This window comes from Passer montanus, unplaced genomic scaffold, assembly GCF_014805655.1.
Source record: "Passer montanus isolate IOZ18808 unplaced genomic scaffold, ASM1480565v1 scaffold23, whole genome shotgun sequence".
Taxonomy (NCBI): Eukaryota; Metazoa; Chordata; class Aves; order Passeriformes; family Passeridae; genus Passer; species Passer montanus.
The window spans coordinates 7,491,213-7,635,391 of NW_024366926.1; the positions used below are offsets into that span (position 1 = coordinate 7,491,213).

At 38.6% G+C, this 144,179-nt stretch overlaps 2 protein-coding genes and 1 long non-coding RNA gene across 7 annotated transcripts in view; 1 reads left to right on the forward strand and 2 right to left on the reverse strand.

Annotated features, from left to right (window-relative positions):
- The first annotated feature begins 8,238 nt into the window (after positions 1-8,238).
- Positions 8,239-98,429, forward strand: RAP1GDS1 (Rap1 GTPase-GDP dissociation stimulator 1). 5 transcript variants are annotated; one of them, XM_039710311.1, is made up of 15 exons: positions 8,239-8,490; positions 39,799-39,909; positions 54,811-54,933; positions 59,863-59,988; positions 72,510-72,656; positions 80,425-80,553; positions 82,860-82,985; positions 85,571-85,714; positions 85,978-86,109; positions 86,514-86,648; positions 88,196-88,321; positions 89,308-89,447; positions 92,163-92,289; positions 93,559-93,687; positions 97,762-98,429. In XM_039710311.1, exons 1-15 carry the CDS (start codon positions 8,487-8,489, stop codon positions 97,887-97,889), a joined length of 1,827 nt encoding a protein of 608 aa, XP_039566245.1. In that variant the 5' UTR covers positions 8,239-8,486; the 3' UTR covers positions 97,890-98,429. The 5 variants fall into 5 exon arrangements, with proteins under 5 accessions (XP_039566245.1, XP_039566246.1, XP_039566247.1 ...); XM_039710312.1 differs by having other exon boundaries at positions 39,802-39,909; XM_039710313.1 differs by lacking the exon at positions 72,510-72,656.
- LOC120502691 lies at positions 41,053-53,766 on the reverse strand. The gene is made up of 4 exons (XR_005627568.1): positions 53,651-53,766; positions 51,325-51,404; positions 43,069-43,244; positions 41,053-41,182 (listed from the first exon to the last, which is right to left on the reverse strand). It is a non-coding gene; the product is annotated as an uncharacterized LOC120502691 (long non-coding RNA).
- A 3,134-nt stretch (positions 98,430-101,563) lies between the features above and the next one.
- TSPAN5 (tetraspanin 5) overlaps positions 101,564-144,179 on the reverse strand; it is an 81,065-nt gene continuing 38,449 nt past the window's right edge. The window contains exons 2-8 of the mRNA XM_039710316.1: positions 125,527-125,577; positions 114,661-114,807; positions 112,663-112,833; positions 110,653-110,778; positions 107,572-107,619; positions 107,323-107,439; positions 101,564-106,774 (exon numbers count right to left, since the gene is read on the reverse strand). Coding sequence (XP_039566250.1) covers positions 106,709-106,774; positions 107,323-107,439; positions 107,572-107,619; positions 110,653-110,778; positions 112,663-112,833; positions 114,661-114,807; positions 125,527-125,577 — 726 coding nt within the window. The 3' untranslated portion in view covers positions 101,564-106,708. The remainder of the gene's footprint in view (positions 106,775-107,322; positions 107,440-107,571; positions 107,620-110,652; positions 110,779-112,662; positions 112,834-114,660; positions 114,808-125,526; positions 125,578-144,179) is intronic.

The window sequence follows — 144,179 nt, forward strand, 5'->3', positions numbered from 1 at the left end:
AATAATCTTTAAATGATTCAACAGTGTGGATTTGATTTAATTGTTAATTAAATTATTTTTGTATTTTGTTTGGGTAGCTTGTCCAGGAGACAATGAAGGAATGGAAATATGAAAGTCTCTGCATTTCTAGTTGTGCTACCATTAACTTCTGCCTATAATCTGATCCTCTCTTATTGCTGCTATAGTCAGGATGTTTTCTAGATCAGCAGCTTTCCCTACATGTCAGAACACTACTGCTGACCACAAATCCTTTTCCATCTTGCTTTGTAAGTGTCAGATTCTTTTAGTCTCTCTACTGTATTCTTTTCTCCTGATACACCAGATCAGGTTTCTCCCACAAACTGGAGTATAATAGACAATATTTTTTTCTTGGTCTCAGGTCTAAGTTTACACTACAATTGGTATGTCTTACTCTCTAGTCCCTTCATAGTCCAACTGCTGCATCAGCTGGAATCATCATCCATCAAGCCCAACCATCCTCACAGCCCTTTCAGATATCATCTTCAAGAGTCTAGACTAAGAAACACCACTTCCACACTCACCAGCAATCCTGATGCCCTGTATTATTCCTCAGCTTGTGGGATTCAAATTTCCATCTTTCCCAAGTCAAAAGTCTTACATACAACCCAAGGAACTTAGAGGCAACTGAACCTGTTCTCATAAGCATAATTTTTTATACTGGTTTTGTATTTCCACTCCCACTGGGGAAAGTAAGAATATTTTTTTACACTGAAATATCCTTAGGTTTAGTTTTTAACATGGACCAAACCTTAGAAAAGGAAACAAGAAGTGATAAACCTGGCTCAGTGAAACTGGTTTAGCACATTTGAAACTTTTGAGAGGTCCTACTACTGTATATGTAGATTAATGCCCTTTTTGAGGAAAAGTGAAGGGCATTAAGGAAGGAGAAACTGATAACAAACATGTTGAGATATAAAGCCCTCTGTTGAAGTGAATCCTAAGAAATCCACAGAATCAACCATCTAGATTTAACTTTTCAAGCAGCAGCAAAGTGAAATGCCTCAACATCTTGAGAGTAGCTCTTGTGGGCATCTGAGTGTCTCAGAATTGCTCTTCTGAAATTCTCAGCCTCAGTGAGCAGGCAAGCTTGCTAAGCACTTGCTAAAATATTCAGAGGAGATAATGGCCTCACTGCTGGTGTCTAGGTGCAGATTTTCCCTAATTCTAGTTTAGGAAACCACTGTCTTCCTTTAGAAATTCCACAGTTTATTCTTAATGCTATAATGGTTGTGGGTTTATCAGTAATATCATTGTTGGCACATAGATTTCAACATGAAAAACAAATTCAAAATTTGCAATCTGAGGCACTTGCCCCACCCTTCATGGAGACCATGAAGCATCCTCGTTGCCTAAAGCAGCACCTTACAGCTACAGCTCTATCGTGCACATTTTACACACATGTGCTGATATACATTAGCACTTTCACAGCATAATGTGCTTTCCCACCCCAACTTCTTCAGCTGTACGGTCTAAGGAAATTTTAAAAAAAACCAAAAAACTTGAGAGTGAGCAGCTCAGACCAGAACTCAACATCGATCTGAAAATTCATTCTCAGAATTGCCCAACTGCACAATTTCAGCTAGAAATATGATAAATGTTATTGCAGGCTAAATTTCTTCAAGTATCTCAAATACATTACGAATTTTGAGACCTTTCCCAGGAAAAATGACAACCCAAAAAGTTACTTTGATCACCAGGATGTACCCAGAGTTGCCTGGTGGTAAAGGGGGCTCTTCCCCCAAGACCCAGAAACAAGATATAACTAATTATTTACATTCGGGAATTCAGTCAGAGAAATGTGATTTGCAGCAGCTTAAGGCACAAAAAGACAAAAAAAGCCAAAAAAACCAGAAAAGACTAAGGCATGCAGCTGCAGCAAAATGCTGTCTTCAACAGGAATGTGAAGACTAACTTCTTTGGGAAAATGACTAATTCTGTAGCATGGAAAAATGTAAGCCTAAGGATTTTGTCTGTGGTATTCAAAGTTATTATTTCATTCTCCCACAAATGCAAAAATCCACTTTTTTTCCATTCATATGGAATTCATACTTTTAAGATATCCCAGAAATAACTATATATGAACACACTGTTATACATGTAGATAGACATACATTAAATATTTGTGAAGATAGGTAGATGCATATATTGAAAGTTAGTTTTATGAAATTCAAAGGAATCTATAGCCAGTTTTACAGCTAAGGAACCACTGAACATACAGGGTCCTTCCCACATCAACATACTAAACCATTTTTGCTACCTTAAAATACAGCCTGAACTCCTATACTAATGAACCAAAAATGAAAAACTACAGAGTTCATATTTTATCTACCTCAACAAAAAATAGGCTTTAAAAGGACACAGTCCAGGCAGAAGAAGATTGGTCATGTTAATCTGGAGAAAGGAAGATCCAGATTAACACTACCAATAATGCTGTGGGCAATAACTCACTACCTCAGAGTTGCAAATGCCTCTGAAGAAAGTCATCTGACAAATACACTATTTCCTAACTTCAATCAGAATTAAATCAGTCATCACATGTGGCAAAATTATTTCCTGACAGGGACAAAGCAAATGGAGTCAAAATAAAGAGCACCAAGGAAGCCCAAGCTCCCTGAATTGCAGTACTGAAAAATGGCAGAAAGATTTAAGCAAAAAAGGCTGTAAAAAAATCTCTGTAATGTGTTATTTAAATTCTGATAGTGATGTTGGTAAAGCAATGCAGTATTTTGTCTGGCACTGAGGGACAGGGGGATTTTTCTTGGACTTTTAGGGATTTTGGCTATTTGGTTCTAGCAAAATACAGGCAGTTAACAACAGATCACTTGTTCCCCATCAATTGTTGAATGGGCATGCTCATGACCACACAATCACAGACCAACATAACTTGCCTATACCACCTAAGAAGTAAAAAGGTGATATTTCAAACCAAATTTTTTATAACTCTACTTTAAAATGTATTTTTCCTTGTATTGCAAGCTTATGGTTTAGGCATCACTAAGGGCTGAACACAGTGGCATTACCTAAAAACAGCTTTGCTATTATCATTAATATTGCGCAGGTAGAATTCAAATTATTTCCACTGGTATTATCATGTCTACTGTAGCTTTCACAAATTAGAAGTTACTTACAGAGCTTACTTTTAATTGCCTTAAATTATAGAAATTAATGGAAGCAGAGAAACCAATAGGGCATTATTATCCTAACAGAGTAGTATTATTTGTGCTGTACTAAATAATATTTAAGGATAAAATGCCTCATACTACTAAAATAAACTCAGCATAGCAAACTCTGCTGCAGATGTATTCCCTACATTAGCTTTAGCCTAAAAACATTTATCTGCAAGTGCAGAAGTACTAAAGGTATACAATTAAAAATAAAGAGCACTGTATAATTGCTTTGTACATCTAACAACCCCCAAATAAGCCTTTATACAAGAACCTGATTGTGTATTAGCACTTACTCATAAAGAGCACTGTGAATCAATAAAGGGAATTAGTGCAATGTAGCTCACACACCTCTGGATTAATAAGGAACTACAGTAAAATTAGGATATTATATCAGTCCACATGGGAAAGAATATACTTACAGGAAAGTTGGAAATATCTGCAGAGAAACTTGATTTTTGGTGAATATTTTAACCCCTCTCATTTCATGGTATTTAAATTTGCTGAGGGAAGCTGAGTGCTCACCAGCCTTGAAAGGGAATATAAATTCTCCAGAACTCTCCTTCATCCTTTTCAACTTTTTGTCTCACAGCTGTTGTGAATAACTTCTGTGAGCACAATACCAGTAGAGGCCATTGGGCCCACAGTTTAGCCTAGAAGTTTCATAATTAGTCTGACTTGACTCACCTGAGCCCTACTGGGATTTAGTCAGATGCGGCTATATGCCATCACTGAGGAACAGCAATCACCTACCCAAATTCTGCTACCCAAGACAGCTGCACACCTGGATACTAGTTAGGTGAGATTTACAGACAGAAGTCCAGCTGGCAAACCAGCTCCATAATGAAGGGAAAGGCAAATATCAGCAAGGCCCCTACCAATCTCACCTGGAAGCTAACTCCTCCCCAAGCCCAGACCCTATGACTAGGTCATTCAAAGATATTTCAAACAGATAAAATAATCTTAGAACAATTTTCCCCTTCAGTTGCTCTCCTAGCTCTTCTTGAGGGTTGTAGAAAAAGCCATAACAAATACAAAACCCTAACAAGAAAACAAAACACAATACAACTGTCCAGGTAAACTTGAGAGCAAGGAGAAAGAAAGTCCTTTTTGACAATGCAAGAAATTTCTTTCAGCTCTAAAGTATGAGTCAAGCCTGCACCCACTGTAACTTCATGAGTTAGAAATGTACCAAACATCACATGCCATTTTTACTATCCCCAATATACATGGAAACACAGTCATTGGAAAAAAGTCCCAATTTTTTAGGGCAGAAAGGATTACTGCAGCCTTGCAGCATAACACACAAAGCATACAAACTCACATACAGACCTTTTGTATTTCAGACAGATTTAAGCATTGTTTTTTGAAAGTTTGGCATTAAAAAACAACTCAGTCCTCAGATTCCATTTTCCAAGGTCAGCCACTCTTGCATTTAAATTGCACTCAGAAATAGAAAGGGTACCTGCCACAGCATCTAGTGCAGTTGAGACAGCCACAACACACAGAGCATCACCGTACAATTCCAGAAAGCTTCAACCCATAGAGAGCAACATCCCCTCAGAAGACTGCAACCATCGACTCCTTTTGTTCTTTAGCCCAAACTTTTACAGTCCTCATCTTATATGCACTGCCCCTGTGTGCCCTCTGCTCCCTTTGGTGGTTGGTCAGTGCCCCTGGGCACTCCATGGCTCATTGCTTTCACCTGCTTTTCACAGCTGTAGCCCATTGGGGATGAGGCTTGGCCACAGCCCCACTCCCAATTACCACAGACTGTGTGGTAATTTTTAAATTACCTTTTTCAGGTGCCTTTTTCAAATTTCAACTTACCAGGAAGGATTTATCATTAATACTTACACAGTAGATATGGGAATATGAATGAGTTATCATAGAAAAAATTAAGGTGTTCACTTCTCAGTCAATAACTGCTCTTATCCCATGGACCATGGGAGGCAGCTTACCTTCAGGGAGAAGGTTGCCAGCCACTTGTCAGTACTCCCATCCCTTGGGAGTTCTCTTCCCTCTGCACACTTTTATTGTCTCCCCATTCACATACCATGGGAAGGTCTCAAGAAGTAGCTTGTCCTATTTTCCATATGCAAGCTCACAGATAGCCCTGCACTATTTTGACCTCTAGTTTTACAAAAACTGAGATTTCTCAGGGTGCCAGGATTCAAAATGTTGCCTGTGCCTCTAACAGGGGTAAAGTGCTACCCACACTTTTGCTTTCTTTTCCCTTCATTACTGAACAAGCTGTGACAGGCCATTCCTATCAGATGATGGGACTTCTACTAAAGTAGAGCAGCATATGGTATTTCCTTATGTATTTGAGTATCCCAGCATGCTCCTGTTACTCATGTAGCCTTCTAGCATCCATACAGAAGCAATTTAGAATATATTCTTTACATGTGCCTTTGTGCCAAATTAAATGGTATAATGTATGCGAGAAGATTTTCAAGGAGATGTGCTGAGAATTTGAAATTGGTGCAAAATCTGAGAAAGAACATTCATGAAGTAGTAAGCACTGGAAGGTCACTTGGTCAAAGAAAATTTTCCATTTCCCTGCAGGATATCAGACACAGTCAATGTTTGGGAGTGCAGAGAAAGCACTTATTAATAACTTCCTAATTTCTGTAGTCTACAACTCAATTTTCACAGCTGCGTTAGAAGTGCAGAAAGAAAAGCAGTGATAAGCTGTTCTAAAGGATATTTTTATGAACAAATTTTTCAGTCTTTCCCCCACTGTTGAAATCAAACAACTTCTGAAATCCACAGAAAACACTTGTACAGGTTTCTTTCCAATTTCTACTGCAAACCTCACCAGCAACCCAATACATTGTTTCTAGTTGCCTGTTTTTCTCAAAAACCTGGATTTTAATTTTTTTTTTCCTTCAGGAATACATCAGGAGTATCCTAATATCATTGTTTTTAATGAGATATTCTAGCAGGTATCACTGGACCACAGTTTGCAGGTGCTGATCACATTTAAAAAAGTCAGGACACTGATTTTGTGTATTATCTTCTCTACATATGCTATCTAAGCCTAAGGGCACAAAACTTCTATAGAGTCTTTTGGGGATGGACGTTCATCTCATGAGGATTCCTCTCCCTCTTCTTGAACTATTCCATGTGTAACCATACATGCAGGACCTTGCAGTCAACTTTAAGAATGGGAGGACTTGGGGTTTTTTTTTAACAACACCCCTTTTTCCTGTTGTAATCTTGTACCTAATTAAGGGATTGACAAAAATCGAGCCATCAGCTTGTTTAGAGCTTTCACTTTCTGTTCTAGAATTAAGAAGTATTCAGTCAAAAGAACAAAAGGTCTCCCTAGTTTTGCATGGTTCTTTTTGATCCACTGAAACTAATTAAAATCAAAGACATTCTATAGTGTCTTTCTGGAAGTGTTTTTGAAAGCAGAATTCTTTAGAAGTCACTGCCCTCAAAATCCTTTTTTGAAGCAGGCAATGGTCCTACCTTTCTAGGTCTTGCAAAGGTATGCATGTGCATTTCAGTTAGGACATGTAAGTAAACTAGAGAAACCTGAGCATTTTACAGTTTCTCCAGATTATCCCACAAGAAAGAATATGTGGAATATATCTTCCATGACCCCTCAAAGACAGATCATTAAGAAGAGAATTTCACTGCCTTTTTCTCCAGACAAGTGGAGGAGACATTTGGGACACAGTTATAAAGCCAAAGCAAAATTTATTGCTGAGTGAAAGAAATAAAGAGGTAAAAACATAGGACAAAGATGAATTTCAGACAAGGTTTGAAACTACAAGAAAGCAGAATAAAAAAAAAACAAACCAGCTTTTCACCACTTAGACTCATTTAAGAAACCTGTGGTTTTTTAAAGTACTGAATTAGATAAACCCTGCAGTTAAAAACTCAGCATGTTCTGGTTTGAATTTCCTGCAGTCTCAGTCAATGAAAACAGTTACAAAACTGGTTGTGTTGTCCAGCTTTATAAAACATACTAATTTTCAGCATCAGTTGATCATAAATTTACACATCTTCAGTGTCGAGTTCTGCATAGTGGAACAGTGGTTAACCCTGCTGAAGTCAACTACAAAATTCCGCTGTGTCCTAAGGAAAGAGGTGGTGAATCATAGGACTATAGCAAAGTAAATGGATAAAGCCCAAGGTGTTCAGTCCGGACTCTGCAGAAAGACTGATGAATTATTCTTTGCTTGTCACATCACACTGCCCTTTTACAGGCATGAAAGCTCCTGGGATGTGTTCCAGAGAGGAAATCCCTGGCAGCTGCTGACTGCTGGTGAGAGGGACTACTGGTGTCACTTGTGAAGCCACTGTGGGGGATGATTCAACTAAAACTTTTTTTTGCATCACTCATCAGAATTGTCCTTGGCCTATCCATTTCTACACAGCAAGCAAACCCTCTTACCACACTCTGTGGTCCTACTCTATTTAACCACACTTTAGGATTTACTCAGGTAATACCATGAATACATCACCAGGAGAAGATTTGGCAAATGCCACAAAAGCTACCTCAGTTCAGCATCTCCTTCCCCCTCAAATGTTTCCCACGGAAAATGCTATAAAAACTGTAACAGAGAACAGTTCCTTATTGTTCCTTACTTTACAGGTTCTGAACCCGAGGGCAGAAAGGGATCGGGACCACTAAACACAGACATTAATTTTGTTGTTAAAAATGCTTTCCACACAGAACTACCAGGTGCCTTTCAATTTCGGGTGTAAAGCCTGTCATGTTGGTTCAGCAAAATATGCAGCAGTTGGACATCACCTGCCACTTCTTTTTCCTTACACAGACCACCTCAAAAAACCCCCCATTATCCATCCAGCATAATCCCCTCCTTCATGGAAAACGCTCCTCCTTTGAGCCCGTATCATTAAATATGAACTTTAAAACGGCGAGCGCTGTGTTTAAACCACCCCACGTTCCCAGCGGACCGAGGAACACACAGCGGAGCGGGGATGCGCTGAGCGCACCGCACCCGCTCTGCCCCGGTGCCCGGCGGGCCCCACCCCAGCGCCGGTAACAAAGGAGGCCCGGGGGCGGCGGCGCTGCCAGCGGCCCCGCCCCTTCCCCGGCGGCGGCGGCGGCTCGGTGCGGCCGGGCGGGCGGGCTGTCGGGCGGGGTGTCTCCCGGCCGTGCCCGGATGTGCTGCCCTGACTCATAGCCCGCCGCACGCAGGCTCCGCGCCGCGCCCCGCTCCGCGCACACGCCTCCCGCGCCTCCCTCCGCGCCGGCGGAGAGGCGCGGCTGCAGGAGCAGCAGCAGCAGCAGCAGGAGGCGGAGGAGGCCGCGGCGGCACCATGGGTAAGTCGCCCCAGCCCGCGCTGTGCAGCCCCTGCCGCCGTCCCTCTGCCCCCGGAGGCCGCCGCCCTCTCGTCTCCGGCGGGCGGGAAGAGGCGGCCGCTGCAACTTTCGCGTCGGCCGCTTCCCTCGCAGCGCCGGGGCGGAGGCTCGGGGCTCTGCCGAGCCCCCCCGGTTCCCCCGGCGCTGCCGCGGCCGCTGCCCGGCCCCTGCGGCGCAAAGTTTCCGCGGCTGCCGCCGCCCGCCGGCTGCGCCCAGCCCGGGCAGCTCCCGCACGGCACTCGCGGAGCCGCGGCTGCGGTCGGGCTCGGGGGAAAGATCAGCTCCCCGGGTGCCACGGGGGGCTCAGAGCAAGAGTTATGTAAGGCACCCCCAGGACGCTTTCCCAGTTACTGTTTGCGTAATGGAGATAAGTTGGGGTAGTACGCTTAGATTGTTTTATAATCTCTGCTCATTGTTTGAGGAGCACAAGGGTCCTCGTATTTCTCCGTCTTTTGGAACCTTAATCGTGGCTCAAAATGCAGCCATGTTACCTCTCCCTTTTTTTGCCTTAAGATTATAAATTAAGTAGTTTCACGCTGATTGACACTTGTATGGAGTGCCCAACAAATGCCACACGAGACCAGGAAGCATGGTGTTAGGGTTTTCGTAACAGAGGTGCCGATGAATTTCTCTTGCCTTCTCCACCTCATCCTCTCGCACAAAGCTACATCTCTCCCGATATGAAACAGCTACAATAGAGCAGATTTTCCAGAGATCTGGCTGTAATGTAGATCCTAGGGATGGGTAGGAGGTGTCCACATTGAGCTGCCAAAGACCAAGCCAGTCTGCCAAACGTGATGGTGGGATCAAGGTTGCAGGTCCAGAGGGCGAGGAACTATGGTTTACAACCAGGCTAAGGAGGTGGCAGCTCCTGAACTCGGCTCGGGGTTTTGACATCAGCCTTTCCTGCGGCCTTAGGTATATCAGTAGTTTCTTTGCAGATCACATGCATCTTTCACTTTTAACTAGAAGTTTCCATGGAAGGAAGCTGTTGCTGTGCCTCAGTTTTTCTGGTTGTGAAATGAGGTTAAATACTTATTTAACTCCTGTAAAGCAGTAGAAAACCTTTGGAGAATCGCTCAAACTAGAAGCTGCCGTGGTCAGACACAAGGAATAACTGTCAGATTTCATCAGTGTTAGGTTAAACTCTAACAATGTAGTGAAGATTTCTTTTTCATGAGGGTTGAAAATGCAAAATACCAAAATTTAGTTTGCCTATGCTTCCAGTCTTCATTCACAAAGTAAGACTATTAGTCTTTTGATCCTGGTCAAAGTTTAGCTATTTTGGCTTCTGAAAATAGTAACTTTAGGGCATCAGCTAAAACCTGCTCAGAAAAGCTGGTGCAGGATGAGCACATGACTCCTTTTTGGAGGAAACTACACTTCAGTTGCAGGGACGTTTGTAAACAGCTTGAGAATCTGCTACTAAATCTTGCTGCAAAACTAAGAGTAGTTATAATTATTTTCAGGAAAACTGAAATAACTTGTCTGTAGACTGTCAGCACCTGTCCATAACTGCCCAGAGAGATTGCTTGTGAAAATAGAGAGGAAGGGTTTTTTGGGGCTTTTTCTATTCTTCACATATCAGGGTCTGATTCCACTGTCTCTAAAATCAAAGCAAACTGTAAGTAGCCTCTGCAGCAGCTCTTGTGAGCAGCAACGATTGAAATCAGTTCCACCTTGGCTGACAACTGTAGTGACTTTAAATATCTATCTTTAAGCTTACACAGTCAATGCTGGATATTCATTCCTTCAGGTTATAGCTTTCTTTTTGGTAACATGTAGCATAAAAGCTGAAAATCCTTAGAATTAAATCAAGAGTGAATTTGTTCTTCCAATGGCTTTTATACCTTTCCAGAAATCATGCTCAACAAACAAGCGTTTGTGTCAAAGAGTACAGTGATATCTTACATTTAAACATGCAGTCTTTTCAGTATGTGTGCAGGTTAGCATGGTATTAACTGGTTTCCATACTAAAAATATAACATGGAAGCCCAAGCAGATATATTCTAAGTCAAATCAAAATATTTCTGTAGTTAAAAATACTTATTATGTATAAATGGATCTGCCTTTACTGTATGGAAATAAGTCTTCTGCTACATTGTTTCCATGTTTCTTCCTCTGAAGACATTACTATGGCAGATGTTTCCTCCTGGAGGGTTGCTCTTTCCTCTCAGGTTCTTTCCAAAATTGTAACTTCTGCTGCTTGCATTTATAGTTTGTGAAGCTGTGTGTGAGTAGAGTTTGAACACTATTCAACTTCTGACTTTGAGAGGTAGGTGGCCTTAAGTAGAGCTGGCAGAGAACTTACTTTAGGTGACATGTGCACCACCACTACTTTATTTCTGTTGTTACACAAACACTTACAAGGCTTTGACTTTCCAGTTACTAATGTAATGCTGCAGTTTCACCATGAACGGTCCCTTTCCTCAGTCAGTTCTTGTTCTGAACCTCAAAAAACACAACTGGTGAACTTGTACAATCACACTGTATCCAAGAAAATCTGTCCATTTTTGAACAGTGACCTATGGTGGTTATTGTAAGCAGGCTGCAATTATTCCTCAGATGTAAATTCATGAAATAAAAATTAGAAACTCTTTTACAATTTAACCACTCAGCAGTAATCCATTGAGCCAAAAGATGGAAAAACACCACGAATGAGAGTTTGTATGCAAAATACAAGTACAGAATACAGTTGTCAGTTACAGTCTGTAATAGTGAAAGCTCATAAAAATATTCCATTTTGAGGGCCCTGGTCTGGTTAGCAGGAAATGGAAGGCAGCCTCTGCTCAGACATAGGTGTTCACTTGGGCAACAAACTGCAAAAGCAGCCTGCTAGGCTCTCTTTACAACAGCTAGCATTAAAAGTGACAAAACATGTAAGATTCCCAGTCTATAATGCAGATGGATTTGTTTTAGCACTGTCCACTTAGTTATCAAAACAAAGATTTATATTACTGCTGTCATCCCAGATATACTCAATTTTCCCTCCCACTTTCCCTGAAGAATTGGCATGTGCAACAAGCCTTGTGGTCGTGAAACACTAAATTGAAACTGAACCACAGAGCAGGGTGTAACAAACCATTGCCTATCTTCAGGGTGATGCCTCATGAAATAGAGGAGGCAGGAGGATGTAAAGCTTCAGGCGTGGCTGTGTCCAGTATTGCTTTTGGAAAGATAGAGTAGACCAACCTGCTTTTGGTAAAAAAAAGGTCATCAGTAGCTTCAGATGAGACAAATGAAAATTAATGGGAAAAAGTCTTCCATCTTGGGCTCTTCTGCTAGTTTTCTTTCATGAAATGCAAATCTGACAAGAGTTATGTCAATTGCACAAATAGATAATTTTTAATTCTCTTAAAATTTTTGCTAACAATGAGACTTCTAACACTACCAGCATATTAGTTCTAGCCAGCCAGAATACACCAGTTTAAGCCAGTATAAAGGGTTGTAAGCATTTTTGAAAAAATGAGACTGCTTTTAGTAAAAGTCTTCCCTTTAAAACATAAACAGAGAAGAAGCTGCTTTTAGACTGCATCTTTTGCTTCAGTTGTGTTCCTTGAAGTGTACTTTTAAAGTACCCAAAAGGTTAGGTTACTTCTGACTGACCTTCCTCAATGAATAACTGTTCCTGTGATCAGGCCAGTATTTGTGATCTTGTTACTATGTGAAACTGAAACCAACCAATTTTGTCTTTAGCTTTAGGTTAAAGGCTTCATTCACAAGTGTGTTTCCTGAGAACAGAAGATTCAGTTAGTTTCAGAAGTCTGTGAGGAACGTCTGGCTTTCTGTAGCATCAAATTGAAAGAGGAAAGGGCAGAAGAGCAGCTGAAACCTGAAGGAAACAAAAGCTGTAATAATGGAAATGAGAAAGCTACTAAGACAAGAATAGAAGAGAACAGAAGTCCCTTAAGGGAAATGCATGAAGGGAGAGAAATACTAGAACTAAAGATGGATGAATAGAACAACAGAGGACAGAAATAGGAGGAAGAAAGAAGGTCTACTGTATGTCCCTCCCCACAATATAAAGACAATAGCTAGGATAATGTGAATGAAATCAGATAATTATTACTTCCTTTTATTTTTTTATAGTACCAGTTGTATGCTGCTGACAGTGCTTGAGAAGACTCATTATAGTTTTCCATCTTTCTCAAGTAAAGCTGAATTATTTTTGGAAGTTCTCAGAATTTAATTATATATAAATATGTAAAACAAAAATAAGAGATCAGCGTAAACAAGTATTTGTTCAAAAGAAAGGGAAAACCATGTCATTACTGTTTCGACAGGAGAGAAGGCTATGGAGATTGTTCTGTGGCATCTGTCAAGGAGGTTGGTTGTTATCCGTTCTTAACTCTGTCACAGGATGAAGTTCATGTTTTAGGATAAGAGGGACATTAGATGATGACCTAGTTACTTATGTAAGAGAAAGCCCACTTTTCACTGCTGACTGGTCCACCTGGGTCTGTTCGCATGCTGTGCTTGAGAAAATGAGCATTCCTGCTGTCTTGATACTGTTGAAGGCATTAAGTTTTAGATGCTAACTTGTTTCCAGATTAAAATAGATTAGGAACTACATTTAAGCTTCTGGAAATTAGGTGTTTTAAAATGTTAATATGTGTTCTCTAGCTAATGGAGAAGTTTTTCTTATGGTGGTGTGCATTTTAATTAGACAAGGAGCTTTTCCTACTAAAGGATTTTATAAGTAGCAGCTTTCACTGCAAGGACAATCTCCCAGGGCCTCTTTTTGTTAAATATGGTATAGAAATTTTTTTCTATTTACAGATTTTATTATAATTGCAACCAAATGAAATTTGTTTTGGTAGAGTAAAATGGTAGTTAAAAGCCATTATTTCTGAATGTTGAAGTTCCTTTTAGTGCAGAAACATAGCTGATGTGTATTAGAATTTATGTGTGCTCCAGATATGCCTAATAGAATTTGTAAGCCCTCTGGAACAAGTGGCTGTAGTTCAAGGAGCCTCAAAGCTGTGCACAGAGCCTGGCAACGTTTGTTCAGCCTGAGAACTGCACAGCTCTGCCTTAGGGAGCTTTGAAGTTGTGCAGAAGCCCTGGTGATCTCATATGGTTCTTAAGCTATAGTTCAAGTAGATTACAAAGTTGGCAGATGCCCAGAAGAATTTGTCACATCTATAAACCAGATAAATGCTGTTCATTTTATCTCCAGGTAGAGGACAGAATTTAATGCATGAAGCTTTGGGACTTGCAAATAATTACAGTATGTCTTAACTGTACAAGTGTAAGTGTGCACAGGCAAGGCATGTGTCTTAGAAATATCTCTGACCTGAAGCACTTTCAGATACACCTCCACAAATTATGATAAGAAATGTCAGAAAAAAAAAAGTGTGTATGTCTGAAGTAGTTGAAATTAACAGTATGCATAAACTGACAGCATGCATGCATGTGTAAAGTTGTGTTAAACTTTGCAGCTCAAAATAAATGAAATGCTTTCATGATTTCTATTTCCAGGTCAGACAAATGTATTATAAAAATTACACTTAGACATTTAGAAATCAGGGGAAATGAAATTTTTAAAAAATCACACTCTTGCAAAGGAAATTTTTTTTAGTGATCCACTGCAACAGTAGGTCTCATTTCCTTCACATTTAACAGCTCGTACATACTTACTGCCTCCTAGTTGTGTACTATAGGAACACCTGAGGCGTTTGTCAGTTCTGTTTTTATCAAAACACTGAGCTATTCATTGTGTTAGCAATAACTCAGGAGGTTCATGGAAGTTAATCAGTGTTTGAATTCATCAGTCAGTTCCATCCACTCATACTTACCAGTCTGACGGACACAATGATTTTGAAGGCATATACAAAATATATGTATAATTTAAATTTTTTGTTGACCCTTCCTATCAGTTGACTTAGGTTGTGCAAGTCTTTTCAGTATCTGATTAAATCCAGTTAATCAAGTATTAAATTCACATGGTTAATAACAGTATTTATTTCGGTTTTCCTGTCTGTGCTCTGCAAATGGCTGGACAGAGCCATGGAGACTGAGAAGACTGGGATTGAAGGAGAAAAGCAGCTAAGCATTATAGGATGGATGGTATGATGAGGATTGAAAAAAACCCTTTAGAAATTTGTCAGGGCTGCCAGTGAGCCTGTGGGAAACAGACCTGTGCTTGGGAGACCTGGGGAGGTGACAGCTCAGCATCTCATGGTAGTCTTGAGTTCTTATTTCCACTGTCAGGTGCCTGTACATTTAAGGTCTTCATGATGTACTACCATGGAGCATCAAGGCACAAAACCTGCAGTTGAAAACCCTGTCCTTATTGCCTTCTTTATCTTTCAGTAATTGCCTTTTCCTCTAGAAGACATCCATCCAGAAAGAACACCATGTACAATGGAGTACTCACCTTTCTCTCATCCTAATGTCTTCTGTACATTAGAGAATTACTCTTGGAAGAGAGCTCTTACTCTCAGCACTTGACAAACTCTGTTCTACCCCTTTTGCCCTTAATTATACCTAGGCTGGGAACTAAAATTGTACCACATGGATTAATTCTGTGACTGGGAACTGAAAAAGCTGCCAGCCTAGATCTTTTACATAAATATCAAAATCATGACACAAACATATGCAAGCCTTTGTAATCTCTAGGGTACGTGAAGTGTTTGGCTGGGGAGCTCTGCCTATTGCTGAGAGTGCCTTGCTCTCCAGCAGCTGGGAACTCCTCTTGGGAGCATATTTAGAAATGCTTCCTGTCTTTGATGTTGAATACAACAGTCCAGTGACATTAATTAGACTATTTTAACTTTCCTAGCTTTAAATGCAACCTTACAAGTACATGCCACTATTTAGAGGACCAGTAGCTTGCCTTCTCCTTGCTGAGTTCATTCCTGTATCCCTTTCCTGTGGAGAAATTCCATCATGTTCAGTGTCAATAGCACCCAGTACCCTGCAGGCAAAGCTTGAGTTCAGTACTGCCAAATAGCTGCTTTTGCTACATGAAGGCTTTGGAATGATTCCTTAAATCAAAATGCTGTTTTATCTTGACAGCAGAAACAAAGCATGGGAAGAGAAAAGGGTTTTTAAACCAAAGCAGGATTGTACACATCTTTCTTATCTAAATCTTCCCTGTCCACAGAATGTTTAACTTACCCCTCCTGGGCCTTTGGAGGACCTGACTGGAGTCTTCTGAGTCTGCTCTATTGGTGATAGCATCTTCTGTGTCTGACCACTTCCTTCTGCAGTCCTTCATGGGCACTCTGGGCATCACTGGGCTGCTGGTCATGGTAGAACTCTGTTGTTTGAATACCTGAGACACCCTGCCTGGACTGCCTGAGCAAGTTAAGAGGAAAAGCAGTGAGTGACTGTGACCCTCAAGAGGAGTGGCAGCAGCAGTCTAACAGTTATGAGGCATTTTCATACTTCCCGTTCTCTTTTTTTTGTCCTTCTCTCTCAAGTGATTGGGAGCCACGATTTTTCCTCCTTCCTCTTCCTTGCTTGTGTTGAACGATTTTAGGATCAGGGTGTTGTTCTGTGGGAGGAAAAAAAGGACAACCAGAACAGAAAACCAGTCTGTGAACATATTTGTTGTAAAAATGTCTGGTACAATCAAATTAATTTAAAAATCCACTAATACAGTTTATAGAGATACAAATTTGCTCTCATCCTGCAAAGCTTGTCAGGCTTTCTTACCCGTTTCTCTGCAAAGCTAAGAGAGAACATATAGACATGCTGGCTCCTGCCATATGGAATTACAGGAAAAGCAGGGAAGCATTGGTGATTGAGAGAAAGAGGAAGAATGTGTATGTAAGGAGATGCTGGCAGAAATCAAGCAGGTTTTGGGGGCAAGAGGATTGGCTTTTTTTTTAAGCTTTTGCAATGAAAATCCTGTCACCCATTTACAGCAAGATAGTTCCTCAGTTGAACCAAAGATAGTAATCAATTTTTGTGCAGTAGTGCCCAAAATACAGAGTACATCCATCTCACATTCTCTCTTCATCAGGTTCTTTCTTTATTAGTTAAAAACATGACAGCTTCTTTTACGATATACCCTTTTCACCATCTTTGTTAGGGAAAGAATTGAAAGACTGGTGCTCAGCTTTGTAATTTCAAGAGTTTTGAAGTGTTTTTGGGGTTTTTTTGTTTGTTTTTTTTTTTAATGTTCTTTTCTTTGGTTAAATATCAAGTTATTTACAACCAGCTTAAAATCGTGCTTCAGTTCTGCCTAATGTACAATAGGTACATTATATAAAAGAATGTGTCTTGTAGGAAAGAAATTGTACAGAATTGAGCCCTATTGGTATAAATGCTATTTATACAGCATTCTTGTACCCCCACTAAGCCCACACTGAGCACCACTGAAGTCATTGGGCTCCTGCTTTTGTCACTTGGCTGTGCTACAGCTTCAACTGTCCTGTTTTGGTGAAAGTATGTGAAATGGCATGGGTCACTCCACCCTTTCATGGCATAGTAATATTGGCTCCCCAGCTGGTACAGCTGGGGGAGGAACGCAGACATTGGACTGATTGTCCATCAGAAGCACTTTTTTCTAGGAACTTTCTGTTCCTAGATATGGTGCTATACTAATACATAGCCTCTGAAGGAACTTGGTAAATGAAGAAAGAGCTATATTTGATGATAGAGAAAATGATTTGGTAAACTTGATTTTTCTTTCAAATTGATGGAATTATGTAGTTTATATAATTTGTTATATCAAAGAAGAAACCAATTTAAAGTGGAGATCATTATGTTAGAACATCCTCCTGTAAAAGGAACAGTAAGCACAGTGCCATAAGCTATTAATTTACATACAGTGACCTTTGTTCTATCTTGTAGCAGCACAGAGAAAATACTGCGCTTTCAGAATGAAATTCACTTTGTAGCCATTAGATGATGGCTTTTGATATTTTCTGATATTCCCAGAAAATGTTAGGAATTTCTCTTTGCAAGACTTTTACACCTAAGGCTTCTAATCACACATGCCTTAGTCTGGACACTTACTTCTCTGAAGGCAAGAATGGTGGAAACAAACAGAAAGCAATTCAGTAGATTTCTTTGGAATGCAGCTTTATCCTAGACCTCATCTGAACCTTTATGAAGGTCATAACTTCTCCCTTTACAAGGTATCACTGTTCTTTTTTCTGCTGTTGAGAACAAGGTAGAATTTGAGACTTGTCATACAGTCTCTGGAAGAAACAGGTAGAGTTCTCTTGTGAACATAAAATTTGAGTTCAGTGCATGCACCCAGCTCAAAACAGATGGCTGGAAAGAGAAATGCCCTAGATTATGCAGCACTTCAGTTAAGCAAGGGATGGCCTGTTTTAGGTTTTCGGTTTTTTCTTTAAATTGATATTAAACAGGCTTTTAAAAACAACAGCTGTGGACTACTGGATTGGTTTTAGCCTACTTTTAGCTCTTCCACTTCTGAACAGTTTTCTGTACTTCAGTGATCACAACAGTGAGGTTTCTCTTGGAAGTGAGTGTACCTAGCAACTACTTAAACTACTTTATTTCTAAAATCAGAAGTTGTTATCAACAAAACAGCATCTTTGGCTGTACACAAAGAACTTGCTGGATTTTTGAAAGCTGGTCAACAGGCACATTTTTAAAATTACTTCGTTTTGGCAGGTTTTTTGAAACACAAGGCTTTTCTGCTTGACTCTTTTTATTTTTTAAAAAATATATAGATGAGCCTATTGGTTTTTTACCATCACCATAAGTTTACTTTTTACAATCCGAAATAAGATGAGGAGCGTGCTTCCAGATTTAGATTAGACTCTCTTTGGGTGAAGATGTAAATCTGAGTTCAAGGAGTAGATATCAAAATTGAAAACTCAGAAATTCTTGCAAGCCCCTGATTTTTTTAATTTCTTTTAGCCCTCTGACTTCTGGCAAAAGCAGCTTTATAATATAAAGGTCTCTTCTAAGCTGGATCACAATTTGGAATGAAAATATTATGTTTTAACAATATTTGTTTTAACACTCATTCGTCAGCATCTCCAAGAACAACCAGAATGGGGCTTTGATGTCCACTGTGGTGTTGTGTTTATGTAACAGATTCTGTACCACTCAGGCTTTGAGCATGTAGCACATGTTGGTGTTGGACTTTGGTTAAGTTCTAACTTTCCAAGGCTCTGTTCAAGTTTAGAAGCCCAGTTCTGCTTGTTTAGGTGAGCATACTATTCTGCTCTGTAAATTTGTTCCCAGAATTCAGCATATCATCTGAATCTTTTCATTCTAGATGTTTCTGCTGCTTTATCTAATGTAATCTAAGGGTGATGTAAAACCATCAGACAAAAAAGTGTGGTTGCTTTGACAAGAAAGATCTGCATGCTCAACACAGCTTATCAAGAGGCATTGAGGCATTAATTTAATGAAAGTAAAACTTATATTCAGTGCTGAGACACGACTTCTTTAAATTGAATACAGAAAACTCTATCAAATGACAGGTTTACATGTGTGTTGTAGGCTTAAGTGATGCTGTATTGCAGTGCCTTAAATGACCTGGTTGCAGAGCATTTAGAAAAGGTAATCTGTTGAAACCAGCTTTGCTGCTGAAACCTCAATGTAGTCAGATTATAGCCTCAGTTCCCCGTTGCCCTGTATTATGTGCAGAGACTGCAGATTTGATTTAAGATGGTGTTTGGGCCCAAATAGTAGGTTTTGTATTCTGCCTGAGCATATATGACCACAGAATAATGGGTAATTAAATGCTGCATAATAAAACTATGCCCATAGTGCCTTCATACCTGAGATGACTTGTCAGTTTCGTGTTTAAATACTCATAATGGTTTGGTAGAATTAATGACCTTATGATCTACAGGGTTTGGGGGTTTTTTTGCAGTGACTCACATCTGTGGAAACCAGAAAAAGTTGCAGGTGTTTAGTACTCTGGAGAATTTGTGGCACAGGGGAATTAGTTGTATTCTCAAATGACAAGACAGTTCAGTGTATCATGTTGTCAGATAAAGATGAGAAAATCTGACTTCTTATGTATTAGAGAGAAAATGTAGACGTGCCACCAAAGGGTGACAAACAGTTGCTAAAAAGATAAGAGAACTCAGCTCTGTCTTTAAAAAAAAGTCCTCTGAAGAGGTATCTATAAACATTAATTCATCTAAATAAACTTTTAATTGCAAGAGGGTTTAATTGTGTAAAAAGTGAAGCAGGTAAATAAAACCAAGCTTAAATTTAGCCCACTGCCATCTGTTTCTTTAAAAAAGGGGAAACAACAAGACCAAGAGAGTGGATTGTAAAAAGTTGTCTTCCTTTCTACTCCTATTCTTGTGCAGGATTTAAAGTTAACATATCGCATAAGGCTGTGATTGACCCAGATGGGGAAATAGAAATTAAGTGAAAACTAGATTTTTACCTTGAACTCTGAAATGTGAAAGTAAACAAGTAACATAACAAATGAAAGGCAGGCCATGCAAAGAAATACTGCTTTGATACATGTGAAGACATTTGTTCCTAAAACGTGGTTTTCTAGTGGGACATTGCATCATTAATAGAGATTGCAAGGTGTAACATGTGTCACAATGACAGCTAGAGGTTAACTCAGCATTTTCAAAGGCTTATGTTCAGACCAAAACTCTTTATTCACTTCAGAATATAAAGTTTCTAGATATTATTTCATTGTATATGCATCACCTCCTAACAGTTAATAAGCTGTGAGGTTCCTAAGTGCTTGCTTTAATAGGAAAGTGGAGAGTTAATATTCTTTTGCAGCTCTACTAGTAACAGTTCACAAAATAGCCTCTGTGGTACTTGTGTACCATTTGTGTTGTGTATACTGTCATCTCACAAATTCTGTGGGAATTTTTTAAAACCCAAATTCACATTTTAATGCATTCTTTTTCTCTTCAAAGATATAAATAATTTATACTCTTTCCTCAATATTGAAATATTGTAACAGAAATCAAGCCTCATTCAAACTCCTTTTATTTTGCCTTTACAACTGAAGACCACAGTAAAAGGGAGTCTATATTCCCTCTTCTTCAAAGTTGTGCTTAGACCATTCTGGAATAATATGAAGGACTTACCAAGTCAAGCTAATTTTACATCATAGTCACCAAGTTGCTTTTTCCCAGTAGTAAGACTTCGCTTGCACAGTATTTCACAATCCCAGTCTATCTTTGTATATATGGGAGTTCAAGCAGTACCAAAACTGCATACACTGTTGAGTAAATACCATAATAAATGAATCATAATAAAAATCTCATACTAAAAATTAGCATATTGTTTGCAAGTGAAATGAAATCATTTTAGATGTAAAAGGAGTACTTTTTACTTGTGTTTGAGGCCTTTTCTTCATGAGCCCCAAACTCCTACCTGCTTTGTAGAGCAAAAGGGTACTTAACCTGTTTGGAAAGAAAAGGAAAATATTTATTAAATTAAAGTTGGATAGCAGGAATAGTCAGATGAGGAATTTTCCCAATTGTGCTCCCCAGAGCACAATTTTCTGTGTTCTGCTAACTTCTAGAAGGACCAAGCAGTTACACAACAAGACTTAGGCATACCTGCGTGTCCTAAATGGGAGACACTGCGGTAGAAACAGTGAAAATGTTTCGAGATGAAATTTGAAACAGTTTCATGGAAACATAGAACAAATACAGAACCATAATTTGGGAGAATTTTGAGGCAGTTGAACCAGGTCAGCTATGACTTTGTGCAGCTACTGCTTGAAATCTCTGTAGTTTCTGTAACATCCCTTCAGGTAGTTCCAGGTTTCCCCCTTAGCCTCCTCTTTGCCAGACTACAGAGGCTCCCAAGCTCTTACACACCATGAGTTATGGGAACATGACCATTTTGATAGTTCTGCCCAGTCTTGCAGTGTCGTTGATCTGGGACATACAGACCCAGACATAGAATTGTGGGAGACACAAATCCTTGTGGGTGTCAAGCAGAGCCTCAGTGTGCTGGTCACGCTCCTGATGTAACCAATCAGTACAGTTTGCTTTGGGAACATGCTGCTGCCTTATGTTTTACTTGGCATCCCCTGTAACCCCTGGGTGTGTTCCCAGCCTGCCCTGGTGCTTGGGATTATTCTGTTGTAGAATTCTGCAGAACTTGACATTTACCACTGTTGAACTTCAGGAGATTTCTGTCGATCCAGTCCCCAGGTTTCTGTACAGTGTCTCTGGACTCCTCTTCGGTGTGCCAGTTGTTTCTCCAAATTTAGTGTTGTTTGCAAAGATTACAAATGTGTATCTGCCTTTAGGCTATAGTGGTTCCAAGCACAAACTGCATACTCAACATCTGCTGTTCAGCCAGCCTGAATAGGGCTGGCAGATTTATGTTTGACTTCTTGATAGCATGTAAAGGAATGATAAGCCCTTCATAACTGTGACTCCAGGAAAATTAACGTTTCTTTATTATCTATAAAATAAAAAACCTATTTATTTATTAAGAATAGTTAAAGTCTGTATACTTGAAAAATTGCCTAGGAGCGTTTGTTGTTGTTTACTACAAGTAACTGTCCCTTGTACTGACCACAGTTACAAGTAAACACCAGTTAATCCAAGTGGATAGAGGATGGCAAACCTTTGTCTGTACACACCCAACAGACTGAATTCTGCAAAATCACACTGGGGATGAAAGACGGAATATAAGGTGTAGCCTAAATAGGATTTCAGCTCTTTCTGTGCTCCATTACTTATTTAGCTGATGAGAAATGCATTCAGATTGACTTGCAGCAGCAGTTAATGGGAAACCAATGGGTCCAGATCTCCCAGTCCTTCTCATGAAAGCCTTACTGAGCTCCCACCCCACCTACATGTTATTGATGTAATCTTTTTGGATTTTGGTTCAGCTTTCAGTGCTGTTTCTATGATGCTATAGCATGACCGTATTCCTTTCCAGCTTAGCAGGGGAGAGTGCATACCTTTCATTCTCTGACATGAAATATGATGATCCAGAACATGTACTTAAAAGCTCTCCTGAGTCCCACACTTCAGTCATATCCACACTGTCTGTCATGGGCTGTATCTGTATTAATTAGAGAGGTAAAAGCCTCTTCACAAATTAAGTTCATTTATCCCAACACGTAGTGGTTTTACTTGGGAAATATGACTAATTTACTATTTTGGCTTTGATAATAAATTTTGGCAACCTGGAGGAAAAGGAAGCTTTTCCAAGACAGATAAATCTATCCTTGCAAAGTTACTTGGTAGCACCTTCCAGTTTTTATCCTTCTAGAGTGCCTGTGGTGTTGATTGGAGGACAATCAAAAGTTCTGCTCAACTAGATCAGAGGATCGTTCCTTTTGAGAGCGGCATTTAATACTTCTCTGGTGGGACATAACTGGATTGTTTTGCTAGAGATTATCACAGAAGACAAACTTCAGTCTAAAAGGGGGGTGATGACCAGATGTGTTTCCTGGAATATTTTAGATTTTTCAGCACTAGAAGTTTTTAGTTCCCTGTCTCTGGGCTTTCTTGTACCCTTTTCTATGGATGAGTCTGGCTCTGGTTACATGTGACAGTGCTGATGTAGAGTGGAGGAGTGCTTAGTCTGAGAAGGTCTGATACCTGGATAAGATATAGAAGGAGCTAAGTGTGTCCTTGTGCTGGATTTGTAGCAGATTTTAAATTATCAACAGTAACTAAACTACTATTCATTGTGCCCAGCTGCTTAGTTCAAAGAGACCTTAGGAAGGAGAGTTTTTATATCTTGTTCTTATAGCTGAATTATCAACTTTCCTGATAAATGCTGCTTTAAGGATCAATTGCTTACTATATTAATTAATAACATTTAATAACATTGCATATTATGATTTTATGTATTAATGAAATGAAAAGTAAGAATATTTCACCTGCTAATGTTTTTAAATTTTTATTCTTATATGCAGCTTCTAGGAATAAATAGGATAAGGCCAGCAATAAAGCTGCTTTGCTCTGCGCCTGCTGATACAGAAAAGTCCTTTTCCTTTATTTGTTTCATTAAAATTTTGGTTTGTGCATAATCCACACATTATTCCATGAAATGTCTCTAAGCTTTACCCCGTAAAGTGGACAACTTCTGAACTATTGTTTTCTCTACTTCCCCTTTCTTTCACTTTCAAAGGAATTATGTTTGCAAACAAAAAGATGCAGGAGAAGGAAAACAACCACAAAACTTACTAGAAGAGAGATTCTTTTCCTAACTGTGGTCCCTTTGTGGCTGGCATCTGTGGGAGTTATAGATGCTGAAAGAGAGGAATTTCCCTGATGTAAACACTCTAAACAGAGGGTATAGAAAGGACTGTGCTGTTCCTTAATGTTGGTGCAAGATGCAAGTGGAGGATGGCCTAGGGCACATTGGTGGAGTTTTTCAGACTACTGACAGACCATTGCAAAGATTTTTAGTGCCTCTTGACTATTTACCAGTCCATAAATAAGTGCAGTCAGTTATGCCAAAGGCTGCAACATCCTTGTTACATGCGGGAACTGGTCAGGAATTGCCTCAAAAATCATGCTGGGTTTTGACTTCTGTTGTTTGTGTCTTCCTTCTGAAGTATCACTGCATCTTTACTTCCTATTGGCAAAAGGACTGGCAGCTGATCAGTAGCTCAGTCCTCCCAAGAGTCTGTATAAAATAAATACCATGAATATCCTGGAATACTGCAGTGGCAGTTTCTCTATAGATGCCTGGTTAGGGGCAGACTGCATTTTGCATATGCTCTGAATTTTAGGTTCTGTTTTCCAATGTGGCATTCAGAAACCTGAGCCAAGAGTTCTGGCTGTGTAAATAAAAAGTGCTTGGAGAGTCCAGAATAGGATGAACTTCCAAGCTCAGCAGGAAATCACCCTTAATTAATATGCATGCCATTTTCTGATCAGCATGATTTCTGCCTTAAGCCCAGGGCTTGAAATTATTTCTTAGAGCTGGATGCCTGCATGTTTTCTAAGGAAGTTTGAAACCTTTTTCTTTTCAAATGTGAATGGAGGAAGAGGCACAAGTGGGTTACCAACTATGCCTTCCTTGGGCACCTTTATGTAGGAAAGAGCTCCAAAAGTCAAAGCTTTTCCTCTGCCTGAAATTGAAACTGTACCCTAAAACTTATACCAGGGTATAAGACCCAACAGTGATATGTGTTCATAGTGTGTCAGATAAGGCATATTTTTTAAAGGTGAAGGGTTTTAGTTCCAGCACTTTTTCCTGTGACTACTCATTTGTTTTATGCAATGACTGTTTAATATAGAATTATAGAATTTGTGGGGTTGGAAGGGACATCGAACGTCATCTAGTCCCAAGCCCTCTGCCATGGGCAGGGACACTTTTCACTAGGACAGGTTGCTCAAGCCCCATCCAATATAAAATATGTCTCAACAGAAGAAGTGAGAAGTATTTCAATCCTCATGTGAAAACCACAAAAATCTGATTTGAGTATGTTTTAGAGAAATTTTTATTAAATCCTTTCAGGTGGAGGATAGCATTTGGTTTGTTCTCATGTTCACACTAATGTGCAAAAGGCACTTTTCACATTGTTGCCACGTGCTTTGTGTTGGATTCTTTCTCCCAAGAATTCTTCTGTTGCCTGTGTTTACAGGATACATTAAAAGCAGGGCCTAGAAGAGCCATATCTTCAGAGATACCAATAAGAGTAATATATGAATTTGGTTCATAAGTTGCCTGAGAGTACTAAGAGAGTTCTGGATTTGGGCTTAAGCTATATGCATGTGGAACTTAAAAGGAAAAAAGGTACTATTTCTCCAGAATCTGGTGTCTGGTAGAAGAGTCCATGGGAGGTATGCTTTCTACAGTCATCTCTGCATATAAACTTGATTTTTTTTCCTCCCCTGTGATTTAAGGATCAGTTAAGGTTTTCATGGTTGTCAAAGGGATAAACATTTCTGAGAGTACAGTGGGCATTCTTGATGTGGGGACATAGCATGAGCAACTGTATTGAGTTGACACAGATCCTTGCATCCCTTGTGAGATGTATCCCAAGGACTTGTTTGTACTTCCCATCTGCCCTTCATCCTTGAGACCTGCGGATTGTGTGCAGAACCTGACCCCTTTCAGTTTCTGTCAATGTGACTCTTTACCTAGTCTGAGAGATGGTTATTAAGCAGAGAAAGCAAAGCACTCCTCCACTTTGCACACAGTCAGATCCTGCTTGTGGGGGAAGCAAATGACTTGCAATTTAATCCAGTGAGTGGCATTTTGCAGAATTTTTTTTGTCTTTAAAAATACATTTCTTTTTGAAAAGAAAAGAAATCTTGCTTGCCTTTTTTTTTATTGAGCTTCTTGTAAATATGTATCTCTTGGGAGCATTTCACTTGTTTTTGGGATGTTGCCCAAACACAGTTGATTGAATGGGGGATTAATAGTTTAATTAAGAGTCCTGAGATTTGAGACATAGGAAGTAGCCCTCTCTTTTGGAGATTTTTCCCCCTGATTTGTCCTGTCAGATTTTCTCTCTCCAAAACCTTATTTTCAGTGCATACCTATTGCATCATCTCACTCATTCAAATATTCATCACAGTTTTCTGAAGCAACACTTGAGGACCGTAACAATCGGATTGTGATTTATCCAGCTGTGCCCATGTACTGTAATGTGCTGCATCAGAACATCAGTATCATGTTTACTGCCTTGTCACTCTCATATGAATTTTACTAAATAAAGCTCTTAAAGGCTGGGCAGAGGTTAATGATCACTTCTAACTGCAGCAGTCATGCGGAATACTAGTGGGTTTTGTGAAAATTTTTGTTTAAAACAGGGTTATATTGAGCAGTTTGTGCACCATTTTCATTTTGCCATCTGATTCTGCAGTTTTGTGTCGGCCTTACATGAAGACTCAATTGAATCGTTTTCCTTTAGAGAGGATCTGAGCTGATCCCATCACTGCAGTGTTTTTATTGATGCTCTATATCCTATGCATTCCTAGATGAAAATAAATGCCTGCATTAATAGGAAGCTATTTATCACTAGAGGATTAACCACAGAGGTCTGCTAATCTTAATAATACCAGGTTTAAAGCCATACATTACATGTATAAAAGCAAACTAAAAACTCCAGAGTACATTTTGGCCCTAAAAGCTTATAGACTAATGATGCTGACAATGTAGCTTTCAATTTGTGATATGTGGGCACCACAATCTGCCTACAAAGTGCATATTGTTGATTTCAGGCCATTTTAGTAATTTTTACTAAACTGCTAAATTGGACAATTAGTGCCATTTCACCAGCCAAGAAGCAGGGATTTCCAAAACTGACTTAATTTTCTCTGTATCCTTCACTGACATTAGGGAATACTAAAAGCCTTTTTGTCCAAGGCATGAGAAGTCTGTCACACATCTGTTGGCCCTTATGTGGTCAAAGGGAATTTTTAAATTTCAGGTCTTAACAGTTGTGTGTTTAGGTGGAAAAGTACATTTTTATTTGCTAGTCTTTCTCTCAGATTTTCTCCTTGGGACAAAAATGCTTTGATGAAAGTAACTTTTAAGTAGGATAATACAGGCAAACAAGTACTTGCAACTATAAGAGTGTTTGATTGTAAGACATTTGTAAATAAAAGGGTTTAGAGGCACTTATTAGATTTGTAACTAATCTGTTTCTAAGAAACTTTCACTGAAAACCTAACAATAACACAAATGGCAGGTCACTTCCATTAGGAACTAACTTGTACACGCTCATCAAATTTAACTGTATTTTCAGGGTTAAAAGCTTTCATACATGGTTTGATTCATACATGCATTATCATGCAGCTTGTAATTAAAAGTAGAGACTTCTTGGGTAATTTTGGGGGAAAAAAAATAAAACCAAATTAAACACAAATTTTCAAGTCCTCTGAGTACACCATAAATCACCATTAAGTCTTTGTATCTAAGGAATATGTACCCTTTGGAACGTCATTGTGAAGTCCCCCAGTCTGACAAGATGCAGAGGCTGCAATTCAGCCTTCTGCTGGGATAGAGAACTGGAGAAAAACTGTATGTTTCCATAAAAAGATAGCTGCGGGGATGAGTGTAGTAGATCAGCTGGTTTAGGATATGAATCTTGTCAAGAAGGAAAATGGAACTTGCATGAGTGTTGTTGCATAACAGAATGCCTTATGTCTTTTTAATTAGGAACTGCTAAGGTAATTTAATTGCTACCTTTTAAAATTTGTTTTATTTAATAATTTATATTTCTATGTTAAATGTAAAAGAATAGAATACAAAATGACCTTTATAATTTTATCAGGGTAAATATTTACTTACTTTCCTTGCTGAGATTTCATTGAAGTGTTGTGTGAGCCCCCAGGCTCTTCAATATCTGGTATCTGTTCTGTGTTGGACATCAGAGATGTTTCTCACAGAGCTGGCATGCAAAGGGGACTCTTTCAGCACCAGACACTGTCGTAGCTGCTGCCACAGAGAAACTCAAGTTGATAGCTGGACCAGGAGAAAATGGGTTGCTAGAGTATTCTGATCAACCTTGAATTTAAAATGAGCTGTTTGAAGACCCAACAAACAAGACAGTTTCTTTGCCTGGAAGAGGACTGGGAAATTAAGTTATTAATTTATAAAAATGTAAGATCTCAGACCAAGAATACAAAAGCAGATTCCATAAATTATTTATTTCAATTACATCTTTATTTAAGGTGCCAAGATACCTTTAAAAATATAGCACTAAACAAAACAAAAATATAGCACACAGAATATGTATAGAAAGATCATTATGTTCTGTTATTTGATCTCTAATGGTCTTTCCTTAAATCTTCACAGCATTTCCTAGGTTAGTCTCTATTTTCCACTGCTCAGATACATTTTATTTTCTCTTTTTGTTTTAGTCAAATGTTATAGCTTTGAATATTGGAGTAGCTAGTTTTAATTAAGTCCAAAGTAGAGAATTGGAAGAGAACATCAAAGCCAACATCTTTCTACTCAGATCCTTTCCAAAACTTCATTTGGTTGAATTGCCCGCAATTCAATTAAAACAACAGTAAAATACTCTGTTTTTACAGGCTTATTCCCTTTATTATCTCATTGTATGTCAGGACCTAAATAGTGAGAGAATAAGTGAGAGAAATAATAATAATAAATAAATAGTGAGAGAATCAGACCCTTACCTGTATAGTGAGTGCTTATCTTACCGAAATTTAAAATAAAAATTGATTCCCTTAACTAACAGATTTTGTACTTGATTCAGTTAAAAGAAGTTGAGGGATATGAATGAGGAGAAAGCGTAACTAAACCACTTCAAGTGACTGAAATAGCATTCTTGTCTGACTGGGTTTCTTGAATGCCAGACAACTGCTCCTCAAGCTGAGAGCCTGGTGGACCGTTCAGTGTTGTTTCACCTGTCCCTTTTGGCTCAGTGTCATGCAGAAGTGGATGACCAACATTACCCCTGCAAGACTTGTAACATCTTGAATCCTCCCTGATAATTTGTCTATTATAATGATTGTTGAAGGCAACAGACCAGGCCAAGCAATTTCACTGTTACGTGTTAATGATTTAACACATCACACGGCCTAACAGATTCACACAAAAAATGAAGTCATTGATGGCATCGCCTAATACAGCCTCCTGTGCCAAGGTGGCTAATTTTGAAGCTGGATCAGATAACTCAGAATTATTTTTTTTTTTTAATGGGGGGTGGGGCTTTTTTTGGCAAACCAATTTTGATTTTCCATTACAAATTTGAATATTAATTACAGTGTGAAATTATTTTTCTGTATTAAATACACATATTTTATCACAGTGTCGAGAGAATAAATCTAGAACTGATTTTGGCACTAAAAGATATAAGGATAATATACACTGAAAATAGTCTCCATCTGCTGCTGAAGTCTCTCATTGCCCAGAGTGGTTCTTGGGATTTCTTTCCCTTTGAAGATTTTTGTCATTGAACATTTCTTTAACTTGCTGTCTACTGAGACTTCAGCTCCCTTTCCCCTACTCCCATTCTGTTGGCTCTGAGCAGGTTGAGCAGATTCCTACTATGTTTGCAGTTTTAGAAAAACCAGGCAGCAAGTTTTCACTTTCACTTTGTATTTGCCTAATAAGGAACTTGGAGCAGCAGTAGACTGAACAATCCTAAATGTTAGAAAAAAACGTGTAACCCAAGCAACACCCCAAAGCAAAACCTCAGCAGTTTACTTTCAAGGTTAGTTTCAAGATTGCATACAAGTAAACTTGTTAGAACCTAGCCATCTGTATAGTATTAGGTGCATATTTGATAAAAAAAAAGGTAAATAAAAAAGCTGTCAAATGACTCTTGAACATTCAAACAGCTTAAAAGCTCTTTGTGTGGTAATGTTGGCACAGTTCCTAAGTGACCAGATGGAATTTTATTAACAGCCAACAGGACAAGGGCTGAGATTTTGTTTCTTAACTTACTATTTTTGAAATGCTTGTAGAGGATGTGTCAGAAAGCTTGATGTACTTTCATACTGCGCAAAATTACACATACACCTTCCCTTAATGCAAAGATGAAGACTGCTTCAGAGGTTGTCATTCCTGTAAGATAGATAAGAAGGTAGTTATGAGAGGTGTGGTAATTTAGGTATCACTACTTTTTAGTGAATTTCGGAAAGGTGTTTTTATCTATGCAGTTTGTGGTCATACTAAAAGCAGAGCTTAGAAGTAAGCTTCTAATAAATAAACTTAAAGAATGTATTTTATAAAAAAGAACAAAAAATACCTAAATATTAAAGAGACCTGATTTCTGATATGAGTAACCACTGGTAATAGTGATACCAGATTTCCATTTAAAGATTCTGGTAAACATTAAGACCATGCAAATTTATATGACTTCTCTTCTGGTATCATCATGGATTTATTTATTATCAGTAAGAAATACCTGCAAACTGAGAATCTCCATTGTCTCCAGTAAATGACAGGATGACGATTAGCCCTACAGGGAACAGCTGAGGGACCTGAGGTTGTTCAGTCTGGAGAAAGGAATGGTAAGAGGTGACCATATCACTCTCTACAACTCCCCAAAAGAAGGTTGTAGCAAGATGGGCATTGGCCTTTTCCCCCAGATAACTGGAACAAGAGGAAATTACCTCAAGTTGTGCTGAGGAGGCTCAGGTCAGATATTAAGAAAAAATTCTTCATGGAAGCAGGAAAAAGCTCCCCAGAGAAGTGGTAAAGTCACCATCCCTGGAAGTGCTCAAGAAATGGGTGGATGTCACATTCTCAGTATGTTTTAGGGTGCATAGTAATGTTCAGTCAAAGGGTAGAGCCAATGCTCTTGGAGGTCTTCTCCAGCCTTAAAGAGCCCATGATTCTCTAACCTTCAAACCAGACAGAAAAGAAACACAAAAGAAAAATCTGTAACACTCTGTGGACTCTTGGTTAACTCTATTACTTTCAGTTGCTTCCTTTCCATATTTAAGGTTTTCAGGGGACTCATGATAGCTAGAAAAAAGCTGTCTAGTCAGAGATTAGTATTTCATAACATCTTACAGAGCACTGATGTGACATACAATTAGAGCTAGCAGTACCAATTTTGAACCTAGGTATCTTACCCAGACAAAATTCTCACTGTTGCTGGTGAAAGATGTGCCTGAGGGCTTTATACAGAATCAAATGCTGTATTTGTTCAGTAACTCAAGCTGGTATAAGTATAGTTATGACAGATACTGCACCATGCACTTGTACAGTCGATGTGGATTTGCAGAGGGTAGGTGAAAGACCAGAACCAGAGCTTGTTGAAGTCAAAGGGAATTTTTCTTAGTTCTGGAACTTTGTATCCATTACCTGGGTTTTATTTATTTACTTGGTTGGTTGATTAGTTTGGATTTAGACTCAGTAAGAAGAAAATGTAATTTTAACTTGTTTATCTAAAAAGCTAACAGTAGAGTAAGGTGGTTAAATTGATTAGGAATGTATACTTCAAGTCTAAATTGTTGTCCTGCATTACAACATCCTACAGAAGTCCATTCAGACTAACTTGTAGCATTCCTTATGTGTTATTTTGTTGGTTAATAAGCCATATTTTGGATAGAACTTGGAAAAAGTACAGAGAATTGGCAGCCTCATTAAATTATGCCACAAAAGAAATCAATGTTCTAATATGGTAAGGGAAATAATTTAACAAAAAATTAAAAAGCTCTTTAGGAAAGTGCTTTCCTCCTATTTGTTTGTGTAATGTCTAGGCTGGCATTTGTAATCAGCTAACTTGAGTCACATTAGGATCAAGACTTTTAGAGCAGGTACAGTCAGAAAAAGTTAGACACAGTAGTGTAGGCAAAGACCATCTCAAAGAAAAGATAAAGCTGAAAAAGCTTGATATGCTTAGTTTTAAATGTGCTGTTTCTAGACTGTACTGTTTCAGTAGTTTAATTTTCTTCTGTTTGTTTTCTAGCACCTGTTCTTGCTGTCGTGACTTGACAAAGTGACTTGCTTGCTAGATTAAAAGTGCTTCAGGCAGAAATCATCTGGAAGAGCAGAAAAAGAAGAGAAAGAAAACAAAATAACAGAATAAACCACCTAAAATAAATTTAAAAAGAGCCAGTATAGAGATGCAAACCCTGCCAGCTGTGTGTGTGTGTGCATGGACACATGCAGGCATGCAGCTTGTCTCTTCTATACTGCTCCATATGATTATATGTAGTACAGCATTGTAGGGAATGATAGATTTGATTAGCATTAAGGTTACTTCTTTTTTTCCAAGATCCTGTTTCAGTCATTTACTGGCTGTTCACAAAGAGCTATACTCTGTTCCAGCTGTCTGCTTTAGGCTGTTCATTTTAATTTCCTTCATGAGTTCTTGCATGAGCAAGAAACAGGTTTGGACTACTGTCTGAAGTAACAGTAGTCATTTAAGGTATATTTTGGTCCTGTTGTTTTTCCCCCACTAAATGTTTTTCATTCTGTGCATAGGGTGGGCAGTAATCAGGAATAATCTGGTGGAGGAGACCTTCCCCTGCCTTTTGTATTGCAGTACTTTGAAGCCATCTCATAAACTAAGGAGGGGTGGGTATGTAGAGAGAAGCATTTACAGCTGAATGTTCCCACAAAGAGCAGGATCCCCTTTTGCCCCGTGTGATACCTGACACTCTCTTGATAGCTGCCCATGATGTGTTGAGCTCAGCAGTGCTCTGCTTTATAGAAGTGCTGGGTGTCATCTGTACCTGCATCTGAAGACTCCTGCAGAATCCAGTGTGCAGGAATTCTGGAACCTGAAAATCTCTTGTGGAAAACCCCACTTCCCACACAGATACTTTTAACCCTAAATTTCCAGTCCCCCCATTCACTTACACAGTGCATTGCTTCCCATGTACTTTATAAATACCTTCTGAAAGCAAGCACATTCATATCTTTGAAGCATGATGACATAATGTAATGATAGTAACTTTGTAATTGCCACTGAGAAAGGAAATGATCCTTCATCTTTTAGTAGTACCTGGTAAATAAAAGGAGAACCACTTGCCAAGAAGGAGGATATGAAAAGACATTCAGCTGTTCTTTGACAGAACATTTCTCCTGAAAGAGAGAGGTGTCCCTTGGATAAAACAGTATTCTTCATGTGTACATCTTGGTGTGCACTGTATTGCATGGTAAATATTTTACATGGTGAAATATATGTGGGTTGATTTAATTTTGGAACTTTCTGTGTTTAAAACCATTTTGATAATATGACTCAGTGAAGATCAGGCACGTGGAGAAAAAAAGCAATATGAAAATAAAATATGCAAATACAAATGCAATCTTGTCAATTAAATTGTAATTCTTTACAAATTGGTAGCCATCTTGATAGTTTTTTCAACTACTGCTAGTAAAAAAGTATCAGAAAGGATCTTTCCATATACTGAGAACCAAATTATTTAGAATAATTACTTTTTCTATCGTTAGCTGATTTTTAAATAAAATGTATCCACTACAGACTCCCTTTATGAAAAAAATCTATTTCATTCTTCTTCTACGACTAGTTTTAAGCAAAATCTTTTAAGACTTTTTGTAAAGCAGTAGAGTTATGTTGATTTCACTGAATTTTGATTGGTTTCTTTAGACCTTAAGATAATTCCAGATATGCAGTGTTTAATTATGAAATATAAAGATACCTCAATCTGTACCATGTTTTTCTAGAAAAGATTTTAAAAAATTTCCAAAGTTCTGCAAATTCTTTTGAAATGTCATTCTTGCAGCCTTTGCAAGTCATTATTTAAGTAATAGAGGATCATTAATGTGCAGAATCAAATTACAGACCCATATACCTTGGCATAGTGTAAATGTTTTTAATATTAGAATCTATTGTTTATCTGTGGCTACAGTAAAAATAATACGTGAAATTCTTTTTAAAGATATCAAATGTCCTCCAAGGGACGGGGGGAAGCAAACAGAAAATTTACATTGGCAAGAAATTCCAAGTGTACTGACTGCTGGTTGGTGCCACTTGTTTTAGGTTTCTATCCTAATTTTGAATACAGATTGACTAAGTAGCTGTTAGTGTGTATAAGCTGACCTGATAATTACAAAAACTAATTAGGTAGCTTAGTGCTCAGGTGGCAATGAGTCATGGTGTGTCCGTGTTTTCAGGTGATAAAAATGAAGCCCCATGTCAGAAGAACAGATGCAGAAGCAAGAGGATAAATGAAAGAGTAACAAGTCTCTAAGACCAGATGGCATATATCTAAGATTCAGAAAGTGTTTAAGAATGAAGCAGCTGAACTGCTGTCAAAAATAGACACTCTCATTAAAATTAGTTACTATGCTAGAAAAGTAGAGCAAATGTACCTAAGTAAAAAGCAGGTTGCAGTAGAAGCCCTGCAGCTAATGATCCATCATTATATCCCTGGAACTAGAAAATTTTTTGGGGAAAAAAGCATTAACCCACCTCAGTGACCATGGTAGGACAGAAACAAACAGGGCTTGTTTCCAAAAAAAAGTTCTTTCCTGATTAAGATCTTGGTCTTGTATGTCTGTACAGGTGTTCTGGCATTACTAATAAAAAACTAATTCTTCACTGCTGCCCTCTGACAGCATATAAGTACCTCCTGATTAGATTATAGGTTTAAAAATTTTGTGGATAGGCTAGGAGCAAAGAGTTGTCTCTAATGATGTCTTTGGGTGGTTTGAAAATATTGTACACTTGGGAGTGCTTGAGGGCAGCTGCTACAAAGAAAGAAAGGGATAGAGTATTTTTTGGCAATGGGCTGAATGTGAGAAAAAGATTCTTCTGTCCTCAATAAACTCTGTATTTGAAGTGTTTTGCATGCCTATGTGAACATTTGAATGGGCCTAGGTATCTTCTGAAAAGTTACCACGAGGATGTGTCTCAGTTTATATACATCCAAAAAAGACCCATGCTGTACATTTCTGCCAGCTTATTCAATGTCCTGGGAGCTAAAAGGCTCCCATGATTTTGCAGCAGTCTTCCGTTCTCTTTGGGGAAGTGCCATCTGGGGTCATCAAAGACCAAAGCTGTGCTACAGATCTCACCAGCTGCTGGGATTTCTGCTGCAAGAAGTCATTCAGGCCAAATATATAAATCTCACCCAAATGGATTATGTGTCTGATCTCTGTGTCAGGTTCTCAAATAATACCACATCAGAATACACTTTTCATCAAAAACTGTGGTGAGCCTGGGTTGGATTTCCCTTATGGGTTAGTTTGGACTGAAAATCTAGTAAGTTCAAGTCTGTACAAGAAAATGAAGTCATTTCTGCAGTCTAGCCCATGTGCATGTATGTTCTTACATTTTAAGAGATTTATGCTGTTATAACACAAGGAGACCCATAAAGTGGCACCATTCCTTCTGCTCAATTTTGATGTCTCATTGTTTCTTGAGAGGCAGTGAAACAGACTCAAAAGGCTCTGATGTTAATACAGGCACCATCCCTGGAACAGCAGAACTGCTGGAACTTGTTTTTTTATCTGATCAGCATGTTTCAGTATGTCCCATTTCAATATCTATTAATTTTGAATTCCTTAGTCTGTTTAAAAACAACATGTCTACATCTATGAAGTGTCAATCAAAAGCTACTGTCAATATGAATATGTTCAAAATCCTTAATTTGTAGAGAAAATATCTATACTGGATAAAATGTTATAAGATATATGGAAAACAAAACAGTCCAGAGAAAAACTGACCTCTAAATACTCAGCTAAGACATTGTACATACTTTATTAACATCAGTGTTGGAATAGGGTTTTTCCTGTGATTTGGGTGAAGATGCTCTGGACTTGTCAAAATTGGCAAGTTGGTTCTTACCTTCAGAAGCTGCATTATTAGAAAGACTATTGGGTACCTGTTCAAACTTTTTACAGTCTAACCAGCACTCCTGTGGCCCTGACCCTAAACAAAGTTGATGAACTATTAAATTTTTACTAGATGAAATAGAACAGTTCTTTTGTATAAAACAAGTCAGTGACTGCAAATAGGAGTGAGTCATAGAAAAGCTCTTAGAAAAAAGGGTACAGTGAAGTGAAATAGAATATTAAAACATTCACTAATGTTAGTTTCTTATTAATTTTCTCTGTAAAAATGCCTGCACAAGCGATAGCAAAAGGTTGCAAGAGACAGTAGTAATACTGTGCTACCAAAAAGCAATGTGGGTAATCAAAGAATTTAAACTGCCTCAATTCTTATGAGTGTTTGTGCAGGAGTAGCTATTGGGGAAAACAAAATGTAACCGTAGGTGGAATGGGCCAGACAGGTCTGACAGCTCTTGGCAGACTCCACTTGCTAACTTATCAGTTTGTAACATTAGGATATACAGGATTAAGGTGTGTGGGATTCAGAGTTTCCTGTCCAGATAAGATAACTTATTTTCTGAAAGCAATACAGTAAGTCAGATATGAGAGACTCCCTGTGCTTAGGATCATTAACAAAATAGTTTATACTTGTATTAAATTTCAGACTTCATGCCACACATATTCACAACTTAATACCACATTATTGACCAACTGTACCACAGGGAACATTACTAGCCAATTTTTACCTCAGCCATCCTAATCTTGTGCCTTTAGATCTTCCTAATCTGAGCTTCACATGACTTGCATGTTGACACAATGTACCAACTCACGTTTCTGATACACAGCCAAAAAGATTCCTTATATTGCTTTATTTCATGGGGTTTTATTGCTGACAGTCTGATCAGCCTGTGCATCAACGAGCCTTTTGGAAACAGCTTCTGTAGGAGAGGAGGAGACACAAAAGTAAGCAGGAGATGATCACAAGAAAACATCAGGTGTAGAAAACATCAGGTGATTTGTACTTGGAAAAGAAGCATTTGCAGCTTCTTCACTAAACAATGGGTTTAGGGCAATGGTGAACAGCAGGAGTCAGAAAGCCTTGTGTGATTATATGGTGAGAGCCCTCTGGAACACTACAGCACTTCTCTGAATATCCCTGTCAGTGTCATCTCAGACTGTAAGGGTTTGTTCTTTACAGGACAACAAAAGAAAAAAAACCAAAACTATAACAAAACCTCTGAATCTGTTGAAGATATGTTTCCACATGTCCAGGATTCTTGGATTTCACAAGCAACTGTCTTTTTCAAAGTATCAACTCAGTTTAGAAAGGAAATGGACTAGGACAGAAAGAACCATAGGAATCAAGTTCTTTCTTGAAGGATGGTTTCTTCCCTCTGTGCTCTTGGCCTTGTGGCATTGGGTAAAGAGATCTGTTGTTTCTACAGTATTCTCATTATATTTTCTTCTTTAGTACAGAGTGATTAAATGTCAAGCTGCAAGAGTTTAGAGTTGTAGGCTTATTAGAAAATCAAGGATTATTGTAATTTATTTTAGAAGTACACTTTATGAGTATGGTTTCTAAATTAATCTCTCCTGTTATGTTATTTTAAAAATACGCACAGCATCCAAGTATACCTAGTGGAAGGCAATTTGGCACACAGTGCAACATTGTTTCATAAGATATTTTAAAAGTAGTGTGGTCACAAGTACCATTGTCAGAAGTACCCATTGATACTTGAAGTTTGTCTAAAGTTGGAGTTAAATGTCCATGTATGTCAGTGGGATGTGCACATGCTTGGTACCAGGAAAAATTGAGTTCTTCGTCTAGGGAATGAAATATTTAGATTGTCACATTTGACTGCAAAAATGTGTAATTTTGCATATCATCTGTAATTGTGTAGTATTAAAATAGTGGACTTCACATGGCACTGTGCAGAAAGGAGTGGTAGGAAAATAGACTGGGGAGACTTCTAACTATTGCAGGTTCTGATGTGGAATGGAGTGAAAGAAACAACAAGTATTTTATATAAAGCACTCATCTCTGCACAGAAAAATGAAATAAGTGGGATCTTGTGATTTATTGAAGTAGAGCAAGCAAAGTAGAACAGGCTGTAAGAGAGAAAGAAAATCTGGGTGTGCTCTCTGACAATAGGCTGCAAAATCTGATGTGACAGTGAATTTCTTATCTTTGAATTTTCTTCTTCCCCAGATTATAGGAACCCTTGCTTTTCATATATATGGTAGATTGAGTCTTCTTATTGTAAATGTTGCTATTGCTTCAAAGTTAAGTGTGTGAATATACAAGGAGATGAGATGCCTGTAAGGAAGGAAGAGAATTAGTGCTATGTTAGCAGAAAACTGAAGAGAAGAATGTGAGAAGGAGGCAGGTGAAGAAGGTGTGAGAGGAGGTGGAGTGCACAATGTAAAATTGTAGTACTGGGGCTGGTCATTGACAAGTTGTGTCTTTTGACAAGTTCTAGTGATACATTCTGAGTAATGTATTTAAGTAATGAGACTTTGCAGTGCATGTTCAACTTTACTGTTGGCTGAAGGTGATTCAAGAAAAGTGCTGTGGTAAGCCTGCTAGAGAGTAATGTGAGTATGAGGGGAAATCAAATTTAGGGTTTTTTCCCAGCTAACTTGTTCCAGAAAGTGGCAGTTCAGTGTAGTGAGGAGGTGGTAGGGAGGAAGGTTTTTTAAATCTGGAGGAGCCACAACCAAGTGTGGTTGCATTGAGTACTGACACTCCTGGCTGTAGTGTTGCTAAGAAGATGTTTATTACTGAATAGACAAAATAACTGCCTGATCATAGAAACATATAAGCAATTTCAATATAAATATTGAGCACTTTAGAAATTAAGTATCTCACCTTTTTCTGTATGAACTGTAATGAACTACAAAAGCATATACTAATAAAAATTGGAGGTGGAACAAAAGCCACAGCTTTGGCTGAGAAGCAAAGCAGCTAGAGGAGTGAGATTCCACCCTTTTCATGGGATGCCTGCTGTGTCTTCACTCTTTTCCTTTGCACCATCCCATACATAGGCAAGTGAAGAGGAGGGAGAGCACAGCAGGTGCCAGCTCACCTGTCAAGGAGGCTTCCTACGCTGGTGGGAAGCTCTAAGCAGCACTGGCAGCTAGTCAGGCTCAGAAGATACCAGTGATGCACTGAAAAGAAACTGCACCTATGGCTGTGTCGAGCTTGGGTCAAGGCTCTTGATCAGCCACTGGGAACAAGAGACAGTGAGACACTATTTAATATTATTTGTTTTGAGTAACACTTTCTGCTTGCTGTCAGAGTTGGCATGGAAACTGAATCAGCACTCCTTTTGAAAAGAATAGTCCATTCAGAGTGAGGTTAGTCATCAGTGGGCTTACCAGAGGCTCAGGCTGCAGCTGCAGCCTAAACCTTGCTCATGAAAGGATAGAATCCTCAAAATGGTAACAGTCATACTACCCCAACCATTATTGGGCAAATAGGTGTCTTTTGAGAATGATGTAATTTCATTTGCATTTCGGTGGTGGTGGGTTTTTTAAAGAGGGAAGAGTTAATTATCTGAAATCCACAAGAGAACTTTCATATTTCGAGAAGATACCATCTGTTTCTATGGATCAGTTGAATTTAAAGAGTTAACACAATTCCTATAAACTGATGCTTGTAACATTGTGGTGGAAAGTAGCATAATTCTTAAAAGGCTCTAAGCTTAGCACTAGGCATCTGTGAATAGTCAAGATGGAAGCCTACACAGCATGCAGAAATTGGCATTTTCAATTACTTTGCCTCTATTGATGATGAAGAAGATCAAGATATGCTTATTTCTATTCTATTTTATTCCCACATGCAAGGGGAGAAGCAAAGAAACAGCAGCTGGTTTTCTGAACCAGCGAGGCTGAGAAAACACTGAGAGATAAATTGCTGTTCAGTGGCATTTCATAAAGCCATTTCATCTGCTGTGACATCCTGTTCTCAGATGCAAAATGATAAATGTATATATAAATTTGAAAAGTTTCATTTCATCTATAACCTTTGCCTCCTGGCTTTTTGTATCCTCAGAATACAGACCATGCATGTCTTCTTCATTGATACAGGAACTGTTTACACTAACTATTTACATTCAAGACTATAGTGCTGTTACCAAACTGATGAGGACATTTATTTCTTTTTCCTTTGTGTTTCTCAAGCAGATAATTTAAGTGAAGCCCTGAAAAAGCTGAAGATAACATCCACTGACAGCACAGCAGATAGCTTGGAGGGATGCTTGGACTGTCTGCTTCAAGCTCTGGCACAAAACAGTAAGTTGTATGGACCTTTCACATTTTAAATCATATTAGATCCGTGAATTAAAATGTGGCAGAAAGAGTGACTCAAGCAGTAGGCTGCTAGATTGGCTCTATTGAGTTTTGGGGGTTTTTAACCCATATATCTGTAATATTCTGGTAGCAATGAAGACAGTGACAGGTAAATACCTGAATATTTGGAACAGCTGTAGTTCATTCCTTTCTCCACACTTTTTTAATTGATCATTCAAGAAAAAAATGAACAGAGATGGAGAAATAAGCCTCATAAGATGGGGAAAAGGATAAGGGAGCTGCTAGCTAATTCTGGTTGAAAGACCATAGTTTCCCATTTGTAATGTATTTCTCCTCACACTTCTGATCACAGATTTCCTAATTCCAGGAGTTTCAATTAGAACTAGGCTGGATATCCAAAGACAGTCCAAGTTTGATATGTAGTATGTAACAAAAATAACATCAGAATGGAACAAGATGTTATTTTCACCAAAAACTTTAGAATGCTTGTCCCCACTCCCAGTAGACAGAAAGGTAAGGTTAATGAAGATGACAATTTATAAGATTTTTCAGTATTTAACTTTGTTAGTGCTTCAGATTGTGGCAGAAGAAGAATTTCAGGTTGAAAAACTTCTCGGGATAGGTACAAGCCATGATTAAAACTTTTTTATTTTAAAAAGAGCCCTCTGGAAGTATCAGTACACTCAAAAGTACAAAGTATTAATAAGACTGATAGTATTGTACAAATCAAAGCCTTTTGGATTAGCTGGTGTAAAATACTTGATGAGGATTTTCACAACTGAATATAAGCACCATCCAGATCAAGTCAAAAATGGATTATAACAGTGTTTGCATTTACTAATTACTCTGTTTTTAATTATCACTATTTTAGAAGGAGATTATCAGCCAGAAAGTAATAAAATCTTTAAGGTTTAGATCAATCATTTTTTGAAGGTTCTGGATTTATTTACAAGGTATATCCAATACTTCAATCCAAACTCCAGTTGGATTTACTTCCACTATTTGAAGCCTAATACTTAAATAATAAGTTCTAAGAAGATCATATGAAAAGTGACAGCTTACTCATGTAAATAACAGAGTTTGCTATTTTGCCTATGAAGGTCACATAGCTGTGTCAGAGAACAAGTCTGGCAGATGCAAAGTAATTTTACTAATGTACAGCAAACTTACTGATGCTTCCTTGCAACCAGACTCTTCTGCCTCAGTCTAGGGCTTTGCTCTTCCTTCCAAAATCTGTTCTGTTCTAGATTTGTAGCTGCCAGATCAGATAAACAGATTATTAGGATTTTGACCTCTCTCTTTGGGGTAGTTCTAGAAAATATATTCTCTCCATAATTTCCCATGCTCTTGGTGTGCAAGGCAGTGCCATGGATATAGCCCTGCTGAGCTGCCCTATGGTACACATCTCCATATATTTGCATTTGCCCAAGATTGAGGGCAAGTGAAATAATGCACTGAAAATTAAATGGGTCAGATAAGACAGGTTTTTTAAACAGCTTGCTGGTAATTTATGAACCAGTATATCAATTCTGTTTCAAGGGAACTGGACATTTCCATACCTAAGTTTTGCTAAGTCTCTCTGGACAATGGACTTTAGTTATCAAGGTTGTCTGATAATTTGGGGAACAGACATGGCTTGAGATAATTATATGAGAACAGCAGTACATTCAAAAGACTTCAGAGATTGATTCAACAAATAGATACATAATCAGCTTTCTAAATGCTTTCTCACAGCTCTCATCCATCCAGTTAGCATCTTAACATGGATTTAGCTGATTGATTTTTAATGATAGTCTATATTATCATATATACAATACCTAGTTATGAGAGACACACTGTACCTTTGTCTGTGTACAAATTATTACACAATAATAATGAGAAATCAAATTGTTTATATAAAAGTACGTGTTAATTGTAATGCAGAAATCATTTAAATAATATTTTGCAAACAGTTATTCTGCTCTCTTTTAGTATATTTCCATGTGTATGATTAAATTAATGAAGTATACATTTATATTATAGTTCAGTAAATCATCATATTAATGTGAAAGAAACAAGCCATTCAAGGAAGAGTTCATTTTAAGATAATTTTATAGAACTGTGATTTTGTTGGGAGTTCATGGTAGTATTGGTAATCACAGAAGTTAAAGTTTTATTCACTGCTTTAAGACTTGGAGATAAAAATATTATTTTTTCTTATATAAAATTCAGTACATTACTAATATGCTAATGCAACCCACTCGCATCTACTGCCAGCCAAAATCAGTAGTTAAACCCAATGATGCTACAACAAATTGAGATTTTCAGTAAAGGACAACTTCAGTTTTGCATAGTGTATGTACACGTGCATGTTTTAGTGACCATTACACCACTATCCATTGGTATCTGCATGCAGCATAGGTTTGTGGCTGCTGCAGAATGCTATATTCCCTAGTCTCTAAGTGTACAGTGAAAATTATAGTTCCATTTATTTTGCATACAATCTTTATGTTTTCATTATGCTAAAACATTACTTTCTTCTCATTTTTTCTACTGTATAGAAAGACAAGAAAAAGTTATGATGACTATCATAACTTTTCATTTCATTCTATGTAATCTGCTGTGTTTTCTTTTGTTTTTCACTCTCTTTGTCAAAACTGATCTGTTGATAGTCCTAGACAGGTGTAATGCCCTGGAACATGATATCTCCTGCCTGACTTTAGGAGCTATTCTGCCATTTGTCACAGCAGTCAAATTAAGGTGCATGCACCCACACATATGCTATACTACAGAAGGGCGAGTCACATACTCAGCTGAATGTGATAACTGCTGGTAAATATTTGGCAAGCCAAATTCAAATTGTTTTAACTACAGTTTGTCTAGGAGAAACTTGCATAGCCCTTCACATCTGAGACCTGGGTCTGAAAATCCTGCACAGATGGTTTTCTTAGGAGACATTGTTTTGAAATACATATATTCCTCTTTATGCAGATATTTTAGTTCTTGTCTGTCACCAGCACTTCTGTCTGAGGCCATTCATATATGGTCTAGCTTGTAGCACTAGAGAAAACTGAGGGGTTTTTTTTTGAAGATGAAAGAGGTAACAATGACAGAAGAATGAGACATAAATATGCATTAGAATGCTTTAGAATAATGACATACCTCATTTTGTGTGGAGTTCCTTCAGCATTCCCAGTGAAGTTAACTAGCATTTGTGAAGACTTGGCAGCCATAAAGCTGCAGTAACATAACTCAGGATTCACAGGTAATGGAAGAGCTCCTTTCACCACCATGGATCTACCTCATTCACAGAAGCTGAGATTCTGTCCACCTTGCTTCTGAAAGAAAATCACAAATATTTGATCTCTATCCTCCTGCAAGCACTCACCATCTGCTAAACTTCTCATAATTCAGATTTTTAAGGAAAGGCTGAGGTACGTGATTCATAAACATTGTTAGCAGCAAAAAACCAGAGCCAGCCTTGCACTAAATGAATTTCTGGCTTATATTCAATCAAGAGGTGAAAGGTGTGTATTACATGTGTTTTCTTTTAACAATTATACATTAAAACAAGTTACTCCACTGTTTGCTCCATATAATCTGGATTAGTTCTATACAGGCATGAATTGGTGTGTTATTGTCAAAGAATTTTGGTGATCTAGAAGCAGACTGCTTACAGTGACATGGAGTGTAGAATGATCATAACAATCAGAAAAGGCACAAACGTCCTCAAAAGTATGAGTAAGGGATGTACTGAAGAAAATTAACTTGAAAGATCATATGGTTACATTTCTGGAATGAAGTAAGTGAAGTATAATTCTTTTATTCTGTATCTTGCACCCAAGGAAAATATTGGGTATGTACTACTATTGGATATTGGGAACAATTGGTTAATTTTCTTGTATAAGGAATTACAGGAGATAACAATACTGGCCATTCTATTCAGTCAGCATATACAAATTTATACTTGTTAAGAGCCATTTCATAAATACTATGCCTATCAAAAAAAGTGCATTTATCATAACATCTCTAAATAAATGTCCTTCCTGAGAGAAAGAAAGCAAAAATGAAATAGAGGTTTTCTTTTAAACAGCAGGCTCTCTGGGACATAGCTATTGCAGTAACAACAAAAAAAAGTTACTGCTAGTCCAGGCGTGCTGTGTTTCAGATACAAGAAGTTACAGCAGACATAAATAACCCAGTTTGGATAAATGAGAAATCTGAAAAATCTGCTGAGAATGTTATTTTTGGCTCTGCTGTACTCAGCATAAGAGGCTGAAAATGCCCACTAATCCCAGCTTTCAGCACCTGGCTCTGAAAATGTCTGACATGTAGCTGGAGTGGAAAGGCTGGCACATGCATTTGAAATATTTTTTTACATGCACTTTTTAGAAGATTAAGAATATGAGTTTACATGTGTGTGTGAAAAAATGGTTTTGCAAAATCACAACAATAAAGATAAGTTTATGTGAGAGGTCTAGGCCCCAGTTTTGAAAAGGATTTTGAAACATTGGAAATATTTGAAATAATGCACTTTACCTTAAAGATGTGGCTGACTAAGGTGCCTTATTTTCTACTTGTTGAGCTTTGCTAATACCTGGTAACTCGAGGAACCATCACATGGCACATGAAAATTTTTAATTTGCTTGAAACTGGAAATCTCAGCATTATTCAAAGGCTACTTTTGAGTGCCATTTTTCTTCCCATAATGCACACCATTTCATAATAGTATTTTGCTTTGTCCCATATGCTGGAGCCATGCTTTGTGTAGAATATACTGGCTGTGTTGTATCAGGGAAAATAACATTGTTACAAATTTCTAGTAAGCTTTTGCCATCACTTCCTGCTGCTCCAGCATTTAGGGATCATGCCATCCCTTCTACCTAAAGCTCCTTGTTCAGGTTTTCTCTTGGGAGTCACCAGTGAGTTTTCTGAAACGAGTATATTCCTATTTGATGGCATCCCAGAGGAGGATCTGGAGTGCTTAAGAAAATCTTGGATATCTGGAGATACAGCAGATTTCTCACATTCCTTTGTCAGCGGTGAAACTTCTCACTGAATGCCCTAAATTAACTTTGGTAGGCACCTGCTCTAACAGACATCTAGTTTTCTCTCTTTAATTATTTTGGTGGATTTCCAGTTCTCACAACCATATGTTTACACAGAGGTTATATTTCAGTTGGAAATTCATTTTATTCTGTTCTTCATAGCCATGGCTTCCGTATGTTGTTGAATTTAGTTAGTGCTTGATGTTTGTTTTTCTGATCTTCAGTGGCCAGAGAAAATTGAACAATTCCTCTACTGGAACAGAAAAATCATGAAGAATTGAGAATTTTATAATTCTATAATTAAGGGCTCAACTAAAAAAACCCTGAAATTTTAAAATGCATGATTTTTGCTATTAATACCTTTGATTTGTAAAAGAAAAAAGCAAGATGTACCTATTTTTATCTATTTATCTTTTTTTGGACATTCTTGATAGTTCTGTGTACACACTCTTATTTATTCATTGCAGAGTCAGGTAGGCAGCTGTCTGCTTAACTTGTAACACTAAGTGCCATCTGATTTCAGTGAAGCCTTTTACCTCTTTAGTACACAGAGGATTAAGAAGCAGTCATTTCATCTTTTGTTTCCACAGTCCTCTCACATTAGCATGAAAATATCTATCCTCCTGCCCCACACATAGAAAAAATTAAGTTGTAGAACATTTTGTCATAGCAGAGTTATTCTAAGGCACAAACAACTAAAATCACTTTCATTTTTTGCTATTGGCTAAACATTTTAAGCTTTCTCCATTCCCTTTTGTGAAACGGAGCATGGAGAAAAAGCTCCACATTTCAGAGCATGCTCAAACAAACATATTCTTAAACATCAGCACATTAATCTTTCTCTGTTTTGAAGAAATTGTATGAACAGAATAAGGGTAAAACGATGCAACTGTTGTTTCATGCAAATTGTGGCCAACAAACAATGCTTTCCTGATTGTGAATGCTTGCACAGTATTAAAGCGTAAAACAATAACTGTCTATAGGCCCTATTCTGACCACAGTTTTGTATAAATAAAAAAAGAGCTTTCAGCATCCCTGCAGATTTAGCAAACTTTACATGTAAGCTGTGACAAGGCAGCGCATAAGCACATCAAGAGAGCTTAGCACAACCAAGGGGGTAGGCAGTGGTACTAATTAGATTAGTGGCCTTAAAACAACTGATAACTGGTAGAATTAAGTTCACTGACAAATAGCATTTCCCTGCTTTCTTATTCCTTTTTGATCTTTAGCATATCTCTTCTGAGTAGCAGTCTCCCTTCCAGGAGGATTTTTGATCCTCCTCGGTTGTGCCCTGCAGTGATCCCTGGTATGTCTCCCAGCTGTGGTGTTGGAAGGAGAAGGAGGCCATCTGGTGCCTTAAGTTTTAGCTTCCATATTTTTCAGATTCTCTGCTGCCTTGGGTGTAGTACAGTAACTCTGAACTTCATGTTAAGTGTTGGTAAGTTGTCTTCACAGGGTAGGTAGACAAAACAATCATTTTCCAGCCTGAGAGCCAAGGACAACTGTTGCAAGCCTCAAGCCCAAAAAGCATAAACAACAATTAATTGAAGAGAGCGCAGGGAGGATGGGACTTCATGACCTGAAGCTATAATTGGACAATTAACCCAAATATATAAATGGACCAAAACTTACAGAAGTGTGGGATTTCGTGATCAGTCGTCCATTTTGTGACCATTTTGGGTCCATCTTGGGTGTAGCCCTGGCCAGGCTCTTGTGCTGCCCAAGGTGTATCCTTTAAGGTCTTTTAATAAACACCTGCTTTGTTCTTTAACTCTGTCCAACCTCTGTTCTGTGTCAGCCTCTCTAGGCATAACACCCATGGATGTACACTCAGACCCAGCAGGCATGGACCTGCATGTTAGTCCTGACATGTAAATGTCTCCTCTTGAACATTCAGACAAGCAACAAGCATTTATGGTGTTATCCATGAAGAGGAAATACTCAGATCAAAGCTACAACGTCCTCCTCCAATAAGATAAAAACTAAACTGTATCATTGCTAACTGTCTTCTGAAATGTATAGTTCTCTGCTGAGATTAAAGTATTCTTTAGGTAGACGGTATCCTTAGCATATGACAAAGATTTTAGGACTTTATCATTATTCCTGGTGTGTCTTGGAAACTGCAAAAATATTAAGAGTAGCACTAAGGCATCATTGTACCTGTAGGACTTGTTTTCTTTGCGTATTGAAGACATGAACTTATGTCTGTTTAGCTACTACTAAACCTTGATTCAGCATCTTTGGAATTCAGTGGAGTGGGCATAATGCATTTAACATCTATTCAAGCCAAGGGAGGGAGAGGGAGTAGAAATGAAAAGGGAAAAAATGAAACTAAATGGATGAGTAACAAGGAATACAGTGGAACATAAGATTTTCATTTTAGAGGAAGAAGAGAAATGGCAGAAGGGGGAAACAGATACAAAGATAACATTTTTGAAGGAAAAAAACCCCAAAAAAACAAGCTAAATGCATGTACCTCAGTGGCTGGTAGGAAGCAGTCAAACCAGAACTCCACATCTCAGACCAGCAAGAATTTCTAGTCTGCTTCTGACACAGATAATCTCTTTTAACAGAGGCAGGGGTTCAAATTTAATTGGGCCAGCTCAGCCAATCAAGCCATTAATATTACCTGCAAAGATTTCTAGTCAAATGCCCTGCTAAAATTTGGGAATCCTGATGAATATTTTTTAATAGGGAGTTCTGGCTCAAATACTGTGTTATAAAGTGTTCCTTCTTTTTGCAGAAGAAGGATGTTTGTTGCATTTTAGCTCATGGACTGTTGCCTTGTCATGGTATTGTACATGCATAATCCAGAAATGTTTCCTCATTAAGAGCTGTATATAATATATTTTTACAGTATAACTATACTAAATCAAGGTGGCTGCTTTTTATTGGACTGTCTCCCAGTAAACTGGCTTACCCTAATGATACTGAATGGTAATCACTGCTGCTTAGTGGGATTATATTTTACATAAATTCCCCTTAATAGTGATGTATTTAGTTAGTGCCAGATAGTTAAATGTTTATCCAAGTGTTAAATTCCAAGTGCTATTCATTGAATACACAATGTGCCAAATAAAGATTAACTATTATATTTTTTTTCTTTGCAGAAGGCATCAGTGAATAGCAGTTCCAGATAATAGAATTGACACATCTTTTTTTTAGATTGCCTCTGTGTTGCATTTTCAATGAAAGAAAATGAAGAAAAGGCAGGCCTTTTCTTTTGCTTCTATATTGCATTTCAAAAATGCAAAGGAAAACGCCTACCTTTTACAAAAGATTATATTTAGAGATCATGTAATTCACAATTTAAGGTCTGCAGTTTCATTCTTAGCTTTGCTCCAGTCCCTTATAACTTAAAAATGTGATCTTTTTAAGATTAGGTTTTCCTTAAGCTACTCTGATTGCACAGCTCACTAAAAACACCAGCAGATTAAAAAAATCCTGTATGTAGATGTACCCTTTCAATATGCAAAGGGTGGAATTTCACAGCAGGCATTTCAGCTCACTTAAGAGCACTCTTAAGAGATTGCTTTAAAGGAACATGAAACATTTCCTGCATATAAAATGATCAGCTTTCAAATTTGATTTGATGTTAATCAACTAAATCAAATTTGGAGAAAGGATTTTACTCCATAGGACTCTGGTCCTTGGAGTATTTGTTATACATTTTGAAGAACTAAAGCATGAGAATACCCTTTACCCTGGGACCTGAACTGGGTTCAGTCAATACAAGTAAGAGAGGAGGCAGGGGAAAATGTCCACGGAAGCCTAATACAAAACATGAACATGTGAGTGTATGACATTTGTACTAAGATGCCAGACAACAAACTTGGCAGCTGAGGCACTGACATCAAACTCTTTCAGCAACCTTGCTACTGAAGTGGTTACATCCTGGAGAGGGTGAGTCAGAAAGGGGGAACAGCTCAGATAAATCTACCAGCTACATGCCAGGGCTCGATACTGGATGCAGTTCAGGAGCTCAGGGGTGCCAAGCTGCCTAACTTTAATATTCTGCCTTGTGCTGTGACCTATTCATGGAAGTATATGTGCATTTCTTTTCATTGAAGGCAAAGAAGTCACATATTTTTTACTTCATTGGTGCTTGCAACAGGCTATTCAATGGGTAGAATCTCATCCTGAAATTCACTTTTATCCTTTGGATGTAGCTTTTGGAGAATTTAATCATCGGGACTCATGCAGCTAGTTGATTGATAAATCTGTCTCTCCATCTGTCCTTCCTTCCTTGTTAGAGCTGAGATTTTAATTACAAACATCTGTGTACTGTCTCTTTCTTCGTTAAAAATAGGAAGTGAAGTTGCCCTGTAGCTGCTGACAGAGACAAAACAGAGCAAACACCATGATGGAAACATTTGTACAGCTAAGGGAGAATCCTCCCTCCTTGCCTAATAGGTGTCTAATTTCAAGGATAAGTGAACAGGCAGATTTTGGGAATTTCCGCATGTGAGGAAGAGCATGCCAAAAAGAAATCAAATGTCTACAGTTATTTTTATACATAAATTATTAGTAGTAAAGGACTTTTTTCCCCTCATTTAAGTAACTCTTGATAATTGGAAACGACTCTTTGGTTTAGGTTTGTTAAGCAAAACCACCTTATCAGTGGTACATTCTTTGTTTCATGAGATCCTACAATTTGTTTTTCTGAGCTTCTTAACAACTCACTTTTTGTGCTTTTTTAGCCAGACTAAAATCTTCATTTAGTGGTTTGAAAAATACAGTGGGAGGCTGAGGAGAGAGGGACTTGACTCAGGCTGTATATGGAGAGAGCATCAGTGCTTGTGCTTGGTCACATGAACCTTCTTACTGTGGTGGTTAGGAGCATGTGCCCTTGTTCCCTTCATTCTCTTCCCTTCTGCCTTCTGACAGAGCAGATGGAAGGTTCCTTTCATGATATATGTGGTTCATCATTATTTATTCATGTGTTCATCTTTCTGATGAGAGTACATGTAGGAGGAACATTGTCAAGCCAAGGTAAATTCCTACAGTAGTTCCAGTAGGTTTATAAAACATCTTTGCAGTTAGAAAGACATGCATTTTTCGAAAGGCTGCATGGCAAACACAGTTTGCTTAATACAGAGGATGCTCAAGAGGTGTGAAGCTCCACAACATGGGAATTATTGCAGCACAACTGTAGGGTTACTAATAATAGTATAACTTAGACTCATTGTTCATATGGGATAATGGTGAGTCTCCAGCTTTCTTCTGCTAGCAAGGCATTGTTGAGAGATATGCCTTGCCTTTCCCTTCCTCCTTTCTGCCTTTGATTTCACTTGAAGGTGTACAAAATAATACACCTTCTCTCCAAGAGAAGAGTGAATAGAGGGAAGTAAAATTTCAGAGGAAAGAGATCTGAGAGGGAAGAGAGTGTAGAATTTTAATTTGAAACACATTATATTTTTTCCTATCATTTCTGCTACTTAATTAACCAGTCGGATAGCCACCGTCCTCATCTCTCCAGCTCTGATCTGTGGCATTAAAGATTTTCCTGCCCGCACCCTTAACTACTCTGACTTTAGTCACTGCAAAAACCACAAAAAGCAAGCATATTGACATTTTAATCACTCAGCTGTGACATCAATAAGATTTTGACACTACGTGATGTAACAGACCCTTTGTCTTGATATGGGGTGATAAAAGGAGGCATCTAAAGCAGCAGGCTTAACCTTAGGGGGTTTTCCCCTCCAATTATGCTGTGTTAGACTGTGTGCAAAAGGGCTGCTTTTAATGCAGCATTATTACAGTCCTACAGTTTCTTTACTTTAAGATGGGACAGCTCTAGGTGTGGGCTGGTGTAAGCAGATTGAAAATCAGCCTTTAAAAAAAGCATTTGAAATCACAGATACATCACAGATAGCAAAAGGATTATGAGGTGTGGCACCCTAATGTCAGGCTATCTACATTGCTAGGTTTCTTTCAGACACAAATATAATGGATTTTAAAGGGGTTGCAGTTCTACTAAAGGATTGTTGGCTGTGATTTCCTTTTTGGCCAGTATAGAAACACAGGAGGAGAATAAGTAGTAGAGATTTGCCTAAGTCTTTCTTGCTCCTGGAGAATTTTTTTCGGTTTACATGCTCCAACTACAATTGAAATAGCAATTTAAAAGATGACAGCTGAAATAAGTTTTCAAAATAGTTTACCCTCTAATAATTTACTAGGAAGCCCAGAATGAAACTAGCACACAGAAGATTGATATCCTTAATAAATACTACCTCTTCAGTGCATACACACAGAGAGACAGAAAGCCAGGCAGGCTTTCTCCAGCCTCTGAAGAGAACAAATAAAGGCAAGAGTTGAGGGTTGCCTATGCTAAAGCCACTAGCAGTTTCTAATTCTCAGTAAAGCCTACCTTATTTCTCCTAGAATCAGGCAGTGGTAGGGGTACCAACCCTGCGGCAGCATTGATGTGTGGTCTCCCAGTCTCAGGTTCTGCAGAATCAAAAACAACTGATAGTTTTTACCATCATAGTGAAAATACTGCTGCATAAACATGACAATCTACTGTCCACTCCAAAGAATAACACCACACACACTTCCCATCATTTTTCCCTATGTCCCTGTATGTTTTATGTATTTATATAGGACAGGTGTTATGTGAAGTTGAGCTCAAAGGAGAGTCGCACACAGGACTGTTTGCTCATGTTTTGTAACTGAAGCAATTGTCCCATTTGGGCACTATAAGAAATGCTTATGTACCTACAGCTGTGCTGAAATCATCTTCAAGGCCTCCAGCTTGGTATTCTCTTCTGCAGACATGCATTTTAACACTTAGTACCTGAACTGAGTGTACAATTGACTCTGCAGACAAGCAAAGGGTGGTTGAAGATCTTAGTTTAGACTTCACAGGGCAGCCCTGTGAATTAGTTTCCTGTTAAGTCTTCCTTCTTTAAAAGAATATAAAAAATACTGAACAAAAATGCTATATTTAACAAGGCAATTGTAGGTTTATAAATAAGACATCTTGTTCCAATTAAAATACCCTTCCTTGTTTAAGCATTTCAAAACTCCAGAAAGATTGGTTTCCTGTAACAAAAGTATCTGCTAATAACATGTGACTTGCAAAATTAATTTGTATATTACAGCACATTCTTTTTCCCAACTTCTTTATTAGAAATTCAATATGATGAACACAGAATCCCTGGAAAAAAATGGATATTTTTTGCAGATACTAAACAGAGTAATGTAGATGAGGATGGAAGAGTAATTTTCCTGGCACATTCTCTTAAGATGCCTTATATGGAGGGTCTACTATAAACTAGTTGCAAAGATTTAGTGTCATACTGTCATCTCTCTATTTTGAAACTGAATTAATTTGTATATTACACCAAGTGTAAGTTGTATGTGTTCTGCAGAGGAAGAGCAGTGCTTCCTTAGACTTGGAGTAGACAAGCTGAAGCACCCTGTGGCATTTTTTACACCTAAGGCATTTCCTGGCAAAAATGCCTCAGAGAGCACTGTGGGCTGATAGTAATTCTTCTGCTGGATGCCAGAGTAATGTGCTTTTCCTCAAAATAATGATGCTTGAGCACTCACCCAGGGTAGAGTAGAGGTGGGGTGTTCTGCACTCACTGCTGGTCTCATTAATCCATCTTCCCTCTTTTATGACTAGCAAAAGTTTGACATCGATACCCAACTGACTAACAAGAAACATTAGGATTTTGGTTTGAAGGGATGAGTGAGGTATGGCATATGCAGGTGAAGAGATATGTGAGGTGAAGGGATATGCAGGTGTGCCTCCTCTACTTCTTCAGAGAAGGAATAAGACACTGGTCAGTTTTCATCTATGTGATCCCAGGTAACTTATTTCCCAGTTTCTGAGAGGTCTGTTAGGGCTGTGCTTTTATGGTGCTCACTTTTCTTAATAAAATAAATCAGGGTGTATCTGCTGCACACAACTTGCCTGGAGAAGCACTTAATTTTATTTTCCCACTTCTTGCAGGATATATTTAGTTCTACTTACGTAATTTATGCTTTGCACAGTAATGAGTCCATCAAACTACAGACCAAAAAAATAGGACTGGATACTGTATATCACAGCAGCGTGACAGGAGAAAATGTATTAATGTCTCCTGCCTACTAATACATGTTCACACATATCCATATTTTGCATTTTGAATTCTGTGCTTCGAGTTTTGAACTTAAGGGAGAGAGAACCTCTTCCTTAATAGACATCTAAGATGTCTGGACTAGTCTTTAGTCCTGATATGATTTTCTCTAAATCAGACTTTCATTTTGTGTGCCTATACCCACTGGAAAATATTGCTACTAAGTATGTGCAGAGTTTTTAAAAGCTTTCAAATAAGCCATAAGCTCCTTTACATTGTATCTTCCAAGAGGTTTTTTTTTCAGTGTATTTCAAAAATTGCAGTTAACTAGATTGCAAGCAGGTTAATAATAGTTAGCACTTATATTATGCATGAGATTCTGAGATTACTCTTTACTGATGCCTAATCTGTCTGTAATCAGATGTCATCATGGACATACTGTAGCTGAGTGGTCCTAGCCAAACACCAACATCCCAAATTGGAATTATATACAGAAATGGGAGGCACAACTGCAGTCCAGACTTGAAGTTCTCTGTTTTCAGTCTGTTTTCTGTCATGTAGACATAACCAGCTCTCAGACACTGAAGCATGTATATACTTTGTGTGAGCCACAAAACCCATGGGAGTCACCTCTGCCAGGCTCGTGCTGGCTTCTGTTCAGGGGCAGCTTGAGTGGATCCCTCCCATTCTCAGAGGCGGCAGAGTGTTGCTGGGGCTGCCACAAATCAAATTCACTTGCAGCCCTGAGAGTGGGGAAAGGAAGGAGGAAGAGAAGAGAGAGGGTGGTATGTTATTATCAATTTACAGGTGAAGCACAGCAAAAGAGTGGTTGCAAACTGCATTCAGATGGATTTGTTTTGCTTTGCAAAAGTCATCAATTGGAGCATCTCACAGTAAATTCTGAAGAATGCAAATAACTTCCCTTATAAATGGCTTAAGAAGTCATGCTGCTTTCTAAAATTATAGCTGCCATCTAGATGTACTGTGTGTCACACTAATATTCATCTCAAATAGGCCATTTTTAAAAGCATTAGCAAAATATGTCAAGCCATCTAGTAGCTTGTCTTTAACTGCAGTGGAATCAAAGTTGATTTTCAGTTTGTTACAGAGCATTGCTGTTGGCCAGCAATATTAGGTGGGGCCCTGTTAGGGAGCAGCTACACAATTTCTCTTACTACATACAGAAAGGGGAAAGCTTTTGTCACAATTCTTTGATATCTACTACAGGAAATCAGTGTTTTTCCCTTTCCCTTCTACTGAGTCTACTGCAGCCACTCAGTAACAGAGTAACATAGAAGATATTTTAGTGAGGGTAAGAGAGTCTACAACCAGGATCATCTTAGCTCTCCCTCTTCTCCAGTTTCTGATTCCTACACTGCATTAAGCTGCACCCTAATCTGTAAGAACTTTCCCCATCATTCCTTGAAGGTTTCCAATAATTCATCTCTTCAAAGTGTCATTCCTTGACTTTAACATAACACCTTTACCTGCTATGTATCACTTTATGACCTTTACCCTTACAGTCTCTCCAGTGTTTTTCCCATGTAAGCATGAGTATGTATCTGTATATACTTACATAGCAGTCACCTTATAAAGGTCAATTGATTAGAAATGGCAAAGTACTAAGTTCTTTGAGTACATCAGATAAAATAAGTATGGTTACTGAACTTACAGTTGGCTTCTTATATGGGAAATAATGACTTTTGAGAAGACTTCCCTTTTGCTTTTCTTTCTGTTCTTCCCCAAAGCAATTTGATGCATAAGTCATTTTTGTGTGATGTGTTTTTCAGATATGGAGACAAGTGAAAAAATCCAGAAAAGTGGAGTTCTTCAGGTGTTCGCGAGTCTGTTGACGCCACAATCTTCCTGCACAGCAAAAGTAGCTAACATCATAGCAGAAGTAGCCAGAAATGGTGAGGTTTTCTACAAGAACTTTTCTGCTGGAACATCTTCAGTTTTTCACCTCACTTGTCAGTATGTTTTACTTCATTTATGTTTTCATTTTATAGATTAGACACCTTTCATGTCCCTCCCTATCACTCTTTTTGTTTTGTCTAATTTTTTTTCTGTACTTTTTAATACAATCAGAAGAGCAGTTGGCTGCTGGAATTTCTCTTACTTTCATTCTGTTTAGTTTTTAAGATAGTAATGTAATTTATTGGGCAGAAATAGCCCACCATTGATGAAATGCATTTGTATATGAAAAGCATGTAGAAAAAGAGACATGCACAACACGTGCAGCCAATTATGCATACAGCCCATAGTTATAGCAGTAGCATCTATACAGGTGGTTAAGGGATAGTAGATAATTTCTTTGGCCTGACATTTGTCCTAAGATTATAATCATTATTAGTCTTTGATACCACACTGAAACCAATTAGTCCCATCTAAAGAGCATTATATATGTTAGAGTAAGAGCCCAAAGTCCCAAATAAGAATCAGGTCCATTTTTGTATGTATTATATACATACAAATATATCATCAGAGGTAATTAAAAAAACTATTTAATTTTTTCTTTAGACAGGATTATTTTAAAGCTCACCCAATACCTGCATATCTTGAGCCCAAAAGAATGGCATCATACCTGCAAGCAGACACTATGGGCAGACCCTGTGATGAGGGTAGAGGACATTTGTGGCTGAATTTCTCACTCCTGGACTTGCTGCTGTCACAGCTGAAGAGGCACAGATTCTGTTTTGGACTTTCCTTCCCTGCAGGCCAGAGAGAAAAAATTAGAATGTTACTTAACTGCTGTCCTGGTAGCCTCATCCCTCTCCCTTTGTAAACTCTCATGCTGATGCCTCCTCAAGGAAAGGGCTGCATTTTTGCTGACTCCTTGTACATTCCATTTCCACCTTTTCTGAGGAATCACAAACTACAGCTTCTTACTGATATCCCATGGAGATGTCCACCCATTTTACTGGTTTTAAGACAGACCTATAGATGGTTATTCAGAAACAACACAAATGAGAAAAGAGATATGTTCAGTTTTTAAGTGTTAAAATTATTTAGATAAAGAGGCAATAAAATATGTATATGTAGAAATTTAAATTTAGAAAAGTTTCAGAATGATAGAGATTTAGGCAAATATATCACAGGGTTTTTTCTGTACTTTGTGAATTCATAATAAGCATTTTTAGAACAGCACTGTCAACCATGTGTCCTCACAGTTGGTCCTTTTAGCTCCTACCCAAGGAGGGAAAAGTTAAAATCAATGTTCACAATAGCTAAACTGATTTCTAGGTATTTTTCTGCAAAGATTCCCTTACAGAGCATTTTAGCCAGTATCTGAAACCACACATGAAATGTCTGAATAGTTTCTAATGTGTTCTTTTCCCTGACAGCTTTTAAACTGATACGTTATATACACTCTCAGAAAAGCTGGCATTTTACCTGGTTCATCATACAAAATAGCTTTTGTCTTTTCCTTAGAGTCATTAGCAGGTGTAACTGGGACCAAGGTAAAAGTGAAGGTATTCAGAAATTACTTAAGGTCCCAGTGCTTTCAAGACTGAGATCATCTGGGTATTCTCATTGGATTCTAACTGTGTTGATATAGTTAGGATAGGAGAGAATGCCTCATTTGAATTCTGTTGTTTTCTTTGCTTTATTGCATAAAAATACAAGAGTTTAATGCTTATATTGTACCCATTTTCAACAAACTTCAGGGCACTTTGAGAAATTCATGTTATCAACATTCAGTGGGTAGTAGGCATTAAACCCATTCCCTGAGTGGTCATGCCATGCAGTACTGCCAGAACTGGGAGCAGAGACTGTGATTTTGGGTGTTATTGATACAAAAGTATCTTTTCCTTCCCACTTGTTTTCCTCTTACATTCCTCTCATCTGATCACAGGCACACACATCTGATCACATCAAATCTCTCTACTTGCCTTGGTGGCTTTGTTGTGTTTCATCTTTTCACCTCTTCGTGCTCTTGCTGTTTCACTCTGCTCACATGACTCTTCCTCCTCCCAGCTTTAAACACCCAAACATACAAAACTCCCTTTAGTCACTCATGTCTCTCCAACTACAGCCATTTGCCTTTCAACTGTGAACATCATGAAGGCTAAGATGGACTTGTTACATGGAGTTTCTCTCTCCACTGTGGACCTTTTAAACCCTCTTCCAAGGTTTTTAGTTTTGTCTTCTTTGCCAGGTGCAGGAAAGAGAGAACATCATCTTCACAGTCTGTAATACTACAACACAATTACATTTCACTTTCAAAATCTTGTCCTTTTGGTTTATGTTACTGTGCCCTCAATGGTTGTTCGCCTAACTTCTCAAGTGATTCTTTGCTGTTTTCTTCTAAGGATCTGCTTCATTTCTCTCCCAGTTTAGTGGAAACCTTTTAAAGACTCTGTTCTCAACTACGTTCTCATCCTTCTATTACTTCTGTATAGTATCTGCTGCAAAAGTAGTTGCAGTTACCATCTTTGTTCTTGTTTCACAGATTATTTTGATACATATGGCACAATTTATTTTACTTCTTGCTCTTACATGATCTTGATAAATACAAGTTTGCTCAGTGATTGACCAGTTATTTTGTTGCTGAAAAAGCTTCCACTCACTCCAAATGGAGGGAGGGTGGAGGAAGGGTTTCTTACTCCTTTTCACCATGTGAGGAAGAACCTAAACAAACAGCAGAACAGACTGAGACCTCTCAGTCATTTAGGAGAGAACAAGTTTCATTTCCTGATACAGACTAGGAGAAAAAAATCCACCTGACTGATGATGTAAAGATTATGGTAAGTTAGTGGGTGTAAAAGAAAATTATATGGGGGTAGCTGAAGAACAGGGAAGAGTTTTTACAGGCAATTGAGAGGAAGAGGCTGAGGGGACAGAGAAGACAGAGGAAGAAACTAATTACATGTAATAAATAAACATTGCAATGAAGGTGAAAGTGGGTGATAAGGAAATATAATGAATGTTACAAGGACATGGCAAGACCAGTTTTAAAGACCAGATGTATCTGATATTTGTTATGTTCATTACAATGGATATTATCACCATCTGTCACACTATAGCATCTAGCCACAGTTCTAAAATGTTACAGTACCTTGGGAAGGTGGGTTAATTGTGCTCACATCTATCTTTTCTTGGACCTTGCAAGTGTAGAGATATTGCTAATTCTTCTTAATCTGTGTGTTGATGTATCAGAGTTATATCATCACATGATAATTGCTTACCTCTGACAATTCTTTAGGTAAAATAACACTGCAGGACTAAATACAAAAGAGGTTAGATTTTGTAGCTACCAAAACATCAAAGAATGTGATAATAGATCCAACAAACTGAGTATTTGAGAAGATGTATTTGTACTTCAAGCATTGTATGAAATCTTTGAGGTATTAGCATGAGGAAATCTGTTGATCCAGAATCAGAAAAATTTTCTCGTCTGTTTTTAGGGGGATTGTACACCCTGGTTCATTCTGTCTCATAAATGATTAAGTAACACAAAAGTAAACTGACTCTGAAAGATGCAATATTATTTAGGATCAGGAAGAGACATAACTTGCCCCTCTGCTCAGCCCTGGTGAGGCTGCATCCTGATTACTGTCCAGTTTTGGGCTCTTCTGTACAAGAGAGACATTGAGTTCCTGGAGCAGGTCCAGCAGAGGCCACAAGGATGAGAGGGAACTGGAGCATCTGTTACAAGGAAAGGCTGAGAGAGCTGGGTCTGTTCAGCCTTGAGAAGGGATGACAGAGAGGGGACCTTACCAATGTATGAGGAAGTTCTTTATTGTATGGGTGACCAAGCACTGCAACAGATTGCCCAGAGAGGTTCTGGAGTCTATTTCACTGCAGATATTCAAGAACCATCTGGATGCATTCCTATGCTCTGTGCTCTAGGATGACCCAGCTTAAGCAGGAATGTTGGACCAGATGAGCCACTGCAGTCCCTTTCAATCTTACCCACTCTGTGATTCTGTGATAATTTGCAGTTCAGAACTAATCAAAAACATATTGACCATTTGCCTAACAATACTACATCTCTAAAGGGTGCTCTGTAGTAAACTGTGAAATAACACTGGTGTTATCAGGTGGTTCCTTCTATAAACCACCTTTTTAAAATGTGCAGCACAGTGCCTGCCTAGCTGTATCTCCTTCTCTAGAACTGCTCTTTATGTCTCTGACACCAGGATAGTTCTCTATGACTTGCACAGATGTAAAATAATTCTCTGGTTCTCTGTAGTATAGCAGGAAGGAAGAGCAGAGAGCTTCCCAGTGGATGGGTCCTCTACCTTTCCTCCCATGGTGGGCATCAGTTAGATTGTGGAAAGCGACAGGCCTTTGGGCTCACATAAACTCTTGTATTTCTCATTCTCTTTTTCTGTTCTTTTCTTCACCTTCCAAATAAAAGCCTGTTACTGAGCTTTTTTCTTTTCCCCTGCTTTTTTTTTTTTATTCTCTTAAAGCAAAAGCTTTTCTGTAGTTCTAATTAAGGCAATAGAGAGTAAAAAATGCTGCCCTAGAATACTAGTTTTAAGTCATCTTTTGTGTTATTTAGAAATTCAAGTTTATATTGAATTTGTTGTGAATTCACTGTTCTTAGCAGCACTTCTTTGTGATGCTAAAAATATGCTTAGTCTGATCTATATTAAATTCGTTTCCATGGAAGTCAATTAAATGCCCTTAATTCCTTCTAAATTAGTAAATAATGGAAATAATTAAGCCCAAATCCTGACTTGGGCTTATTCTCTAGAAACTTGCGTGAGAATTTACACTGTCTGTGCACGTGTTTAGGGCACACAAAAGGCCCAGTTGCCAGGCCAGTGTAACTGGAATTGGTGAATTGGGAATAGCTGGCCTGGCGTTAAGAGGCTTTGCTTTATTTGCAGAATTCATGCGGAACCCCTGTGTGGATGCTGGGTTGATCCCTCCCTTGGTGCAGCTGTTAAACTGCAAAGACCAGGAAGTATTGCTTCAAACGGGACGTGCCCTGGGCAATATATGCTACGATAGCCGTGAGTGTTGAAATCTGCTGTATTTTGCACTTGCTGTTGTGGAAGGGAGGGGAGTGTTTTGGTGCTCTGTATATTGTGTGCTGCGGGGTCATTTTCCTCTTTTCTTGCTTTTTATTTACCCCATGATTCTTCTGATTGGATGAGAAAATTGAGCATCACACTTGCATAATGCTTTTTTGATAGAAAGATTAAAATACGTTTTCAATATTGTAATATAACTGGATACAAAATAGAAAGATTTTCTCATCCTGGGTTTGGTTTTTTGGTTGGTTTTTTTTTTTTCAAACATAATAAACTAGGTTTTTAAGGAGCAGATGCTACATATGCAGAGGCACTGAACAGTTAATTTTTCCTCAGACAGAATGTGTTCGAATGGAACAGAGTCAGAATGGAACACTCATATTCTAACCAGTCTCAAATCTGTGCAGAGCTGCATATGTGGCTGAAATGATGCCTGAGTTATGTTGCTGATTCTCAAAATTCTTATGTGGCTAATCAGTTGCTCCAGGACTATATATTTGTATTTTTGGTAGTCAAGGGTTGTGCCAGGGGGATGTTGGTGGGGCTTTTTAGCTTTTTATGGGCACAATAAATTTTTACAGTGAGAAGCAATTGAGTTTTGAAATGCAATTGTGACTGCATGTGCTGATTACATGCATGGGTGTGTCATCTGCAAAACCGAACTAGTGGTTGCAGTGTTTTGAAAATGCAGCCTCATTATCCCTTACTTCAAATTTTTGAAAAAAGTCAGTGCACAATAAATATGGTGCAGAAGCAGAGACAGCAGGAACATGTTGCACATGAAGGAATTGTCGATGCCTGCAGATGGGAAGTGAGATTAAATTGTAAAATCATTTTTTTATCCTGAGAGTTAGTGACTTATTTTATATGGTGATAATTTTTCTGCATATTATGTTGCATTTACCAAAAGTTCTGCTGTATTAATACTGACTGTAACCTTTCTTCTTGCTACATTTTTTCATCTGAGTTCAAAAATATACATTTTATGTTGTTTTAAATTACCTTGCCTTTGACCTCAGGGAAGTTAATCATATATTGGCATTTCCAGTTACAGACAACTACTGCTTGAGAATGTTAATGTATAATTCTTTCATTTAGGGTTTTCTTTAAGGTGACCAATCAACTGAACAGCTGCTTCCCAATGGAAACTTCACAAAGAAGCTGTTAAGCTTCCTATAACATAATTTATTTACTATATTCTATTTCAGGATTATATATGAGATCAAGGTCACTCTCAGATGCACTGGTTTATTTAATATAAGTAAAATCTGTTCATGTCATTATTGTTCATCCCACATTTTGTCATGAAATACAATAAGGGCACATAGAAATGGTTTTGTAATGTGAGGTTTTGTGGACTGCTCCTGGCTTTTACATTGCAGAATTTATCCTGTAAAGAAAACTGTATTACTCACCTTGTGTTGTCCTTCTGTGGAGCAAAGCTAGCACTGATAAAATCTACAGTAGGCAGTGATGTATTCTGTGTGCCATGTGTTGTCGTGCTCCTGTGGGAGGACAGTCACTACCTTCCCTGTGTATGTGAATAAAATTAATGAGTAAAGTGTAATAAAATGTGACAAAAATCAAGGTTAGCATTTGGATTGGAGTGGAAGAGACTATTTACAGTGCTTAGTTGTCACATCCATCCTATCTGACATTTTCTGTTAACTTAATGTGTAATTATTAAACAGTTATGCACTTTATCCTAAATTCTTTTTTAGGACAAATACTTTCACTATGCTTATTACTAGAACATTTAATATATTTCAGTTTTTTACTATTGGTTTTCCCTAACAAGGAAATATAAAGTATAACAAATATAAGATGTGGAAGCCAGTAGTTCTAATTAAAAATGTTACATATCAATAGTAATTTTTTTTCCAATTGAGACAAAGGCATCTGTTACCCTTCTGGTAATTGTGATTTGTACAAGAACATGAAACTATATTTTTCCAATTACATGAGCTTTTTTGTACTTCTACTGGCTATGTAACTATAACATACAGCAATGAGGAATGTCTCCAAGTCCTAAATCATTGTTATGCTGAGCCTATGCAATAAAGCCCATATTGGATGGCTTATACCAATATCTCTTTATATTGAAAGCCCAGTTATCCTGTATTTCATCCCAGTGAGCATGCATCACTTTGTTTAGTGGCAGCTTGTGCCAAAAGTCTCTGTTTCTGAGAGAAGTTGGCGTGGTGCAGGATGAAACAGCTGGGACAAACAGCTGCTTCTGCAGGGAAAGCCCCTTAAAACTGGCCTTGAAGAAAAGGATTGCCTGAATTGTTTTTCCAAAGGAAAATGGCAATGGTTCTTCAGTGTTCACAGATCTCACAATTGCTGCATGAAGGCAAGACCATTTCCCTCTAAGTTCAGGAGTGGCTACTCTTGGCTACAGCTACTATGGAAAGGTAATTCATGACTAAGTCCCAATGCTGAAAGAAATTTAGTACCTTCCATGAGTTAAAGGTGAATTACACCTGGCCAAAGACCTCTTTGAATAGATTCATTTCCACAGAAAACATTACATGAAAACCTGTTGACTTACTGATAGATTTTCTTGTCTGTTATGTTTGAGGTAGACCTCTTATTGTCTGCTTATTGTCTGGGTGCTCATATGTGTTAGCTGTGGAAAATATTACTCAAATAGTTACCTATTTGAACATGGAACAAAATACAAAGAATTAAATGCATTACATAAAAGTTAAAGGGGAAAAAATAGGTCAAATTTATACCAAGCAGCCTTGAGAACATCCTTTTTAAAGTATTTGTTTTGAAGAAATCTGTGTTACGTGAATCTCTGAACATCAAGAATACAGGCAAATATAATTGCAAAGCAGGTAGGAGGAAGCTTTGTTAGTACTGATGAGGTTCTGGTCTCACAGACTTCCTCTTGTATGCAAAGATGCAAGAAACAATTGAGGCAGATAAAAAGATTTTAAGTCAGAAGAAATGAATTGCAGACTGTCAGAAGCAACTCTATGCAGATTGTTCAGTGCAGCTCTGCAGTTTAAGAACAGATACATTACTGCATGTTCCTGTACAGCCTGTCATTTTTCTACACACTTTATCTAGTAAATGCCACATACACCTCAGCCCCCAAATTTTCATCAAAGCATAAAGTACAAAGTAAAGAAATGGAGACATAATCTCTCCTTCCTCCTGCTTTCTCCCCCATTGTATCTACAGCCTGTACCAAGTGCAGCTGCTTGTACTTTCAAATTCCCAGACAACAGAGTCCTTGGCCTCATTCATGGGCAGAATTTTATCAGAACTATATTATTAGTTGCAAAACTCCTAGCCCATTCTTTCCTTTTAACCACCAGTTAATGTGGTTTTGCTTATAGTCAATGCTCAATTCTTAGGAATTGCCCAGTCAGAGCATAACAGCTATCCTAGCTGCTTCAGCACTCTTTATCCATGAGTCAAACTATAGGTACCTTTCTAGTGTCTGTCTGTCTATCCCCTCCTGTCATTCTTCCCGGTGCTGTTTCTTTAGGAAGTTTTCTCTTTAAGGGATATTGCAGAGGTACAGATATTACAAATACCTCCCAAACTCTTTGGCTCCACATGCAACGTAAAGATCTCATCTCCATTTTTTGGAAAAGGTTATCTTTAATATGGTTCTTGCTGCAAAAAGCAGTGTCTTAAGTCACTGCAGAATGGCTAATTCTGCTGTAGATAAAGCCTAAGAATTACTTGCTACCATCAGCTGTAGCCATTGGGGTATTAAGTTAAAGCAAAGCATTATCCAAATTGCACCTTGTGATCACATAATGAACACCCTGGTAATTAGTACACCCTTTGGCTCTCTCTGGTGGCTTTTTCACAGTAGGGTGGCAAGAGTCTGGTGACTGGTCTCATGTGATGATCAAGTACATGTGAGACAGAGAAACTCAGACTACAGTTTTCAACTTAGACCTACTTTCTTGCAAGACCAACAAGACAATGTGGGAGAAAGACAAAACCTGTCTGTAGCCAGGTCTCTCTCCTACTCTGACACCCCCCACACCAGTGCAGTTTGTCTGGGTGAAAGATCAGGCCAATCAAATAAAATTTATGAAGAATTTTAATAGACGATGATGCTATATTAAATTAGTAGTATTTTCTTAGCAAATAATAGCCTCACTATATTTTTTTATCATGAAGTTTGCAATGCATGTGCTATCCTAATCTCAGTGATCTTTGCACTGGTACCTTGTTAAATACTTCAGTTCTGAAGTGGTTGACAAACTACTTACCTGTGTTTTTATATAGCACTGTGCACATGATAGAGGCTGCCATACCTGTGCTATTAAAGCGATAATCTAAGAGGAAGTGAAAGGCTGGGATATTTAGAGCCTGAATTGGAAGCCATACAAACTAGAGGGAGGCATTCTGATTGACTTCAGTTGAGATTAGATTAGGCTCTTAGAAAATCTTAGAAAACATTTCCTTTTCCTCTTAGAAAATATTTCCTTCTTGCTGTTTAGAGCATTCACATATTCTGAAAGCTAGCAAAGGGAATTAAGCTCTCCATATATCTTGTAGTGGAAGTGAAAAATTTCCCATTCTGCCCTTCCATAATATACATATTAATGGTAGTGTTTAGAGACCTTGTGTAACCTAGAAGTTACTTCTTTTTGTACCACAGCCTTGTTTCTTCATGAAACTGCCAGCTTGGCTACATGTTCTTAGCAACCATACTTGGTATGTAAGGATCTTATAGAGCTGGAAAGAAGTTAAAAATGCCAGGTCATTCTATATCTCCTCTGACAGCTGCTTATCTACCTTTCTCAGCAGGAGATTTATTGGGTCCTTTTCTCATTTCCCAAGCTGTATATTTCTTTGTTATCTATGCAGTCTTACTTGTATTGATGGCAAGCCTCCTAGCTGAATTTCAGCTATGTGGCCTTTCACATAAAACCAGATCCCTCTTCATCTCAGCCTCAACTCCAGAACATGAACATTTTATCACTTCTTGTTAAAATGATCTTACACGTGCTATAAATTCCATAACCTCAGCTGCCTATCTTATAAGAATGTACAGATCTCTTGCAGGGATCTGCTACGAAGGGCTAAGTATAAAAATAAGAAACAGCTCAATTGTACAGTTGTGTTCTTTCAGGAGATACGATTAATTTCAGATCTAAAGGAAAAAATCAGACACTTTAAAATAAAACATACTGGAAAGAAGTCAAATTCAGTTTTCTTCAAAAAACAGCATAACCTTTTTCATTACCATATGGAAAACCAGCAGAATCCTAGAACACAACTGATGTAGATAATGGTACAATACTGGCTAAATATTTTTATGAAGGTCACCCTGATTCATGCAGCTAGGCAGCATCTTAGCACGATTTTTCACTTATCATTGTACTAGATCCTACCAAATGCATATGCCACCTACTAAGATGTTTCCCAAGAAATACCAAGAAATTAAGATCAGTCCTTAAATTGTTGCTTGAAAACTGAGTGTTTTGCTTGCAGAGAATTCAAATTCAAGGTTTTGACTGTACAGTAATAGTGCTTTACCTTTAGATGCCAGTCTTAGAAAACCATAGCATTTTTACTTTGGAGGTCCTTGATAGTGCAGGTTTTTCTCCAAGGCTCTGTACACAAGTATTGCATCAGCTAGAAACTAGAGTGTATGTATGCCAACATATACTTCCTCAGTAATACTGAGTTCTTACTAGCAATTAATCATTAATGTTCTTAGAAAGCTGTTAAATATTATTATTCTAACTTCTTAGAATAAATTGCCTAAATGGTATCAGATCTTTCTAGATCATCAGAAAAAAGACATTTGAGAGGTGATGCAAAACCCATGAGTTCTCAGGCTAGGCTCCTACTAGGCTTCATGATTTTGGACAAATAGCACTGACCCCAAACCCAGGACCTGCCTCAGCTGTTTGTAGATCCCAGGTCTACTTATTACTTTTTCAATTCTTGGAATAATTGTCTTTCTTTTTCTAGCAGGGAAAGAAAAGTACCCTGGTAGAATCACAAATGTGCTTTATGGTGGATTCTTTTGACTTTGTTTTATTTTTTCCTTCTTGGGCTTTTCCCAACCTATTCCAAATTCCCATGGGTTTCACACTTTCTGGGACTGCTCCTCTGGCTGCTTTGGTGGAGACTCACAGCTCATTTGGGCTTCTTTCAGTAGCAGCCAGCAGCAGACTGTGACCATACCATGCTCACTTCACACCCTTCCTCTTGGAGAGTTTGAAGATGAGAGACAACATTGCACTGCAGGCCTGGGAGTAGGAATTCTAAATTAATTGTGGTATGTAGGTCTATTCTGTTAATATAGCAAGAGATTCTATAAATGCCTATTTTCAGTGTAGAAAAACTGCCTGCTGTTTTGCTATGTAATTGGGTTCCATGATTTATTTTGTGCTGTATGAAATACTAAGCTGACTTCAGCTCTGACTTACACTCTCATAAACCTAGAGTAATTTGTTTGACTGCAATGGAATTACTAAGGAGTTTCATAGAGTTATAAAATCAACTGAAGAGTCTGCTGTAAGCATATTGTATATGAAAAGGAAAGCAAAGCTACATTCAGCTTTGAGGACCTTTACCTGACTTTAGTATATCTATGTAGAACATTCTCTTCTCTAAGTTGGCTTCTTTAATTTCAAACAGAATTCAGTAGTAGTAATTACTACATTTTAATTACACACTGAAGTATCCTTGGAATCCAGAACAATTACTTGCCAATACTGAGTCTAGTAGTGTTGTATGTCTTGTTGCTGATAAAAACATTTCTGCTGCTATATTAGAATATGAGATCCACTAGTAGCATTTGACTGGAATCAAAGTATTGAAGTCTTGAGCAGTAAATTCATCACTGTTCTTTTGTCTGAGATCAGAAACACCATTGTTTTTCTTGTATTAATATGACATAAGAGGAATACGACTAATAAGCAAATGTTATTGAAGTTAAATTGTGGTCTTGAATCCAGCTTGTATTTGACTGCTACCTCAGCATAGCATTTGGGAGATTTCAATATCTGCACACTTACCTTTCCCTTCAAATGTTCTGCCAGGCTCCTGACTCTGCAGACAAAAGAAATCATGAAAGAGATTAGGGCTTGATGGCATTGATATCCTGTGGTCCACACATTGAACATATTATGAAGAGTCTAGGAAAAATATCCCTAGATCTCTGTTTGGATACATTTTAAAATAGTATTTGTTTGTTAGTATAAACTAGTTGCATAAGAGGGTCAATACACTGCTGCATCAGTTGTCATCAGCCAAAAAAATTGCTGGCAACAGTTTTATCCAAAAATATCAATTCTGCCTATTTTCAGTCCTTGAAGGGGCTGTATTAAAAGATAATGTTCTCCTAGTTTACTGTTTACATATTTATTATTTTAGCAATTATTCTAATAGAATAACTTATCAAACAGTATCCTCAATGCTTACTCTTAGGCCTAAGGATAGCTGCCAGCATTTTCAGATGAACTGACTACAGGACAATTCTGTTATCTGAAGCAAGCATAACTAATTCAAGATTGTTTATTTTCTTTATAAAGCAAAACTTTTAAGATTATGCTGATTGATTTTAACCAGCAAGCAAATAAAACAAAAATGTACTTCTGGTAATCAGCATTATAATTCCTAAAGGAATTAATAAAGGAAAGGAAGTTTCAGTACAAGACAGAGCAACCCCAAAAATTATCTTTCAAATTATTAAAACATGAATCTCAAAATACAGTATTGCTGTGCAATGTCCCTCTAAGACAATTGCACAGAAGACATGGGAAAAGCGGCAAACAATGGTCGTGCAGTATAATCACATGAAGCTTTCTTTCCTTGAAAAATAAAATCGATGAAATGCTACATGTGTTGTGTAAGGGGGTTATGGTCTGTAGTCATGCAGTCAGAGACCTGACAGGGGCACTGACCAAAAAGCGTACACAAACCAGACTGAGGATAAAAAGTAGAGTCAAGTATAAAAATCGAATGACAGCATTGCGTGGAAAGTTTTAATCTTACAGTGTTCAGACAGGGAAAGAAAAGGTAAAGTCCCAGTTTATATAAGTGGCAGTACTTTTTCTAGTGTCTACCTAGATAATGTAATTTACACTAGCTCAGGGTTTGCCATTGCTTTTTGCATATTTTCTTTCTTTTTTTTGCACATGTGACCAGGATTTTTTTCCTTTGGAGTTCTACTCCTGCACTTTTATTCTTACACATATTTGTAATATTCTGTCACATCATAATTTCCTTGCAGCAGCCAGCTTGCTATCACATACCATAATGGTTTCAGGTGAAAGAATAAGCAGCAGGAGCAAATGAATGCCTCACCACAAAAGTCTTAAATTAGACCTAATTAGAAAACAGAGGGAAGTAGTAATAGAGCACATAGAAAGAACAGTCCCTCCCACCCCCCAGCTTGGGCTAATGTAGATTAGTTAATCTTTTTTTAATTAAGAAAATCAAGAAAGAGTTATCTGTAAAGCACTGTCCAATCTAAGCAATATTTTGGTCCAAAAATGCAGGATTGTAGCCAAAAGCAATAACAATGAAGTAATTAAAGTTAAATGGCAGTATGTCACTTCAATTATTTGATCACTACAGAAGTAAAAAGAATTTTAAAATAAATACTATATTTTCCCCACATCACCCAAATTTGCTGTCTTGGCAATTTGGTTTATGCAAATCAGGGACCTTGATCATGCGGATAATCCTTTCCCTCCCTGACTTGCACCATTTATACCAATGCAACTATTTAAACCAATAAACTTGTGCAGAACATGAATGGGGGACAGGATAATTCAGGTATCCAGTTGCAAGACAAAACTAGAACCTTTCAAAGCATAAATCTGATACTGCTGATCATAAAGGTGATACTAGCTGATCATCTGAGAAATGGGTGTATTTTTTAAGCCTAAATATTTTCTGATATATCTTTCTATTATGGCACAGCCTTTTTTTCTGACTTAGATTTTTTTTCTCTTGTTAACATTTTGTGATTTAATGATTTGTTTTGGGGCTTGGTGGATTAGGGAAAAAAACTCGAGGGAAAGTGATGCAAACGGCTTGGGAAAAGCAAATTGAAACCACTCTAAGTGCTACTTCGTAAAGATTTAACGATCCCATACATTTAGAAAGTTTAGTTGTTGACTTTGGGCATAGTTGAGCAAGAGAAAGATATGACAAGACTGTTCATAGAGGGAATGTCAACAGTTACAGTAATTTGATAATCCACTTAAAACCCTTTTTTTGCATAAAACTCCTTTGAGCAACTCAGGATAGAAAAATGGACTGTACTCATTCTTAGAGACTGTTGTGTTGAATTGGGCTAGAGAACATTGTGAAGTAATAATTCATTTTGTAATAAATCTTACTGTACATTTTACAGGGAAAAAATTTGTCTGGTTTCTTAGGTTCTCATTCTGGCATCTTTAGACTGTATTACATGTACTTAAAAAAAGCTATACAGCAGCATTGCCCTTTCTGAGCTGCAGAGAAGCATTTTTAAGCAGAAATATGAATGCTGTCATTAAACTGTTCAATCTCTGTTCTCTTAGGAATAGCAAATGTTTATTTAAAAAGGTCACAGAAAAAAAAATTCAACACAGCTTCTGGGAGGCTTGGAAGCACATTAAGTGTGGGAGTTCATAGAGCTGCTGAACTGCAAGGTAATAGTTGGATTGAGAACAAGATGCAGCAACATGCTGTGGGCTTGTTTTGACTGTAAATGATTTGGAGTTTGATGAGTATTCTTGTGTGCAAAATCTGTTCCTTAGCGACAGAGGACTAGTGAGAAGTGAGTTGGTGAAATGCACACAAAGCATTCTGAGTCAGGACTACACTTCCTGCTTGGGGATGCAGCAGAGTGTCACAGCAGTGCTGCCAGTGGGTAGGCAGCACCTTCAGAGATTTCCTCCTACATCTGGCACAGGATTCTTTGTGGCCCTGCACTAATGAGCTGAGTTAATCCTCTTGGGCAAAGAAGGCAGCACCAGGAGGTCCTAATTATAGCACTCACCCAGGTCTGTTCTTCACTCAGCTGCCTGGGGCAGAGAAGCAGCCATGCAGGGTGAGCTCCAGTGTGGGAGAGAGGGAGAGCAGCAAACCAAGTTATGGCATCTCCTTTACAAGTCTGCCAGCATATGTAGTCCTGTCAAAGGCTGGCTCTTACAGCCTGCCACCTTCTGAGGTTCTTTTGTACCTAACTTTTTGAGCATACCATAAGGCCAGACATTTCTTGGAGGGAGACTTGTTTCTGAATCTTCCTGCTTTGCTTTTGCTGTCTGTACAGCAGAAGCTGGTGATCTGTTTACTTAACAAAAGCATTGTGTGGATAAGAGTTTTGTCATGTATTTGAAGTGAGAGACTGTGCAGCAGTTTTTAACAAACCAGAGATATTTTAATTTAAAGGATACATGACTTAGATTTTTTGTAAAATATTATCACACAATAATTTTCAGTAGAGTTCTGCCAAATTCTGTCCAGGTAAGAAACTTGGCTTGTAACTACTTTTTTTTTTGGTGTTTTAACACTTGTTTCCAAACACTCTCCAAACTCTACCTTTCTATTGTACTTTGCTTACATATTTTACATGTAGTTCATCAACATCAAGACACAGAGTTGAGTTTGACATGTGATTCTTACCTGAATTTATCATCTTTGTTTGTTGATTTAAGTTTCATGATAGTAATTTGAGGACCACATTCAGTTCATCTGATCCAGAATCAGTGATTCAGTTTCGTTTTGCATACCTATTTTGATTCACAGAACAGATGAGTTAAATACAAAATCATGTATTTACATAAATTTTCTAGTAGAAAATACCAGAAGAGGATAAATAAAGCAGAATGCTTTATTATTCCAACCCAAATTACTTTTTATTCTCTGCTGATTTGGTACATGTATGCACTGAGTCTGAACACCTGACTGTATTGTTTCACTGTATGTTAGTCCTACTGGATGCAGGACTTCCTTTTGTTGCAGCATTAGAGCTATGTTTGTTATGGCATCAAGGATCTGAGAAATTTCTTTTCTGTTTTTCCTTTTTTTAGTAGTTGTACCTTGACACACAGTCCTTCCTTGAATGTAACTGTTTAATAGATTATAATTTCTCCTTTTTCAAAATGAAATAGACATGCCAGCAGCAAAACACAGGTTTTTTGACATCCTGATCCTGTCCAAGGTGGAAACAATCATGGCAGTGAATTTATTCTGCAAAATACTTACTACTTTGGTAATAATTTAAGACCTGCCAAGAATTACCCTTCCTTCAGCTCCATTCAGCAAACTTTCTGAAGTCCCTATATGCAACACTTAGAATCCTGGTTTTTATATATAGTATAGGGGTATATAAAGTTCATGAGTAGTATTAACAAGAATTGGAAAATTGAGAAGCTTCTTTTTGCAGAGCTGTGGAACATCTTACAGTAGAAGATGATATTATAAATGTGTACAGCCTTGGGTTTCCTGCTGAATATGTTGCAAAATGATGAAAACTTGGTAGCTTGACCTGCACGTATGATGGGGAGAGAGGAGGGATGGTAGAGTGGTGGAATAACAAGGAAAAGAGAAGATTTGCTTTGAGGCCATGAAGAAATTGAGGAGAGGGCGTTTTGTTTTTCTTATATTGCAAAACTTTAGATAGTCCCTCCTCCTTCCCCCCAAGGTTTTGTTTTCATCCAGATTTTCCAGCTGATTCCAGTGGTAGCTCACATGGAAATCTCTCCATTTGGAAGCCCTGGAATTTAGTTTATTGACTGTTGTCTATTGCTTATTGCTTACTGCTGGGCAGGAAGCAGTATTGATGATTACTGTAATAGAAGGCCTATTTTTCCTTTGGTCCTACACTGTTGTGTCAAATCTGATTTGTTATATAGGAAGAGTTCCATACAAGATTACAGTGTGTTATTTACAACCCTTCAGAACATTGCAGTCTTTTATAGATGCAGAGTAAATTTTTCTTTTAGCCATATGAAAAGTATCTGATAGTGGTATTAAATTTCAGCTAGAGAAGTGCAGAGAACGTTCTATGTGGCAGACTGAGTGCAAGAACAGTTGCCACTGGGAACTAGCACCTCTCTCTGCTTTGTCCATTTTATTCCCCTTTCTATTTTTAAGTGATCCAAGCAATTTATTTTCTGTATTTCAATTTCTTGATCTGTGTAACAGCAAGAGTAATTTACCTGTGTATGGACTAAGCTGTGTCAAGTGCTCAGAACCTCCCTCTGGCAAAAATCAGTGCATCTTCAAAATATTGTTTATCAGCTCCAGCAGCTCTGCCTCAAACACTGAACTTCTTTACAAAGGTATTAGTGCCAGGTGGTTAATCCTTTTTCTTGTAGGTGTTTTCACTTTCCTAGCTCTGTTGCACTAAAAATTGGCCCTCAGGCATCTCTCTAGATGAATTTGACAACACTGGAGGAATGACTTCACTCTGTTTTAAAGCTTCATTTTGTATGATTACTGTTACGTTCGGGATTCGATGGTGGGGTTTGGTTTCATTTTTTTTAATGTAACTCTTTGTTTTACAGATGAGGGCAGGAACGCAGTTGACCATGCAGGTGGTGCACATATTGTAGTAGACCATTTAAGGTCACTGTGCAGTAAAACAGATCCAGCCAGTGAGAAGCTCTTGACTGTCTTTTGTGGCATGCTGATGAACTATAGCAATGAGAATGGTAAACAACACCGAAAATTTGCTTTATGTCTACCAGGAGAACAACCCCAACAAAAAAAGATAAAAAGTTAAAATCATCTGTAGGTTTACATTGTGGATGCTTGACACTAAGTTATTCTGAAGAGATCAGGGACCTAATTCACATATACAATTTTCTGTTTCAGTAAAATTATGTTCCCAAAAATACTAGATATATTCCTGACACAATTCCATATAACATAAATTGTGTGAAGTTTTAAGATCAACGTCTGGAGTTTACTTCTTTGTCTAAAAGCAAAACATAAAAATGTATCACCCAGATTTACAGATGCTAATTAGAAGGCTACACTAAGTCCTCTGTCAAATAGTATCAACATCATAAGACTAATTTGTTGCAGATGTGCCGTGTTGTTAATTATTTAAGGATACATAGGCCAAACAGTTAATAATTTTTCTTCTTGTGAAATGTATATAAAACCATATGTTATATTGTTTTAAAAGAAATACGGAATCATTTACAGGTATGTTCAACACTATTCTGTGTCTACAAATTATAAGTTTATGTTCATTATCCCATTAATTGGAGATGTTTAGGGACAAAAACATGAGAGTATATTAAATGAGAAACCCTTGACCACTGACAGTAACACAACAGCATTCTACATTAGTAGTACAAACTAGTGCCTAGCTTGCTTCTGCACACAAGTGTTTTAATGTGCCAAAATATATTTACAGCATTCACACATTTTCACGTTTTCAAAATGTGAAGAAATTTGGAATACAATAGGAAGGCTACAGAGAAAGTGTTTTCCTGACTTTCAATGGCACAGATTACAAATACATTTAGTAATTATATCATTTTCAGTCCTGCCCATTTCCTGAATTGCAGTTTTCATCATAGGAATAAATATCTTCTTTATTAGTTACTCACCATTTCCTGAAAGATAGCACTTGCTGTAACTCACTTTCCAATCCTATGTCCCCAAAACTTTTCTGCTTTTCAGGATGGTCCATAGGCTTTATAGTATACATTTTTAATCTGCTTTATCATCTCTTCTAGCATAGTTTCCATGTATGTTTTCTGTGCCATCTCTCTGGAGATCTCAGCTCTTTGTGTTACTCATCCAGCTCCAAATATAACTGTTGTGTCTCATCTATTTTGCTTGTTCTTACATTGGGTTTTTTCCTGCTCTTTTCTTTGTATTATCTAAGAATTCTTGTTTTCCATTCTTTTCTGGTTCCTTCATTTCATATAGTTTCCAGGAACTGTTTTCCTTGACCACTTCGCATGAGTATCACATTTTCTATATTTCTTAGTGTTAACTCAGTACTTTTCTTTGTTATAATATTTGGAGAAAATTTATATTCTCACTTCTAAGTTACCAGAATGCTCTGTATTAATTAAGGCTAATGAGCATACAGAAGACTTGGTAGCTCAAGACAGACAAATCCAAAAGCAATGTGTAGAGATATTGTTATCAGTTTTGCTTCAGTGACCAAGCTCCCAGCAGATCTTCTCTAGGAAAACTAATTATGAGATAAATCTCCCAAACAAGCAGCTTCTGAACAGCTTAACTGTTAGGAACATTGAACAAATGACTCATTCCATCTAGTAAGAGAGCTTATTCTTGTGCAATCAATAAAGCAGTTTGTGTGGTTCAGTGACAGCTAGGAGGATTCACTAGCTGCTCTCCTCTCTGCTAAAGGACATCTTTCATCTCACACTATTCACAGGAGCCACTGAAGCACTGTCAGAAGTGAGAAATGCAGGAGTATTCCAGGCTTTTGGATCAGGGTGCTCACCAACCCCGTGTTCTACCATCACATCAGGGAGGAGTGCTGGGAGTTGACCAAACCTCCACTTTACCCCACACACTTGGTTGTCTCCATGAGGAAGGGTTCCTTTTGCAGGAACCCAGCTCATGTTTGGCCCAGCATTCATGGGTAGACTGTGTAAGATTTGTGTCCTCTAGTTTCATTGTGAATTTGCTCACTGACTGGGGCAACCATTGAATTAGACCCCAATATTAAAAGAAAAAAGAAAAGTGATTTAGAGAACTAAATTTTTAGAAGAAAATTTATTGACCATACCTGTAGCATGTGAATGGAGAAATGGATATTTGACCTGTCTTGCCAGTTTTAAGAGTCATGAGTACAATTGGACCATAATTGTGAGCTGGTCTAAAAATATCACCTGTGGGCCATTGTGAATTTTCAGGACAGCAGTCAATGTCAGCTAGGAGCCTGAGTCAACCACTTACTTCCCTGCATTGCAGCAGCAGGTGAATAATAGTCTGACTAAATCCAGTTCTTTGCTTACCTGTTAAACATCAAAACTGAGATTGCCCTGACAGTTAATTGTGCTCACAACTTAGTGAATACCATTTTTGGGATTTACTTGCAAAGGTTTGATCCCAGCTACTTAGAAAGAAGATAAAAAATTGCATTGGTTTTGCTGAAGGATGAGCAGTAAGGGATTGCAACCTAGAGTTACAGATTTCTTTGTCCGTAGTTATGGAAACCAATTGGGACAAAAATAAAAGAAAAAATATTAAATAAGGAGGAAGTGTTTCACTCTTTGAAACAGCACTTCTGCATTCTCTTTTCATGTTTCTGTAATATTTTCCAGCTTTGCATGCTGTATTAAAAAGTTACAGGTGGGGACTTGGAAGATTTCTTTAACTGCTCTTAATGACTTGCACTCTTTTAATTTGTATTAGCTATCCAGATAAGGACCATTACAGCACAGTTGGTTCTTAGTTGCATCTAATTATCTGTGAACACCCTAATATTTTCTAATCATCAGCATTTTATGAGCAAAAGAGTGTATAAATTGTCTTAGTTGATTCCAAACAGTTTGTCATTCCCAGTCAGCTAATTGCTCTCTTTTTCCAATAGCTACTATTTCATTATTAGTAACTATCAACTGCCTTATTTTTTTAAACATGAGAGACTTAGTCTTGAGTAGTTTAAGGCATTTATCACACATGAGTTTTACAAAAGAGGCAACTAAGGAGCAGCTACAAGTAAGACTTCCTTTTCCTAAACAGAGCAAATTAAGGGAGAATTTTTGTATCTCATCCTGATTCTGGACATTCAGCTTGCAATTGTAACTCCAGTCATAACATTGTTGTCTAAGCTTTAAAAATAGGATTCCTTTAACGAGATTCTTGTGTCATCTGCTTGTGTTCAGGAATTATTTTTGCTTACTGTCTCTCCATTCTTTCTTTCTTTCCTTCCTTGGTATCTTATAATTTCAATAGTAACTACAATTGTTAAGACAACAAACTCAAACTTAGGCATTCCCTGCAGATCTTTTAAGCTTAAAAAAAAGTGTTGATATTTAATCTGCTAGAAATTAGAGGGTTTTTTCTGACAGGAAACATCCCTTTGCCTTCAGCCCAAGTTATCTCAACCCTCTTGTCATAATTGTATTTTATGACCCAAATTAAATCAGACACAAATAGCTCATCCCTGCTTTCAGTTATTAGCTTCTGTGTAGCCATTTATCTGCTTGAGAGCAAGAAGCAAAGCAGGCTTGGATAAAGAGGGGAAAACTAATAACTAATCTAATAAAACTAACATTCATATGCAAACACTCACGTAAGAGTTAGAAATATGAATGGTTATTCTGAAGATCCCATAATCCTGTGAGGCAAGACTATTTGCAAGTAAATGGGATCAGTCCATAAGGTAACAAATTGTCTCTTGAGATCTCTAAAACAAACCAAGAAGGCTTTTTAAAGAAATGCAGAAATTCTGGAAGAACTAGGCCAATTGCTTTATTAGATAATCAAATTGGAGTTCAGGAGTTAACTGGATACAGTATGCATGTGTGAAAGTGTACGTACATTTATATATGTGAGCGTATATATGTAGATAAAAATAATCACCTTTATAGATTGCTGCCTCATTTCATTTCATGGCAAACTTCAGTCTGTCGAGATTGTCTTTCCTTCAGCACCTTCGTAAAATGTGTCATCCTGATGTTAAATCATACAACTGCTGAGCCTTTCTTATTCTCACAAAACTCTTAGCAACTGGAATGAATGTTGGGGTCTGATGTGCGCTGTTGACCATCTGCAGAAGTTATGTAAATATACAAGAAATGAAAGGGAGATTATGGCACCATTATTATGGTCTGACAGCAATATTTCTGTAATGCTTCCTCCTAAGATTTAACTTTGCTAATTTTCATGCCTGTCATTTTGTTTCATTTACATCACAGCTAGAGATGCCTAGCATGCTCAAGACCTAAATATACCAAATTGCAAAGTAACCTAAAGTATGCAAAAGCAGATCAAAAGTATGTTCCTTATCACAGTGAGATACTCAATACAATCACTTTTATGTTCTGTCATGATTTAACATACCTGTGGGGATTGCAAGCAGGTTTCTCTAGGGTATGAAATTATGCCATCAATTTGTACAAAACTACTTTTCCTTCAGTATTATCATCACAGTTATTGATGGGACACAAATGAGGAGTTGTTTTCTGAAATTCTTTTCAAAATCATGAATTAGCCTAAATCAGCATTTTTAACTAAAATGCCCCCAATAAAGTTCTCAATTTGGGATATTCTCCTCAGATCTTACTCTTTGGAGTTTCCATGTGTGTCACCGAAGGACATGGAGCCATTGAATATCAAGTTTTAGGTAGGTAATTCTTTGTGCTGGCGCATGTATTGATTGCCTTTTATCTCCCTGTATATGCATCTGTACAGCATCACTGTCAGTGCTTTTCACCCCAAAAGAACACACAGACATAGTGCAACACGTGATAGCAGTGTAAACTGTGGTTTTAAGTTATAAATTCAGGAGAGGCATTCAGTTTTTCATGCTTCCTGCTCTCTGTGCATAAAGTTCTGCTTAGTAAATGGACAGAAGTGCTGTTTCATCCTGAAACACAGCATTGCCTGGTGTCACAGCTTGCTTTAGTCCCGTGTCAGGCAACTGATTGTAGGATGGATGCATGTTTCCCCAAAATGGTCTCCTGCTCTAGTAGGGCATTTACACTTCCTGCAGTGAAAGGCCAAGATACACAGTTAGTCCAAGTTACCCAGTCTGAGGTTTTCCTAGGGCAGAGAGAGAACTGCTGGCAGTTCCTTCAGCTGAGACTGAACCACTTAGATATTTTTAATTTATATGAACTAAAAAGTGCTGTAGGTCTCTATACCAGTGAGATGCCTGATACTTTTCTCTTAAAATGCTTAATAGACTTTGCTAGAGAAAGAGCCTCCTGCTGGTGATAATGACAGATGTAAATGTCACGTCCAGAATTTGTATGGCAAGCCCAGGCTTAAGTATAAACATAGCAAATATCTGCTGGCAGCCTTTTATTTTCAAAGGTCTTGCTTCCTGTGCAGCTTTGACTCACAGGGCTGCCCTGTCTTTGTCAAAGGAGAAAATTTATAAGTTTTAAATTAACATTTACTGCTGTTAAGGCAATGTTTACCTTATTGCCAATTCTTGTAAAGCCATTCTTATCACTGTAGATATTGCCTGTACTCAGGTGCCATCCTTTTACTCTGGGAAAATCAGACAGGTATGGAGTCTGGTATAATAGCTGACTTTTGACCCAGTACAATTGTTCTTTCTTAGCATATAGGTTTTTTTCATTTTTTTAGTTTGGAAATTCTAGAGGTCCTTTAGTCAGTGCACTCCATGCTCTCTTGAACAATGATATATCTTTCTATCCGACTCTTAAGATTCCTATTTCCTTTCAAAGGTTATGTTGTTTCTCTCCATGCTTTTTATAGATTTTGTATTAAGAAAGAGTCTGCAGAACCAAAAAACCTGCTCAAAATGGAGATTTTATGCTTCTGATGTCGGAATGAAGTCCATAGAGATTGTCTCTTTATCACTTACAGTTGGATAAAGAGATTTGTAGAGTGACTAAAGGTATAGTCTAGTAACAAAACAATTTCTTTCCAAATAATTTTCTATGGCATTTGTGGTTTGTGTCTTTGTTCTCCCACTCTCCATGACGACCAGTTTTCCTTCAGAATTTTTATGTGTTTACAGGGGACAATCACAAACCAAGGACAAAAACAGATTATTTACCAGTAACTTGAGTTCTCCTACACAACAATTTTCTCCGTAGAACTATTCCATCTCCCTCTCTCCCCAGGTTTCCTATTGAAAGACAGATTTTTCCAGTCAGTTTGGAATGAAGTAGGAGGGTGTAGTAGTGACTCACACATCTGCCAGAGGTAAAATGGCATTCAATGCATGCGCTAGTACAATTTGTACTTACCTGAAATTTGACAACTTCAACAGCTCTTTGGTGTCTGACATGGCGTTCTCATAAATTTCACTAAAGACCACGAATCTGTGGAAGAGGTAATCCCTCCCCCCAAAAAAGGAAATTCAGTTACTGGTAAGTAATACAGTTTTATTAAAGATGTCAAGCCATAAGGATTCCTGCTCATCCCCAACAACCTATAATAACCATGCCATTTACTTACTTGCTATACCAAATTCATAATTATTATCAAAGTATTTTATACTGAATACAAATGAGCTAAACATTCTGAAATCTTTCATAATTTTCATTATATGAATGTTTCAAAGAGTTTTTTGAGAGCATGAGATGATTCTAAATCTGCTAAACTTCAGATGTCATATGTTTTTATCTCCCTGTAAAAATCTGCATTTTTTTATGGCTCTGATGCCACACATATAAGAACTCCAACTGATTTCAGTTGCCTAGAATGAATTCCTTAACAAGAAAACCACACCAAAAAACCTCCAACAACCAAACAAATGAAAAAACAAACAAACAAACAACAACACCACCAAAAAACCCACACCAGAATTCCCCAGTAGGGCTTGACCAAAAGCTAAATTAATAATCCAGTTCTCTTGATGTCACTGGGCTTTGGATCCTTGTCTTTTGAGTCTGTAACATGTAAACATAGTTGAAGTGCTTTAGAAACAAAGGAAAAAAAGATGCTTAGGAAAATTACTAAACAACATCTGGTGTGTTTATGTCTGCTTCATTCTATTCAACTGTGAAACAATGTTTTTCTTCTTTACTATGTTATAGGTAAAATGTGTAAGAGAAAATACTGTTATAAATAATCTTTTAAACCAATCATGTTTCTGCCTAACCATCAAAGCATCTTTCTATTTGCAGACACCTAGGAGCAATACTTTTCTTACTTGTAAATACTATAAACTTTCATCCTATGCAAGAAATTATCAGAATGGCTTCTAAGGACTTTTCTTAAACCTTCCATTTTTTGTCTTTATTAAACTTTCTTTTTTTCTCAAGCTCCTCATAATCTACATTGTGACTTCCTGTGTTTATAAAACTTTTCATGTTTATTTCAGTGCCAGTTTATATTCATTCTAATTTTAATTTTCCAGTTTTGGTCTTTAATTTTAGAAAGAGTATCTAGAAAAAGCTCTCAGATAAATCACTGTTTCGTTGACCTAGTTCAGGTCAATTTCAGTCAGGTAGTCTCAGTGAGCCCAGAATCAAACCTGACATTTATTAGAAACCTGATAACCACAAAATTGTCAGTAGCTGCATAATTCACTATACTCTATGAACAGATCAGGAAGAAATATTTCTGGAAGTACATTCCACATTCCATTGCCAGGGACAAGAATTATGAGTCTGTATCTCAAATCTGAACCAAATCCTAGTCTGAGGAGTAGAGGAGACAGGCATTTTAATGCTGCTTAGCCTAGACCTTGCTTTGTGTGAAAAATGCTTTTTTGGTAAAAAGAACAGTACTATGAAGAGAAATGCTAACTCACTGTTGTACTCTCTTTTTATGTAGATACCTTGCAGTCACAGCTTATCAATATGGGTGTTATTCCTACGTTAGTGAAATTGTTGGGCATTCATTGCCAAAATGCAGCTCTGACAGAAATGTGCCTTGTTGCATTTGGCAATTTAGCAGAACTCGGTAAGTCCACAATACTAATCTCAAATTTACATCCAGTTTTCATAATGTTATGTCTTAGTTAAAGACTAACAAAAGCTGGTTCGAGTCCTTTTGGTACATCCAACAATAATAGACAAGTAATTTTTTGCTTATTTTTTCTAGAATATATAGTTGTCTCTTTTTTCCCCCTTCAGTAACTGAAATTTATTTGGGTACTTAATTCAACCTTATGTTTTATGTTACTGTGCTTCAGTGCAACTAAGCACATTTTAAATCATCTAAACAGTATTTCCATAGCACTGCTACTAAATGTGAATTATTTATTAAAAATATAAATATTGTATCCTGGTGTAGCTCTGCAAAGTTTTATCGAGACTACATTTGGCTCATTAAAATCTCTGAATGAAATTGAGACAGGCACAGTTCATTAATCTGCATATACATTATTATTTTAGCTGCAGAATTTTAATATGGTCTAGTCTAAATACCTCCATGTGTAAGTCATCAATAGATGTTAATTTTAGTTACAACTTCATTTAAATTGAAGTTTGTGGCCCTGCTTTGATCTGATGTCTTTGCAAGCACATCTGTTTTCATTGGAATTCAACCATGTGTAAATCAATGGGTTGTTAAGGCCTGTGTTTTATTAGCATTTGTGGTTTATATTGTTCTTTTGCTAACATATTTGGGGAAATTCTAGTTTTATGAGTTGGGTTTTTTTACACTGGAGTAAATAATCCAAAGCACTTACAATGTCATCATAAGAACATTCAGCAATTCAAAATATGAAAAATATATCTCTGAGTTTGTAGTACTTGGTGGCCTGAGTTCACAGATTTCAAGGCCAGAGAAAGTATTGTGTTACCTAGTTTAGTTTGATCATACACATAATAAATTTATTTACAGCAGACAATTCTTCATAACAAATCAACAGCAGAAAAAGCCATCAAGGTAGCATAAAGAAATTAACAAACCAGAGGTCTGCAGGATGGACACTGTCTGCACAGCAGAAAGTATAAGAGTCATACACTGAAAGTTCTAGTGGTTAAATGCAACCATAATGATATTAAATATAATAAATGGTAGACTCACTGAGAATTTTCTTTCCCTCTTTGGAATGATGCAGCTCTGTCTTGTTGAGTAATGAGAACCATGGGAAAGAAACTTTACAGCAGCTGCTTCCCTTCCAGTTCTACACATTGAAAAGGTGCTTGTTCTTTTAAAATGACAGAAAATAAATTTACTTTGTAATACTTTATTCTCCCTTAAGAAATAGTCAATCACATTGTAACTGTATTATTTTATTTTTGCCTTGTAACTTCAGGGAATTTTTTAGGTGAGGTTATCATTTTTCATCACTTACGAGACAACAGCCTTGCACAAATCCCTTGAAAAGCATTATATGACTCTAATTCTATGTCAAAGCAGGGCACAAACCAGTGATGGATCTGCTAAAAGGCTGGAAAGATCAAAAATCCACATAGAATATCCTATGCAACCATGCACAGTGAGAGAAAATGATGAGATGTGCACAAAAGTGTCTAGGATTGCAGTTCATGCTTTTCCCAAGTCCTTGGGGTCAGTTCTACTGTAAAGTAATCCCTAAGCATCCATCAGAGCAATAGCAAAGGTGCTGGAAGGTTTTCTGGCTACAGATGGCCCTCAGGAGGTGGCAACTGGAGAATGCAGAACACCAGTCCTACCACCTGCATCCCTTGTAATACTGCCAGTGAGGAGGAATATGATACAGGCAATGGAATAAGAGATGCTTTTGTTGAATGTACATTTGAAGATCTGCTGGCTAATCTGGTAGGAGCCTCACCCATCTGTAAAACTGCTTTATGCTGTATCTGTGCAGTATGAGATGGCCCAGCAACAGCCAGACACAGATTTCAAAAGAAATGTCACCATCATGAGACCATGTGAATATTAAACCATTTGGTGCAACTCTTCATCTCTCCAACAGAAAATGCAGCATATTACCTGCTCTTCTTTCTATTAAGATGAGGGAAATCAAAGACTTCTTTTTGTACTATTACTGTTTCTATAGCTAGCTTAAATTTTGGTGCGCAAAACCAGACCAAACAGCCTTGAATCATATATATTTATATATTTTTAACAGCCTTAACCATAACTAATTCAGGTCAGCACATTTAAAGTGCTGGACAATTATCTTTTCATTTTGTGACAAGCATGAGTCCATTGCTCTTGTCTGCGAAGAGCAGTTAGTCATCTTACTGAATAAGCCTGGTAACAAAGAGAAAAAGGAGTTCTCCTTTCTTATGTGGTTTGTTTACTTTATACTGATTTTCTCCTTTGCTTCACAGAGTCAAGTAAGGAGCAGTTTGCCTACACAAACATTGCTGAAGAGCTTGTAAAACTGTTCAAGAAGCAAATAGAACATGATAAAAAAGAGATGATTTTTGAAGTTTTGGCCCCCCTGGCAGAAAATGGTGAGAATTTTTTTTTCTTACTCTATCTTTTACTCATTCTCTTATGTGTATCTTTTGTTTCAGTATATCGATGTGTTTTTCAGGCACTAAATGCAGGGTAATGGGCTGTCTCCTTCCAAAGCCACCACATCTGATCCTTGTGACTGTAGTGTCATGAAAAGTGAATGGGTCTTAATTGTTGAGCATATGAGAGGAGCGAGCACATTGTTGATGCTAATTCCATCACTGATTCACTTTGTATACAATTATGTTATATTTTATTGCCCTGTGCCCACAGTGGGAATATCAAAAGCTGCTTTAGCTGCTTTTTAAAGAGCTTCACAACATTTGTCTGCAAACACTGGCTCAAGTGTTCATAGACCATTGGAGCACCAGTACATCATTTCCTGGAATTGCAGAGCCGCTGGCAGTTCCATTTCCTATAACATTATTTTTGCTAGGGGCATGTCAATTGCAGAGCTAAGGGCTGGACACTCTGCCCTTACTGTTCATTGAGAGATCATATGAATTTAATTTGGGTGTTTGGTGGCCTATCTTACATAGCCCCAGGCAGCCCCTGGGAGTTTGACTCACTGCTCAAGCCAGAGCAGGAATTGATGTGCAGCCCTGATCATCCCTCCAGGATGTTCCTCCAGAGGAACAAAGGATCAGACAAAGGTTGCTTGTACAATGTATCATCTGCCCTTAATGGAAATAAAGAAATGAGTTAACAGGTGGAGCTGGACTGATGTGGGAAGCAGTTCTGTGTAGGGAAGACATCAGAGTATTTGATGGCTCTCTAACCTCATTTTACCCACTTCAGCATTAAAGTTTTTTTTCATTGAATAGATTGTTAGATAGAACTGCAAACTCAGATTTATGTTTAATCCTATTCTATTGTGTATGCACACTCTGCATGTGTCTGTTTTACAATGTATAAGTCAGGATAAACTTTCACTTCAATTAAAAAAGGTATTTTGATTTTTATTTTAAGTGGCATGGAAAAACAATTCCTTTTTTCAGCTCTAAAAATGCACATCTTTTCCAAAATATATAATTTATTATATAATAATTTAAAATCTGTTCTAAGATATCTCCATCCTCAGAATGACATAAAACAGGATTGAACTTTTTGTGTGTTTGATATGTCAGTTCAAGTGCTTAATTTTTCTAAGATTATGGTTTTTTAGTTGCAATAACATTTGAGAAATTCATTGCTGCTGACCCTAACTCAGATGCTCAGGTGTTGAGAGGTAGTCAGAAAAACATTTCCACTGTGGATTCAAGGCATACTTAAATGAGTTCACTTTGCAGGTACTGTTTAGGTGCTTTTGATTGTAGACAATTAGCAATAGGTCAGAAGGGAAAAACATCTCAATGAAGTATTTGCAGAGTCTGGATTTTGGTAGTTGGGGTGTTTTAAGGTTTTTTTTTTCTAATTTACTTGTTGATTAAGCATGCTGGTGTAGCAATTTCAATTCAAATCACAGAACATCTGCAACCTTGTATTCTATAGCTAAGGGAATTCTCTATTTTTTAAAGCACCTCAGTGCAAAAGAGCCTATTTTAAAAAAAAATTCCAACTGGAGATTTTGCATTTCCTTACCAAGTTCATGAGAAGGTCAGCTGCTCTTAAAGGAACAATGAATTTCACTAAGCCAAAAAGCCTAGTGACACCAGGAAACTGAGAGTCAGACACATCCTTCAGCAGAGGTAGAACACACTTCCTCTCCCAAGTGTGGCTTGTAAACTGTATGAAAAAATATTTCCAAAGCTCTGGCCTAAAAATATTTTAACTTGGGTTGAACACCTTTTTGTAAAAATACCATTTCATGTAGAAAGCCAAGAGAAATATACTTCTTTGGCACAGTTCTGCAGAGCTTTGTGACTATTTTTCAAAATCAGCCTGCAACAACTACCAGAATCACTTCCATGTATGAAGAGACCTAGCATAGCACAAGACAGCCTGCCATTCCCTCTTAACAGAAAGGGAGTTTAGGCATGTAGATTCCAAAGGAAATATCTGTTAAATATTTTGTCATTATAGAAACAAGACAAAAAATATTGTTCCCAGATTCTATGTGACCTGAAAAAAAAAAAATTACCTTCTCAAGCCTTGTTTTGAATAACAACTAAGAAATTAGTTTGCCTCATCAATTTCCAGAAGAAACTTCTCTGCCAACCGAACCTTTTGGATTTGGCCTTTCTGCACTCCTCCTGCAGCCCTTTCAACAAATGGCAGATATACTGTCTGTCTTTGGAAAGCATGAGCACAGCACAGTCCTTATGAGTCTGCTGTGCCATGACTGAGGTGCCAGAAGTTTGCTGTAGAGAAATATCCTCATTTTTAGAAGTGAAGAGCTCCATACACCTTCAGCTTATGACTGTGCTCTAAAGGCAGTCCAGAGCCAGGGAGAGCCTGTTAGATGAATAATAACAGAAGTTGGCCATAAGAATTTCAGATAAAGAACTTGTGGTTTCATGTACACAATTTGTCTGTGAAAACACTGACATCACTGTTTCTTACAGCCTGTCTTGCATATGTGTGTAGGATAGATGCATTTAAAATCCTGATTCCGACTCCTATTATCCATGCTATTTTCCAGATGTCATTAAACTGCAGCTGGTTGAAGCAGGTTTGGTGGAGTGCTTACTTGAGATTGTCCAGAAGACTGTGGACAGTGACAAAGAGGATGATATTGCAGAGCTTAAAACAGCTTCTGATCTTATGGTTCTATTATTGCTTGGAGGTAAGGATGGGCTGTCACTATGTCCTGCAAAGTAACAGCATATATTTGTAACACTGTTTGGCTGCTGAATTTCACTATTTATTAATTTTCTAAATAACCTAGACGACCTGCTACCCACCAGGCAAACATTTAACAGGTCAGATTTTGTCCCTCATTGCAGGACTGGATTAATTGTAGTGGAACCAGCAGAGCTTCACAGATATAAAGGGAAGTTTCCCTAATAAACAGTTTGGCTTGCTGACTCTCTGTGCTTTTTACCCCAGATGAATCCATGCAAAAGTTATTTGAAGGAGGAAAAGGCAGTGTGTTCCAAAGAGTACTTTCATGGATTCCTTCCAATAGTCATCAGCTACAGCTTGCAGGAGCACTGGCTATTGCAAATTTTGCCAGAAATGGTAAGAACATGCCATAATAGCTTATGTAGATTTATGTATTTCCCTCTATCATGCTGTCTGTACAGCTGCAAATAAGAACTGTGTTGCAGTAAAAGCTGCTGTTGAGTTACACAGTAACATCACTAGTTTTAAACTTTACAATCCTCAAAAGCATTAAACTTACTTTAAAATATTATTTTGCATTTGTAGAGGGGTATAGGGGATTTATGCCTTCTTCAGTATTTCTTCTATCACTCTTTTAAGTTTGTCATGAGCACTGCAATTCTCACAGATGATGGTGGTCAAATTCTCAACAATGAAATGTAAAAAGGACCAAGGAAACAACCCTTCTATTCATAAGAAGCTATTGTAGAAATCTTAGTAATAATCTTCCCTTCACAAATGACTTGTTACATCTCGCACAGACGGAAACTGCATCCATATGGTGGATAATGGCATAGTTCAAAAGCTGATGGATCTGCTAGACAGACATGTGGAGGATGGAAATGTAACTGTGCAGCACGCTGCACTGAGTGCTCTCAGAAACCTGGCTATTCCTGGTAAGCCTCTCTTTGCATTGCTAACCCCCCAAAGGTGAAATTCTGTTCTCCCACTGTACCCCCCAGGGAATGTGGGTGGGAGCACTGACAGTCCTAGAGGCAGGTCAGACTGCTGCTTTTCATTCTGGCCCATCACTGCTTTTGTGTCTGTTGCACAGCAGTTCTGAATACATCACAGGCATGGTGACTGCCTCTTGCCACTTTGATCACACAGTATCCCCCACCAAAGAAAGGGCAGCCTTGTAATTGGCGAGGAGCTGAGGAGGCCTTGAATATGATTTCTCAACCCTTTTTGTCCAGAGCACTGCATATTTATTTTTCTTTCTGTTTGCTTCATTTGCAATCTGTCTCACAGCTGAGGGTCCCCATGAGAGAACAGTACCCACTTTGTTAAAACACTGCATCTTACTTAAGACACTGAAAATTGCCAAATTATTATATCTAGAACTAGAGGTAGACTGACAGAATAGCCAACCTATTGCAGTTAGTGTTTGTTGGCAGTAAGCTGAATGCTAATTTTGTCATTTATAGTAACTTAATTTGTGTGAGTTTTGATTATCCAAGCATAAAGGTAGAGCACGCGCACAAAGCAACAAAGCAAATCCGTAACACTTGTGTATGGTTTCTTGTGCCAAGCCAAAAATAAGTCTTTCATCCATAAAACCTTATTTTACTATTTTTGGTTTTGACAAATCATAACTTTTAGAAATGGTGATGCATACATAACTAAACCCGCTGTGGTTTAGCAGTATTCCTTTTGCTTACCTTTCTCAGGTGAGTCATTCTCTTCACTTCCATCAGTCAGCTTCCCTGTAGCCTATGCTGAAGGATGTCTGCCAGAGACCTACATAACCATCCCTGTACATTGTTAGAAAGAAACGAGCAAGTAATAACTGACCTCAGTGATGAGCTCTGTGTCAAAACACTATTTCAAATACCTAATAGGCATTTTTTTCCAAGTACACTGGGGGGCAAGGTTTGCACCTTAAATGCATTTCAGAGAGTTATGTGAAAGTGGAGGACATGGACTAGTGGAGGGGATGAAAGAGAGGTTGGAGAGGGGAAGAAGGTAACAAAAGACAACTGACTCCAGGCATGTCAGGCCAGTATTATTTGTATGAAACACTGGAACTGGTAAGAGGTTATTCTGCTAATCGGATGTTCCTTTGCCTGTGAGAAACAGAAGAGTGTGGTTGGGACTCAGAGAAGTTTCCTCATATTTGGGGGGGCAAGTATTAGCCTGGGCTTCTACCTGATGGATTCTGTGGAAGATGCCTTTCCTACACCAAAGGGAGGAGTCTACCCCTTCAGTGGTGCTCAAACTGAATACAGAAATCTAGATGTGCATGCTAGGAAAAAGCACTTAATTTCACAGGAGCTGTGACATTTCTCCACAACACAGTATCACCAGCGCACTGTTCCTGAAGTCTGTGCTCACAACCTCTTTTTCAAATCACATCTGAAAATGTGCTTCAAGACCAGCTCTGAAACAAACTGCATCTTCCAGAAATGTTTTTGAGATCAATCCCTGTTCTTTATTCATGCAGTTGTAAATAAGGCTAAGATGCTATCAGCTGGCGTTGCAGAAGCTGTATTGAAATTTCTCAGATCGGAGATGCCCCCCGTTCAGTTCAAGCTGCTGGGAACATTAAGAATGTTAATAGATGCACAAGGTAAAAATAAACTGTTCTCTATGTTAAGTGATTCTCTTTGGTTCAGTCTGTGATACGCTGCCAAGATTCTTAGAGAAGCAGAGTTTTTCTAAATTTCATTCCTGAAGTCATGGAATAAGTCTAATACATATGCAAAAGGAGAGGAATATGGGTTGATTTTTTTTTTCAGAACTCCTAAACTGACTACCAGGGACCCTCCAAATAGGTGTCAAATGCTTATTTATTTTTTAACTTCTTTACACTGTCACATTACAAGTGTGTATTGAGGTGTGAGTGTTTTGAGCTACCACTCCTGTTTTGCTGTTCACTTACTGTATTCCCTGGCTGTACCTCGGTCCTTGGAACAGGATAATACTCTATTAATTGATAGACTGCAATTCCAAAAAGAAAAAGCACGTTTTAGTTACCAACTTGTTCCAGGATGAGGATTTATAAAATCGGAAGTCTGCTAAAAACCAGAAATAGTTCATGTGGTAAATAAGCTGTGTATTTATTTTTGACTCAGTCCTACAGATTTTTTCAAAAGATCCATTCTAGTTCTGGCAAAGCTATTGGATATGAAATAGACATTTTTTGAAGAAACTTGTGTGACTTACAGTCTATCAAACCTGATCTAACTGACCACAGTGCTCCCTTCTGGCAGCAGTCCCTCCTGGTTTTTAATTCTTGAGCTGGCTCACAGCTCAGCTGGGGGTGTGGTATCACCTGAATTTTCCTGCTCTTCATCAGTGCACAAGCTTCATTAACCGGGCTGATAAATTGTTTCAAAAACTGGATTATGAATGTTTTACTAGATTTCTTTTTATTTCTTTTCATTTTTACTGGCTTTACTTGCTTCAATGCAACCTAGACTTTTCCCACTGGTAATGCAAGCTAGTGAAGTTTTTCTAACACCTCCAAGTTAGTAACTTTCAGCTTATTTTTCTAGCACTTGCTTAAAAAAGTGACAACCTTTTTGTTGTGTTGTTGGCTCCGGCATCATGTAGCAGAAGCAGCTGAACAGCTGGGCAAAAACGTAAAACTGGTGGAACGATTGGTGGAGTGGTGTGAAGCCAAGGATCACGCAGGTGTGATGGGAGAGTCCAACAGACTACTTTCTGCACTTATACGACACAGCAAATCAAAAGTAAGTTAGTGGCGAAAAAAGTCAGCTTGTCAGAACCAAGAGTTACCTGTGCACTTGCTGTTGGTAACCAACCCTCCACCTTGCAATCCTTCTAGCGAGCCAGCTTGGGTATTAACGTGTTACATCTCCTCTGCCCAAGGCTTGGATCATTTTTATTTTGAATGTCTCCTGCAGAAGTTCAGCATGCTGTATTCTCTATGTTTAATGGTGCTATATATGAGGAATCAGTGAACTCAGTTGTTAGGATCTTGCTATGTATTTATATAAAACTGAGATCCAGAAATAGTCTGTCTCCCTACTCTTCGTACAGCATATTTCAGAGTTTTAAGATTCTGATGGATCATTAGAAATGACAATTTATTCCAAATTCTAACAAAAGCTTGCTTGTATATGGCAAAAGGTATTACATTAGGAAAAATTCATCTGCCCCTCCCATCACCTTCATATCAATCAAATATCTTTACCTAAGCAGTCCAAGTCCATCATTCTTGCTTAGCTGAGTATTAGACAAAGCAGCCTTATAAAGGACAGACACATCTCTGGAGACAGGCTATTTCAGGCTCAGACTTCCTTTAGCATGTTCACTGATACGAACACAGGCTGCATTACTGAACTTAAATAGCAAGTGTGATTTGGAGAGCTCAGACTGTAACAGTGACCTCTTTATTCATCCATGGCATTTATGAAGTGAAAAATATAGAAGGGGCCTGATGTGTACTGACTGCCTCCAAGAACAAATCAGCAGGCCTCACAGGGATTTAAATCTTTGCTGATTGCTGATATCACTGTCTCTGTCTAATACCCTTTCTCCATTTTATGTTCAGCCTCTAAAACTGATCAGGGTTCATTTTTCTGGTTCTCGCTTCTTCTGGCTCCCTCCCCTAAGTCCCCAACATGTATGCATAGATGGCGAACACCACCACAGATGTGAAACATAATAAATATTCTCTATAGGACAACAGAATTCAATTCTAAATATGGAGACACTACTGATGACATCAAATAGATATTAAGGCAGAAATTAACAGCATTATCACAGCTGAATTAATTTTTGTGGGGTGCGTGTACTCACAGAGGAAATTTGACATTAAGAGGATAACAGCTGAGAGAGTGGAGTTTTTTAAGCTTTTGCTGCCCTCTACGTTTGAATATGAGTACAGCTGTATGGCTCTTAACATCAGATTTGAATTGGGCTTTTAATTTTAAATGCTTTGGGGTAATATTTACAAAGGCAACAGCCAGTTTTAGTCATTCCACAATACTGGAGTAGGTACCTGTGATTTCAGCCACACTAGCACCAAACCTGATGGCTGTCATCTATTCGGTACTGCCTTTTAAAGGGTGAGGCTCACCTACAATGTAAAATATTTTGATGTCAAAGATGCTGATTGGTTCTTAAGACTTATATACCCAAAATTCCACACCAATTCAAATAGAACTTAGCACTCCCAGATTGTCTCAGTCTGAAAACTACTTTGAAGTGCTAGTTTTTGCTTTTTTGGGGTTTTTTTGTTGAGGTTGGGATTGAAGGTATTTTAAGATGGTATTTTGTGTTTAGGTTTAGGTGTTTGGGGTTGTTTATTTATATTAAAGTCACACAGTAGTGAGGCTATACATCTCACTATTTTGGCTTGTGGCTGGTATAAGAAAGAGAATGTGTTTTAAATGGAAATTTAAGATATAGATGAAAAATTTAAATCGTATTTTTGTTTCAATAAATAAATGCTACTTCAAACCTTTGTGCACTCACAGAACAAATAAAAATAACAAAAAACTAATCCACATTTCCTTGAACAGTTTCCTTTCAGCATGCCAAGTAACCTGACTTTTCAGGCAAACAATTTGCAAGTATTTTTGGGATATAAGATGGTGAAAACATGAGGTGCACAACCACTTGTGAAATTATAACTAATACCTGTAGAGTATTAGTTTATTATAATCTTTATCTTGTCACGTAAGTTGGATCAAATTTTGGACTTGAAAACAGAATCTCAGCTGTGTATTTTTATCTATTTTAGACACATTTAATGCAGTTAAATAAAATTTTAAGTTCCTAGATATTGGGCAGCAGTACTGCACAACAGTTCATTTTAACATCTGGTTTTAGAACAGAAACCAACACATTGGTGTCCCATACATACCTTTTCCTTACCTCCTTTGTATTTGAAGAAAAATTCCATAATAAGATACCACTGCTTGCTTTCCTGTCTTATGTCTAAACAGCTTTTCAAGTACACCATTTCTGTTACATAGTAAGGTGTCATTCTGTGATCTCACCTCTCTGAACATTTTGAAGAAACTCTGAAAATTCGTGGAGAGAGATGAAGCATTTAATAACTTTATTTGTGTGTTTCCTTACCCCAAGTATATAGTTTGTTGGATACTTTGAACCCCTAATTATTTGATGACTGATGACACAGTGTGAAAACTTGAGTTACACCATATAACCTGGAAAAGAGTTCATTATGTGTGTCTTAACATAGTTATGGGGTTACCTGCCTTGGTTTAACACCCTGTACCTTTCAATTGCAGAGCAGTAATAACAGATAATACGTAGGCCTGCATGTCTGTATACTGATGTATAAGGTGATTCTGTGTGCACAAAGCCAACAAGTACCCTTACCCAAAGATAACACAGCATCCTTGACAGTTCCCTTATTTAATACAATTTGTATGGAATGCAGAATTTTGTCATCTTTGCATTATTTATTTTAGGATGTAATTAGGACCATTGTACAGAGTGGTGGCATCAAGCATTTAGTAACCATGGCGACCAGCGAACACGTAATAATGCAAAACGAAGCTCTCGTTGCACTGGCATTGATAGCGGCTCTAGAGTTAGGTGAGTATCCCAGGAGTTCACTGCACCTGTTTCCTTTCCAGTCTGTGCCCAAGAGAAGCCATGGAGGGAGAATGCAATGTAGAATAGCCTCCTCCTTCCACCTGCCTTTGAGTATTTCCATGGTGGTTCATGCACACACAGGCAAGCCATCATGTTATGCAGGAAACTGTTGGTTATACAGGATCTGCTCCATCATTCTGGTAGGTGGTGGAGTGATCTGGAAAGGCCCTCCAGCTTAACTTTCAGATTTGGGGTAAAACTCAGAAAACAAACATACCTTAGACTAGAGACTATATGACCTGACCACATTCCTACACTGGAATGTTAATCTGCTTGTGAGAGAACTTTTCAAAGTGAAGAGTCCACTTACCTAATAAGTAAGAACTGGAGAATACACAGAAGTGGTTAACACCCCCAACATGTCTTCATTAAATTACCCAGGATTAAGTGCAAGAATTGCCATATGAAGACATACATGATTCCGTGTCTTGACCTGCATTTGTAGTACCTCAGCTTTCAAAACAGGAAAGTAAATGCTCAGCAGAGGTTTTGTTTATCCTGTTTACTTACTTATTAAATAAGGAACTAAACAAAGAACTTACATATTTTTGTTCTTGATTTCATCTCTTGCCATTGTGTACTACAGGAATGCTCTGTTCAACTTTCGAATCACTGCCAATACATCAAGGAATTATTTTAAATAAAAGGAAAGATGTTCCTAGTCACATGAATCATCTCTTTGTCTTGTCTTCAGGCATTTAAAGGTCGAGTCTGAATTCAGTGCATGTATCTTAGAAAGCTACAGAGGCAGTAACTCAAATGGAGATCTTGAAAAGTTTTCCACAGGCTTTATAATGGACCCTGAGCTCCCTCTACCATCAAGAACTACACCATCTTTATTTACTCAGACACAATTTCCAAAAGCAAATTCAGGCAATGGAAGTGTTGAAAGCTGAAATATTCCAGGTGTTGGCCTAAATGGCTAGAAAGCCTCATGGCTTTTCCATCAGCTTACTGAACATTAAGACTGGATTTCATCACAGATTCTGTGACTGTCCTTTCAAGCAGTTAGACAACTTCACATTTTTATAGCAAGAGCTGTGATTCTTTTCATCATACCATCAAATATGTGCTTGAGTTTTATACCAATGAGTTATGTACCACAGCCTTTCACTCTGGTGAGAGATCATGTTTCAGTAAAGGGATAACACATGGAAGCGTCAAAGCAAGTGGCACTTCCATACTTACAAATTTTCACTTGTATTTCAGTCACTGCTGAAAAGGATCTTGAAAATGCTCAGCTTGTTCAGATTCTACACAGACTGCTCTCAGACGACAGGAGTGCTCCAGAAATAAAATATAACTCCATGGTGCTGATCTGTGCTCTTATAGGATCTGGTGAGTATTCAGGAGAGGCTACTTCCCAAGATGATGTATGAAATATAGTTCTTCCCTAGAGTTGAACACAGAGCATGTGGAAACACACTGTGACTGGTTCTCTGTTCACAATGGATATAAACACAAAGGTTCAGCTTACTATGACTCTGTAATGTCTATCTGTAGTGTCAAGGATAATTCAGTTTTGGATACTAACTGCAGAAACTTGACTCTGGCTTCTGTAGGATGCAGCTAGCTCAAACTTTGAAAGGAAAGAAATGAAAGCATTTAAAACTGTACAATGTCAAGTTATCTTTGCAAATATGCAGATCGTAAGAATTTCATTTTCATTTCTAGCTGCAAGTTCCCTGTAATTGATGTGTGATGGTGCTTTAGGAAGGATCCTTACATTTATGTCACTAGGAAGACTCCTTCCCTCAACAGCCCTCGCATGCTCAGGCCATCGAGGCACAACGTGCACTAACACACATCAGTGCTGGACACTGTAAACTCTCATCTCTCTGAGCTCACCCTCTGCCAAAGGTCAGGCTGTTTACAGGCTCTTCGAGTAGGCTGTGGTTTGATATTGCAATTTCCCACCTGTGTTCAAGCAAACAAACAAAAACCACAAAACAAAAAAGAGCAAGGTGTCATGGGGAAAATTTCATTCAAGGTTTCAAGAAGTTACTATGTTTCTTTCATTTAGTTCTTTAAGAAAGATTGAATCTGTGGAGAGTGAACAAATTTCATTCCATAAAGGTCTAGGCATTTACAGTCAACTAAGATGACAAAGAACTGGAATAATTACAGGAAGGTGAAAAGTCAGAGCCTGTCTGCACAACTTGCCAAGTGTGAAACAGATGAAGGTACTCTAGAAGACAGTTTACACCAATTCAATTAATAGATTAAAAGTTACCACAGTTAAATGTGTGCTGTCTCTGTAAACAAAGGTACTTTTTCATTTAAACAGAGTTCACCATGTCTACTGCAAGTGTAATTTTGGAGACCTGTACATCCATGCAAGTGAATATTGTATTCGTGCCATCTTATATTATAAACAAATACCCAGTTTTAGAGAGTATACACATCTCAGTGTGCAAAGATTGTGCTCAAAACTTGCTAACAAGCCTCAGCTCTCAGTAGGCACTCACTTTAATGCTAAGACATGTAAACTTAATTGTTACTCACAACCTTCTTGAGCCATTTCATGCCTGGGACTATCCATGCATTTTAGAGCAGAACCCTTTTGCTAAAGGTTCACAGTCAGCCTCACTGTCTTGATCTTCTTGATTTCCACTGCTTCCAACTAAAATAATCATCTTCAGAAAATCTGCCTGACAGCTGCATTTTCCCTTCCTGAATCTTGTCACCTGCAAGACTGACAGTTATTTAAAGTCAAATACCCATCTCTCTTGTCCACCAGAGTACAGAGCAGTCTTATCTTAGGGGGCGTATTTCAGGGTTATCTGAGTGGCAGAGTTCAGCCTGCCACTGCACTGTAAGCTTTGTCTAAGCACAAGGCTCTTTACCCTACTCCCAGAGAACAGACAGCAGCATGTCACTGCATTATGCAGCTGTGAAGTTAAGGCCCAGTATTTGACTGACCCAGTGTTCTGTCCTGCTTCCTGATGAACAGATCTGTGTAAAAACAGTGAGGACACAAGAATAACAACTGAGCAACCCTGGTATTAACTTCTAAGTTGGGGGGGGAGTTACTATTTTAACCAAGGAGAGGAGAATCAAGGAGCTGATTGCTCTTTACAAGGGAAAATATTAATATGCACCTCTTACAACTGTGTTGCCTCTAAACGGTTTTCAACACCATATCCACATCATGAGCCACATTTCCTTATTCTACTGTTTCAGACCTGTGTAGTTATTTTTAAAGTAACTGACCCCAGTATAGTGCAATAAAGACTAGAAGCAGCTCCACTGGCTTAATTATTGTTTTCATTTAATTCTCCAGTGACTGCTGTTGTTCCTATGCTTTGTTATGGGGTATCACATTTAACCACATTGATGGTGTTGCCAACATCTGTGTATTCACAGAATGGGTCAAGTTGGAAGGGACCACAGTGGTCCAGCCTCCCTGCCTCAAGCAGAGCCATCCTAGAGCACATGGCACAGGATTGCATCCACAAAGTTCCAGTGAGGGAAACTCCAGAACCTTTCTGGGCAATCTGTTTGGTATTCAATCACCGGCACAATGAAACAGTTCTTCCTCATGTTCAGGTGAAACTTCCTCTGCATCAAGTTTCTGCCTGTTGCCTCTTGTCCTGTTGCTTCACTGAGCAGAGCCTGGTTCTGTCTTCGCCACACCCTCCCTTCAGATAGTCATAGCCATTGATGAGTTTCCTTCTTGGTCATCTCTTCTTGAGGCTGAACATTTGCAGCTCCCTCAGCCTTTCCTTCTGAGAGATGCTCCAGTTCCTTCATCATCTTTGTTGCCCTCCACTGGACCCACTCCAGGAGCTCCATGTCTCTCTTGTACTCAGGAGCCCAGAACTGGACAAAAGCACTGCAGATGGTGCTTTATCAGGACTGAGCAGAGGGCCCCTTGACCTGCTGTCCATGTTCTTCCTAATGCACCCCAGGATACTAATGGCCTTCATGGCTACAGGGACACACTGCTGGCTCATGGACAGCTGTTTGTCTGCCAGGACACACTTCTCCACAGAGATGCTTTCCCCAGATCAGCCCCCAGCCTGTGGTGGTGCCTGGGGTTATTCTTCCCCAGGTGAAGAGCCTTTGCTGAACTTCAGATGGTTAAGCAGTTAACAGATACCTATTTTTATGTGATTCTTTCCATCTGGAAGTTCCTCTTGCAACTGAATGAATGGATAGGGAAAGAAAAATGAGGACAATGGAAAAGGGATCATCCAAAGCACTGCATTCTTAGCTAGCACAGTCTTTTGTAGGCAAGAGTCTCCATGAAACTGGATGTTACCAGCCATGGTAAAGCACAGTGAAATACCTGCTTAAACGTGTTGGCATCTCAGCAGAAAGCAGGAAGTGCATTCATAGCATGAACACTCCAACAGCTTCACTGACATCAGTCTGTACATAGACATTCCCAGGTGCACAGCAGCATGAGAGGTGCCAGCTCTTACATGGTAGGGATTAAGCTGCATAAGAACTAAAAACATGTGAACAAGAAAGTAGGTAGGGTTGGGAACAAATGCCAAAACTTGCTTTAAAAAAAATTTAAAAAAAAAAGTAAATAGCACAGCATAAAGCATAGCTATCTGAAACAGGTGGTTGGGGTTTCTCCTGGGAAATTCAGAGATTAGGCCCCTGGCAACATGTGGAAAGCAAAATAATATGCATTTGTTGCTGAGTGGGAATTCACTAGAGAGGCATGTAACAAAACCAACCATTTTAGATCAAAACTGTGAGATGTTCAGAGTACAAGGCTTTCAGAAAACTTGTCAAATTTCTTACAATTTCTGCTCAATTTTATGAATTGCTGCCAACCTCTGTTAAATAATACAAAAAGTAACTAACATGCAATCCAGGATCAGAATCATCAGACAGTGTCTCCTAGTTTTGAGTAGAACATAAACACTGCATCCATATGCACAGCACTGGGCAATGCTCTACGTGTTGTCGTTTGCATTAACTTCAGAGCTGAGCTGTAAAGGGACAGCAAACAGTGACCAGGTGGTGACACATCCATTAAGGACCCATCTCACCCCCCCACACAACCAGTAAGAGTTGACACACACAAATGATGCAGTGAGCCTGTCACAGCCAGCTCACTTGGTCAGGCTAGTTTAAAGAATAAACCAAAAAAATGTTTTCACTAAAAATACTTCCTAAGCATCTGTTTTGGAAGGCAGTCCAGGTGGATATTCTTAACTGCTATGCAGCAGCTTCACCATTCATCATGACCTGAAATCCATGGAGTTTGTGTGTGCTGGAGGCCCTGAAAAGTTGTCTCTCCATCAAAAGCAATTCAAAAAAGTAAACAATAACCAGATTATGCGTACTCACAGCTGTGTGCTTGTGTGTACAGGATTTAGTAGAAAAGTTTCTCACGGTTTTCTTCTGCCTATCTCATACAAAGGACTGTTTCTTTTATATTTCTTTTTCCAGAACCTCTTCAAAAGGAAGTGCAGAGCATGGCGTTTCTAGAAGTCATATCAAAACTCCGCAGCCATGAGAACAAAACTGTTGCCCAGCAGGCCTCGCTAACAGAGCAGAGACTTGCTGTAGAAAGCTGAGGAAAGTCTTGTTTCCAGTGCATCCCATCACAGATTTCACCTTTGTCCTCCGTCCTGCTGCCGCTCCTGCTATGTTTTCCACTGTATCACTTGTGCATGCGTGTAACGTTCCCACACAAATTGATGAACTGCTGTAGGTACCTGTCCAAAAAGGTTTCTACAAATTCATAGGTGGTGTTAACATGAACTTGTCTCCACCCGTAACTGTTCTACTTGTATTCTTGTTGCTTGGGCCACATAGTAGAATGTGCATGTTGTAGTCCTATGATGATGTAGAAGTGGTACTACACAACTGACTATTTCCTCATGCCCCCTAACTGCATAAAAATGTACTACTAAATTAGGGACAACTCGAGATGCAGCAGCTCCAGACTAGTGTGCTGACTATAGGATTAAGAAGTAAATCTAGCTCAATTTTTGGTGCTTTGGAGATTCAGGTTTGAATGCAATGTACTGCTGCTCATTCACTGGTCTTGCCTATTAATGTCAAACTCGTGGTACCTAGAGGTAACAAATAAAACTTTCAGTGCTCTCACTTTACCCTGTGGTTTGTCCTTTTTTCTAATTGCACACAGAAGCTGCGACTGTACTACCGTGCACTGGTGAGTTCTTTTTGTTCCTGGCTCTGGCCCGACCACGATCACTGCCTATAGCTGAGCAGATACAAAGGAAGCTATTCCAACCACTTTCACTGTGTTTGCTCACACAGAGGCACTGTGTGGCATAACAATCATGCATTTTAGCAGCAATGCATGATACAATCCTTATCTTACAAAGCCATGTGCATATGAATGCTCCTGGGCTTGCTTGGGATTGCTTCTTTGTTTACTGGGGGAGTTTTATAGATGGATTTTCAAAGGAATATCTTGCAGCAGCTGTTCATCAGAGCCCATCGAGTGACAAATGCAAGATACAAGAGACTTCCTTTTTCTCCTTTCCTAGGTAAGGGAGATGGAAAAACACCAGTCTGAGCATCTTATCTCACAGCTGCTCTTTTGTAGGTCTATAACATGCCAGCGAGCAAACCAGCAGACAGCACTCTGGCAAAACAAGGAGCCAGTTGGGATGGCGATTTCCAACAAGCCAGCAGATGTTATTTTGGTCTGTGTGATACCATTACCTAGCTTGATCAAGCCCACCATGCATGAAGGTCACAAGATCTATAACATTTTTAAGTGACTTCAGCATTCCCAGTGCTGAAGTGCCAACCTCAGAAGTTTCAAGTTCCTTTTCTTACCAGCAGAGGCAGCAAATCCAAAGTACAAGCATCTATGAGATCCCATGCCAGCTAATTGCAAACCACTGCTTTTGACCTTCACAAATTCACTCCCCAGCTCCATGAAACCACTGCCTATCCCTCAGATACTGTGATGGGAAGATGCCAGTCATGAGGGTAAAGAGATTTTTTACACAAAAAATGAAAAGAAACTTGCTTTCAACAGCCAGCTTAAGGTCTCAGGTTATACCAAAACACAGCAGATGCTACAGGAGTTTTTACACTGCAGAGACTCCACATCCATTTAATCTAGTGCCAGAAACATGCAGAAAAAGCCTCCAATACCAAACTGCACAACAGAAAAAAAACAAAGCAAAACACATTCAAAAAGGCATTTGCTAGTACTAGTGCAATAAAGCCACTGACAAAGTGCAGAACTGTCAACACAGACCAGGAGCTCGTGACATCAGGCTCCAAATAACACAGAACCTCTGCACTGCTGCTGAACATAATCAACATGTTTGCAATCACAGCTCACAGGCCCTCACAAGCCCAAGTTCTCTCAGGCACAGAAACTCTACTGATTTAAACAGAAGCCAAAATAACATTTGAAAGGCCAGTATCAACAACCTGCCTGGTTCTCAAAAGAGACTATTCCTTTTGACATTGGTATAAACTGCGAGTGCTCACACAAACTGGTTGTGACATTGACAGAATTCCCATTTGGTTGTCTAACTGGAGCTGTGGTTAAGCATTAGTTCTATTCTCATCAACAGATGTTTATCAGGAATACCACTGTCACAGGAAGCATATGTGACCACAGGCCAATGTAATACCCTACTTTCAGATGGTTTCCCTGGACGGAATATCAAATGACTTACATTCCTAGATAAAATTTGTGCTGAGCCCCCATAAGGGCAAAGATGTGTGTATGTCACAGTAGAAGGAGGTAATTGAAGAGACTACCTAACCACACAAATACTGTGCTGTTCCGAGGTGTGCTGCAGTCCGCAGGTTACTGCTATGCAGTTGGTAAGTCATTTATCCTCTGAGCACCTTTAAAAAATACTGGGATCTAAGGATCTATCAGATGCATTTCACTGGACTGAAGTCAATGGAAGTGAAAAGCCTGACAGTAATTCCAATTAGATGTTTACTAGCTAGATAGCATCTAAGCAAACCTTGACATCTGCAGCTCATACTATTTCTATGACAGCAATGCCAGACATGAGGTCTTGTCTTTGTCTCAGTGCCACCACAGCCAAGCCAGAACAATCAGAACAATCCCTACGGCCCTACGACAGGGCAGGCAGCACCTCCCTCGAATGTCACACTCATTGGCATCTGTACAAACTTTGGCCCAGTATCTCACTGTCAGGAAGGTGAATACATCCACATGTTTTTACATTTCAGTGTCCTTATTACAAGAGAAGCTCCACTCTGGGTAAGGCAGAAACCCCAACAATAGTGGCCTTGCATCCAGAGCACCCATTGGAAAAGGTAATTTGTTTTAAAATGGTAACCAGCCTCAACTTCAAGAATCGGTGTACAAGTCTGTTAAGAGTTTGACAGATGGCAGGTAGCCACTCCTAACATCCCTCTCCATCATGAAATTTTTTTTTCAGGTTTGTCACATCTATTAGGCAATGCCCTTGCCTTTTCTTCTTTTTTTGTTAATTTTTGGTCATTCTTTTGTTTGTGTGTCAGTCTGTCCCCAATTTAGATGCTTACTTTGCCAAATAATTTCCATACATTCAGATAAATGTCATATGCCTGAAATATACAAAAGGCATTAGACTTCAGTCTGGATATAGACATGCTTTTAAACTGATCACAGTGCCATTTTGTGTACAAAACCTAGAAATGTTGAAATACTTTTTTTTAAAAAGTCTGCTTCCTCCTCTATCCAAAGTAGCACAAGACATCATTACCCATTTTTACCTGCGCAATAATGTAAGCCAGTTCTCACTACTTCTGTTTAAGGACATGTTGCACTTATTTAAACTTTTGAGAAAGGAGGTGGGAATTTCATTTGTCTAAGTCTTGCAAAGTATCAACTTCTGAACACACCAGTGTGACCAGAATAATTCTGGGGAGAGCACAGTCATTGCAGCCTGAGGAACATCAGCAACCTGTTGGAAAGAAGCAGAGCATGTTCATTAGGCAGAGACTTCAACAACAACTGACAGCAAATAAGGGATCTCTTTATGTGGGGACACGTTCGTCAAGTCTTGGCTTATTATTCACCCAAGGGCAGCTACTGGAGGCATGAGCATGTTTTGTGATTTAATCAGAACATAGTATTCTACAACACATATGTGAGATGGGGATTTACTTCCCCTGTTAGTTTGGAGGAAAGGAGATAGGGATCTTTTCCTGGAGGAACTTTCCATGAATGTATCTTTCTATTGTTTATATTAAGTGCTACATCAAGAGTGCATACACATTCACAACACCATATTTCACACAATTTTATTTATAAAATTGTAATTATCTAACAAATTGCATATAAAATGATTTACTTCAAGTAAATACAGAATACTGCACGACTATTAAAACTATTGTATTGTCCATCATAAGTGTATTAAAACATTCCTAAAAAATGCCTCTATTAAAAAACAAAAACCCAAGAACACAAGTAGCATGACCAAGACCATTTTCAATAGCTTAAAATGAATTACCAGGAAGTTGCATTAACTTCCTAAGGAGACTCCAGTTACATCCATCGAGATCAGCATGTGATACAATACCACAGTCTAATGCTAAAGATGACAAGTAATACATTATGCACCTGATCTATGCTTTTCTCCTAGACTGAAGGGAACCAGTCTGAAATCAGAAAACTAAAGCTCAAGTCAAACTCTACTGGGCATGCAGTTCTGTTATAGCAATACTTTCAATCGGTAAGTGTAGTTGGCTTTTACAATCAATTTTACAACTGATAAAAAAGGAACACAAGAGAATACATTCGTATAAAAAGGAATGATACACAAAGGGTAAATATTGACACCTTGCTGTACACCTTCAGATGAACAAGAGAGAAAGATTCAGCTGGAACTAATCTGGAATACACGTATCAGAAACGGATCTGAGTCACAAACTCACATCCCAATCTTCCCAGAGCTCAAGGTCCATCTCTACTATGTACACAGCATGAACATGAACACACATACAGATGGAGCTTTTTATTAACACACTTATATTGCCAAAACCACAAAAGACAGCTAGCAGTGCTGCCTCGTGTACATTAGTCGTACTTCTTCATATACTGCATGTTAAGGGAGACAGATTTTTTATTTCTTTTTTTCAAGGGGCAGAATTTGGTAGCTAATGGATCAAGATAGTATTATTTCATTTGTTTTAGAGAGTTTCATCACTTGTTAAGAGGTATCTGGAAAAGATTCAGAGAAAAATGAAAAATGGGAGGAACTGGAACATTCAGCAGTGCTTGACACCTTTTGAGGTCTAAAGGTGATCTCCTTCCTAGGTATTTGCAGAACTGCTATTTCAATGCACCCAAGAGACATACACAGCAAGAAGAGAAACAGAATCAAAAATTCAGACAATAGTTTCTGTCGTAACCAACCATATTAACCAAGACCAATTTTAACAAGGGCATCTCTAAAGTAGTAAAAATACAGATTGACGTCCAGGACAGTTCTTATAGCACCATGTTTAATCCTGCCACAAGTGATGGCAATCTCCCATAAATGGTAGGAGGTGCTGCCACCAACTATCCACTTTACAGTCAAATGCTGTTCTAATGCCAAGCAGCAAAGGGAAAAGGCAAGGGAGGCCCTGCCACTAGCCAGGGCTCAAAGGGCTGGCCAGGGCTTCATCTTCCTCAGGGCCAGCCACCCACCCGCAGGGCAGGCACCGAGCACGGGCAGCTGAGGCGCTGCTGCTGCTCCATCAGGGCGAGGGACAGCCCAGACAACCACTCAGGACTCTCTTGGTGGACACCTTTCCTCTCCATAAAACACTTACAGGGTGAAAAGCAGTCATGTGCAAGAATCATTTAATCTGCATGCTACTATTTACATTTCAAACACTATTTACACACCAGAACTACAATGAGCATCTCTCTCAAAGGGGAGAGAAGAAGGCTTTTGGGACAGAGTACACTTGAGCAAGCACCCCCCACAGCTTCAAACTCTAAGGGGCACAATCCAAATTATGGATTTTAAGCAAACAGATCTACTGCTACCAAAATAGACACGAAGAGATGAATCAAACATTTGTCCATTAGGCTATTAATAAAAAATAAAAAAACCCAAACCCAAACAACAGAAAGGCCTGTGAATACAGAGGGTATTTAGAAAGCAGAGAATCAAGGACTGTGATGCCGTCTGGCAGGGCTCAATGGGATATATGGAAATAGCTTTAAAGCCAGTGCTGCTGCTGAGCTACCAGAGTCCTTGTTAGCAACGCCACTACTCCACAGGAATTACCCAGCAAACAGAGCTGTTTCCCACTCCGTAAGCCTGACAACCAATGTCTGAAGAACTACTGCACATTAAAGATAATTAGGCTGATCTCTGAACCCACATGTACCCCACCACCACACCAGGCAGGAAATTGCCATGGAGTCCTAGTGCCTACCACATCTTATTGCTTTAGACACTGAGCCCATGTAGCCAGCAGTTGTGCTTTAGTTGCAGTTCACATGAACTTTTCCAATTTCCTGGAAAAAAGTCTGCTTGTATTTGGCAGGCTTTGACAATAATACATTTCCAAGGCCTCCCACAAGCTTTCACAACTGGACACCTAAGCTGCTGAGTAGCTGTTGATGGTACATTTCTAGGACATATTACCTGATCTGTAGCCAAAAAAATGTGGGATTTAAATGTGTAACAGACAGCTAATCTTAAACATTCAGTGCACATCCATCAAACAATGCAAAAATGAGTAAATAAGTATCTCCTGGGAACAAGGGAGTGAGAAGGATGAACATCCACAGCAATAAAGACAAGCTCTAGAAAATTAAGTTATCTAGTGGTTTTTGTAAGAACAGTCAGTCATTCTGGGATTCAGCAGAAGTGTTGCACATTTGTGTGTAGAAGTGCAAGTTGTGAGAACAAGAATTGCTCAGCTTGGAGCATTTATCCTCCTATCAGTCTGACACTGCCAGCTGCACGGCCAGCAGACTGGAACTCTGAGAACAGCGAGACAAGACAGAAGGCCAATACAGTACAACTGCAGAGATTCAAGTACAAGAATGAAGCCATCTTCAGAAACTCAGAGTAGCAACAGCACTATTCAAGATCAGTGGCAACAAGGAATGTTTCTGTAATTAGGCTTTTTGTTTTCCCTCCAAACCAAAGCCCAGAATCATAATCAAGGCTCTTTGGTGGAGGGGTTATTTCCTCAACCCCATTTCCCTGATTCCTCCCTGCACCATTTTGTCTCAGTGCAGCAACAGTGGTGCTGATCATCTGTCTGTCCTGCCACTATCAGGCAAAATGGCATGTCCCTCTGGGGGAAAACAGCCAACAATTCCTCAAATTGAGGAGTGGCTAAGAAAAACATAACGCTGTGCTGAGGTGGAACCAACTTTATTAAGGACAATGAATTATAATTGCTTTGAAAGGTTTTAAAAACACTCTGAGTCATGGCTGGCCTTTAACAGCAAATACCAAGGGATATGGAGGCTGCCTGATTCAGAGCCAGTCAGTGGGAGTTAACCAGAAGAGGATGAGGTAATGCTCAAAGATGGGAGGACAATGGGTCTGTCTGAGGCATCTGTGAAGCACCAGCGTGCCCATCACCAGGCTTCAGAGGGGAGAAAAACCACAGCCAACCAAAGCACAGGAAGGCAAAATGTGCAAGGGTATATTCATTTATTTAAGTGTCACAGGACCAAAAAGGGCCTTAACAAGTCACCAGATCAGCCTTCTATCTATCCCCCAGAAGAGGGAAGTTTTGAAAGCAATGTGTTCCTCTCTTCTATTCCATATACCTCCTGTTTTAGGAAACTCAACTCAGATAGATGTTACATCCTTGCAAGGAGGTGCTACACATCCTTTGCCACTGTCTGACCAAAGCAGGACTACAGCTTTCAGGACTGGTATGGAGATACTGAGAAGGGTCATAAAACACACTAAATTTATACAAAGTGCAATGAACTATCCAAGCCATGGTCAGATCTTTAACTTCACTATTATTAGTAAAGAACAAATCAGAAGCGCTAAGCTGGATGGAGCCTGATTTAAGTCTTCTCCACTATTTGTGCTTTTTCCTCACATTCTGCTTTCTTGTGTCCAATTCAAAAGGGTCTGTCTTAGCTGATCCTAATAAATGCTTCTATTTTAAGATTTTTATTCTGTGGCTTCAAGAAAGCTCTTTGTTGCCTTTAGAGCAAGAAAAGGAGATATCTCCACAGCATGGATTTGTTCACTGGAGGTAAGCATTTTACTCTGACAAAAACTGTTCTCTCCAACTTCCAAGAGAATGGGAAATGATCTTTCCATAACCACATGCATTTATCAATAAATAAGTTTGGATTAGACTGTATTAAAACATATGCACATATTTAAAGCACTGGAGTGTCACAGATTCTTATTCCACAGCTCATGCAAGTAAAAAGAATTAAAGAAAAGAAAAAAAGAAAGACCAAAGCCCCAGCTAGGAACAGACCAAAGAAATGAGCTTAGCATGAGTATGTCAAAGCATTAATACCAGTGAGATCCCTAAATACATTAGGTTACACTAAATTTCAGAGAAACAAAAGATTTTGCCATATCAGATACATAAATTTTGATTTTTTTTAAGTTAATATATAATTCATTCTTTGAATATTATTCTTCACTTGGACCCAACATCCACACTGCTTTCATACATTTATACAGTTATATTCCATCCTTGCCTTAAGAGACTGATATCCAAAGGTATGGCAGCAACCCTTGTTCGTCAAATATAAAACTCCTTTCCCTTCATACAAGAGTGGAGAAGGAAGAAAGATCTTGACAAAATTAAGCAATTCTCCCTTCTGATTCCAACCTCAAAGTACTACAGCGAGATAGTTGGAAGCTTGCATAAAAATAATTTCCCTTGTTTTAAAAACAATTTTTTTTACTGTACAATAGATGCATAGAAAGTTGCTTCCTGCTTCATGGGTTTAGGCCTGTAGCTATGTTTAGCTGTGAAAACAAGAAGATTGTTCCTTTACAGAGTGGTGAGGAGATAGACCATCTCAGGAATATTTGGCAGCTATCAAAGAGCTCATGGCATGAAGAATAAACAGCATATCCACAGACTACAACAATGCAACTCTGTCTCACTGAATACACCAATTTAAAAAAGTGTCCACTTGTTACTCAAAATCAAGAATACAGTAGAGATTCACGGCTCAACAGCTTTCAAAGTGGTGGTTTATAAGAAAAAAAATTGTCAGTGAGCAGCAGATTTTCAATAGCCCACTCTTCTCTCCCCCACCCCAAAGAAACACAAGTTCACTGCAATATCAGGAACTTAAACTTGAGACTACTTGGGAGAGAAGGCTTCCCTGTCACCCATGTCCATACAGCTTGGTGTCGGAGTGACACACTGGAGGTTTCAGAGGGTTTCAGTTGTCCAGTGTCTTGTTGTGGTTACTTCAGCAGTTTTACCAGCTGGCTCTGACAGCCTCAATGTCACTAACCAAATTCTGGGCTAAGCATATCCCAAATATCTGGAAGAGACAACAGTTTATTCATTTGGAGCATTAGACAACTTTTCACACAGGCAAATTCCTTAGGTTATACACAACTTAGATAAAGAAACAACAGAGGTAGAAATTAAATTAACCCTAAGTGTTGGAAAAAGAAAGAATATTGAAGAACTCCTCTAATCCCAGTATTTTTATGGTGGCACCAGTTTCTAGTTAATTAACAGCTCTAGTCTTGTTTCAAAGCAACCCTAAAGGCTCTCTGCTGCTCATTTAAGCACCACTAGAAACAGTGGGTCTGTACAGACTTGAAAGTCTCCACATAGGGTTAATCTAACAGAGTGTTACTTTCAACCTGCTGAGAGTTGAAAAGAAAAAAATGTATCCCTGTAGATAAAAATTAAATATTCCTTAACACAAAGAAAGCCTCATACGTTTAGTTCCCACTGCTAAAACCCACAAATAGGCAACTGGCACTGCATTTTCCATTCTCATATACAGTTTCCCCCCTCATATATTCACTTTATCTAGTATTCCTCTGTGCAACTCATTCCAGGGAACATGATGTTTACCTGCAGTAATGCTATCCCAATGAATATACCAGCAACTATGGTAAGGTTGTCCTGCAACCATTTCTCAAACTGAGGGACACAGCCTTTAGTGTAGATAACAATCTGCTGATCAACTTCCTGCCAAGGAGAAGAGGGAAAAAGACAGAGATAATTACATTCACTACACCATGAGCAGAACATTCTCCTCTTGCAATAGGATTCAGATCCTTAACATACAACAATTAAAAAGAAGAAAAAAAAAAAGCTTACTGGTTTTTGCCTTGCATCATAGCCACACTGAGTATTAATAACATCTTTCTAGAGGGGGGAGAGAGAGAGAGAGAGAGAAGAGAAGAGAGGCAATCAGTAAAATGTCTCCCAAACACCTTCTCCCAACTCCCTGGAGTTGGTCCTGTATGTAATAAGACAATCACCCAAACCGTGGTTAGCATATTGCTTTAATTAAAAAACCTTCCTCCTTCACTCTGCGCTATTAATTATTTGCAGCAAACAAGAGCATACAGTCAAAAAAATTTTTATCTCTCATGTCAGCAAGCTGGGAAAACCAGTCCTCCACCTGGGTGAACTCCATGTTCCAGATACAAGCATTTAGTAAAGTAAAAGGACTAGGGAACATCTATGGTAAGTGAAAGAACCTTCTGCTGAAACGGTCTTGTCTGTACTAAAAAAATACACCAAGAGTACTGCTGTCATTTTCAGGGTTCAGTCTGTGCAGAAAGAAGAGGCAAAAAGGGGCAGTTCTGTTGCAGAAGCTGCAAGTTCTTTCTGAGTATGTCTCTAGAAATATGTACAGTTCCTTACCAAAAACCTGAAAGAAAAAATAACAGATGGAGTAATGTGTTCTTACTGCTTGCTCTTTCTTATAGGAGCTTGATACCAATGGGAAAGGAGGGGCTTTTCCTACTCCCTTTCCTTTAGTACTCCCAAAGCTTAGGTAATAAAATGGGCTCTGGCAGATTTTCCCTAGTGAACAAGTGCTTCCCATGGGCAGCTGAAGCCGTATTTTTACTTTGTATACAGTTATTTCATAGTTATAAAACAAAGCATGAAACTTTTGGCATCAGCCACAATGGCATCAAAATATTAAGTCACTGACTTAACATATAATGACAGTGAGTAGAAGAAGAAGCACTCAAGAAAGTGAGAAAATCAGCCAATCTTAGCTAGGTGTACCAAACACCACAATTTAATCAAATTGTTGGAAGTTAGAAAGACAAGCAATGTCTTTGGATGGATTTTAAAAAGCAGCCATATAGAAAAAAGTATCTCCTATCAGCATGGAAAGCTCCTCTGTTTCCTCATATTGCAGGATGTCCAACAGGTTGCATTCTGTCAGCTGCCAAAACTGGATTCCCTTAATGGATCTTCAAAATTCAAGCAACTTTTATCTCCTAATGAGATGAAAGCTTCTGTTTCAGGACCTAAGTGCCACAGACTACAAGGATGTAAAAGCACCTAAGATTCTGACAGAGGGATTTTAAGTTTTCTTCCTTGTACTAAATGCATACTTGCTTCATTATTAATGTCTTCTGCCTTTAACCTTGGAATTTGTTAACCAAAAAATGCAATGGAAATAAGTAAGTTTTCTAGACTTGTCTGTACAAGAATTTGGAACACTTCAACCTCCTTAACTACATCAAAATGAACTATTATAGTCAAAATTTGTTTCAAGAAACTTATACTAGCCTGCCTTAAACTTACCACTTCCTGATACAAGCTAAACTAAAAGCAAGGCATCCACGTAACTGTTTGCATCAGTGCAACACTGAAACCTAATTCTAAAAGGGACAAATTTGCTTTCCCACAGAAAAAATCTGAGGTTATCACTGCAACTGAACTAATCACAGCTTGGTTACAATTATTTTATTTGCATGCATGACTTCTAATGTTTTCAGTTTTTAAAGGCCATTAAGGTTGTTTCCTTACAGTGAATGAGATTTATCTTTCAATTTCTGGTTACTGCATCACTATGCTAACAAACTGCATAGCTATTTACACAACTGAGAGAAAGAGAGAACTTCAGAATGGATTATGTATTTATAGGATTACCTTGTACTGCTGTCACTGCTTGGGTTTTATAACAACTGTATTTTTAAAACTGGGTTGTAATGACCTCTGTGTGGGTGGGTGGGCAGATAGGTAAACAGCAGAGGTAAGCATAAGGTAATGTTTGAACCTAACCCACATATTGTTTTAATATCCCATTTAAACATTTTCAGCTATGTTTGTGAGAAAAACTCTAATTACTGTGAAGTCACATTCACTGCAGAGGACCCAGAACCAGCTTGTGCCATTGGCAGTGCCTTATCAGGAGAGGGGGAGAGCAGCAGCCACTGGATGCCAGGAGCAGTGACTGCAATGCATTATTAGCAAGGCACAAAGCACCTGAGGTGCCTTTTGGCAACTTGCCTAACTTCAGTCTGTGTTAGACCAATATATTCAAGGAATTATAAGTCATTCCAGGTGAAGACAAAGCCACAGCTGAATTGCTAGATAATACAAGCACTCAAAGCCAGCTTCTTTCAAGCTATATAAAGTCAAATGCATACAGTGCTAGGCACGTAACAGTTTCCATGCACACACCCATCCCTGTTCCAAGCCTTTCACTGTTAGTGAACTGATTCACTACACTTTACTCTTCTTTATCATATCCATATTAGCAATGCATGGCTCCAACATCTTCCACTTGATGATCCAGAATTATAAATATCTTAAAGGACATGAAAATTTACCTAAAAGCTGCTCCCACAAACAATTTCTGACCTTTCAAGTCTGATTTCAGGTGACTGCAGGACAGGCAGTAATTTTAAAGTTAAAAAAGAGTATGTAAAGATACCCATACCCAACTGAAGATTCTAATGCAAACATGTCAGTTCCTCAGGGCACAGACTGTGTCATTCATTACCATACCTAGCACAAACTGGGTCAAACTGGCTGCAGCTTCAGGACACTGCATTAAATAATGAATAATACCTCCTTTAAAGTGTCTGATCTTAAGGGTTACTGTTCTGATGAATTTCAATTGAAAGCTCAGATCTTTCAATTCATTAAGTGCTTCTCCTTTTTATACTTGCTAAAATTAATATGTATGTTCAGCCAAGCCCATGGTTCTCGCTTTCTAATAAAAGCCACAAACAATGAAGACTTAAGTTATGAGTTTTGCTGACTGCAGAGAAGTTAGTGATTAAGCTGAGCTGCAAGAACAAAAAAAAAATACAGGTTGGTGAGAAGTTAATAATTAGGCTAAATTTCCAGAAATAAAAAGGGAAAATCTTGAAGCGTCACTTATGACTGGAACAGCACACCTCCTCCCTCCAGACCATCACTTACAGCAGGGTCTTTAGTACAGCAAGAGAATGGCACCCCACAGCGCTCTCGGCTCGCGTTGGAATCTGTACAATTGAAGTAAATATTAAGGTTCCAGTCATCAGCTCCAAAAGCCCCACAGCACTGCCACTAGAACAAAAAAAGAAGAGCTTCTTAAGTTTCAGAATGAAAATCTCAGCGTTAGTAACATGCATGGCTGCTGCCAGTTTCCCTCTAGCTTTCAAAACAAAATCTGAGACTCCCACTGCTTTCATTGAAACCGTCTTTTTTTGTTTGGTTGGGGAGTTTTGTAATTTTTTAAAAATACCACTCCAAATGGGTAAGTTGTTCCAAAGCTATCATGTGATTAAAGTTACAAGTTACATTCACACCCTGCTCTGCTTCTCTCTGGAGAAACCCATGGGTGAGCTGATAAGCCTACACAATAGCACAGAGTTGCACAGACCTACAAGATCGGGCCCAAGGGACAGCAGAGTCAAGAGTACAATATTCTGTCCAGTCTAATGAGCCCTGGATTTTCAAAAAAACAAGCTCCAAGGGCTACACTGGTACAGCTACTCCTTTTGCTAGTTTGGGAGAACTTTGCCTGGCTGTACATCAGACAGTGCAAACACACTGTTCCCTGAGAATCACACACTGCACAATGAATATTTTTAGTGAATCCTTCAGAGTAAATATGCCAAAGGCAAGCTTAGTCTGGTGAAACATGTTGAATGCACAAGGAATTGATGTGTTTTGCTGAACATACAAAGAATGTACTGGAGACCAGTGAAACACTGATGGCTTACAGCAAATAAGGAGCTAGACCAACAAACCCATCTATGTCAATTAAAAGAAAAAAAAAAACAAAACACAACCACATTTTTAAAAGCGTTGGAATAGCCATTTTCTCCTTCTAGATGTAGCAGTTCTCTTTGCAATACCTGACACGTTGTCTCTATGCACTATCTCTACTGGTTGAAGAAGTAACTCACTCTCACAACTGCTGCTGCCCCAGCCTACCTGCTGAGTGCTAATGCAGTTAGGAGAGAAAGCCTTGGGAAGTCACTGCAAATTTGCACTGTAGCCTTTGTTTGCATACAAGTGGACCACTACTTTCAGTTTGTGGTGACCTCTGACCTTCTTGCAGAAGATTCAAAACAGAGCAAGGATCCACATCCTGTCACTTACCATTTTCCCCCCAGGCACAGAGAAGCAACTCAAGCATTGAAAGTATTTTAATTGCAGAATGTACAAAAATTAGTAAACATGAATTTAACCAACACTCAGCCATGTTAGCCACACAGTGCCAGAATCAAAGAGGACTCCATCAACACTGGCCAGAACTGAGTACTGGAGAGGGAAGGCAGACCTTATGTGCAAAAGTCAGTGCAAGACTTCTTTACACACACTGATGAATTACAGAGCTTAACCAGCACAAACAGGTGCACCACTGGTTTCACCCTTCCCTCCCCAAGTGCAGATGTGGCATCACTTAGAGGTGTCCTACAAGAACTCTACAACTGCCCCCCTTCATAAGGCTTATTCCATTAAGTCTAATTCAGAAGAAATAAAATTTTAGTTTCATTTGGACCAACTAAATACCTCTGCCACTCTGCAGTGTGGTGCAGTACTTCTAACATTGCTAAAACTACACCAACATTCATCTCAGGACCAAATGAAACTTAGAAAATGAGTAATTTCTTAAACAGATGTGATAGCTTTTACAATAAAATATTTTAACTTTGGTGCATTTGACATATTATAGTATGTCTTCTCTAAGTCTTCAAGAAAAGTCACCCCAAGTCTCCATCTTGTTTTATGCAGTCATACATCAATAAAGCCACTTTACATAGGTGCTGTATATTTGCAGAACTTCTGTAAAAGCAAACATAAATATATTCAAAGGCATTAAACACTTGAATATTTCTGTAGCTCCTTGAAGAAACACAATGGACGGGAAGTAAAATATAAGAGCAGGTATTTCTTAAAAGTAAGCTTTACAAAAAAATAAACATAAAAAAATAAACTTACATATTCCTGTGTGAAGTCTATGAGGTTCTGTAAATCAATGTCATCTCGGTATGCTCTGATGTTGTTGTTTATAAAGAAATACAGCTGGTCCTTTATCCAGTCTTTGAAAACAAATGCTAGAACACCAGCAGTGAGCTCCAGGAAGAAAATAATTCCAAGAAATACAGAGAACTATGAAGAAAATAAAAAAGGCTAAAATTATTTTCCTTTATGACCAAAACTTTTTCAAAGCTTACAATTATATCCAGTGATAAGGTTTATCTGTTTCAGTGCAAGTTCAAGCCACTTTGGCACACAGGAAATTTTAATTTAATAACACACCATTTTTATTGGAGCTGTAGCAGAGAAATCTTAACTCTAGTCTAACAAATTACAAAAATGCTAACAAATGGCCAAACCTTGAACATTTCATTGAGATTTACAAAGAGATCTAAGAGAATTCACTGTAAATTTCAAGACACAGCTAGTCACCACCACATGTAGGGCCCTTGAAAACCGGTCTTAAATTTCAACATAGGCACTTACATTTCAGAAGGCATAAACAACCAATGAAAAATGTGCCAGTAAAGTACTTTCTATGTGACTTTTGCTTTAGATCCTCTCACTGGCAAAGCTTTGCCTAAGCAGACAAAACAGAAATTGGTAACAGCAGAAATTAATTAATGACTAAGTCGGAGCGGAATGTCTATGAAATTACTCACATCCACATTAAATCTAAATGAGGCTGCTATGATTAATGCAAATGCAATGGATGCCAAAGGCATTACTAATGATCCACCACTTTCCCTAAGCATTTCCACTGAGTCTACACTGTTTTAAACCACACAGGGGTCGTGGTATACTGGAAGTCCATCCCCTTTGCAACTCTGCCTTTGAGTTTCACTTTAATGTGCTCTCTGTGTGTGTTCAGATACATTTTTAATTTCTCCTGCAGCTGCTGTATGGGAAGCTATTTCTGGTACAGCAGATGGGTTCATTTTAGGCAAGCTAAGAGAAGCAAGGAAGAAGGAAAAAAAGTGTTACAAGCTGCTTTATAAATGCCTCGAGAACTGTGACTCTCAATTGCCTCCTCCCCTTATACAACATGTCTGTGGGAGCCAAATGTGTCACTTGGAGGTAGTTATTTCACTAGAAGCTTTTTCGTGTATATATTAACAGTTAATGGTTATGAAGACACAACTGTGTCCACAGGCAGTGCTCACTTCTGGAAAGGGGAGTAGGGGAGGAAAGAATCTTCTTTATTATGAATATTCAATTTATCTAAAAGTGAACATGATACTGTTACCTTCATTTTCAAAAGTCACAGGAGGAAGTCTTTCAAAATACAGAAAGCAGCTACTTAGCTGAAGAAGTTCTGCATACTGAGGTCCATTTGTACACCCACAGCTCCTTCCCTAACCAACAATCCAGCCCAGAATTCAAGAAAAATTCCATTTTCTTTCTGCATCCTGGACACATTCTCTTCCCCTTCTCATTCTCAGGCCCCAGCACTGAAAGCAATGAAGCCCCTTCCAGCGAGCTGAAAGGCAGGAACTGAGAGTATCAGCCAGACTGAGGATATTGTAACAGTCCTGTCTCTTCTGAGGGGCCCTTGCACAGCACAAGTCACATGGGCCACATTCACTGCTGCATCTACATCCCTCACATTTCACAGGCAGCTTGTTATGGACTCCAAGTTCAACATACAAATTCTCACAAGAAATTTCTCTCTTTTTGTGACAGGGAAGCAAAATGTTAGGCTACATACATATGAAAATCAGTACTTCCATGTTATGATTTTTACCATCAGTATTTTTGAGCTTTAAAAAACCACAGCCAGTAAGCACCAGAGACTGAAGAGCTGTAACATGTTCAAAGCTAAGTGCCTTCCTGGTATTCTGACACTGGATAACACCTTCCTCTCCAAAATACATTTTAAAAGCTTAACACAGTTAAACAGAACAGACAACATGGCATGCTACATAAATGAGGAATGTGACATTTACAAAAGCTACTTACAAATTTGAGAAGAAAAGTGTTTTCTCGTAAAGCTCCAATGCATCCTGCAAATCCCAAAATGAACATAACTCCTCCTACCACTAGGAAGAGCCAAACAGGATCAAAGCCTCCCAGGTCAGTGATGGAGGAGATATTGGACAGCACTCCCTGAGAAAGAGACAATGACAAGGGATAAAAAGGTAGTTCAGCTTTCTGTTGTACAAATTCTACCTGCATTTTTCTTCCTAAAAAAAGAAGACTACAGAAAAATAAATGTTCTGCAGTACAGCAATTAAGAAAATCTTTGTATCCCAAAAGAGATAAAAAGTGCAATTATGTGCAATATTTCTGAATCAACATGTGAATGAGTAACAATGTTCTTGAAGAATTCTCTGTGAGAAACCCACAGGGCATTTTCTGCTTATGTAGCTATAAGAAGTAGTGTGCCAGAAACTCAGAACAAAACTTAACTCTTATTACCCGTGCTGAGACACATTTTATGTATCACATACTTCATCTATGTAAACACACAGTTACATGTTATATAGAAAAGATATTAAAAGCAATAAAGCCACCTTGAATTTAGCATTTATTCTCAGTATTTACAGCAATTGTCAGAAATTAGAAGTGAGTTCCTAGGTTGCAGTATCTTGCCACAAAAGTTTTTCAACAAATTTTGACAAACTACATAATCTGGCCAATTCAACTTCAGGCATCTACAGTGCCAAAACCTCATTCTAGAAATAAAGTATGGCTACTGACTAATTAGCTAGCAGGAAGAATTTCAAAATATCAAAGTCTCTTAGTACAATGAAAGACAATTTAAGAACTTGTCTTGGGACATGGTTTACACTAACTTAGAATAGACTTATCATATGTTAGACCACATATGCTGTGTTTTAGATATGACAGTCAGCACAGTCTGCTTGTAATGCCATTTCTGCCTTGGAAGCAAAGCTTGGGTTGCGACATCAGTAATCCTGAGGAACTATTTTAATTTTTTGAACACATTTTAGGCAGAGTTTGGCTGATGTTGAACAGATGGGTCGTATCAAGAAGCAAGTACAAAGTTTACCCTATTCCAGTGAATTTGCACAGGAACAATTACAGTTTCCTAAGGCTTTTCAGCAGAAAAATAATGCTGAAGTGTCACTATTTCTTCATTCCCCTCTCCAGTGCTGTAGGTCAATGCAAAGCACACTGCTGTGTTTCCTCACAGAAGCCTGAACTCGGGCTGAGTGCTTTGGACTACTGCTTCCTCTAACTCCTGCACGATGCCGTGGCTTGAGAAGCAGCAACAGAGATCTCTACATCTTCAGCTCCTTATATGCAAAACTCCAGTTCATCCTTTTTCTTATTTCTGTTCACACCCCTTTGTTTCTTTGAAATAGTGCCAAAGCAGCAAGAGGATGTTACCACAACCTCATTTCCAGAAGTTTAAATGAACATTGATAATGATGATTGCTCATAACTGTGGCTTTAGACCTGTGATTTTATACACACACACACACACACACTCATTTTGGACCACGTAAAACACATCAATTTTCATATAATCAATACCTCTAACACATTACTTCATGTAGCTTGCAACCACTTTCATAGAGTTTCCCAAGCAAAACTTGAGCAAGGAGTAAATGAAAACAGTACTCAAAGCCTTTAATTCTGCAGACAAGGACACAGTAAATAAAATATATATGTAAATTTCACCAGTGCACACATCAAGAAGCCTTAGAAAAGGCCAAAACCCAAAGAAAAATCTGACTAAAACCCAATCCTAAAATACAAACAATAATTCAACAACACTAATAACATTCTCAAAGTATATTCTGTTCCCTCCTACTAGAGAAGGCTGTTGCCTGAGAGGGATGAAAAAAAAGAAAAAATCACATTCATCACTTTCCTCCTACATCACATATAGTACTAGCCTTACTGACATTCATTAAAAAGGAAAAAAAGAGATATAAGGAACAAAGTAACACGACTCAAAGCCAGCACTGCTATCAAAGCAGAGCAGTTGGCCCGTCCCTTTTTCTGGTGCCATCTCAGTGAAGAGATGATACACACCAAGATTAAATGAACACTTACCTATCATTAACATCATTAACACTTACATCAACTTGTGCAAAAGTTTTTCCACTACTTTTGTTTCATTACATTTGTTATAGAAAAGAAATCCAAGCCACCTTTCTGGCTAAGAATAACAAGCAATATAAACAGGATAATCCAGCAACACAAGTCAACTGAAAAAACCAAGGCCTTGGCCCTACACAAGTCAAGAAGCAAGAGCTCTGCCTCAAGGGGAAAAACAACTACTAAAATTATTTCTTCACCAAGTTTTAAATGCCTTTCCTCTGTGTACATAGTTAACATAAAATAAGAATAAATTCTGCCCTAAAGCAAGCACTACTACTCTTTTCTTTTAACATTAGCTGATTTCGGAATTAACGGACTGTGGTGTAGTAGAGTGAAAAAAAATAGTCATTGGAGAATGGATGTTACCTTTGTTATTACGTGTATTTACTTTTTTAAAAAATCAAAAAACTATTAAGATTTAAGTCTCTCTTCATAAGATACTTTGTCTTTCCTTAAAAACAAAGCAAACAAAATCAAATAAATCAACAAAAGAAACTCAAAGCAAATTACTACACTAAATCAACTTCTTTCCATATGAAAGTAGTCAAGTTCAAACAAAAAGAAATCCAAGTAAAATTCAGCATTTGTGGACAATACTGTTAGAGAAGACAGTCATAATACAAAAGTGGTAGCAAGAAACACACCACTTTGCATTTTGTCACAGTCACATTAAATTCAATAGCAGTAAAATTTATTGAGCCAGTTTTGTACTGTTTTTTCCAATCCTACCCTTGTTCCCTTTACTTGATTTCCTAGAACTGCCAGGCTCTTAGCAGCCTGTAATGCCACATGTTGGCTGGCCACTCCTCAGGGTAGCTGTGTTCCAACAAAAACTGCATAGATCAACACAGGCTTTATCTGCCATTGTTTGCTGTCCTTGGAAAGCACCTTTATGTGCATCTGTTGCTAGTCCACATATGGCAATCATAAGCCTAACTTGGATAAATCCCAAATAACACATCCTGACAATGCAAAGCACATACTGCTTAATTCTTGTTTTACTCCATATGCTCTCTGCATATGAACCACAATTTATCAGTATTCTATAGAGACATCTCAGGATACACAATCTTCAGAGAGGTTTTGTCAATAAAACAATAGCTGGCAGTGGGAATGAGAAATACAGACAATGCTCTGTGATTACAGCTCGAGGTACACAGAAGTAGTCTGATAGAAGATTACTGCTTCCTGCTTAGAATACAATTTTCCAGTCCTATACTCCAGACACTTACAAATAAGCTCTGAAGATGCACCAGTGCAATACCCTGAAGAAAAGCATATTTTGCTTCAAGCAGCAAGGCAACAACTGGGGAATAATATCTCACTTTATATCGTTAAGAAGATCTAAATGTACAGTCCTCTAGGCACATACTCTTCCTATCCACTGCAAGTTTCTATAATGCCCACTACACCTACTACCACAATTTTTTTTCCTTTTTTTGGCTGCAACAGCTACTCCTGGGAAAAGTTTGACACAGATGTACAAACATCTGGTAGTGACCAATTCTGTCTTCAACCCATCTTTAGCAGAAGGAAACATTTCCAGAGGTGCTTGAGCAGAGGATCAGTAATCTCATATTCTAACACTGCACCCTCCACAACGGGCTCTGAATCCTCAGGCTGAGCAGTCATGGAATATATGGTGACTGCCCACTTCTCTCATGCATCAATACAAGACCTAAACCTGTAAATAACTTTAAAGTAAGGCTTTCTACAAGTGCAAGGTATTTTTCGTCAACAACATTCCTGCAGTTGTACAACCACAGTTGTTAAATTGTTGCAAGTAGTCTGATACTTTAATATCTAAAAGGAGGAGCAATTTTTTCCTCTAGACCTATTCCCAATTTGAAGTATGGTTATTTTTGAGGTACACACACAATACTTCCTCAGTAGTTTAGGCATGTGTGTAATCTGTATTGGCAGGAAATGCTTTATTTGTACAAAGCTACACACTCAAGTAATTTACTTCTCACTATGGTGTCCACTCAGGGTTCTGCTGTAGTCCCATGAGGAGAGCCAGCAGGACATGTTCCCTGGCTGATCTCCAGCTCATCTGTTGGCTCTGTTCCTCCACCCTCTATAGTCTGTTGTACATTACAGTCCATGAGTGGCTATTTAATATTTTAATCCAACACAAGCCAAAATTTGTTTGGTGTACTGAAACAACAAAAGCATCATCCATAAGTGAACTAAAATAAGCAACAGTAAAGTTGCTTTATATATGAAATGTACTTCAATCATTAGGATACAATGATGGAACAGGAAAGACTGACCCCACATTTTCACCTCACCCAAATTCAGGAGAAGGCAAATGAAATGGTTAGGACTTGGCTCTTCTCTTCAACACAAGGGTGCATTGCACCCACAAGGAAATGTGAGACAACCAAGCCAGGCAGAAAAAACTCCTGCAAAACTGGAATCTTCTCCTCCTAGTATGTGAGCACAGGTAGGAAAAAAGTCTGAGAGATGCCCGAGAGGTCCTCATGTCATGTTTTCTTCATGGCAAGAGCACTCCACACTACAAGCAGGATCTCACATACAGCTCAAAGGAGAACCAGGCAAAGGGAAAATGCTGGTCTTGAACACGGAAGCTCATGAATGCCCCTCCGGATGTTATAGCACAATAATTAAGATAAAGGCACAATAGTTTGCCTTTATCCCATCAGTAAAGAATAAGGAAGCAACAGTTTCATACAAAAGCAGTAAGGGTGCACACCTCACCCCTTCTCCATCTTGTAGTCTTTAAGATTATCAGAACAGCTTGTACCACTCTCCAGAGACAGACCCGACTCCAGCTCCTGCCTTTGGTGCGCATCTACATTAATATTTCAGGTCAGATTCAGCAGTCCTTTTGAAGTGACCACACACAAGCTGTGCTTCAGCTCACACCTGAACAATCTCAGAGCACACATTTAGCAGTAACAGTCCTCACAGGCTGAGCCCAAAGCCAGACACGTCTTGGCTGCAGCAGTGATCCAGTGTTGTCACACCTACACAATCTGATGCGTTCCTGGGTTCCTAAGGGAGTCATAAGTGACACAAACCAGTGACATTTCCAGAACAGCATTGCTCTAACATGCACAGTTGCAAACTGCAGGACAAGGGAGAATGGCTCCAACTGAAAGCACTCCAGGCAGCAGCAATTCTGAAAAGCTGACCCAGTAATGAAAATTCAAGGCATAATGAGTCAGAGACAACTTAGAAGAATCATCAGCCTAAGAAACAAAGAGGTAATATAATGAGTGTATATGGAATTTGGCCCACAGGATGCATGTAAAGGGAACTCAACACAACAGGAGGATGGGAGAAATCCACTATTTCTTATTTTCTGTTTCCTCCAAGATGGGGAAAAAAACCCAAAAACTTCTCTGCTGCAATATCTCATTACTGGGAGGACAAAACAAAAACAAAACAAACCAAACCAAACAAGCAACAAACAAACAAAATAGCACCCCACACCGTACATCCAAGAAATGCAGGAGATCAGAAAAAGATACATCAGTACAAGATCTTCTGAAACATCCATTTCTGCAAACAAAGGTTTAGCCTTTTCACAGGCTTGTCTGCGGGACATAGAATTACTGGCAAACAGTAACATCTGGGAGGTGATGGTAAATAAAAGTATTTTCAAATGCATGATTTTAAAACATTAAAAAATGTTTCTCTGCTTTGTTAGTCATAAACTCCATGCAGTTCCTCCATGCTGCACATCTGAATGAACACAGGGAACAGAACAATACTCATTGAAATGTGCCAAATTAATTCTACTCCAGAATTTTGTGTCTGCAAGCAAGAAACTAGGTGGGGGATGTTTACAAATCTTATTTCTTTGATTTTTGTTGGTTTTGCATTTCCCACAGCAAACAGTAATAGCAGCAGAACTTTATTTTTCAAGTGTCTAACGGAGAAGAACTAGTCTAACTTTCTTGTGCTGACACAGCAGAGATCAAAAGCATAATACACATACAAGATACAGAATAACTGGCATAAATACATACAAGATACAGATTTTTAGACTTTCCAGGATTAATGACTATAAAGTATTGGAACACTAGTAAATCATTTAAGAGCCTGCCTGGTTAGATTATGCATCTCTATGTACTGAAATTTAAATGAAGTGTAATAGTGGATCCCCTCCTCTCTTCTCCAGTCCTATAAAACCCACACACAGCCTTGTCTTAGAGGCAAGATAGAGGCTTTGGGTATCCTTCAGCCTATAAGAAACATAGGATATGTGCAGGTTCCTTGTTGGCAATAATTTTTGGAAGAACCGTGTGATAGACATGTACGCACAACAATTATGGAGTGACTCGTGCATCACTCCTTCCTGCTGTCAGCTACTCACTGGGACAGTAAGAGAAGTGAGAATTTTTTTCTTTAAAACAACTTTAGTTTTCACTTCATGGCAAGGAGAGATAGGTTTGATCTAACAAATTGTGATTATTTCCATGTACAGAGTTTAGCTTGTCCAAGAACACTAAAGCAGACATAAATCACCTTAGACAAGCAGAAGTCTATCTTAAAACTTCAGATCCAGATTTAGAGCTCCTACTCACTAAGAACACCATGCTGGCACCCAGAGATACCATACCGGTATTCCAAACTGCACACAACTTCTGAGCTGAAGCAACTTATTGTTAATGCTGATTTAACTGGAAAACCTGAGAAGCCAAACTCATGAGCATGATCAGCTTCTTCCACTTCTCCCTCTTCATTTCAGTCAGCTTCATACACAAATGAAATTTAATCAACAAAATTTGAAATATTTCTTCTCTACTTCAGTTTATCTTACTTTTGCTACCTTCTAATTAAGAGTTTACCCCAAATCACAATGCTTTCCTTCTAAAAAGTCCCTCTCCATGGACAATCTCATAAGGTCTCAGAAGACATAACAGCAATTCATTACTTAAGCTCACTGCTCTTGAACATAAATCTCCTGCAGGTAGCCAGGAAGCTTATTTTCCCAAGCACCTCAATATCTAATACACACAACCAAGGAGGGAAATCGACATTTTGTACAAGTCTAGTTTGTTTTTAAAGAGTCACCAGAAGACATGACTTGAAGTGGTTAAGAAAAACAACTAAATATAAACATTTTCCCCTGCTGCTGAGCAAAAGTGCTGTAAGTTGCTGAGGTTTCACACAGACTTTTTGTATGCTAACAATGTTCATGTCACTGCTGGGGGGAGGAGGGTGGAAATCGGCTGCCATGGATGAACTATTTAATGGTACAAGCCCAAGCCTGGCATGCCCGAAAACACTGTGAGACTGTGACCTATACAGTGCCACCATGTATAGACAGCTTTATTCATCCCCAGAGCTTATTGCCCCCACCCCCAGCTCTCTTTCAGGTTCATGGCTCAGAATGCTAATTGCCCAGCTTTTGTCTAGGGCTGGCTCACTGGCTGTCAAGCCAATTCTATTGCCTACTTGACAAATGAGCTCTTTTGCCTCCCTGCAAAGGCCTTAAGGAAGGCCACAAGACTGGATATTGTGCTTTTCTTCTTCACAAGAAAGTTTAAAGGGAAGAATTCAAGCCAACTTAGCAAAAAAAGAGAAATTAGGCACCAAGTCCACAAATCTGTCCCAAATTTGTTTTAAACAGCAGCCAATAAGACTCCTGTGAAGTCTGGATTATTTTTTTACACCCTACAGTTTTAATGTGACATGGAACACTATCTTTTTACCTTTGAAAGATTCTGTGAAGCAACAAAAGTATATACAAGTTGATGGCAGGCTATAAAACCACACAGCTAAATATAAAGCCACACAATTTAAAACAGAAGGTAATCAAAATCCTCCCCACCACCAAATGAAGTTTACAGCAGAAGTCCTGAAGACTTACTCCTGCAAAAAACCCTTACAGATTTACACATTACGCAACAGCAGTGTCAAGTTCAAATCTGATAAAGTCAAATTCACTGGGACAGCAGCAAATCTTCACAGAATGGCTGAAGTCATCTGGCCACCTAGCTCTGGCTGCACAGAATCATGTCCTGATTGCTTTGGATCCTCTCTGGACAAACTGTGCCAGTACTCAGTCATCCTCACATTATAAAAAAAGGTGCTCCCTGATATTCAGGAGAAACACCACTCATGTTTCATTTTGTGCCCATTGCCTTTGTCACTGGGCACCACTGAAAGCAGGCTGGCTCCATTCTCTTTGTTTTCTTCCTTCAGGTACTTCCATACACTAAGATTCCCCGAGCCTACTCTTCCCTGGACTGAACAGTCTTAGCTCTCTCAGCCTTTCCCTGTAGGAGAACAGCTCCTGTACGTTAATCATCTCCTCAGCCCTTTGCTGAATTCTCCAGTATCAGCATCCCTCTTAGACTGGGGAGCCCAGAACTGGCCTAAGTGTGGCCCCACCCGTGCTGAAGAGAGGGGAAGAATTCCCTTCCTCAACTATTGGCAAAATTCCTTGTACAGCCCAGGACACATTGGCCTTCTTTGTCACAAGGACACAGTGCTGGCTCATGGTTTGACTGTGTACACCAGTTCCTCCTCTGACAAGCTGCTTTTTTGTCCTACAGTGCACCATTCCAACAGCCCATAATGCTTAAGGGATATCCATCCTAGCCTTAGGCAAGCAGCCTAGCTAGAGAAGTGCTTTTCAGTTCTGTTACAGATCTCTCAAGCCCTGGGCTTCACCTCCTTCGCTTTCATCTTCAACTCCTCATCAGCAGTAAGAAAACTCTGTCTGGGATCTAACTGATCTGTCCCCCACTAAATAACACAGGGCCTATGAATACCTGGAAGGAACTTGATCCTGCTGACAGCAGCTTTTGGCCACTGCCTCTCCTCTAAAGAGCTGAGTGAAATAAAAGACTACAATTAGTTTGACACGAGTCAGTTTTTTCACAGTTCTTCTACCAAACTCAAATTTGTCTGTGCTCAAGAGCTCTGCACTTCAGCTATACCTATACAGCATTTTGATTGCTACAGCCATGAACTGCAACACTCCATACTAAGCACTTCAGAATAAAACACTTAAAGAAGCTGGGGAAATGTGATCATTTTTCAAGATAAAAACCATGCTTTAAACCTATAAACAGTATTTTATTTTACTTGTTAGTATAGAAAGAAACCTAAAAAACCTACTACATGTGGAGCCTGAGTTAATGCATATTAAACTGTGGTGGTTTTATTTGCTTGTCTTAAAACAACATGGCAGTCTCTCCCACTTTCAGAATCTGATTAAAAATGGTTTAAGATTACTTGATAACAGACATACAAGTCTCACATAAAAACAAGAGCTTTGGCTTCTGGCTATTAGCAATTATGAATTGAATGCATTTTCCCTAGGAAAGGGTACATACTTTCCCACACAGAAAATATGTAAACCCTAACAAACCAGAACACTTTCTAGCTGTTAAGACTGGCATACTTTAGACTTCAAACACTATAGTTGTTTTCCCTTTATCTGTTCTTTCACTCTAAAGAGGAATCATTTGTGTTACCAACTGAAATGATACAAAAATGTTCAAATCTCTTCTGTAAAGCAACTCTCTGGAGCTTAGACATAGGCACAAGCTCTAAGAGTACGTTCAGAGTATTAAATAAAACATGTTTTTCCACCTTTGCTGAATAAAAAAGTCACAGTACGCGTTTCTAAGCCTATCTGTGCTATCCAACCTCAGTATCATATGGCATGCAAATATACATACACATCTATACAGGTGTACATAGTGTGCAGTAATTAACATCCCATTACTGTTTGTGACGATCTCCTTCACAAGGAGCACACACAGAGCAATTAGAAGGTAAGTTAACACCTCAAAATTTGTTCTGAATTTTTTAGAGGCAGAACTCTTGAGCTTCCAAATCTGTTATTTGTTCTGCTGCAAGCACCAGCTATTATGCCTTAAGATCAATTTATAACTTACTCAGTGTTCTCCATTAAAAGAAAAAAACTTATTATACAACTAAATAATACAGCACTGTCAACAGCCAGGTTTTATTATTTTTAGTCTTTTAAATAAAGAAGAAAAGGAAATACAGGCCTTAATTTCAGCTGTTGTCTTTCAGCAAGCCAAACTCTTCATCCAGTAACCCAAGACATACTGACTAGTTTAGTAAATTATGCCTTGACATTTTATCTCCTTCCCAATTTCTGCAGCGAGCAAACTAAAAATTAGGCTCTGGTTCAGAAATGTTTTCTGTTTCCCTGCCTGCTCACTCCACACACACATACTTCCCATTTCAAAGCTGATTTTAGAGTCTGGCAACAAAGGGTGTTCTAGTGGCCAATTTCATTTACAAAAGAAAAAACAGTTATTCTGCCTCAGGTTTGCACTGATTTTCAGGGCTCATCTTGATTTTCAGTGTTTTGGGTTTGTTTTTTTAAGAGGAACAGCAATTAACATGCTATGTTAAGGCAAATCCCAGTTGGGTATTTTTCAGGAAGCTGCCTTCTAAGACATGTAGGCTCCCCCTCCCTTCCTGGGAACACACTGCCCATACTGCCCCAGCAGGGTGTTCTGCTATCTGAGCTGCAGCGCAAGGATTGGGATGATTGGTTTATGGGCAAGTGTCAGTCACCAATTCTTGCCAAGGTATTCTTGGGAAAGATTGCAACCATGTTCCTCTAAGTGACCCAAGCTAAGGGTTGTATTTGACAGAGAGGCTTGATTTTGTTCCCATAGAAACTGTGTGTGAACACAAAATATGCAGCATATTACTGTTTCAATATGTCATCAGAAAACAAGAGATAAGGAGGAAAAACAAAGTTTGGTACTATATTCAACTTACCTTTTCATTCCATGCCCACAATCCAATCCCAAGAAATGCTATGCCAAGGAACTAAAGGAAAATGGAAAAAAAAGAGCAGGAATTAGAAATCTGTTGTGGTTTTTGTCTGTTGTTTTTTTTTTAGAGACACATATTGACTCATCCACTCTGTTGGATAATAATTTTATCAGGACTGAGGGGCGCTCAGTGAGAGTTTTACAATATGTTTTACAATTCAAATACTTCCAGCTGAAGAATTTAAAACTCGCAGAACTCGGGGATGTCCCACACAGGAACAGTAGGTGCAACAGCTGTCACTTCATCAGTACTGACCAGGCAAGGTTCTTTTTGAGTTTATAGGACTCAAAGGAAACTCCCTAGTCAAACAACACTTTTGTTTGCTATTTTACTATTGCATCACCACTGTCTGCACAAAGCAATTGCCTTCTCTGTGCTCTCAAGTAAAAAAGTGATTTTAAAAAATCCTAAATACACATTTATTATCAGTTTTAGCAATGCTGTCCATATAAAATAACCTATCATTTCTGAGGGGAAAAAATAAATAATACTGGTCTGAAAGACTAAGAATTTTTAAAAGCCCTGCAGGTAATATTTGATAACTTTTCTGATACTGACTGTTTCATAAGGGAAGATCCATCTCCTTTCTCCCCCAAGGGATTCAACAGCATCAAGCTCAAGAGATGGTTTTCCCCCATGATGAAAAATGGAACACCATCTTTGATTTTGTTACATCCATGTTCTCCATTCCACTGAATAATTTAAAATGCGTAATTTCCCTCCAAATCTACAGGGATGCCATACAAAATCTACATTAATGATCAGTGAAACAAGCAAAACAGGCAGAATAAGCACTCCATCTCCCAACATGATTAGTGCATATTTGGCACAATACAGTATCAATCACGTAAAATGTTTTAAAAACATTTAGTAGATGTCTGAGAACATCTCTAAATGTCCATCTGTCCAACTTGCATATCTGATTTTAAAAGTGCCAACTAAAAAAAAAGAAAATTTTCACTGTAGTTTCAGGGCATGCAGTAGAATGTTGCTCAAACATAAAACTGATTTTCTTTGCCATTTCTCCACACTGCAGTGTACAGACTTATTTTGGCACATTTACCCTGTCTCTTAAGATCTGTGTAAACAGTGAAGAATCCTAGAGATTTCTCTTTTGCAAAGAGAACAAACTTTTGTTCTCTTTGCAAAAGAGAAATCTCTAGGATTCTGTTTTTCTGTTGAAAAGTGGGAGGAGGCAGGAATATAAACTTTAAAACCTTTTCCAGAAGTGATTTCAACAGTTTCAAACAAAGACTCCTTCCCTACAAGCACTTTTTTGGAGGGGGGAATTTTAGCTTTGTATTACAAAGATAACTGTAACTCATTATCAAGCGAAATACCCTTGCTACAATGCCCTGAAGTTCCCAAACAACCCTTGCATTTCTGTAACTTTCTCCTCCAAGTGCGCTGTGCCAGCTACCCAAAGGACCATGCATACTGGGAATGAAACTTTTCCGACTTGAAGAGTCATGACTGTAAATTTGAACAATACTAGAAGTCAGCATTCTTCAAAGAAAATTGTTACAGGATTGGCTGCATTTTAACAAAAGATAAATGGAATTTTTTCTTAGATAGAAAGCAGGACTGCAGATCAAGAAAATCTTATTTCAACAGCCTTAATTATTTATAAAGTACAAGATGTGGATTTGAGTCAGTACAGCCTCTTCTAATACACCACAAAGAAAGCTAAAAAAAGGTCATCTTACCTGTATCAAAACTGCTTTTTTATGGTTATAAAGCTTGCCAAAAGATTACACACAATCTTCCTGACTGCAGTGATTATTTGAAACTTGAGATAAAGCTGTTCAAGTTTCCCTCTCAGACAAATGCAGCTTTTTTTTGCAGTAACAGGCTCCTTTCCTTCTTTCTTACACAGCCAAAGGCACCACAGGTGAAGGAATGGGGCTGGGGGGCAGGGGGAAGTGATATATTACAAATATCCATAAGTTACATTTGGAACTAGAAAATTGTTATTTGTAAAGGGGCAAAAAACATTATGTTTTGTGAACAGGTTAATATGGTTGTGAACAGAACAAGCATGGAAAACTAGAACAGAAGTATTTGATCAGTGCATATGAGTGTAACTTTACATTCATACAAATCAGCTGCAGGTCTGGCCCAGCTTCACTGACTTTATATAATTTAATCCAGTCACATGTCCTGATCCTTCACCAGAACTTGAGACCTATGGGTAAGATTACCTCACGGGCTGCAGAGGGTGACTTACACTACACAGGTCCCAAGCCAGGCCGAGCTCATCCCCGGTTACACTGGGGCTATCACACCATACTGTGCTAAACTGAGGCACCTAAAAACCAACACTGTCTAGCTTCTGTCAAGAGAGCACAGAAAACTCAGTTCTCAGAGTTTTCAAAAGGATAAGAGAATTCCATGCTGCTCTGTCCTCTCCATATCCTAACCCAGAAATGCTTTTTTGAGCAGATGAAGAACAACAAGCAAGATCTATTAGGAGAAAAAAGATTCAGAATGCAATCATGAACTCTTATCACAGGATGCTGTGGAAATCAAAAGCTTAATGGCATAGAGGGAAAAAAAAGGTAATTAACAAATGGCCCATAGCTACTGAAATAAATGTGATTCTGATGCAGCTTCTGGCTCAGAAAGTTTTTACAGTGACACTTATTGGGAGACTGAAATCAGGAAAAGATTGCTGCATGCATGTTTTGTTGGTTAAATGCCTCTTGTCTTGGAGAAACTTTACTTGCTCTACTTGAGACAAAACACAGAGGCAGGCAGACCACTCACCTAAGGCTCTGCAGTCACGCCCTAGGAAAGGCACACCTTGGCACAAACACAGCCTGCTATGGGGACAAAGCACACAGGAATGCTCCCTGTAACCCCCACTGGCAGAAAACATGTTCATGAGAACACTTCCACCTCTCACCAGGATTAACTTTGGACTTTCTTGACAGCTCCTTCCTTGATAGCTCCTTCCTTGATAGCTCCTTTGTAGCCTAAAATTATTTGGAAGCAATTCCAATGAGCAATCAAAAGGTGGAAGTTTACCTCATTATCAACAATTCATTTTACAGAGAAAAAGCCTCAATTCTCCACAGACATCTAATAAGACCATCTGGTCTAACTATAAATGGTCACTGCTGCAGAGCATGTAAAATCTTGATTTCCTTTTTTTCTTTCCTTTTCTATACAATAATTTTTAGGAGAATATTAAAACATTTCTCTGGAGCATTAGCTTTAAAAAACCCCTCGCATAGCAGTATTTTCCCAGCTGTAAGTTTTCTATTCACAAACAAAACCCAAATGTTTTTATATTTCTTTTCTATCAAGATTAAATGTTTTTATAAGTCAAAGGTGTAGCAGTACTTGCACTGTTAGTGTGCTTGTGCAATTCACATGCTGTTTTCCAAAGTGAATTGACCAGCATTTCAAGCTATACATATTTCATTCTCAGGCTTGTTTGCATGGAGGAACATTATTCTTTTTTTGGTAAGGATGCAGCATCCCACAGCAGAGCACTGCATTTAAAGGCTCTTGGGGCAAACACTAACAAAAAGGCCAGAAAACCTTTGAGAGGCATAGTGATTACTAAACATAGGGAATTTTTCACCTCAGCTGATATTCTTAAATAACTTGGCACCAGTTTTCAACTAAAAGCAGGACAGCAGCAGGCCAAGCAGTAAGAGGTTGGTTAATGTGCCACATGCACAAACCAGTGTACATTTAAGAGTGGTTACATTAAACACTTGTGAGAGGTAGAAGCCTTGTGCAGGCACCTCATTTCACCTTCCTGGTGACAACACAAACACAGCAGCGGAAGCCTGCCAAGGCTGTCAGAGTTCAGAACCGGAGCTTTCTGCCTAGAGCTTTTCTGGTTTATTGGGACTGGGAGGTGGGGGGTTGTTTAAGTCCTGTACTTTGGCTTGTGTGTGGAAAAACTCCCATTTGCCCTTCCCTTTGAGGTGCCACAAGAACTTTGTGTTAGCATGGAGACTACCAGGATTCCTACGGGCACTTCAGTGTTCCTGCATGCTGTAGGTAATTCACTGAGCAAGGCTTCCTGCTGTGATTCAAGCAGCACAGCACAGAACACAAGGTACAGTATTTTAGCAACAGCACAGCAGTGATCAGGACAAGATGAAGTAAAGCTTTTCACATCCTGAAATACAGTCAGGAAAACACACGGCTCCTGAGCTGTGTACATACATAAAGCAGTGCTGACAAGTTCCTAACTGAACTCCAAAACCCCAAATGGACAATTTTTCCCAAAGAACTTCCTCTGCAGCAGTCTGTGCTCAGACTCACTCAAAGTTATTTCAGCTGCAATACTCACGGCTTCTTTAAAGTATTTTATGCCAAGTAAGTCCTTTTGCTTTTTAAGCCAGGGCAAAAAATGAGCTTAATGTATGTGTCAGTTTTTGTCTGGGTCAAAAAAGGATTTAGTTGTTGGTTTTGTCACCTGTTTGCTTTTAAGTAGCTCTGACAGAGAAAGAGCACCAAAGTAGAAATCAAAATGAAGTTTCACACAGTTTTTTTTTCTCTCCTTCATGCCACTGATTTGTACTCTGCTTAAAATATGTCACTTAGCGTTCTCTCAAGCACAACAGATAGGACATCCTCTCAACTCTACAGCTTTCAACCTGGGCCAGTATCACATGGAAGGGAAGTACCAGAAATCTGCTCTTATTTCTTTTTCCATATGCCCCAGTTCCAATGACTTTTCCATTCTCAACATAGATTGTTAAAGCATTTCATTTTCACGTGGCTAAAAAGTGTGCTGATGAAAGGAGAGGCAAACTGCTCAAAGCATACCTATGTATTTACACATCTAAGTTAATGCTTTCTTCTAAAGCCCATTTCTTGCTTGCCTTGAGATTAGCAGCAAGAAAACTCCACGTACGACAGTCAGTGAATGAAGACGCTGATGAAGATGTTGCGTAGGTGACTAATTACCATTTTAGTTCATGGCAACATTCAGACATAGAATACAAGATGTCAAACCTATTTCCATTTTATATGCAGTCTCTAAAAAACATTATACTATATCTCACAGATAACTGTCTTGGTAAAATCTTTTCCTTCCCAACACAAAACCCACACATGTGGAATTATTAAAAAAAAAAAAGAAGAAAATTTTTTTCTTAAAAAAAGGAAGGAAAAAACCCACCACATTTGCCAGTTTCCACACATTTTTCTCAGCTAAATCAGAGACTTGACTGATTTTTATAGAATTATCCAAATGAGAAAAACAGACCTGAGAACACAATGAGAAAAGCTGCCTGCTCCATCTTGCAAAGATCCTTTGCATGATGTTTTCTAATGAAATATTAAGCACACATGACACAAATTTTCAGAGCAAGACACTATGGCTGTTAATGTATATTTTGCTTGCACCAGTAAGGGTTTTCCATTTTGTCTGACAAGAAAGCAAGATATATATACTCCCGCCACTGCAGAGTCAATTGCCATCAGTTTCTTACTGTCATTTCCAGTTCCTGAATTGTAAAAGCAAGACATCTGCTTTCTGTTACTGTTGCTCTATGTATTTATTTTATTGCTTTCTGGTGGTGCAATTGTATGCACTGCCAATCAGCTTGGAGCAAGAGTCCCTTAAGACTAAAGTCCCTCTCCTCTTGTCCATAGAACTTGATATCCTGGAAAACACAAAAAGGAGAATGAATTATGTCCTATTTCCCCTGCTCCAACTTTTGAACAACTCCTCTCAAGCCTAGACAAAATAAATTTAACTCTTTTCAAATGCACACTGAGACTCTTCAAACTCAGGTCCTGATGCCTAAAGAAAATACTTCATTTGGAGCAGATTTATTTTAAAGAATAAAAAACTTTAACATACCACTCTCTTTGCAAAAATTTTCAATAAAAGCTTTTGGGAGTTTAATACTTTCACTTCTGTCAGATCGAGCTCATTTCCTGAAACTAGTACCTTTTTTCCTCACACAAAAATCAAAGATCATTAAGGTAAATACCCCACCACTACCACACAGAAACATTCAAAAAGCCTAGAGTTGAAGTAACAAGACATCTCCATTCAAAGTGACTTCGGTATACTCATCTCACAGAGATCCCATCCTTTCTCTTCTTTCTACTCTCCACTGGAACTTGTTTCACCATACTCTCTCTGAGCTCTCCTTGAGCCCAAAACACTTTGCAGAAAGACTGAGAAATTCTGCTGTACACACCTTTCCAAAGATCTCTTCCCTGCCTTTGCTTCTGAACTACACCAAGTGCTACATGTCCTCCTGCTTTTCCTACCCAGCCTTGTTCTCACCAACACCATTCCATCTCTAGCTCAATCCTTGCCACGGCAACATCCATGACTGAAGCCATTTTCTATTTGCAAAACCTTCCAAAAACTACGTAAGTGATGCTGCAGCAGCATATCTAAACAGTATGGGCTTAAAATACAAACACACACAGTAGAGAAGTGTAAAATAAAATAATTGGGAGAAAACCTTAAACCTGAATTTGACATACTTTATCATTACATTCATCATTTATCTTAGGCAGGTTGACAATGCAAAGTCTTCTCATTCTGGCATACAAGTCAGGTATAAAAGAGGTATAAGGGCAAATAAAGCATGTCTTGCTTCAAGCCAAGGTGAAGGAGAAAGGTCTGGAAGCAGAACTGCAAGCGGGTCATTTTCCAGGTCTGTTTTGCTGCCCAGGGTTAGCAGCTTCCAGCCCCTGAAGGCAGCTAGACCTCTTCCGTCTTCTTCCTGCTGCTGTGCCAATTTTATTCATCCCAAGCTCCTCGACCTGAGCTTCAGGCTATTTAGGTTCATCCCCACCACGAGTCTTCACTTTCTTTTCCTGAAGCCATTGTTCCACTAAAATTTTGAAAAGTACCACCACACCCATAAAAATACAGAGAATACATTCAGTCTCATTAGGAAACTGATACACAAGTGCTCGCATATTCCAGTTGCAAGCAGTAAAGTTGTAACATCTACTTCAGGCATTTGATACAGCAAACAGAAACAATCTGAGCTAGTCTTTTTCCCTAGTAACAAATGGGCAATTACATTGCCTGCACAATTGATTGAACAGCTGAGAACATCAAGAGTGCAGAGCCAGGAAACACAAACAGGTTGGCTTGTCAACACAGCAGGATACTCTGAATGCTCAGCATTTCCTTTTGGGAAAGCAGTCTCAGCTCCTAGCTGTGCTTGTAGGCTGCAGAGAGGGAGTCCCGAAATCTTCTATCCCAGCTACATAAGCTGTCACATCCCAGGTTGTTTCACAGGAGATTCCTTCTCAGAGATTTCATAGCAGATTCAAATGTCAGAGATTCATTCTGTTCGCTTTGCAGAGAAGCAAACACATGTGGAGGATGAGGGAGGAATGAGAAGACTGAAGCAGTCTGGAGGGAGAGGCAAGTCAACACCAGCAACTTTACACAAAATCTTAAGGCAAACTATTTAACTTTGCTCTCTTTCTACTTAAAAAAAAAGAACAAAAAAAAAGAAAAACCCAACCAGCACAGAAAAGAGTGAGCATCAAGCAAACGGTGAACCCACCTCCAAAATGCAAATACACACAGAACTTTTCCTAGCATCTTTCTCAACAGCTTTATTGCCTCTTTCTTCCACCAAATGCTCATTCATAGTTCTCTTCCTACTGTCCCCCACAATAAGATGTTCAAAACCATTTAGAAAGAAACCAGTACCACATATATGAAGAAATCATAGCTTGAAAAGGTAGGAAATGAGTCTGCAATTTAATAACATGCCAAAAGCCAAGTTCCAGCCATGTCCAAAATCCTGGCCCTGATATAATACGCTTGCATAGCTTATCACACTTCTTATCAGATTCAGAGTTAAAAATTCTCTAATGGCAAATGCCCAAATGTATGGCATATGTTAATACATGGAATAAATCAACTAACACTGAGTGTGGGGTAATGCAGGAGAGAAGCAGACACCAGAAGAATTGTGGTGAGTTTATCAAGAGCTGACAGCCTACCAACACTTCACTTTACAAAGGAGCACAAGATGTACAGAGGCCAGCAGTACTTTGTCAACATAAATAAAAGCAGAAATTCAAAAGCCACACCCATGCACAGCTTCATTTTTCAGAGAGATGTAGGGGGGAAAAAATAAAGCCAAACACTAAATAGGCAGGTATCTAAATTATTTTCTAATATCCATGTACAATTGCTAGCCAAATTACAAGACATGTTGCATAAATACTGACCAAAATTCTTAATCACTTTGCACTTTGTACTCATTGCAAGAGAGGGAAATGTCTCAAGCAGAGTAGTATTTTTAGCTAATATCACCATTGCCTGTGTGTTACACTAACTGCCCAAAAGTAAAATATTCAGATTATGTATTAGAAATGGTTCTGTGAACCTCTGAGTGCAACTTCCAGAGACTCTCGATGTCTGCTGACCAGAGCTTTGAAAAACTATTTTCCAGAAGGTAATTCAGCTCTGCATTTTGTCTTGCACTGTGGTGCTTCCTACTAATTCTAGAGGTTACTGTATATAGACTAAACAAGACTCTTAACCAAATTAAGTTACATTTTTAATTATGTTGACATTAACCCATGCTTTAGTATCTATATTTGTACTATAAGATATCTTTCCAATTTCCAGTAAATGTAAAATATGCAGGGATTGACGTCAATTTGTCCTTTCTGCAATAGCACTCTTCACAAGAGCAAAGTAAGCAAAACTGTGATTTGAATTTCTTTTTCAACACAAGCAACATGGAACAAACTGGCAGCAACAAATGGTCACAGTGCTGTTTACCTGAGGGGTTTGTTCCCAGACAAAAGTTCCACAGTTTGGTAATAGAAAAAAGAAAAGCAAACAAAAAAAAAAAGCAGCCATAAACCAGCTGCTTGTATAAATGAAATAGACTGCTGATCCTTTGTCTGGTTTGCAGACAGCACCAAAAGCATCTCTATTATTTGTCATTCTCAAACGAGGTGTGGGGGCTTGACTAAACATGCAGACAAAATCCTCTTCACTTCTGTTAAGTTGCCCCTTCAGATCACAACTGTTTCACAGCCTGGGGTGGCTTTGCTGCTGATACCTTTGCTGGGCTCGTGCTGAAGATACAAATACAACACTATCACTGCAATTTAATTTGAGGGTTAAACTTGCTTTAAGAAAAAATGCATTGGAAAAACAGAACTACACTGGAAGATTTCCAGTTCACTAAGAGCCTACTCTTCTCACATAATTTCAGCTTAGCCAACAGTATGAGCAGTATCATCTACATGATATAAAATGCTCATCCACTTGCAAGTGCAAACTTTTATTCCCAATTTTATTGCCACTGTGAACTACATTATTTCCAACAACTATAGCTCCTGATGAATCCACCAGCTTACTTACTGTTTGCACAAACCTTCTCTTCTTTGCACAAACACTAACAGCTGATTCCTTCACCGACACCTAGAAGTAAAACAAGGACTAAAAACATCTTTAAGGGATCTGGAAATGTAATTGTAGTACATGCAGATGGCTCCCTAAGAGAAAAGCTATAAAAAGCAAGTGACTAAGACCCTTGTGCTGCAAAGCTGTGCTCTTGCAGTCAGTCTTTGCATACCACTTTTTCAAAACAACATCCCAACAAAAAAAAATCCCCAACAACTGTGCACAGAGGACTGGATTTGGTTTGACTTCATGCACTCACCCATGATTTCAACTTAGTTCAGCAACTGCTACTCCTCATAGGAAAAGTTTCTTTTTTTCTGCTCAGTCCCAGAAGGGTTTCAAGACACCAGGTACATGAGCAACACAAAGCAGTCATTTAACTATAAAAATATAAATACTAGGTAAGTGTCTTTGCTCAGCTAGACATTGTTATAAAAGGGAATAAAAGAAAGCATTTATTTTTTACTACTGAGTGCCAGCAGTAAAACTCATTTTAAAACTTCAGCTGTTTCCCATGGAACAGTCACCCTGCACAGGATCTCAGAAGGGACATCCACAATCCACACTCTCAACTCCAGGCTTCCAGGCAAAACCCACTACACTTGGCTTGATCAGCTGAAAAATGACACGATTTTCTAGAGCACAGTCTTGAAGAATTCCACAGAATCTTGTTGGAATAGCAATGTGTTAGGGCAAACAGACCTCTGTCACACTGAGGGGCTCAGAAAGCCTCCTGACCACCCCTGACAGAAGATTTCTCAGCACCAATAAAACAATCAAGGATAGAAAGAGACCAAGAAATGTATGTTTTAACAAACCTGGGATAGAAACCAGGGCAAAAGCACTAGCCAGGACATTTCCTCAACCTTACTTAAAGAAGTACAACTCCACACACCACAGACAATCCTATATATAAGCTAACAGATAATTCTAGTGAAGCATTTATACAGCAAAGAAGGTGTATCTCAGCTGCTAATGGGGAAAATTAATTCCTGCTAATAACACCAATGTCAAGAGGGTACTCTGCTAGAGGAAGGGTAAAAACTTGAGCATACAGGGGAACATGCACAGGATCAAACTGCTAAACCAATCTTGACAACTCTCTGCCTACACTGTAACTTCAATCCATGCTAGAAGAGAAAAGAAACATTTTGCAACACAAAAGTGCAAGCACAACACTACATAAAAAACTTAAGTTTTTTTTTCCCTTATCTGAAAAATAATGTTTAAGTTTCACCCAAAGTTAATAGTGTCAGAATTTCACTTTTCATTAACTGACATACACAAGCAACAGGAAAGGATCCAACTTGAAAGGCATGTTTTCTCCGAGAAGCATTTGGAAGGGAAACCATTGTTAAGATAGATTCTCCTGGTTTTCAGCCTTGCTTTTGTTTAAGAGCAAGTATATTCGGAAGCTGATTCTAAATTTGAGAAGTAAATGCAAACAGAACAAAATAAAGTTTAACTGGGCATGAAAAAGCAGTACCAAACACATTTTTCCTGTTTTTCAATAATTCCATTGACTGATCCCCTTTGAAGCAACTGAAACTATTTGTATATTGACAAACATGCCCAGGAAAGTCCAGAATGCTCTGCCTGCCTTCTCCTCCATTTCAAAACACTTCAGCCTAGCAAATTGCCCCATTAACCTGTGTTGTGGTTCATCCACTACAAGGACATTAGAAACCTTTCAAAGCATGAATAGTTTTCCTTTAACTGTTTTTGCATTTAGATATTTCCTTATTTGAGCTGAAACATCAGGAAACAGAAAGAGACCTTTAAATCTGGTCCTTCCCTGCTGCACAAACACTGTAATTAACCCTGCACTGGGGGTAAGAGAAGGGGTCTTCAACAACAGACAGCTGTACCAGCTGTAGCCACGACTTTGGAGCTATCAGCAAGAATCCTTCCCAGCTACTCATATTCTTTCCCTCACATAGTGAAGAAAGGTGACCACAAACAAATTGGAACAGCAGGAGGGCTGAACATATGGGACATACAGATGGAATGAAATCCAACAATCTAAACACAGTGTCATATACTTAAAGACTAAGAAAATAACTGCTATAAGCTGAAAATTTATTCACTGGAAATACAACAGAAGACAGCCTTGAAATTGCATGCATCAATCTGCAAGCTAGCAAGTTGATGGAATACAGAAAGAGAAAATACTTGACATTTAATACAACATTCTCAGAAAGAATGTAGCTGCTTTCTAAAGGTTTCCCTCACTTCCACTAACTGCAAAAACGTAACATGGCCAACACCACCAGTACAGCTGTAGCCTGCTAAATGTTTGTGGGCTCTTCCTTCAAGTGTCACCTTGCCACTGGCAGGGTCCAACTGTAGGAGTTTAAGCATATGGGTTACAACTCCCACAGGAGACCCCACCAACACTCACCAATTAAACTGGGTTCTTAGGATTTTGTAAATGGACCTGTAACACTTCGTATGTGGCTGGGCATGTCAGCATAAACCTGCACCTTCATTAATTACACTTCAACCTAAACAATGCCAGGAAGACAAGGCAGCCCAGAGAGTGTAGACTTAAATGCAAACACACAAACAGAAGCATACGAGATTGCAGCCCCTAACTCTTTAGTGACAGAGGTGGTTTTTTTTATTAAGGAACATGTTTTCAACACCTCCATCTGTGACTGATGAACTCCTGGTCTCCCTAGTAAATCATCAGCAAGTAAGAGGGTTTTCCAGGATCAAGCCTGTAATTGCTTTGCTCCGAAGTCACTCTCATTCATTCAACCACTCATGATTAGCCCCCTCCCTGAAAGCACAACACACTGTTTCCAGCGTGGGGTGGGGTTCCTCAGTCTGTCCCATTTCGATGTGTCTGCATAAAATCACCACGTCATTCCACGACATTCGGTACAGCGCTGACCCCCATTCACACGGCAGGAATAAAAGGAGCCCAGTGTAGTGGAACTGCGTTCCCGGCACGGCCGCGCTCTTCTGGCTGCCCTCGCATGACCTCTGCTTGGTTTCTGTCGCTGCCAAATGGGCAGAGCACAAACAAGTGCAGGGTGGCGTGTCACATCCTCTCTCGATGCACCAAACGGAGCAATTAGACTCTACAGCAGGCACCCTCAGGGCATTGAAAAGAGCGAGCAAGGAGAAGAGAGTGTGAAGACAGAGACACCGCGGACTGCTCTTTGTCTCTCCTTCACTTAATCCGGTAATTAGCACGACCAGCTCTTGCCTCAGGCAGAGCACAAAGGAAAACCCGTATGAGCTGAAATTATATGTCCCAAATTAAGCAATGGGGTTGCTCCCCTGCCTGTCATTACAGTCAATATACATGATTTTTATGTAACAATGCAGGACAACACATCCATCCATAGTTTTCTACGCTGTCAGTGTGGTCTATCGCCGACTTGCTTGGAGCTCCTACTCCTGCCTCTCCTACACAATTCCTACAAGATACGGATGTTTGAGGCTGTGCTACAGGAACTTCCCAGCCCCAATTTGTAACATGTACGAGCCCCTGCACTCTCAACCAACACAATCACATTTCTGCACAAACAAAGAGCTTCTAATCAGCCACGAGACCGTGTGGAGGCTGGAGCTGCAAAGAAGCAGCAGAAGGAGAAAGCCCACACTCCACAGCGTTCCAGTGACTAAGAGAGATTAGATTTGGCTGCTGGCTGAGCTGTCTGTCCCCATAAAACACTGCATTATCTATCTAAAGGCATGAAATGCAACTGATTTTTTTCTTAATTTTAGAAAAAATTACACTGTTTTAGTTCTCCAGGCAAAAGATGCACAATAATCAGGATATACAAACATATCAAATTGTGGCACGATTCCCTCTAGTTTCCCTTCTGACTTTAACACTAGCCAAGAACTACTAGAAGCTTTTGAAAATTCTCTCCATAACAATTGCTAATGTCCACAGTGCCCAACTTAATTGTAATAAATTGTTTCTCTTAACTTGCTAAAACTGAGAGGTGGACCAAAAAAGCATAATGGGAAACCAGTAAACTCTCGTTAATTCTATTGACATTAATTCACATCACAGAATTAGAAGGCTAAAAATAGTGCCACTGTCTTTGAAGCCACCTGCTCCATCTCCTCTTCAAATGTATTTTTATTTTAGAAAGAAAAAAATTTAATGAGTGTCCACCAGCTTTACCAGATTTTCTGTTCCTTAAAATTGCATGCAACAGTGTTACTAATGAAATTGATTTACCTCTTCATTTGAGAACAGCTACCTGTATTTTTCTATTCTCCCACAGTTTGTTTTTTTAAATGGTTATTGCCTTTGCAAAATTGGGGCATCTTACAGATGACAGATTCCCCAGAGAAGAAAAATAAAAAGAGGTTCCACAAATAAAGATCCCATTCTTTTCACCAGTTGAAGGATTCCCTCAATTCTTGTCTCCCAGTAAATATTAAATAGCTTAATCCAGTTTGAGTCCCAAGATATCCATACATGCTTATAAGATACAACAATTTCTTTCTCTCAACATTGATCTCACTAATCAATGTAACACAAACAGATCCTTCCTATTTCTGCCACAGGAATCAGCAATAAATGGGAGCAAAACCAAAGACCCTAAGCTGCCTGCTACTGTGGCCTATGCACAGGTGTCTATTTGGCTACTTCCCATATATTCTATGCAGCTTTCCCATAAGCCCAGAGTGAAAAGACGGGAGGTTTGCAGCAAAGTAAGAGACAGCTACTCTGTGGGTCAATCCCCACTGACAGAAGCAGTGCAATTAAGAGCTCAGCTTAAGCTCTGACTTATACTTTCTACTCAATTCACTCTTCCAAATCCTGTCACCGAGGGCTTTCCGAGGAATCCAGCCAGCCCATGACTGCAGGTGCATACAAGGAAGGCAGTAAGACCCCTGATAAAATCACCCCAAACACACGTACATGAATACTGGCCCTATGCCAGTTTAAGTATTTAAGGCCACTATTTAAGCATTTAGAGCTGTAGACAAAAGATCTCCTCCACGATGCACGGTTTTCTAGGGCAATAAGAGAGAGATACTAGTAAATGCAAAATCAGAACTTTGATGCATTTTTATAATAATAAAATTTTTCATATTGATCAGAATATTTTTCTGGCTTTAACAGTCAAAATATGATCAGACACTAACAAAAACACTACCTGGATCTCAGTCTCTTCTACTCTTCTCATTTTTCTTTCTTTTCTTTAGAGTGTGTGGCTCTGAGTCCCTCCTAATAATTGTTCTGCAGTTAATCTTACAAACTGAGATTTTTATTCCTGAGTTCAATGATGCTGAAAATTGCCCCTGTGAAGAAATCCCCTTGGAATTATACCAGAACTCCAGCTATTCTCAGCACATACAATGCACAGTAGGCTCAGCTGCATGGTAGGCATCCAGGTAAGTCTTCATTTGCAAAAAACCTGACTTCATAACGAAAATTAACATACCACCTTGCCATAGCTCTCAAAATAAAACCGAAAATTTAATAAAGAAACCCTGAAAAATACAAGATCTGTTTGTAAAAGCTGAGGAGATGATCTGTGCTCAATGATCTGCCCAGAGTCCTGCATGCCAGTCCCAAAGCAGCATCTTGGCTGTGCCTCATTTTCAGAGATGGTGCACTTCAGTAGTCTAAGTAATCAACGCAGCACAGTGCACCTCATTATTTAGAAATTTTTTTAAATGCATCCTTACATGAAAATTTTCACTTGAGTTTTTTTAACCTGAATGTGCACCTTAGAAACTTCTTTGATTCACTGTAAAAAGAACAATCCAGTAACACTGACATCTTATCAAAGGTAATATACTCTAACCAGTAGTCCATCATCTATCCCTGTTACACCTTCACAACAGTAACACTGACATCTTATCAAAGGTAATATACTCTAACCAGTAGTCTAACCAGTAAACTAACCAGTAATCTAACCTACCCCTGTTACACCTTCACACAAAGGCACTGAGGAACACATTCTAACTAAAATGTATCATTTTTATCAGTCAAATTGTAGGCAGACACCTATTTTTAATACTTTTGCATAAGGCCATTGCTACTCATTTTGCATAGGAAAAAAACTCCCTATGGAAGTAAAATTTCTTTCACCCCAAGAGTTGTCATCATCTGTATTCTTCTACTGCAAAAGAGCTGCCAAAAAATGTTTACACAGGAACAACCTCACATCCTCCTCACTTCTCCATCTACCCAAGAGCAAGAACGTGTATGAACAGCAGTTTTTACACAAGACATCTGATCTACTTTTCAGTGAGTCTTCTTTGAACAAGCCATGTGTCCCGCAGCACAGATAAATGCATTTCCATTGACTTTTCCTATCAATTGTTCAATTCCATTCCACAAAAGCAAAGGTGCAACTTGGACAATCAGAGGGATCAAGAAGTGTTTATTCCATTAGCAGGGGAATTGTCCACTGAATTATTGCTGAGTGAATATTATATAATCTTACATCAAATTACAAAAAATAGGGCACACTTCAGTGAAATTGTAGAGTATGTTTTTTAAAAATCAAAGGGTAATTGGGAGCCATAGATTGAGATTGATACCATTGCAGCAGAGATAAAGAAAAAAGAACCAGCCCCGATTAAGGGCAATGACCTCTTTTACCATATCTTGGAAGCTATAGAAAAGCACCTAAACCTGTAGTATTTCTGAGAAATCTAACACCTAGTATTTAATATATATTTCATTCTATATCATAGTTTTTATTCTATCACTGAAATTGGTAACTCTGACAAGCCTTTTTAAAAATTTTCAATTGAGATTCTGGTAAAACTCATAAGAAAGACAAAAGCACTAAGACAAAAAAAAAATTACAGCATCTAATTGATATGTTTGGCTGAATGAAGATCTAAAAGCAAACCTTTTTTTGTAGTCCCATGTTCACTTTAACATTTAGAAAGCTTTATGTAATATCCCAAAGTTTTATCTATTTGTTTTAATTTGTAATGCTTTTCATTATTAAAATTTGATCTGTCTACCAAATTCAGCTACCTGGGCATTAGGCCAATTAACTGTAAACATATTTCACTCCAAAATAAGAGCAATAGAGGCAGTACAATTGCAGCAAGTCTAAACAATGTGAAAAGAATGAGCTTTCAGCTATTATCAACTTCTTGTGTAAATCCTCAGTCAGAGAACTTTTTAGCACAAAGGAGCCTGGTCAGTTCTGTTTGGTTTATTCACTTTCCATGGTCAGTTACAGACACCCAGGACTAAGGCTGCAGCTTCTTTTTGAGAACTGTTTTTCTCAAACACTAGTTTTAATTTGCACTGTGGTATGAAACACAGAAAAGGGCAACTGTATAAGGACAAGAGATTGCAGTGGAAATTCCAGGGGAGCTAAAGTAACTCGGGTTTATCTGTTACTTGCATTCTGCACCAAAGCCACTGCACTTCACACAGAACCCAGGAGCTCCTTCCAGCTCTGGTGTGCTTATCACAGCCTACCTTGGCCCAGAGCACCGAGCTTGGGCAGGGCAACCACACTGCTGTTTTTTGAGAAGGGCTCTGAAATGTCTCTGGTTCAGCTCCCACACATTTAACTGGGAGAGGGCTGACAAGCAAAATGCATTTTGTCTTGGTGTATAGAGGAAGATTCTCTGTTTTCTGTTGAAGACCATCTAGCACATTACAAACTGAGAGCTGATCAGTTTTACACAAGCAAAGGTACACGGAGTTAAATGGCAAGTTCTGTATACAGTGCTTATAGTGTACCTAAAAAAACCACGAGCGTTTACTACCACAAAACAAACAAATACCTAAAACTACACTCATGCTGCTTAAATCCTCATCATGCCAAAGGAACTTGAAATAACTTCAGAAGACAAAATCACCAAAAAGAGGATTACAACACAACATATAGAAACTGTTGCATGCTTAGCAAGATTGAACATTAGCAGCCGTGCAATGTTACAGTTGCTGATAAAAAGCCTTGGGCCTGAACTACAAGGCACCACGCTCTTTGCTTTTCACTAACCTTACAATAAAAACTACTTCAAAAACATATAGACCTTTCTTCTTTTTAAGCAGTAGTAACCAGAATGGGGACCTTTTATTAGCAATTCCTAAGGTCATGAACTTGTATTTACATACCAGACTGTTTGCCATGTAGTGTCAATAATCTGCTGATTAAAGGTCTCCCAAGTCCCACAGACACGATAGACCGTGACAGCTTAATGACCTGCTTATTATAATCTGGTCTAAGATACTTCTAGAAATTAACATTTTCTCATTCCAAACTAGGCTAGGAAGACATTTAGAATGAAGAAGTTTAGAAACCAGAGTGAGACCTGAAGCTATAAATCAGACAACGAACTGAAAGAAGAGATGGCAGCAGCACCACCAGAGTTAATGAGCAGCTTGACCTGCAGTACACATGTTACAAGCTGATTCTCGGGAGTCCCTGGGAAGTGGCTGCCCGCAGCGAGCAGGGGCTGACCCAGCAATGAGGCAGCAGCTACAGCACCCGAGTTCTCACCATGGTTTTGCCACTGACCTGCAGCAAGACCCTACACAGGTCACGTCCCTTCCATGCCTCAGTTTTCCCTATCATCTTTTGTCTTGTCCAAATAGACTGAATTCTTCAGGACAAGGCCTGTCTCAAAGCTGGCAATTGAGTACAATGCTATCCCTGTTGTAGGAGCAAAAAACCCCAGTAGTTTCTCAGGCTCAGGAAGGGTAAAGTGTTGATGAAACATTGGTTTCTCATTGTTCAATTAAATGAGACTGAATCTGGGGGATCATGACAGATTATTGCTGGTTCACTTCCACTTTAACATACTGAACACACAAAGAACACAGCATGTGAAAAAGCATTTAGCAAGGGTTTCGTTTTAGCAATACTGCCAACACTCTCTGGTTTTGGCCATACACTATTACAGAGGATTACAAATCCACTATTTGATATATTTAAAGTCTAAAGAAAGGGAAGGGAGGGAAAAGGGACATAAATGTAGGTGTAAAGAATGGTTCTATGGGCTTTTGACAAAAATATCTAGGAAAATCCCAGAGGAGACAAAACAAAAATGCAGAGACCCATCTTTTCTAGTGGCCTGTCCTAAATGCCAGTAGAGCAGAAATGTAAGAGCAGCTTTATCAATCATCCAGAAAGTTCTGACAAACTTTCATCAGCACCAGGATATTAAAGGCTGTTTTGGTACCTTTTAGTCACAGCAGGCAGCTATACTTTAAAAGATGCAATTACCTTGTGTGACAAAGCCAAACACT

Coding starts and splice junctions, on each gene's coding strand:
- RAP1GDS1 (XM_039710311.1), top strand. Junction 39,910..54,810: donor TCAAGCTCTGGCACAAAACA/GTAAGTTGTATG, acceptor TGTGTTTTTCAG/ATATGGAGACAAGTGAAAAA. Junction 82,986..85,570: donor GGCCCCCCTGGCAGAAAATG/GTGAGAATTTTT, acceptor GCTATTTTCCAG/ATGTCATTAAACTGCAGCTG.